At 43.7% G+C, this 111,419-nt stretch overlaps 4 protein-coding genes across 4 annotated transcripts; 3 read left to right on the forward strand and 1 right to left on the reverse strand.

The window, feature by feature from the left end:
* Positions 1-1,904: 1,904 nt before the first annotated feature.
* RSPH1 (radial spoke head component 1) lies at positions 1,905-8,495 on the forward strand. Its single transcript, XM_059466697.1, has 9 exons — positions 1,905-1,961; positions 2,280-2,393; positions 2,498-2,603; positions 3,613-3,703; positions 3,939-4,074; positions 4,369-4,440; positions 5,903-6,071; positions 6,489-6,584; positions 8,336-8,495. Exons 1-9 carry the CDS (start codon positions 1,905-1,907, stop codon positions 8,356-8,358), a joined length of 864 nt encoding a protein of 287 aa, XP_059322680.1. The 3' UTR covers positions 8,359-8,495.
* A 13,653-nt stretch (positions 8,496-22,148) lies between these two features.
* UBASH3A (ubiquitin associated and SH3 domain containing A) lies at positions 22,149-44,792 on the reverse strand. Its single transcript, XM_059466358.1, has 14 exons — positions 44,673-44,792; positions 40,258-40,311; positions 38,267-38,453; positions 35,942-36,140; positions 34,984-35,153; positions 33,341-33,549; positions 32,466-32,592; positions 30,252-30,351; positions 29,125-29,247; positions 28,263-28,355; positions 26,987-27,131; positions 24,924-25,036; positions 23,929-24,035; positions 22,149-23,222 (listed from the first exon to the last, which is right to left on the reverse strand). Exons 1-14 carry the CDS (start codon positions 44,783-44,785, stop codon positions 23,085-23,087), a joined length of 1,878 nt encoding a protein of 625 aa, XP_059322341.1. The 5' UTR covers positions 44,786-44,792; the 3' UTR covers positions 22,149-23,084.
* Positions 44,793-48,118: 3,326 nt separating this feature from the next.
* TMPRSS3 (transmembrane serine protease 3) lies at positions 48,119-69,368 on the forward strand. The gene is made up of 13 exons (XM_059466438.1): positions 48,119-48,136; positions 49,856-50,000; positions 51,554-51,664; positions 53,209-53,325; positions 54,689-54,812; positions 56,276-56,401; positions 57,074-57,117; positions 59,349-59,514; positions 61,838-62,007; positions 63,366-63,461; positions 64,584-64,726; positions 65,858-66,010; positions 69,348-69,368. The coding sequence occupies exons 1-13, from the start codon at positions 48,119-48,121 to the stop codon at positions 69,366-69,368; spliced, it is 1,434 nt and encodes a 477-aa protein (XP_059322421.1).
* A 29,321-nt stretch (positions 69,369-98,689) lies between these two features.
* Positions 98,690-102,065, forward strand: LOC132087621 (trefoil factor 1-like). The gene is made up of 4 exons (XM_059493979.1): positions 98,690-98,771; positions 99,695-99,841; positions 101,191-101,340; positions 102,058-102,065. The coding sequence occupies exons 1-4, from the start codon at positions 98,690-98,692 to the stop codon at positions 102,063-102,065; spliced, it is 387 nt and encodes a 128-aa protein (XP_059349962.1).
* The last annotated feature ends 9,354 nt before the right edge of the window (positions 102,066-111,419 follow it).

Consider the following 111,419-nt stretch of genomic DNA (forward strand, 5'->3'; position numbering starts at 1 on the left):
CATAAGGTGACCTCCACCCATTTTCCAGCCACTTGCCAATCCTGTCTACCTCAGAATCATCACCTGCTCTGCCCAGTGCCTGTCTAGCTCGCTGCTTTTCACCAAGCATATCCTTGCCTGGCTCCTCTTGTGAATCCTTGGCCATTAAATTACTGTGCAAAGTGATGGTGAGGTGATTTGCCTGACTCCTGTATGAGAGAAAACAAAAAGTGGACTGGTATTTCTGAGCATCAATAAACCCACCCAAAAATGAAAGAATCTAGGTGGAGGAATGGGTTTAAAATCTAAAATGTTGTTTTCAGGCCAGACCAGCTGAGCTATTGGGAGCTTTCAGAAGGCTGAGGGGGTCTCAGGTCACATCCCAGATGTCACCAGTTTCAACACACAGAAGGCACTGGCTGGGAAAAGCTGGGGGGAAGAAGCAGAGGGTTGGAGTGACCTCTGGAGATCACCAGTCCAACCCCTGCCAAAGCAGGGTCACCCAGAGTGGTGACACAGAGCACATCCAGGTGGCTCTGGAATGTCCCCAGAGAGGGAAGTCTGTGTCCTCCCTGTCCCAGAGCTCTGCCACCATCCACGTAAAGAAATTCTCCATATTGAGGTGAAACTTCTTGTGTTTTATTTCATGGCTGTTGCTCCTCATCCTGATGCTGGGAATTGAACGAAGTCCAGCACTGTTTTAAAAGGAGCCTGGGCAGCAGTGGGGGGAAATGCTGAGAAGATCTTTAATCTGTGAAACAGTTAACAGTTGATGGGCAAACTCTGGGTGATGTCCATGTGTTAGAAAAATCAATTAAGAGTTTAGGGCTTGACATAGTTTTTGCTCTCAGACCTGGAGGAGGAAGTTAGCAGAGCCTGAGGGAAATTTATTGTTGACAACTGAACAGAGTTTATAAACCACATTACATAAAGCAGAGATGCCCTATCTGGGAAAAAGATAACAAAAAGACTGAAAAATGCAGACTAATTAGCATGAGAAACGAGAAATCAATAACAAATAGAAGACAGAATGCTAATTAATGAAGAAAACTCTGTGAATTGTTAGCTAATTAATATTAATCTCTTTGCTGAAATGTATAAATAGATAAGCATTTTGATGGCTGGTGTGCATGTTGCAGGGACCCATCCCCGTGTTCCTTCAACGCCAAATCATGAATGTGAAAAACGCCAATCACATTTTTTTTTAATTTTTAAAGTTTTATAGTAATAAAATGATTATAAAAATAGTAATATAATTAGACTAATAATAATTTGGACAAATTGAATTAGGACAATATGAGACAATAGAGACAAAGAGTTATGGACAGTCCAGATACCTTTTTCTGAGCAGCAGGAGCCCAAAAAAGGACCCACATTAACAAAGGATTAACCCTTAAAAACAACAGCCTGTTGCATATTCATACACTTTATACATGATGCATAAATTCCATTCAAACACAGGATTCTGTCTGGTCAGTGTCAGCTTCTTCCTCTGAATCCTGAGAGCGCCTTTGAGGTGGGAAGAAGTTAATTTCTTCTGATAAGAGAGCAATAAATTCTTTTTCTCTGAAAGATTCAGGTGTCCTGTGGCTGCTATCTCGCTGTGAGTCCTTTCTTTTTAAAAAGTATCCTATATAGCATAGTTTCTATTTTAACAGTTTTTATAACCTAAAACTATATTTAACACAGTACTTAAGAGAATGAATACAGCATTACTTTCTAACACAACACATACAATATTCACTTTAATATTTGCGAAAAGCCAATGATAAAATACATGCTTTTTTCTCAGCGAATGCCGCCTTTCCAGCAAGCAGCTCGGAGGGTTTATTCGTATTTCCCGGCGCTCGGGTCGGGGTGCCCGGGCAGGCCCCGCTGAGGGGCCGCGCTCGCTCCGTTGTCACAGCGACGGCGACGCCGCGGCCATGTCGGACCTGGGCTCCGAGGACGCCGAGTCCGGGGAGGCCGAGAAAGACATCGGGGTCCGCGGGGCCCGGGGGGAGCGGGGAAGGGAAGGGGAAAGGGAAAGGGAAGGGAAATGGAAAAAGAACAGCTCCGCTCAGTGCCCGCCGGGCCGGGCAGCGTTGCCGAGGGCAGCCCCGGGCACGGCTGTGCCACCTCCCGCCTTCTAACGCGGGTCTGGAACAACGCGCCCGCGCTCTGCAGCCCTGTGCCAAGAAGGCTGGGGGTGCCGGGGTCTGGAGCCGAGCTGGAGCAGCTTTCCTCAAGCACCTGTGTCCCTCTGATGGGTTGGATTGTGGCGGCCCCAGCCCTTTAACCCTTTCCCTCCCGTTTGGCAGGAGTACGAGGGCGATCGCGATGGCGAAGGGCGGCGGCACGGGCTCGGCAAGGCGCGGCTGCCCAATGGTGACACCTACGAGGGGCAGTACGAGCACGGGTTGAGGAGTGGGCATGTAAGGCACCGAGCCTGGCTGTGGCTCTGCTCCTGCAGCTGGGCTCTGTATTGAAACAAGGGCGAGAAATGATGGGTGTTTCACCTGTGCCAAATGTGTTCCAGGGGACATACAGGTTTAAAAACGGTGCTCTCTACACTGGGGACTACCTTCAGAACAAAAAGCATGGCAAAGGTGTCTTTTTTTATCCAGATGGATCGAAATATGCAGGTAAAGCAATGAACACAATTGCAGGGATTTCTGTAGCCAAAAGGACACATTCGACCTCACTCCTCCTCCCTCCACAAATGAAAAGAGTGGAGAATGTTTTAAGTAGATACAAGATATTTTCCAAGATATATTGCTACAAAATATTTTCCTCTTGTTCCCTTTTTAGTAACAGTTCTGAGAAGCTTGGGGTTTATTTGTGGGGATTTATGTTAGGACGTTTATTAGGTTTATTGTTTAAAAAATAGGCTTTTTAATAAAGCCTATTTTTAGGGATCGGGACACCTGAAGTTTGAAGAAGTAATGAAAGTTAGAGTTCCCCTGCTTGCTGGAGAGTACCTGAAACAATCAGAATTTATCAGTTAAGATTTAAAGGACAATATTTCCCCCCTAATTTCAAAGCTAGAAAAGAAAAGATGTCCACATTGTGAGGGCTAAAAGCTGAGAGAAAAAAGAGCAGCCCAATCTTGCCTTGCAGGAACATATGCTCTGAGTTGGGTTTTTTTGTTTGTTTGGGTTTTTTAAAATTTATTTTAAGTTTGATTTGAAGAATAATTAAGATAGAAACCATCTAGCATCCCTCTGAATATATGTGCCCCAATATTGACAGGACAACTTCAATAAATTAGTCAAATTAAAGTCGCTCCTCTTTAAATTCATGTGGAAATGTCACATTATCTAATGCAACTGTAATACATTTCCCAATTCAAAGATAGGATTGGGTTGTTATGTGTTCATAATGGTAATAGAGAGTGATAATGAAGGCAGGTAATTATGGGAAAATGGAAAGAGAGGTCAGGCAGCAGCATAAATACATGTGGAGAGGAACAGACTGATGAAAAAAGAGCAAGGGATTCTACTTTAGAGTAAGGAGTGGTGTAAGGAATAGTGAGGAATCCCAGCCGTGCCATAGCTTTCTTTTCTTTCTCTAATATTTGTATGATAATGTTACAAACTGGCCACAGGGAAATAAACCAGCTCTCACACTGCTTTTATCCTTTTGTCCTTGAAGGAGACTGGGCGCATGACCAGAGACAGGGCTATGGAGAATATCTGTATGCAAATGGAGACACCTATACTGGAGAATGGGCTAACAACAAAAGGTTTGTTTCCTTCTCACAGGGATGTTTCAGGTCACCCAATGGCATTAAAATGCAAACATTATTTTCAGAGCATGTCTGACTGCAGCAAATGAGGTCCAGGGGTGACCTTGGCAATTTAGTCCAGCTTGAGTAGTTTCAGCTGCTTAATTAATACAGTCTTAATATCTTAATTATAACAACAGCCTAAATTCTTAATATTCCCTGGCATAAAACAAAATTATTATTTTCTCCCTAGGCATGGGCAAGGCACATATGTCTATAAAGAGACAGGATCTAAGTATGTTGGTTGTTGGGTAAATGGAATCCAGAATGGACCAGCTGAACTTATCCACCTAAACCACAGATTTAAGGGCAGGTTTCTCAATGGAAAGGTAAGTGTGCTTTCTATTCTGAACAGTTAGCATGGAATTGCCTTAAAATGACTTATTTCCACTTAAAATAGTAAGCTAGGCTTCTGATCTTTTGTAATATTTCCTGTACCATCAGTGTAACACATGAAACTGAATTATTCTATAAACACAATGCCAAGTTTCTTTGCAATGTTGCTTTCCAACTGTAGTGTTACTGACTATTGTATGGAATTTCTAGTAAAGGATATTTTACATTTCTGTGCTTAGAATGGATTAGCTGTTCAGTTCTCCTGATGTTTTTGTGGTTTTATGCAGCCTTTAGGTCGTGGCAAATTCATCTTTGATATTGGATGTGAGCAGCATGGTGAATACATACAACCAGTGCAGGTAAAAGAAACAGTGCAAGAGCACTCAGTAAATCAAATCTGTTGTTGAGGAATATATAAAATGCCTTTCAGACAGTGATGTGAAAGTAGATCATTTGAGTCAAAAAGGGTAGAAACTCATGCATTCCTAGGTGCTAAATGAGGTTTCATTTTGTTTTTTAATGGTTTCTACTGGGTAAGCTTTGAAAAGTACAAGGTGTGATTTTGTACTGTTTGCAGACATGAATCCTTTCTGCTTAAAAAGAATCAGGACATTTTCAAAACATTTGAAGCTTCAAATCACAGAGGAATATAGAGATATTTGTATACACATTTAGCCTCTATTGCATTTTCTTCTCAACACCAGAAAACAATGAGCAGTATTTTTTGTGTTTCTGAACTGCTTGGTGCTTTGCATACAAATGGTAATTTCCAGCAGGGTCATGTTTGGGAAAAATATCCTATTGTTGTTCTGGTCATGTTGGGAGCTTAATGTCCGTAGCTTCTAATAATTATAGGAAGTGGTTGGGATCAAAGTCTGTTTTCCCTTCTTTATTGATGAATGTTTTGAAACATATCTGTTTGATATGGTGCAAAAATAGCTACAGAAGTAGGAAATACATTTTAATGTAACTGATTTTTAAAAAAAATTTCCACAGTTTAGCTTAGAGTTTGCTACCTCTGTTGTCTGACACATCAGTTCCTGTTACACGCTCTGAAAACTGTGATGCAGCAATCATTCTGAAGGATAAAATAATAATCATCAAAATCCTATCAATTGTGATAGAGACTTGCAAAGCTTGGAGACTGTTTTGCTGTTTTTCTGGCTGGAAGCAAGAGATCCTCAAATTAGGTGTCAGATTCATAGGAGTATCCAGAGTAATGTGTGTTTCCTTAGTTCAGCTGGGAATTCTTAGATGAGTTTTTAAAGCAGGGGACAGTGCTGTCACTAAAGTAAGATTAAATTTTGCCCTTTTGCTTTAGTTGAAGTAATAACAGAACAAAGCCCATTAAAAAAAAAGAGAGAAGAAATTAGCTAATAATACAGACAGTGATTCAATTATTGACTCCTTCATATTTGTAGGAAAAACATTATTTTTTTAAATTTTAAAAATATTTTCACATTTCAAAGCCATAAGCTCTATGCACAACCTTCCTCCTTCCTAGGTGTTTTCAAATGTCTTCCTTAGGCAAAGACTGAGGTAGAAACAGCTGGTTTTTCATTCTGTTTCTGTGTGAGACAGACAGTGCAGCATCTACCAGGCAGAGCATCAGGTAGCAATCATCATTAACAGCCAACTGGTTTCATCAGGGCTCAAGAACTTGGTAGTTCTTGTCCAAGATTTGCAGCTGCTGAAGTTCCTCCACCTGTAAATACTTTCATTCCCATTTTGATTCCAGATAAGGAGGTTTTAGTAGACTAACCCATCATCTTAGTTACTGTCTGTAGGATGAAATCCTGGATTTCATGAATTCTCTTCTAGGAAAAAGAGGAAGAAGATGAGGATGAACCACCTTTACCTCTTGAACCAATATGGAAAGTATCAGAAATTACCAAATTAACACCCTGGTCTCCCGATGATGAGGAGCTGCTAGTCCCCAAAGAAGGTGAAGGTGGAGAAGCTGAAGAGGGGGAAATTCCATCAGCTCTAGGTTTGTTCTGGAAACATCTGGAAACTCCATGTTTTGACTATGATGACCATTGTTTTAGGGGTTTAATATCAAGTGATGTGAAAAGGTTTTTGTGTTTTGTTTTGTTTTTCCTGTGATTTTCCATGTATTGACTATTTGGAACTTCCAAGTCCATTCATAAACTGCACAATATGTATGTATGTGTTTTATTTCACATAGCATGAGATACAACTGTCTTGGGAAGCCTGTGAGTTATTTGACTCTATATCATGGCTTATTATACAAACTTGGTTATAAAGATAAGATTTTGTGGGATTTCTCATGTGAACAACAACTGCAGCCTTCAGTAGGACTTAAGAGCTATTACATGGAAACAAAGGCTGAATGCAAATTTGTAAAACAGGTTTTCTTTAATATTTCTAATTTCTTATATTTCAGATGCTGAGGAGGGTGGGGATCACCCAGAAGGTGATGCAGGAGAGGAAGGTGAGGAAAAGAGAGAGGAAGAAGTAAATCAAGATCAGGAGGATCAAGGTGAGAAATGGGGCTCGTGTGCTCATTCTTTAATTAGCAGTCAGGGTTTGAAATTGTGGATGTCAATCAGCTGAAGCCATGCTGCTGTTAGGAGACCATGGGCATCTCTGCCTTTCATAAGGAGGGCAGTCCTCTGGAGAAGTAAACTATGAGAAGTTAAATTCATATGCTGCAATAGAACAAATTAAAAGTGACACTTCTGTGCATATACACTTGACAGCACTTGCAGAGCTGAATTTGTAAGAGATTTAATTTCCAAACTGTGGTTTTTTTACCAAAAATGAGACAAAGTATGTCAGATCCTGAGAAGTTCAGGAATTTTCAGCACTTCAGTTTTCTCTCATGAATTCAACTGTGTATCCTTAATTCTCCCAAGTGTAGTTCAAAAGCAGGCAAAACAAATATGAAGAAAGAAATTTTTGGTGTTGTTATACATTCTGGTTTGAATAGTCTTTGTTTGGTTTGTTTCTCCTACAAACCAAGGAGATTTGAAGTTCAGGTGCTCAGGTTTTCTTCCAGGCAGTTCAAAAACCTGTTTTAAATACACAGTTACAAGCAGCAACAGGGATGCATCCATGTTTACTCATATTTAGCTTAAAAGCCTCCAACCAATTGTGTTCTTTGTATTTATTCTTAAAATTTGCAAGCTTGCCTATCTGATATGAAAATATCAGATGAATTTATCTATTTGTAATCAGTCCATTTTACAATAAATCCAAGCCAACCACTGTCTTTATGGATTAGAAAATACCTTAAACCATATGAAAATGCCTGGAGGTATACACTAAACATTTAGGTCAGCCCTTGTAGTTTTCAGTTTATTTGCTTTTCATTTTCAGCTCTGAAGGTGCTTTCCAGCTTGAGGGCAGGACAGGCAGCTGGCTGACCTGGTGTGTGGGACTGACATCTTACAGGGTCCCTGGGCTTGGGTCAAATCCATCAGAAATCTCAGCAGGTTATAGCTCTGCTTTGGATTTGGCAAAAGTGCATTGAGCCTGGTTTGTCTCAAAGACCCTTGGACTCAACCATTTGGACTGAACTTGATTCTAATAAATTTTCTGGCCCACCACAACAAAGAAGTTCTGGTTTTCCCAGTGGCTTTCCTAGAGTGTTTTTGTGAACAAATGAGCCCAGGTGTCTGTCAGATATTGCACAGAGGCAGATGCCAATGCTTGAAAACACAGCAAAGTGATAGATTCAAAATTCCCTCCAACTCTTTATTTCCAAAATCAAGGAGTTGGATGATTTTCAACATTTTTCAGCATAGGTCTCCATCCACAATTAATGAGGCAACATATTGTTCCCCTTGTCTTTAGGTTTAGCAAGATTAAGTTATAGGAAGAGGGAATGATTTGAAGAAAATATGCGTCCTGTGAAGAGCAGATATAAGAAAATCTGTTTTCTTTGCAGCCTAGTAATCCCTGCTCCTTTACCATCATTCTTTTTCCACACAGAAATTCCTTCTTTTTTTGTTCTGCATTCTTTATGATATCATCTAACCAGGAGGCATTTTTGGCTGTTCAGTTATATGTGGGCTGGCTGGCAGTCGGTGTGGGTGTACTGAGTCTGTCTGCCAGCTGTCAAACAATGTAAACAACTTCAATTCAACTACTGGCATTGAAAGGCAGTGGGTGAGGAGGACTGAGGTGGACAGCAGAGTTCTAGAGTTATGTTTTAGATTACTGGGATTACTTTCCAGTGTTTTATAATAAAATGCATCTCTATGCCCTGTCTTTCCTTCTACTCCACAGAAATTACTGATTTTGGAGGATGAACCAGAGGAATCAGAGGATTTGGGTATAACTAAAGGAAAAGACCCCAAAATTGAAATTTTAAAGTAGATTATTTGGTTTGGTAAGCCTGCAATATTTTTAGTTGTAAAAGGTTGTGTTAAGATGTTTTGAATAAACATTTCTAGGTGCTTTGAATAAACATTTCTGTCAGTGTTCTGTCTGGAATGTGTATCTTTGGACCTTTTATACTCTCAGATTCTCACAGCAACTTCCTTTATTCCATGTAGCCAGTAATGAGGTGTCAAATCCAGTGTGGAATTATTCTGGATTCATGAAGCCATGAAGCTGTGTCCACACAACTTACTCTTCTACTCCTGGTGATTGCTGTGTTTCTTGAACCCTCCCTCTGGGCACAGATACTTGGGGGTCTTGCTGGTGAAGACAAAGGCAGTACTGGACTTCCCAGCTCTCTCCATTTTTCCTGTCACTAGGGCACAATTCCAGGCCTACGTTTTCCTTGTTGATTTTGCTCTTGTCCTTGCATCTGTAGAAGCTCTTCTTGTTGCCCTAAATCTTCCCTTGCCAGTTGGAACTCCAACTGGATTTTTTTATCCTAACACACTGGTGCAATGTTTTTAAATTCTTCCTCTTTACGCTGGTTTTCCTTCTGCTTTCTGTATACTACTTGTTTAGTTTGGTTTGGTTTGATTTTGGTGTATTGCAACTCAGTCCCAAGATCCTTCTTTACCATGTGCCTTCCTTAAGCTGTTTCAAAGATATTGAAACAGCTGATCAGCACTCAGCCACATCATCATAATGATCATCGGTGATCCACAAGCTCTTATCAAAATGTTGTTCATATACAGAATAGTTTCATGCCTTCAAGCAGCTTCTTCACATGGAGAAAAACTCTCCTCCAAATTTTACCTGTCTTTATTGAGGAGCCCTTCATTCATTGGAGAGCTCTGGTTCTGTGAGCTGTCCCACTGTGTTTCAGTTTTCCCAAGGATGTCACTGTTCTGCATCTGAAGCAGTTCCTAGTTCCTCCTTTTCCCAGTTTTATACACACAGTCTAAGACAGGCTCCCTTTTGAGTTGTTTTATCTTCATGATGGGTATCTTGCTACCATCACCCTGCTCCATTTATGTAGCAACCCTGAACTTAATTCCTTAGTGTAAGCAGTTCTTGCCGTCCTCCAAGATACCAAGTTTTTCCTCATCAGATTCTCAAACCTGTTGGCAAACACACTCTTACTTTGTTGCTCAAAGAGGGAGCCATGGTGATTAAAGCCCAAGCAGGAGCACCGTGCTCCTATCGCTGCTGAGGTACAAGAGGTGGCAAAGGCAGCAATTTACCCGCTTTGCTCAGCTTCCCATCCCCTGCAAGCGTGCTGAGGGAGGGCTGGATCCACTGTTTGTGCCATTGGGGAAGCCATGCAAGAGCCCTGGGGCCTCTCTCAGGAGGAAGCAGCTCCTGGGATGTCTGTGCTAGAGCACGACAGAGATGGAAGAGGACAAAGTGAACCCCAACTTCCAGCCCCCCAGCCCCTTGCCCAGCTGGCCGAACACCAGGCCCTCAGTGGGCACTTGGTGAGGGCAGTGCATGGCTCAGTCCTGCCCCTGTCAGGGACTGAGGAGGAGGGGGCTTTTTCAGTGTGGAGGAAGAGCAGGAATCTGACATGGATCATGAGCTTTCCCAATCCCCTAGATGTTAGGAGCTACCAAGAAATTTCTGACTGGGAAGAGTCTCTTGAGTGAGAGCTCTCCCAAGGAGATGTCAGTACCTGTGGAGAGCTCTCCAGCTGGGATGAGGAGAGCAGGAGCTGTCCCAGGGAGAAGCCCTCAGCTACCAAGAATTTTCCAGCTGGGAAGAATGCAAGGAGCAGGGCCTGTCCCAAGGAGCTGTCAGAAGCTCCCCAGAACCATCTGACTGGGAGGACTCTGTTGGCCAAGAGCTTTCCAGAGGGGAAGACTCTGCTGGACAGGAGCTGTCCCAAGGCAATGGTAGCAGAGCCTGTGTGCAGTCCAGCTGGGACAATGATGGTGACAAAGAGCTTGCTCAGGCAACTGAGAACATGTGAGTGTCCGCAGCGATGGGATCAAGCCCTTGCTGCAGGAGAAGGACATGGCACAAACTGGGTTTCTTTGAGCTGAGTGAAGAAGACGGGATGGAGTTTTTGCAGAAAATGGGCTCCCAGGGCCTGTCCCTCAGAGGCCTGGGTTGAGCACAGGGCTTCTCCCTCCTTTGAGTAGCAGGTGCCAGAGGCAGGGACAGAGAGCCAAAACAATGAAAGTTTGGCTTAAGAAATAGTAGCACTAAGAAAAGAAAACCCACAAAAAAACAAACAAAAAAAACCCTAAAACCACCAAAAATCCCCCAATAAACAAAACATCACCACACAAAACCCCTCCCCCATCAAAAAACCCCCAAGAAAATAAGAATAGGAATATGAATAAGAGTAAGATTAAGAGGAATAAGAGGATTAAGAAATATTAGTAGTAAATTATAATAATTACAAGAAGAAAAAGAATAACAAAAAAAGTTGAATAAGAATAACAAGATGAAGAAATCATTGTAGTAGTAAAGAAGAAGAAGAGGATTAAGAGGACTAAATAGTAATTAAAATAATAACAAAAATAATAAGGATAAGTTGATTAAGAGTTATAAGAAGAACAAGATTAAGAATAAGAAGATAAGAATTATTAGTAGTAGTAATTTGTAAGAGAGAATAAGAAAAACAATGAGAAGAACAAGTACTAAGAAAGAAAAATACTAGTAATAGTAAATAAGAATAAGAATAGTAAGATGAAGAAGATGAAATTGTAGTAGTAGCAAATAATAATAATAATAATAAAAATCCACACCTTCTAGAATCACAGAATGAAGGGGAGGGCCTTAAAGATCATCTGGTTCCAGCTGATAGTAGTCTCTTCTCTCTGTCTCTCACTGTCTCTTTCTCTGTGAGACCCTTTTGCTATTTCTTTCTACCTCTCTTCCTCCCCTTTCGTGATAAATAAGCTCCATGTTAAATATTGTCTTCATATGGCCTCCTTTGCACCTGCATTTGGGCAGAGGCCTCTCTCCCTCATGCGTTTGTAACACCTGCTCAGGGTCCCTTCCAGCCGCCAGCATTCCGGGATTCTGTCAGCTCCTCTCTTCCCTCTTCTTCTTGCCTCTGCTTTGAGCTGGGAATGTGTTGAAGTGAGGGGAGAACGACCATTGTGCATCGAACTCAATTTATTGATCGATCAGTCAGCTTAAATAATAGTGTTAACGAACTTCATGCATATTCCAAAATACAGCTTTATGATAGGCTAACAGAGAAAACTCTAACCACTCCTTTTGTTTTACAATACCGTTGATTGTTTACATCAAACAAAATCAGTGTTCTCACTGTGATACGAACGGTTCTCAAAACTTCCATAACTGTTCTCAGGGTGCCATCTTTTCCCAGAGAGGATGTTACCTTTGTTATGGGAAGACTGCCTGAGAACTTTATTGTTTATACAAGGATGCCTGAGAGAGACTAATTGTTTATAGAAGTCAGGCTGGAAACTGCTTTGAAACTGCTTTACAGCTACCTGTTACTTTTCTCTCAGCTGCATGGCTTCGTGGCCTTTTTCCTCAAGCCATGCCTGAACTAAACTCTCCACAGGAATGTGCTTGAGAATGTCCAGCAAAGAATCCTTTCCTGTCTGCTCCAGGAGCCCATGTGGCTTTGGGACCTTGTCACCTGCACAGCTCCCTCGAGAGGCAGAACCAGCACCCCGAGAGCCTCGGGAATTCCTCTCTGTGGTCCATGGCACACACTGCAATGGTCTGGAATTCCAGTTTCCAGCAAGGAAAAGATGTTCCTGCCCTTTAACGCAAAGCTCTGAAGGGGCTGCAAGGCAAGTGGAGCAAGATCTTGCAATGACATTGCATGAGCAGGTTTCATAACTTAATCAAGGGTTCTTTTAGCACATGGATTGGGAAAAAAAATCAGGTGAGGGTCTTTGGCTGGGAGGTGCCACAGGTAAAGACAGACAGTATGAAAGAAGCAGAGCAGACAAACAATGAAAGAAGAGAAAGGATGCAAGTAGCACTAAGCTGAGAAGGTGGCACTCTGAAATCCAAAGTGGAACTTCCTGAAAAGGAATGAGACAGAAATAAAGAAATCTGAAACTTTGAATTATTATGCATTTTCTCCCTTTATCACAAACCTCCTCTGGATAACAACAATCATGCAGCACAGTTTACAGAAAGTCCTTAGTTCTGAATTGACGTTGCAGGCTGTGGACACAATGAAACATGGAATGGGCTTACTTCTCCTTTCAGTTACTTTGACATTCTCAGGAGAGGAGGCAGCAAGAAGAAAAGGGCAGCTTGCATTCACCCTTCAAGAAGACACAGGGCAGGGGAAGGGAAGGTTTGGTGATCTCTGTAAGTGCTCCCACAGGCTGATACCAGAGCCCCAAGGGGTGCCTTCCTGCAGTTGCTGGGTATTGAGGGGCAGCACTGCAATTTTATTCACTGGGCTTTGTTATTCTGCCACAAGCCAGGTAAGTAGGCCTCGGCCTCCTGTGCACAGAGATTCTGTGATCTTTCTTTTTTGGAGGAGAAAGCCTGGGCCCATTGGTAGCCAAACCCCTGTGCCCAGAGGTGACACTAGCAGGTTTCTTTACTATGCCCAGTGCCCACAGGTGACACTAGCAAGGTTCTTTATTGCATGAAAAGATGTGAGGGGCTGTTCACAAAACTCTGCAGTTGTTGCTTAGTGTGCAAACAGCATCACACACACTGAGAGAAGGGGAAACCCTTTGTTGTATGAAAACTGACAAAAACTCTGAATTTGACGCTGGTGTCTTTGGCAGGCCACTGAAGGCCTCTGAAGGCCTCTGCTGGTCCAGTGTCCCTAAGGAAAGTTCCCCTCACAGGGGCCTGGGCACATCACGGGCTACGCGTGCCAAATCTGTGGCTGCTCTGTGCTGGATGTGGGGTGTGGCCCTTTGTGACGCAGGTGTGTTGTGACAGGGCCTGTGGTGGGTGATGCAGGACACAGTGGCATCCGGAGGCCTTTGTGACACAGCAGAGCCCCACCCTGCCAGAGGGGTGTCTGAGGGTGTCTGAGGAGTGTCTGAGGGGTGTCTGAGGGGTGCCTAAGAGTGTCTGAGGGATGTCTAAGAGGTGTCTGAGGGATATCTGAGGGGTGTCTGAGGGGTGCCAGAGGGGTGTCTGAGGGGCGCAGAGCCCTGGGGTGCCCAGTCCCAGCAGAGCTACTCTGCCAGGAGGCAGCAGCTCCCCTGAGCACTTCTGTGGCAGAGCACAACAGAGCCGCTCACAGAGGAGGTGAACCCCAACTCCTCCCTTGCCACGGAGCAACGGGGCCGGCGCATGAAACCCCAGGTGATGGCCAGCCATGGAGGGAGAAGAGACAGAGAGATCTGGCATGAGGCCGGAGGCAGAGGCCCAGGAGCCAGGGCCGGGCTGGCGACTGTGTCAAGGCGGTCGCCTCCTTCCCCCACAGCCAGGGCAGAGAGGCAGGGTCGTGCCCCACACAGGACCTGGTGGCCCTCCAGCCGCCGCCATGGATGGCTGGAAGCCCTCAGGGAGCAGGGGCATGGGGCAGTAGGGGGTTCAGAGCTGCCAAGGCCACAGACTGTGGAATGGGACTTGGCCAGGAGGGAGAGAGAGAGGAAACCCTACATGGGCCGGGAACTGGTCCAGTGGGGAAAGGAGAGGGGCCAGGAGCTAGAGCAGTGGGAATATGAGAGATACCAGGGCCTGCCCCAGTGGAGAGATGTGAGGGTCCAAGGACTGTTCCCTTGGGAATATGAGGTACACAAGGAGCCTTCCCGATGGGGAAATGAGAATGTCCAAGAGCTGGACCAGGTGGAATATGAGAGATACCAGGAACCTTCCCACTGGGAAGACATGAGAGTCCATAAACAGTTCCCTTGGGAATATGAAGGACACAAGGAGCATTCTCGATGGGAAAATGAGAGTGTCCAAGAGGTGGACCAGTTGGAATATGAGAGATACCATGAGCCTTCCCAATGGGGAAATGAGGATGTCCAAAAGCTCCATGGATGGGAACACGATAGATACAAGAAGCATTCCCAGTGGGGAGATGTGAGAGTCCACGAACTGCTCCCTTGGGAGTATGAGGGACACAAGAAGCCTTCTCAATGGCAAAATGAAAATGCCCAAAATCTTTACCAGTGGGAATATGAGAAATACCGTGAGTCTTCCCATTGGGAAGGCTCCACTGACCAAGAGCTGTACAAAGAGGAAGTCAGACATGACCCAGAGCTGTCCCAAAGGGGATACAGGAGAAACATAGAGGAGTTGCAGAAAGATGCAGAAGAGATCACAATCACCACCATTTGGATCAACCCCAAGTATGCACAGTTCCTGCAGGACCCCAAGGACTCTGCCTTGGCAGAGCAGGTGAAGGCAGCAGGGGCACAGAGCCGAGGGCCTGTGCCGGGGGCCCTGCACAGCCCCAGCAGCCCCCCAGGCCCCTCAGCTCCCCAGGCAGGAGCCCAGACCCTCAGGGAGCAGCCGGCTCCCCCCAAGAAACACCCATCCCGCCTCAGGCGGGCGCTGCGGGCACTGCTCTGCTGGCCCTGCCTGAGGGCACAGCCGGACAATCAGTGCCCGCTGCCAGCGCCAGGCCCGGTCCCGCAGGCCCAGAGCCTGCCCGGTGCCACACGGGCTGCCTGTGATGTTCCAGGGCTCAGGGACATCGCTCCTCATCGGGAAAATGGCCTGGCTGAGGCTTAGGGCTTGAGAGGCACCAGCCATGTCAGAGCCAAGGGCAGGGGCACAAAGCCTGGGGAGAAGGAGCTCCTGCTCAGAGGGGACACCAAGGATGCAGAGTGACAGCCACAAGGACATTTGGCACAACTTCTCAGATAAGGACAAAACTCATAAAGCCAACCCAGCAACTGTGCTGAAATCAGCTCCAGCTGGGAAAAAGGTACTTCTGGCATAGGGGCATGGCGACTACCAAGTCCTGGCCCAGTGACACCAGAAACCCAGCGAGAAAAAAGAAGAGACAGACTGAGCACAAAGAGTCGTTAGCATAAAAAGCAAGGGAATCTTTAAACCAGTAGAAGAAAAGTATCAATACTGACATTTTAATGCCAAGATACTAATATTAATTATTAAGTTATTGTAAATGAATATTATTCAATAATAAGATAAAAGATTGCATCAGTATTTAATACATACAGAAACAAAATACCATTATAAAATACAAATATAAATATTGTATAATATTTAATAGTTATAATGTCTATATATAATAAATATTGAGAAATAATATATTTTGAATATTGTAAGATGTCAAAAATGTAATACATGATCTAGAATATTAGAGTTCCATGTAATACAAATGTAACATCTAAATATCTAGATATGATGCTATAAAAAATGAAAATAATTTAAACAAAAATATTATATGTATTTAATAAGAGAGCCATATAACTGGTAGGCAATGAACATGAATGCCTTTGTTCACTAAAATGTATAAATAATGAAAAGTTTTGATAGTTACTGTGCTGGCTCTGTGGATTTGCCACCCAGCAGCTCCTCCTGTGCAGAACTGTAAATAAAGGAAATAGCTGAACTCTGTGTGGGGATTGGCTTCTTTCACATGGGGTGAAAGGATCCCTTTGGCACAGCAGCTTTGCCATGGCCACATGGATAAAAGCTGCTGCTTTTCCAGGCAGGCTCAGCTGTGCCCGGCCCATCTCGGAGCCAGCCGGGCGCGGGCAGAGCAGCAGAGATCTGAAACTCGGCGGCTGCGCGGTCGCTGTGGCCCAGACAATCCCCCAGCAGCCACGAGAGCCCCTCTGGGAACGAGCACCAGATCCCAGAGGGCGCCTCTGCCAGCTGCCCCCGAGCCCCTGCAGCGAGGAGTTGTGGTCCAGGTGTTTGGGGAACCTCCTGGGGCTGCTGGGCCCAGCTGTGTGGTGTTCCAGTGAGCACCTGGCAAGCTGAGTTCCCCCACAGGGACAAGGGCAGCTGGTTTGCAGGTGTCCCTTGGTTCTTTAAAGAATCATTTGTTGGAGTCATTGTCCTACTAGGGTAGGCAAGAGCAGCCTCCCACTCTGGTAAGGCACAATATTCTCTATCAGATGTCTCAGAAGTATGGTCACTTCAGGTAAAGAAATGCCACTTTTGGATAAAGAGATTTTGATGCAATTGAATTGGCATATGAGAGATGTTATAAACTTTGCTTTCTCTTCATCATCTCTAGAACATCCATTACTCTGAAAGCTCAGGATGTCAGATTTACAGATAAAAATCCCAACTGAGAAAACCAGGTGGGCTTTCTTTTTCACAACCAAACATGGACCCAGCTCAGCTATGGAGAGGGCACATGGTCCTGTGGCTGCCCTTATTGCTGTGATCCTGAGGGGCAGCACTACAGAGCAAAGCAAAAATTCCTCCCTTTCTCCTTTCCCTTCCTGCCATCCTCCCACCCATTGCTGGGACAGATGATTTTAGATTATATTAGAACCTCTGCTATCTCTGTTGAGGATGCTCTTAAGTTAACTGCTGATATGACCACCCCATCCAGCTACTGGATATGATTACATGGAATAGTTGAATCTTTCAGGGCAGGAGCACATTTACATTTCCTGCTTTCTGTACAAGGTCATTGATTTTTTGAAACAACCCAAAACCCTGAACTCTTGACCAGAGCAATTGCCATGTAAATATCTGCAATTTCATGCAATTCTCCAGACAGTGATGTAAAGCTGTCAGATGTGCAAACTGAATTGCTGACTGCTAGGGGCTTAATTAAAATTCTGCTTGTGAAGCCTGTGATTCTGCTTTGTTTGTTTGTCCTTCAGTCCTTCCCCAGGGCTCTCTGGTGCCATCACCAACAGCAGCTCTGGACATTCCCGCACCTCCAGTACACCCAAAGCTCCCAGCAGTGTCCTGCAGGCTCACACACAGCCCTGACACTGGCACACTGTGCACTTAGGTCTGGGCAGGGACAAGGAACATTGCTGCTGCTGTCAGAAATTGTGAACTTCAGCAACTTCCCTCAAGGGTGTCCTCCTCCTCTGCTCCACCCAGCCCAGCCCCTACCATCCCTCCATCCCAGGTTCAGGCTCTCACCTCAGTAGAATTCCAGCTGATATCCCATTTTCCCTTCTTCAAAGAGAGTAATCTGCACCTCTCCTTCTGCAATTCCTTGGATGTCACACCAGGACCAGCACACAGCTCCCCCAGGGAAGGAGCCCAGAGCTGGGAGAGGCTCAGACACAACGTGCCCCTGCCCAAACCCTGTCTGGGTATTGAATGCAGGGAATGATTGGCATCTGACTCCATTGCTTCCCAATGCTGAACAATTACTTTATTAAAACTATACTACATTCCATTAATACTATATTATAACTATACTAAAGAGATACTAAAAGATATTATATTCAAGGAAAACCTGTGACTGTCTCCAGACAGTCAGGCACAGCTTTGAGTGATTGGTTAATTAATATAAACAACCATCCCCAGAATCCAATTACCAAATCCCTTCAGGCAAACAATTTCCATAACACATTCCACATGTGCAAAACAAGAGGTGCAGCAAGTAGAGATAAGAATTGTTTTCTCTCCTTCTCTGAGGTCTCTCACTGCATTTCCCAGGACAAGTCCTTGGGAAGTCGTGCCTGCTTCTCTCTGTGAAGAGAGATGTGGCCACATCTAGGCTGTCACCAGCATGGTGCCAAGGGAAATTGTTCCAGGGTGCTAGAGATCAGCCCCAGTGTTTCATCACCCTTGGTGTTGCACAGTTGCCACTGCTTGGAGGAGAGTTTCTGCCATTCCCCAGCACCCACACAAATTACCAACAGCTCGGCTTGCTCTGCTCCCATCTCCCAGTGGAAGAGGAATCCTTACAGAGCAGCCAAAGCCCAGTGGTCCCTATCAGCAGGCAGATAATTACTTAACATGCAGCTAATGCAGCTTTTTGAAATCAAAAATAAAAAAAGCCTTTTTATTTTTAATGCAGTTTTTTGAAACAAAAACCTGTCAATCAGAAAGTGGCTGGTGGGACACAGCAGCTGCAGAACCCTCCTAGAAGCTGCCAGAATCAAATGGAAAGACATAATAGTAAATTAAAAGTACAGAGCAAGGCAGAGCTATACAAAGTGTTGTACAAGCACGAAATTCCACTGACAGATGGCTTTCTCTCTTTGTGCAGGTGAATAAAGCTGCTCTGGAAATTTTTTCCCTGTTAATTTGTAAGCAATACCTTAATTATTATGTATACCTGTCTGGTTTTAATTTGCTCTCTCATACTGTGAGAATTTTGGTATCAATATTAATGGGCCTGGAGCCTGAGGTAGAGAGTTACCAGCCAGTAGCAGTTTTTATTCTGCTTCTGAAGTGAAACAACAAGGTTGGGCCCATTAGGCTGAGATATTGTAATGATATTGCTGAAACAGGAATTACATTTTCTAGTTCTTCACTTCAGAGCAAGAAATCAATATTAAATTTTTAGCAGAACGAAGAAAAACATTTTGACAATTTCCATTTCTCTACAACTCAGAATTCCAACAAAATGTATCTGAAAGTTTGAAAGTTAGTGATAAAAATGGATTAAGAGCAAGTGGAGATAGGGAAACCGGTCACATGAAATAGAGGTTATTACTTCTTCCTTGCAATTTTTTCTGCTGTCAGAAATAACATAGCGATAAAATTCCCAGGCAGTCTTTCTTCTCCTATCTTAAATATTTTTTTTCAATTTTTTTTGTCACACTGATGTCCCCCAATGCTTACCCCAGTGAGCATTTTTAGATTAGTTCTATTTTCCTAATTTTTGCTACTTTTGATTAAGATTTGTGATGCATTTCCATTATTACTGTAGCTAGATCAAAGCTACCTTGGCCTGCTAATGTTGTGGGGAGGGGATTAGTCTTTTGATAAGAAAATTAGGATAATTAGTTTACTTGCTACTTTTGTCATAGTCTACTGTAAGTGTGAGGAATATCTGCCCAACATAATTCCAAATTCACCTCCATTTTAACATAATCTTCAAGTCACGTTCATTCTTGGGTAGTTTAAATTACTTTTTTCCCCTGCAGCACTGTTTGTTAGTACATGAGTGACCTCCAGTGGTATTCCTGAAAAAAATAAAAAGCCTCCTGCTTGGAATACAATCAGGGAAAGCTGAGAACATCTGCAAATCTCTAGTGTGTTACAGGTTGCTCCTGAGAACAGGACTTGTTCCTTTTGGAGATCCCCAGTAAGTAAAAAAGGAGTAAAAAAATCCACTCAACTGTTAGTCCTGACCTGTGACTTAAAACTGTGCAAAGAATAGAAATATCTGTTTCTCTGACTCAGCAGAATCATTCATATTCCTTGAACCAGTATTAATGCTGGCATAAGGAAAAAAAGCTTTGGAAAAATCAGGATCAGAACATTCATGGCATGCTTTATCTCGCTTTTTTGAAGAATTTGTCTCAAGCGTTTTTCCAAGCTCCTCTGCCTAAAAGTAGTCCCAAACAATACAATTTTTGATGTTCATATCCTTTCAGGGTATGGAAGAGGCATTATTGTTTAAAAAAATTGCTGCTTTTCCTCCTCATCCCTCAATCACACCAGACTTTATTTAGCCATATAAATCTGAAGTTGTTTTCCCACAAGGGGTCACCATAGATTAGCCTCACTGCAGGTCTTCATCATAAGAATTTATGTTCTCACATTTTAAGATACAAAGAAAACATTTAGATTCTCAAGGCAGTACTAAAAGCATCTATTGAAGCATATAACTTTGTAATAAAATGTATCCAGTGGAAGGAAACTGCAATGGAGTAAAGCAACAACTAATTCTAGAAGTTGCATTAAAAAACCAAACCAAACAAATAAACAAAACCAAAAAACCCCCAAACAAACAAAAAAACCAAAAAACAAATCACAAAACCCCCCAAGAAACTGGAAAATAAGTTCCTATTTATTTTGTTTATCACAAAAATAAATTGTACACACCATGTTAGGAATTCTCTCTCTCTCCCCAGCACCAGATTGTACAACCAAGAAACCTTGTATGATAAGGACATAATTTCAGCTCTGATTTTAAAAATTGTTTAGGGTTGAGTCTATGTTCATGGGGTCCCAGGAAAGCCAAAAGCAGGGTCCTTGTGAATAGCAGAGCTTGTCCTTGCCCTTCCATTACTAAGACTGAGATGGTTTCAATGGGTTCCTGAGGGTGCTGCCTGTTCTTTCTGTTCATGTTCTTTCTGTTCAATTGACTCAAACAACAGACATGGAGAAGTCTTTATAACTTTAGCACAGTGTTTTGTGACTAAGCATTTGTCCTCACCACATAAGAAAACTTAAGTTTGAAACCCTCTTTTAAACATGCACTGAAGTTTAATTCATTGCTTTCGCTGAAGTAAAATTCATTGGAGTGCATCTGTATGGAGAATAAAAGAAAAGCACAGTGGGATTCTGGTTTGAATGCTTTAGGAATCTGCCTGTTAAGTATATTTAGCTTGTCAATAGTGTTGTCCATGCACTGTGGGCATCTGATTAGATGCCAAAATCGGGTGGAGCAGTAAAATCCATCCCCTGTAAGAGACAGACAGACAGACACTTCCCCCCGCCACATCCTTCTCCCCTCCTGTCACCTGCCTCTAGGGAGCTGCACACACTCATTAAGGACAGGAGCTGGATGGGTAATAACAGGATTAGAGTGCCATTAACTCGTTTTCAGCAACATTATTTCTGCAGACCAGAAGGACTGAAAAGCAAAAAGAAGTTTCATTATTACCTTATACACAGTGGCAGCAACGTAGAAAAGCTCCTAAAGAAAGGATGATGCTGTTAAAGAAATGAGATGGTGCTGTTCTTACAGGTTTTTTTTCACAACAGACCCACCCTGACAATACATGTGATTCCATTGGGTGAAGGGAGAGATGTCACATGGTATTTTATAGGAAGAAAAAGATTCTTAATCCAAACTGGAGTTTGCAGCCCAATCTAGGATTGATGTATAATAGCATTATGGAAGAAACCCCTTGTTATCTCTAGAAAGGTAGAAGAAAATTTGTAATGAAATTTAATATCACTAATACATTAAAAATGACCAGTCTTTGCTGATTTTCTTGCATCATACAGCCCTTTCTCAGCCAGCCCTTTGAGTCCCCCCTGCCCTCCCTGCTGGCCACAGAGGAGCCTGGCCACCACCTTCAGACAGAGCAAACTCATCCCTCACCACACCTGCCTCTCTTGGCTGACAGCAAGTGTGTGCTGGGCTGAGATGTGGAGAAGTAGCCAAGCCACAGTTCTCTCAGCACTGCAGTGGCATCCTGCTTCCCCTGATTAAGAAAAGGTTGTGGTGACATTTGGTGTTTTTATCTTTTTCTAGAACTACAGCTGTAGCCACCCATCTCCTGAGCTTGAGTCCTGTGCCCTTGCTCATTAAAGAGCTCCTGTCTGAGACATTTGACTTTCACTGTAAAATTGCAGCACTGTCAGAAAACTGAGAGCTCAAGCAACTCCACCAGAGCTGGAAAGTCAGAATGAATCATTGCAGGTGCACAGCTGAGATAACAAAATCTCTACACCCACAGATAAAGGTGCCTGTCAGGCACTTCTCAGCCCCAAAGCTGCAGTGTTGGATGGGCTCCTCTGCATGCCCCCATGGCTAATGGCATGCAGGGAGATGTCACATAGGAGCAGGCAATGAGGAGTGAAAGTGAAAACATTTTTAGCCATGCTCTGAGAGAAATATTTTCATTTTTTCCTCTCATTGAAAGAAACATTGTACTTTGCTGGCAGCAGTTATCTGATAAGCAGAAAGGAAAAGCAGGAGAAAAATGGACAGTGGAAAGGCATGTTCCTGTTTGTGCATAGGATTTCAGGGCTACATTTTGTTAATTAAACACATCACATAGAGAAGAGCTGCAGAAAGCTTCCAGATGACCCACGGGGATGGTGGATCATCATTAATAAATTCACAACCAGCACAAGCAAAGCTGTTGTGCTGCAAGTGCCACCTTGGGAAGGGTTCAGAGTTAAAGCTGCTCATGTCACAGTTTTGTCACCAGTACAGTAACATGGGGCATCTTTCCTTGTCCCAAAAACAGTAAAGCAACTGGTTCATTTCCCTTCAAAAAGAAATAATTTAAACCCTTTTGCAATATGCAGCACTTGAGAATTTCTGGATGAGGAGCTGATGTGATAGAAAATGGACTCCCTTCATAGAAGAGGTAAACTAAGAGTCAGTGTGGTATTTGCTCTCACAGAACTGATGGAGTGAACAGGAAACACAGTGGCTTTAGCTAGAGCTGGTCTCCTCTTTGGGTAGGAGTTGACTTTTTTCAGTCCCAGTTTTTCTGTTGTCTGAAAATATCCAAGTGAATAAAGAAGGGGGGAAAAAAGGGAATTCTTGCTGGATGTAGTTCAGTCTTAAAAATACAGCATTGTTTACTTCAGTGCCTCTTGGAGTGGAGTTGATAATCAGGTAGTTATATATATCTATATTTATTAAACATTTTTTGCTCAGGAAAGGTTAAAAGGTGCTTTTGTCACCACCATCAAAAGTGTTATTTCTCACTTGTGCCCTACCTCTCAAGTTCATTCTTCTCAGTCACCAAAATAAAAACAAAATCCAGGCACCAAACTCAGAAGTGTTTTTCTGTGCTTTGACAGCTCAGAGAGGGCATTTCCCACCCTCTGTGTGTCTTCTGGATGAATCACTGGACTGTGATGAACCATAACCTGCCTTTGGCTCCTTTTTGACAACTGCAAAGGCAGAGATGGCATTTTAATCTTCCATGATAGTATTTCTCCAGTTAAATGCTGCATTTGCTCCATGAGTTAATGTCTTCACTGGTGGGTTGACCATCTGCCATTTGTTCTCCTCTTTCTGTTCTTCACAGAAACACATGCCCAGGGCAGGGATCTGAGAAGGAAGTTACCAGCAGGGTCATTGCTTTGACATGAAGGAGGGGGCTTTGCTACAGAAAAGAGAAGCCCCTGATATTCTGTCACTCCTGAAATGAACTAAAACCAGGCTGGGAGCTTGAGGGGTGAAAGCTGAACTTGTGTCACCACTCCACATTCATACCTGGGCAAGCTGTTCCCATGTCTCACCCTCCCCCACAGTAAACAATTTCTCCCTAATATCCAGTCTAAAGTTAGAAGCCATTGCCCCCTGTCAGTTTGAAGCCATTGCCCCCTGTCCTGTAACTCCAGGATTTTGAGAAGTTTCTCTCCATCTTTCTCGTAGGCTCCCTTCAGGTACTGGAAGGCTGCAATTAGGTCACCCCAAAGCCTTCTTTTCCCACTTTGAAAGGAAGGAGACCGGCTCCAAGTGGAGAGGTTTCCAAATGCACCTCATATCTGTAGGGGTTACATGGCATTGACTTTCCAGATGAAAATCTTCTCCAAAGACTTAGCTGCCAGTCACATACAAAGCCCCCAGAATAAAATCCTTCTCTTTACCTCCAGTGCTTTGCTAAACCTGTGTGAGACCCCCTTTGGAATGAGAGAGCTGATGTCACTGCTGCTGGCATGCTGTTACACATGACTTGCTGCATAAGCAATCTCCTTATTAAAAACACAATGAAACAACCCAAAGGATTCCTGGTGGAATAAAATCCTCTCACCTTCTGCACCATCTGGGCAAAGTCTCTGCTGTCTCTGCTGGGGAGCCCTGTGAGTGCCCGGCTGAGGGGTGCCAAGGAGGAGCCGTGGCCCACGATAAGGATGACACCTGGAAAAGCAAAGAACCACGGTGAGGGAGCTGCAGCGCTGCCACATTCTCCACCAGCACATGGGGATGAGGTGGCTTTGGGGCTGTTCATCTTTGCAGACCTCTTTGATAATGTGGCAGAGTGTGTTGTGATGGGCAAAAAATATCTGGTGTGTTGAGCGTGACATCTACTGAGAGAAGGCATTTGTGAGGGAAAGAGAAAAAAGCTTTCCAGAAAAGCATGTTATATTTTGCTGAGCTACATCCTGTCACAGACATCTTTTATGGAAAATCCTTTCCTTAGGATTTTCCCTCCTGAGAAGATGGGAGGCCTCAGGAACAAAATGTAAACAGTGATTATCTGCTGCTGTGGAATGCAACAGGTGCATCTGTGATTGGTCTCATGCGGTTGTTTCTAATTAATCGCCAATCACAGTCAGCTGGCTCGGACTCTCTGTCCAAGACAGAAGCTTTTGTTATCATTCCTTCCAATTCTATTCTTAGCTAGCCTTCTGATGAAATCCTTTCTTCTATTCTTTTAGTATAGTTTTAATGTAATATATATCATAAAATAATAAATCAAGCCTTCTGAAACATGGAGTCAGATCCTCATCTCTTCCCTCAACCTGAGACCCCTGTGAACACCATCACAACATCCTGATGTAGAAAGACAAAGAAAAGCATATACTTTTGCAATTTAGTACTCTACCGTCTCAGTTTTATTTTACTTTTTTCATTTCAATTCCATAAATTGCATTTATGTTACTTTGGTGTAGCCCAGGGCAAGCACTGAGTCTACCTTAAGCTCTGTGCAGTACCAAAAGCTCACATTAAATGTGTTTCTGGTGGCAAATCTCTGCCAGTTCCTCTTACTGCAAGGGTCTGACAGAATATTCAAGGATCTGAAACCCCTACCTTTGCAGGGGCAGGCACTGATGATGTGTTTTATAACTGCAGAGCTCCTGCTGACATAGTCTTCATAACTTTCTGATGGCACCAGAGAGGAGAGTGGGAAGTTACCCCTGACAATAAAATCACAAATATATGTTAATGTGGATGAATGCACTCTTAGCAGCATTGAATGACTACACCAGAGAAAAAGGCACTCAGTTAAAAGGTTTATCTACTGGCTTGGCCGACACACTGTTACCTCTGCTTGTCTGAAGCATGAGCTTCTCTCTGAGTAATTTCCATTCAATTTCATGGCTAAGTCTCATAGCTCGTAAAGCACCAGATGCAGGGAAAACCAGGCTTCAATAAAACTTGCAGTTTACAGTGGAGATTATTTAAAGCAGGATTTGTGCCTATGAAAAGCTTTGAGCAATTCTGCCAGCAAAGACCATTGCCCAGACATGAGCTGCAGAGCTGCCTGGGTCTTCCAATCCTGACTGAGTTCAAAATAAGAAGACACAACAATGATGTGAATGCTTTCAAGATTTAGTATCTCAGCATTAATCTCCTCAATAAACCAAGTAAATAAAAATCTATATTGAATAAGGCTCATCTGCAATGCCGGCCAAATGGATAGTAAAGACTTGCACTATTAGAGTTTAAAAAATAGGTGTTTCCAGGGACAGAAATCACAATGCATCACTCCAAGATATCTGAGTACTTCTGCTGAGACCAGGCATTCTTTCATTTATATACTAAGGCTTTTCAGGCACCCAAAAACCCCAAGAGCCAGACCATCACACTGCTGTGAATCAGGGCAGCCTCAGAGGTCTGGTGGGGCTTGGGTGATGGACAGCTTTTATAGGGACTGATTGGTAAAACCAGACCCTGCTGTCCCACGAGCTCAGTAGTAGAGTGAACCTTGCCAATGAATTTTAATGTGCTGACACTTAATTTTATAATCTGGTTTTTACTGATACCCCTTGCTGGTGATTCTTTAAGTGATCTTATTCATAACAGCTGGCACCCAAGGATTTTTTAGTCCTGCACGTGATGGGAAGAAACTGGCATTCTATGTCAAAGTTTATAGTTCATCCACCCTGTTTTTGCCTGGACCTGAGTGAGCTGTGAGGGGCCTAAACACTGTAGTTCACATTGCCTTAAAGATTCCCTTAAAGAACTTCCCACTGCTGTGCATTTGCACAGTTTCTTTTGAGGCAAGTGATTTTGGACCAAAAAAAAACCCCCTAGAGAATATTCTATTAGTGAAGAACCACCAAAAAGACCTGTGCTCCAAAAAAAAGAAGGATTTTGGGGACTTTATGCAGTTTCAAACAAAGATACATTGTTGGCTGTAAGGAATGTGTTAAGACATGAGATGTTTCCTTTCCCCCTTTCTTGAATATGTGGGAAATCCCAGAGACAGCTGAGTAATTTCCTGGATCTGGCTGCACTGCAAACACTGAGCAGACTGGTTTGTGAACAAGATGAGGAGTTAGACTGAATTGGAGGTTTATCATTTCCTGCCAGGCTGTGGTTTGCAAGTGCTCAGAAAAGGCATCGACCCTCACCCTGCCAAGTTCTGAGGGCTCCAAAAAGTCCTTGCTGAGCACAGCATTAATCTTTGATCAACTTAAAATGATGCCAGAAACATCAATTGAAGTGAAATGCTCTTATCTTGCCTGTCCCCAAAACCTCTTGCTGCTGCCCTGCAGACCCTCAGCCAAGGGCTGACTGACCTTATATAAACATCACATTTCTTTGTCACTGAAAATCAGGTTATTCTTCACATTTCCAAAGTGTTTTCACATGAACCAAAGACAAAAGCAAAGCTCCTGGGACCTGACATTAAAGCCCATAATGTCAAGGCAGCACCAGAGGAGGGCTGGTCCCATGCATAAGACATTTGTGCTAGTGCACCCATGTGCTTGTGACAGCATATCTTATTTTTATATCCTATTTTGAACTGAATTTGATCAGAATCACCCCATCTTTGCAATGTTTGCAATGATTTATGACACATGAAAGGACAAGATATCTCAAGGAAAAACCCCACAGCTTTATCAGCCAGACACAATTACCTGTAACTCGTGTCTATGTCATAAGATGCCTCCACCAGCTCTGCCACAGTCATGAATTTAGGGATTGCTCTGCTTGCTTCCCACTTGGTCCATTCAAACAGTCCTGGTTCCACCCTGATTCTGACTTTTTGATTTAATTTAAGCCCTGCAAGAACAAGAAATAGATCTTAGGAGAAAGGTACACTTGAAGTGCTACATTCAGGCTATACATTCTGCCTTGTTTGCTGTTGTACTTTCATTAATGAAAATGAATTACTTATTATCAACCAACTGATTAAAGGAAGCCACCATTATATTCTTGTATGACTAACATAAAGTGACTGCAAATTATTATCATCATCATTATCATAATTATAATTTTTGAAGCTCTCTTGTGATGCTCTGCTAGAGGGAAAATACTCAGTTTTGCAATGTTGCAATCTGGATAAATTTCAGACAGGAAATATTTTTACCATTTTTATATAGTCGTTTGCTCCTCAGTGGGGCAGTAAACTGTTCTAATTGTCCAGAATTAGAAATGGAATTCTCTTGTCAAAAGAAATATTATTTTTTGAGTATTCTCAAGAGAGGTTACTGAGTGGCAGTGAATGCCTTCTGATGTAAACATGGCAATGAACTGTGAGCTTGCTGAAAGGAACAGGAGATGAAAAAGAAGAGAGGGAGAGGAAAGAAAATATGTTCTGCAGCATGAAGGATTAAAATAGTTTGGTTTGCAAAAGGAAGCATGGAACCAGTCTTCCCTGATTCACAATCAGATCCTTCAGAGCTGTGGATACATCTGATAATTGGGTCAAAACATTTTCTGGAAGAGGTGGCAGTGGTGATTTGAGGAGCAGCTACTAATATTGAATTCCAGCAGATATGAAACACCTCTGTTTTATATAACATTAGATTCCATTCTAACTAGGAAGGCCCAGAGTTACTCTGATATATTCCTCAGATTGCACACACACCAGCAGGTCCATTCTCACTAGAGAAGCCCAGAGTTACTCTGATATATGCCACAGAATGCACACAAACACCAGCAGGTTTGTTTCTAACTAGGAAAGCCCAGAGTTACTCTGATGTATCCCACAGAATGCACACACACACCAGCAGGTTTGTTGCTGCCTGCATTAGAAACAGTCAAAACCACCTCGTGTTGCCTGCGTAAAGAAAACCACAACAACCACAAAGTTGTGCATCTCCCTTAATTGCTGATGTCAGAAGCTTCAGAGAGGTTTGGTGGAGATGTTTGCAGTGTGGCAGAAGCACCTGGCAGGTTTTGCTGCCTTACCCTGCAGTACATGCTGAGCTGTCTGCACGCAGCACAGGGCAGGGGACGAGTACACGGAGCTGACTGTCACCTCCTGCTCCAGCAGAGCTTCCCCTGGATGGCAACAGCAAAGCGTGACAGATGAGAAATTACTACAAAACACTTTCTGCAAAAAAAAAAAACCACCTCAGAGCTTTGTAATGTCATCAACATGGGATATGTTGGCAGTCCCTTTCTGTTAATTTTTCCCACTATCTGCTGATTGAGCTCATTAGAAAGCTCATTCTGGTGGAAACATCAATTCTAAAATGAGTCCTGGAAAGATAATTACAGAAGATTCACCCCAAGTCTGCAAACAGCACTTAGGCATGTGGCTGTGTCTATAAATCTGAACCATCAGAGACAAGCAATTGCAGCAGATCAGCACTGTCACAGTCATGCCTTTTGCCCAGGGAGCACAAACAACTTCATCTGGTGAGTAAATTGAGTCAGCCTAACCCACACCACCCATCTTCCTGCAGTGAGGTGACCACACTCTGCTGACCATGGAGCTGCTTCCTCTGGCCAGCCCCTTCACCCCTCACTGTCCACTCTGGGACAACTGCACAAGGCATTCATCCCTTGCAGACAAGCAGCAGGGCACAGGGAGTGTTCTGGTTCCTCCAGGAACTGGCAGAGGGGGGGGTCCCAAAAACAATTTATCAGCTGTGTTCTCTGTTTTACTATTTAAGAAGATATTGCAGTGGTTTCCCACAGAGAATTGTGCCCATAATTGAGTGCTGGCAGGAGATTTTTCTGCTGCAAGGCCAGCATGAGCTTTGGCAGATGATGACAGCCTGCTTCCCAAACCCTTACACTTGCAGGAGGATAATATCCAGCTTACCTATAAGCCTTGACTGGAAAATACCACAGCAAGATAAAGGAGGATCACATTCAGACTGCTTCATGCTGTCTTTCTGCCTCGGCAGGGAGGAGGGGAAGTTCAGATCTGCTCTGTAGTATTTCCCTGAAACAAGGCAGGACATTTTGCTGTGGCACAAGGGAGGCAGCAGCTGTGTTGTGTTTGTTTTACAGACTGTCAGTGTCTCACTGATGAACAACAGCCACTGCTATTACCTTAAAGGGAGCATGTTTTAAGTTCACAACACTGGCTTGGGAAATCATCTGTCCTAAGAGAACAGCCCCTCTTCTTCAAGCTCAGAAGGAGCAAATGGGGAGCAGGAGAGGAAGAACAAGAAATCAGGAGAATTTGGCTTTGTGGGACACAAGAGAAACAAAAATCGACTCCCTATCTATATTCTTTTACAGTTGCCAAAATGACCGAAAAAGCCCCATTTCCACTGAATCAAAATGAAAACTATTGATTATACAGCTATATGGTATCACTCTCCTTATCTGCTGTGAATTCCATGCCTTAAAGATGGGAAGTCTCCAGCAGAGCAAGGCAGGCTTTCAGCACAAAGCTCTCACTCATGAACTCCCACCTTCTTGTTCCCCTCCTTCCTCCTGACACACATATTTCGCTGTTTTGGATCAGTTTTCTTCACCTGAAAATGTACCTTTTTCTTTGAATTTTGAGAGAGAGAGAGGAAATTCAGATTTTCATTTAGGTCAGTGCTGACATTCATTTCCACCACAGATTGCTCAGGTTGGACTAGTGACATAGTGTGACCGATCAAGAGCCCACAATTCTGACTCAGGCCCAGAAAGGTGGAGGGGTCTGACAAGAACCACGTAATGAAAGGTGATGAGGGTGCTCCTGTGATTTGTTCATGTTCAGTGACACACACCTCCATCAGCAGCACAAGAGCTTTGTTTATCTGCAGGATTTAGGGAGCACAAACAGGAAGGACTTTAGGACACTGTGACCTGGTTCTGTGCAGGTTGAAGCAGTGCTGTGACTGATTTGCACTGTTATCATTTACACAAAGATTGAATCCCTTCTACCCATTACTGGGGTTAATTTGGTTTGGCCCTGGTTTTTGAAGATCTTCCTGTTGCCTTACTCACCATCTGCAGTCAGGCACTGCTGAAGCCAAGATTTGCCAAAGACCTGATCCACTCTTTCCCCGTGGCTCATCACCAGCACCCCTCTCCTCAGGGCAGCGTTCTGGAAAAAGGGAGTTTCAGAAGGATATTATCTATAACCTGCAGGAAAAGCCTGGATTCCTGGAGAAGAGACAGCAGAATAGATGCCTGTCCTTAGGACAGTGATAAGCCTGACTGGTTCTCCACTGATGAAAAATGAAAGAAAATCATAAAATCATTAAGGTTGGAAAAGACCTTAAGGATTATTGAGTCCAACCTTTGACTGACCAGCACATTGTAACTCAAGCACAGCACTGAGTGCCACATCCAGATGTTTCTTATACACTTCCAGGTTTGGTGACTCAGCACCTCCCTGGGAAGTCTCTTCATTGCTTAACCATCCTTTCAGTGGAAAAATTCTTCTTGATATCCAGCCTGAACCTCCCCTGGTGTGACTTAAGGCTACTTTGTCTTGTCCTGTCAAAGGTCACATCCCCGACCCTCATGGGCTGCAGGTTCTAATTCTGTGTTAGCACAAGTGAAAGGCAGAGCTGGTAACAGATCTTGCAACCTCAGTGTGGGAAGGAATCATAACTTTACTTTATATCATATGGGTGATATAAACAAAAAGCAGAAAATTAGCTAAGATCTGACTGGTAATTCCCTTTTCTACACCAGGACTAATACCAAGCTTCTCCTTCTTCTCTTAGTGAAAATACTACTTCTACATTTTCATAACTGTGTGGCCAAATCAACAGTGAACCCAGATCTCCTACAAGGCCACTTTTTTTACTCAGACTGCATGGAATTACAAATAAATTTGAAGTAGTTTGGGGTTAGTATACAATGCACATTAAATACAAATGAGAAGAAGATAGGGAGAAACAGGTCAAAGGTTTTAAAACTTTAAAAACAGTGTTACTGTTTAAAACAGCATTGTTAACAGTGCTGCAGCACTGAATTAAGTGCTTTGCATCTTCAGCAACAGAGAAGGGAACTCTTAAGAAGTTGTTTGAGGTTGATGTTCATGCATTCTGTTAAATACTTGAAATTCTGCCATGAAACACCCCTTAACTGCCACAAGATCAGAGTATAAACCCGAGGTTTTGTGGTCTTCCTTTTCTCCTTGAGAGGAACCCAGAGGCCAGGGAAACTCTAGACTGGAGATGTGCACTTCTGCAAAACACATTTCTCAGGCCAAGCCTTGGCTCTGCCCCAGATCTGACCTGGATAAGAGAGGCCCAGAGCCAGAGAAAGGACGTGTGACTTGTTCAGAAAGTTCTTACAGTCACATAGATGGTGTCCTGGAGGCCCCAGGACGGAAACTCCCTCAAGGTGCCCTCAGTTTCTCTGATGTTAGCAAAACCAGCCCAGGGTTATTGCCCGGCATAGCAGGAAGAGAGGCTGTGGGGCCAGCAAGCTAAAGGGGTTTCTGAGGCATGTCTGTGCTGAAAATGCATTTTGGCATCTCTGACAGAGCCAAAAAGGCAACTCAGGTGCAAATGTGCTGTAGGAAAAAAAAAAACAGAGTCCTTACTTGTTTTGCTTTTCCTATCAGAAGAAATGGAAAAAAATGATAGCTGTTGATTTGGATCTGGGTGAAAAATGTGACCCTACCAGTGCTGCTAACCACTCCAGCTATCTGTTCTGTGCTGTTATCTGCACTAGCTACACATTTAAAAATAAAGAAGAAAATTGAACATTTAAACGTCATCTGAGGCCATGGAAACCTCCAAGACAACATCCATAGAATCCAGATGTAAGAGCAGTGAGCCTAATTAATTCTGATTTATTTACTCTGTCTGAAGCCATGTGGAGGTCAGGGGAGGTTGTGTCTGTGTCTCACCTATCAGACTTGTCTCCATACCCACTGAGGCTGTGCTCAGAGAAACCTGAGCAGAGAACTCATGTGTTGTGCTACTCTGACAGGAGCAGGGAAAGATTTATGAAAGACACCTGTGATATACATCATCTACAGTACAGAAAAAATGTACAAGATATGATACAATACATTATGAGTGTGTATATATATATGAATGTACAATATAATAAATAAAACTGTGTGTATAAATGTACAACAAAAATGAAAATATGAGGGAGGAAAAGGAAGATTCTACTAAATTTACTAAATGCCATTAATTAGTAGCATATTTGCCAAAGCACGTGGCAAAGATGAGAAATGGAAAAAACAATTACCTGAAGAGAAACAACATTGGTGACACTCCTTGACATACTGAGATTATGGGCTTCCCCATTTGGCTTTACATTGGGTTCCTTTTCAGTTTTGGTGAAGGATCTTGAAGCTGTGTCAAAAACATATTCCCTGTAGAAAAAGCAGAAGCAGCAACACACGCAGGCAGACAAATAGAAGAGACTTTTGAGTCATGATGTTATTTACAGGACCAGCAAGTCAGTATTCGTGCTCCATTCAAAATTTTTTGCACACTTGCAATCCAGCTCATCACTTTGCTGTTCATTTAGAATATGCCCCATAAAAAAGAGGTTAAAATATGAGGAACTGATGGTGTGTATTGGGTGTAACCCTGCCAAAGTGGGACCTTCAAGCAGGAAATAACTACCTGGTGGCCTCCTCCCTTTCTCTGAGACATCAAGAAGTGCACCAAAACTTCCCAGCTTAGAAAAATCAGCTCTAATCTGCAAGTAGCATCAGCTGTGCTGCAGAATGAGGTGCAGGAAGCCAGACAGGTGGCTTCTGATGCAGGGCACATCAACAAGATAAGGGTGGTGCCAAGGTGGTGGAGCAACCTTTGTGTGGTTTCATTTCATGCCAACTTTACAAGCCCTTGAAATGAGGAGAAAAAACAGAAGAGATCAGGGAGCCAGGCTGAAGGCTGAGCCTGCCCTGGCAGAATGTGCTCTTTCAAAATTCATTAGGGCGTTCAGGTTCTCCAAGAGTGATCAGGGGTCAATCCTGGAGCAGCTGAACTTACGCACTCTGCAGGTTTGCATCCTGCCTCTTTCCTCTCAGAAGATATCCCAGCATCCCACCCAGACGCTCAGGATTCCCAGCCAGGAGGAACGGCCAAGGAAAGGCACAGCCATGAAATTACCTGTGCTTGACCCAGGTGTCTGACTCGTGGGCTCTCTCGGTGTAGTTCTCGGGCAGGAAGCCCCTGCAGCCGGTGCGGTGCGAGGTGCCGACCACCCAGCCCTCGCCCGCCTCGCTCTGCTGCCTCGGATCCACGTAGATCAAATCCCCAGCGTTGATCATCAGCTCATCAATGTTCTGGGGCTTGTACTGGAAGAGGGCCCTGAGCCTCTGTGGGGACACACAGCAGGGTCAGGGGTGCCCTGGGCTGTAGCTGCTCAGGGGATGGGTGCTTGCCGATCCTGGATGCAGAACCAGCTCTGTTTGCCACTCTGCAGCCTGCTCTGCAGTGGCACTTTTAAACCATCTCTGTTTGCCACTCTGCAGCCTGATCTGCAGTGGCATTTTGGTAGAAGAAAAGTGTGGGGGCTTTGGAAAGAATTCCAGATGGAACCTCTGAGATTTTTAGATGATGTGATTTATTTTTCTTCTACATAGGCAGGAAGGGTGAGTTTGGCTCACATCTTCACTGCATGGTTCAGAAGATTACAAGACCTCTACTTGCAAGACCTTTTAAGGATTTGTTGACTAATAAAACACTGCCAACAAGGATATTTGTGTTTTTGACCCAATCCTTAAATATTTTGTCTTACAGACCCATGCTACAGTGTAAGCTTTCTTAGCCAATCATGTTATGACACACAAACCTACAGTACTGCATTCTAAACTTCTTGTTTTCCTCTGTAACTACTTTTATTTTTCTATATCTTACACTCTAAAACTTTAAACTTTCCTCAGCTTAACATATCTCTGCTTTAAACCATAAAGCCACATTCTCGCTTCTAGCACCTAAGTTTGGAAGCCTTTTTCAAGGTCTCAGATAAAATTCTGTGCTTAATTCTTTGGCTTCCAGGCCCAAAGTTCAGAGAATTCCCTGGAATTTCAGATTCCAACAGAAAAGGAAGACACTACCACACTTACAATATGTTTAAAAACAGGCACTTGGTTTTCACAAAAATACATTTTTCCTCCTCTAACTGCTTTTATTTGAAAGCAAACATAGATCTGACCTATTTTTGCGATTGCTTGCAGCTCTCCTGAGTGTGACTAAAATCCAACACGAGACTTGTGACAAAGTGATTTACTGATCTGAAAAAAAAGTGGAACATTCTGTAATTTAAATTTGGAAATGAGAACTGAAAGAACATTGACTGGTTTCAACTGAGTCTGCTAAGCAGAAAATCATCAATGAGAACTGACCCCTGCTCACAGCAGCTGCAGTTTTCATCATGGCTGGAACAATCAAGAAAACTAATTTTGCTGAAGGGAATTTTGCTGCAAAACTGTAAACTGACAAATCCTAGAAAATATTAAAGAATCATTATTTCCTGTCTCTTATTTTCTCATATCATGGTAAGATTAGGTTTTTTCTCTGGGGTTTGGAGTTATATTTTGAGACATGCAGGTCAAGCAATCTGCAAAAATAAAGGTATTATCTACTGATTCAGGAGTGCAGTTTTTCAGCCCAAAATGGCACTGGAAACAACCATGGTCTTTGAAACACTGTGCTGAGCAAGCAGAGATTTTCTTAAGGATGGAAAAGGCAAGGTGACTGTAGCTAAGAAAAGGAAAGGTTCAGGAGATGAACCAGTATGATTCCAGTACCTGGTAATGCACAAAGCGCATGTCCCGTGAATAGAGAGCAGCCACCCACTGGCAGGGCTCTCCTGGGTTGATGCACTTGGCCAGCTGTTCCAAAGTCTTCTGGTGGTGAGGGTAAAACCTGTGAGCCAGGGTAAGGTGGAACTGCTTCAAGGAGGGCTTCACGTGGCAGTCTAGGGATGAAACAATCACAGCACGACATAGGAACAAAGGTCATTTAATGCTCCTCTTGTTTTATCCTACACAATCTGCATGATGGAAGAAATATTATAGTAACTAGTGGTACAGATCTACTGAGTAATGGTTTTGAAGGGTGTCATGGTTTTAATCACGTCAAAATAATTCACAAATGTGGACTGGATTTTCTTCCTGGCCTCGTCTGTGAGGAAAAGAAATTATCATGGTTGGATTTCTCTCCCAGCTTGAGGTGCACTGAACTCATTTCTCCCAGACAAAGCTGTGCTGGGGCTGTGTCCCTTCAGTCTCCACTGGTGATGCAGTTTCCCTTGGAAAAGGTATTGGGCCCTGTTCCTAGGGATGCAGCCAGGCCATTTACAAACTTTACAACATTTGTATATTCTAAATATTTAAATATTTAAATATCTAAATATTTTGCTGAAGTCTTCTCCAATAACTTTCCTCTTCTGAGTTCAAGCTGGGGCACAGCACCATGAGGGTGGAGATCTGGGGAGGGTTATGTCCCTGACAATCTTGGATATCCTGATCAATCACCTGCCGAGTTGCACACAGGATCATTTCAGCTTCTAGGCAAAAGTGCTGTGTCTTCAAAGATCAAAACATCCTCCTCTGCTACTCTGCTTGCAAATCTGTAGCAGCAAAGGCTGTTAGTTGGTAGGAAAACATCACCTAAGCTCCCCTGGAGACACAGGGAATGTTTTCAGTACTGTGGCTACACATTTGTGCTACCATCCTCCCATTTTCCCCCTGGTGTTGGTCCTACCTGCCAGGGCTGAAGCCTCTGTTGAGAATGCCACAGCAAAGTCTTTGAGGATGTTTGCCTGGCTGTCATCAATGAAGAAGCCCAGGTAGCTGGGAGATGCATGTAGTGTTAGGAAAATGGATGGTGGAAAGATCTGGCAAAAACTGTCACCCACTTTCTTTAGGACGTCATACAAGAATTCCACTTTCTGGTCTTCACACTGAAAGAAAACAGAGGAGGAGCAGGCTTCACCCACCAGCTCACAGCCAGGGTTGTAACCTCTGTCATATAGCACTGCCAGAAAACTGTGGGGCTATAAACTTCCTGAGAAACACAAAATACCTAGGAATTTGCCTGAAATCCCTGGCAATAAACCCAGCAGTATTTGGCAGCTGGATCAGCACAGTGTCCTGGTTCTATAACAGGAAGATGGAGCCTTCAACCCAAGTTTATCTAGTTTGGGTAGGAAAAAGCCAAAATATTTTACCATCTGCAGGAACAAGTCTGAAACAGGGATCATGATTTCCTTCTTCAATTCTAAGCAGCAATTTGTGTTATTGTTATCCTACAGTTCTTTACTGAGATGTGCAAGGTGAGGGTTGCAATGCAGTCGTCTCTTCCATACAGGCCTTTAAACTTAATGCCTCCCAAGAGCATGGCATTCATTATTAATGAATGATTTTTGTTCTGTATAATTGTGTTTAATGGTCACAGAGCACTACTCAGTATTTTGCAACAAAACAATCTTATTTTCACTGTCTCTACTTTTTGGCAGGGTTGAGATGGCCCACCCTTAGTGGGAAGGAAGCACTTAATGGTTTAACACAAAAGTAGGATGAACAAAGTAATTTTTTGTCCAGCTGCTCTAGCCCATGCCTGTTTCAGCACATCCCAGACAGAGCTGATGTTCATGTGTTGCATCGTCAACGTGCTAAAACTGGATCCCAGGAGGCTCCAGAGTTTTTCCAGACCAGTCCAGTGCTGGACTGGACATCACAAAAGATTTCACAAAATCTTAAACTTCAACAAAAAGAGTAAAATTTGGGACACACCACCATAGCAGTGATGGGGCTCTCTAGGGAAGACAGAGCCTTTCCTGAGATTCCCACATTCTTGTACCAAAGCTGTCTGCATCCTAGGATAACACTGTCCCTGCTGCACAGCTGGCTGATGGCAGCCACTGCTGCCCTGGCTGGGAAGGTTTATCATCCAAAATCCATGCAGCAATGGACACATGGAAGACTAACAGCAGTTGGACTGCACAGGGCTGCTCTAGATGGATCTACCAAAATGGCACTGAAAACAACCATGTTCTTTGAAACACTTTGCTGAGCAGGCAGAGATTTCCTTAAAGATGGAAAAAGCAAGATGACTGAGTGAAGAAAATGAAAGGCTCAGGAAATGAAATAAATCTGATTCCAGTACCAGCTGCCAGCTACCTCAAAACATCCCACTCAAACATTAACTGTGACCCAAACATTCAGCATCACTCAGAGAGTAAGCATCACTCAGACATTAAGCATTGTTGGGGAAGATGAAACAGGAAAGCCTTATAAATATGATTGTCTGGCAAAAAATTTTGAGAATATAGAAACTGTAAGCGAGATTGAAACGAAAGCAAGCTTTGAGATACCTGAGTTACTGAACAACTGGAAAGCAATGGTGTGGCTGGCTGAAGGTAATCCCCTTTTGATGAAACAATGCCCTCTGCTTGCAGACAGGTCCAAGGGTCAGAGCAGACCCTACAGCTTGGCAGAAGGGGTCCAAAGAGGAGTTTTTAGGGTTTAAAATGTAACACAGTATGGTAATGTAATGATTCTTATAGGCTGTATGTAAATGCTATAGGATTTGTATCTTGTACTAGATTGGTTAGTGAGAATCAGAATATTCAGCACAGAAGAAGATTTATGGTATTGTAATGGGAACCTTGCTCTCTTACCTTTTTACGCTCTTACCTTTTTTACTCCCTAACACTCTTACTCTCTTACTCTCTCATCCTCTCTACCCCTCTCCTCTATTGGGCCTACTCCGAGCTGTGGCTGGCAGCTCCCAGCAGGGCCCTGCACTTGGGCCCTTTGCAATAAACCACAAGTTCCATGACCTGGCTGCAGAGATCTCTGCTCTCCGTCCATCCCGACTGTCCTACCCCTGACACTCCTACAAAGCATCACTCAGACATTCAGCATCACTCGGACATTAAGTTTCACTCAGACTTTAAGCAACATGCCTGGACCTGGGTCATGTAATTTGATCACCAACAAGTTCTGGTGTCAGACAACAGCAGGTGGCCCAGTTTCACCAAGTATCACCCAGCTGAAACCCGACCTTGCAGTGTCCTTGCCTCACCGTGAAGAAATCGCAGAGGGTGACGTGTGGGAAGACCTCGTGGGCTCTGTTCTTGCCACACTGGCGCTTGCTCTCCCTCCAGAAGTCCTGCAGGCGGCTGTGCAGGCGGCCCCGGGGGCACAAGTACAGGGCATATTCCTGGGGGATGGGGTCATCCAGGGAGGGGTCATTGCAGTGGGAATGCAGCCTGAAATCAAGAGTGTAACGCTGACAGTGAGTGTGTGCACTGCTCTGGTTTCCTGCAGCTGAAGGCCTCTACTGTCACAGGCATATTTTATGAAAAATCCTTTTGCTAGGATCTTTTCCTCCTGAGTAGCTGAGAGGCCTCAGAAATGAAATGTAAACAATGATTATCTGCTGCTGTGGAATGCAACAGGTGCATCTTTCATTGGTCTCATGTGGTTGTTTTTAATTAATGGCCAATCACAGTCAGCTGGCTCAGACTCTCTGGTCAGTCACAAGATTTTATTATCATTCCATTCCTTTCTTTCAAGCCTTCTGATGAAATCCTTTCTTCTATTCTTTTAGTATATTTTTAATAAATTTTTTTCTTTAATATAATATACATCATAAAATAATAAATCAGCCTTCTGAAACATGGAGTCAGATTCTCGTCTCCTCCCTCATCCTGGGACCCCTGTGAACACCACCACAACTGGTGACCCCAAGTGAGGAACATTACCACATTCTATAACAGAGATCACAAAAAGGAAATGCAGTTTTATTTTCTTTCAAATGAAAAGCTGAAGTTAAAGCTCAATTTTTTCTCTGCAGCATTAAATAACTGAGAATTTTTTTTCTGCTTATTTTTTGACTACTTTACATTTTGTCATGTGCCTTTGCTTCTGTCAGTGTCAGCCAGCAGGGACAGTGTTATCCTAGGATGCAGACAGCTTTGGTACAAGTCTGTGGGAATCTCAGGAAAACAAGAAAAAACAAAAAATACTTTTTTAGGGTTTTGGGGTTTTTCTTCCCCTTGTTCATGAATGGAAACAGAGAGCTGGAGTAGGAAAACGGCAATGGGTGGAACATGTTAAAGAATGACAAAATTAAAATCAGCTGAAGATTAAAATAATATGCAGAATGAGCCTTTTTATTCAGCCCTAAGAAAAGTCAGCAAGGCAAATCAGAAACACACAAGGAAAGGTCAGAAATTTATGTGCCATGTGATGATATCGTTCACCACGTCTTTCATGTGATGTATGTTTGTCTTTGCAGCTCTTGGATTGGGAAGGGCTGCTGGGAAGTGTGGCAGCATCCCTGAAAAAAATTATTTTGAAAGAATATGCCATTCTCAAATGCATCCTCTGGCTTTTTACAAAAGAAAAGAAAATAGAAGAAAAAAGAACAAAAACAACTGAACCAAGGGGAAAAAAAGTAAAAGAAAGTGCAAGGAAAGACTATATTTAACGTGAAGGTGAATTAAAACAACAACAAAAACATCAGTTATCAGCACATGAATGACATATAAATACTCTGTAAGAGTCTTGGTAGAGAAACTTTGTGGCATTCAAAACTGAGAAGTGATTTAAATTGTAATAATACCTCCATCTAACCATCAGCCTTTCACCTTAATTTGTGATGGGCCTTTCTGTTCCCCTTCAGCTGCAGTTGTTTCTGCACGTTTTTCTAAGTGCAGTCATAGGTTTACAAAAATTTTCCCTCTTTCCTTGCTCCTTTCTCTCAGGAGGCTTAAAGCTGAGGTGAATTTTCTGACCTGACCAGCTGGTCCTGTGAACTGACTCATTGATAACAGTAGCTGCTTGTTTTTAATTTACCTGGACCTTCTGCAAGTTTCCTTGTGTCCCAGAAGAAGTACAAATATAAATATTTCTCTCTCTGAGTGAAATAAATGAGAAAAAAATTCTCAAATTCGGGTTTGTTTTTTTTATGGCACCTAACTTCAAATTCAGCAACAGGATGAGCACATCAACAAGGATTTTTAGGCAGCTTTAATGTGAAGGCACACCTTAGAAATCACAGGTACTTACCATTTTACTGCATCTTCTACTGTTTTTTGTCCAGTAGCAACCAAGGCTTTTTGCCTAGAAAAAACACAAGATTGGTTCTTCAGAATTCCTGAAAGAAAACTTTTATGAATTAAAGGCATTCAGTGTCTTTGGTCATCAAGTCTATTTTCCAGCACAGGCAGGACATTTAGCAAGAAGGTTTTTGCTAGCAAATGTTATTGTTCTTGAAGCCTTCCAAGTAGCTTTTTTCTCACTGCAAGTGTTTAATTCCTTAAAGACTGGTAACCTGTGCTCCACATGAGATGCCTTCCCTTGTGTTCTGGAGGTGTTTCCTTAGCAGCCTCACTGACTAGATGAATTTCCTTGGGGTTAGATGAACCATCCATCCAAGCACTGTAAGAACAGGGTTTTCTTGGTTCATAGCAAAAAGGGGCTGATTCAAGATGCCAGGGCCAAGCCCATACATTAAAACTAAGCAAAATGATATTGGGGTTTGGAATCTGGATTGAGGACCCCCCAGAGCCAGCAGAGAGCCAGATCTAAGCCAGCAACTCAGAAATGAGGGACAAAATCTCTCATTTCTCTCTGTTATTGCAACTTCCGTTCTCTGGGGTAGGATTTGTTTTCCTTTTCTAACTAGAGCTTTCAAAAAGCCAGCCTCATGTTTCACATGAGCAAAAAACCTTTGTGCCTAAATACTGGGTAATGGGCGTAAGATTCCAGTGTTCAAGCAGCAGCTGCATTCATGAGCCCCATTTCCACCCCTGAAATGCACCTACAAACTTCTCAGAAGAAACATCAAACGGATGTAGAGACAGAGGACACTGGAAGAAAACTACTGAATTTCTTGGCATCTGCTGATGGTTTTCCTTCTCTTTTGAGGCTATCTTTTCTGGACACTGGCTCCTGAGGGCATTGAGTTGTGTTGTCTCCTCCCATTTTTGTTCTCCATCCATCCCCATGACAGACCATCACACACCAGCACTGTGTGCACTGAGCTGCACGACTCAGGCTCATCGTTTTGTTCCCTCCCAGTCTTCTGTCCTCTCCTCGGTGTAAAAACCACACTTGGGCTTGTTAATAACATTTATATGCAGCCACTGCTGGCTCTTCAGTGGGGATCAATAGGGATGAGGACAAACATGAGTCTTTCCACTCAAACTTTCCTTCTACCTCTCCTCTGAGCCCTCCTTCTGTCCTTCTCCTCACGTAGCCTTCCCTGATGTGCTATCAGACTAAACCTTTTTCTGACCCACAGATGGGGCAACTGAGAGGTGTTTTAAAAACTTCTATTCCATTTTCAGTCTCATGTGAAGGGAGACACAATACAAATGTTATAACTCATGGCATCACAATCAGAAGCCAACTATTTCCTACTTACAATACATCACAAGTGTTTCTTGGCCTATCAGATTTTGCCACACCATGCTGTAAATGCCTTAAAGCTAATCATCGAAAATTCCCCCTCGTGGGTCCTATTCCAATGCATCTTTCATAGTTCTATTTCTCTAAAACATCTAGTCTTATTTGCAAGGCCATCCTTTGAAACTTGTTTCTAGCTCCATTTCTCTCTCAATAATGTCCATCCTCTTCCATGGCATTTCTCAGTCAGCATTTATCTCAAAGTTTGCATGCAGATGCACACTTTGTGAACCTTCTGTCAGGCTCTGAGAATTCTCTACAAATTCATTTCTCACCCTGTGCCTTGTGGAAGTGTTGGCGGCAGTGATGCCAGGGTTCAGAACCACTCGCTGCACCTCCAGGGGAAGGTTTTACCATTCATGCCATGCTGCTCTCCCACCTGGGCACAAGCTCTGAAGCTAAATCCGAGCTTGGCTTCAGCTTTTCTTTACAATGAGGCCTTCAAAATTAACTGTAATAAGACAAGTGAGACCTGAGGCCATGAACTGCCATCCTGCTCAGTCCCATCTCGTTGTCCCCTCATGCTCCTCTTTCGTCTCACCTTTTGTCTCAACACATATGGGGATGTGATTTCCAGCAGAAAATTCCAGTAGCATGATTTCCAGCAAGGTTTATAGAGCCCTTAGCACTAGGAGTGTGACTAGTCCTACACTTCCAAGATGAGAAGTCAAAACTGAAAAGTAATGCAAAGAATAAGTTCTGCATATAGCAATTTCTCTCAGATAGAGAGATGAATAAACCATTGAGAATCTGTAATGAAAGTAGATTAAAAATACATCTACAGTGAGAATAAGCTGGCTCTTCTCTAAAACAGAAACTGCTGGCACAATTTCTTGTGGGAATTTTTTGATCTTAGGCTAGACTTGACCCTCACATATTTGAGATTTGTTTTTTGGGGAAATGCTGCTTTGGCCTGTTGGTTCTACATGGAAAATTTTGTAATCTTTCCACCCCACCTCATATTTCTCAGGCCAGGACATCTCAAAAGAAACTTTTCAGTACTTTCATTCATGGTTTAATTGAGAGATAACAGAGACAGCTAAAAGGTTTTTAAAAACACCACCAAAATGTTGAAGGTCTTAAGGTGAATAATAGGAAATAAATTTTTTTTTAAATTTCTTTTTTATATTTTGTTATCTTACATCAATTTGCGCAGTATTTCTGCTGCTGCTTCTTGATTTTGAACTGGGAAGGACAAAGTCATCTCAGTAACAGCAGAAAGCATTTTGAAGGGGATTGGAAAAGCATCACATTAAACAGAAAAAAATTCAAAAAGTGGACATTACTTTGACCTGACCGAAGTTACAGTATTAATAAAGAAATTATGAGCCATATTTTCAGCTAAAATTCTATTGTGCATCACTGGGAACAAGGGACTCACAGTTCCCTTGAGAGCTGTGCCCATCGTGTCTGATACTGATTGCTACCACAGCTGTTCCTAAAAAACAACACAGCACTCACAAATGGAACCTCTTCCACCCATTTAATTTTCATTCAAAAGGTAGAGAGGTACCGCTCTTCTTTCTAAAATATTTTTATGAGGGGTTCTTTGATATTTAAATAATAAGATTTATTTTTTTAACGGTTTGAACAAAAATGTCCCTACTTGCCATCCGGAAATTGGAAAATCTTCCCCAAAACGTGCCTGTCCAACATGAGAGATGTTTGGGGGTGGAATGACCTGAAATTTTCTTTTGCATTAACTTGTTTACCTGCCACCAGTCACTCTCCCATCCATTGGAGTTGCCAAGAATAGAGCCTCATTCTTTACTATGACATTTTCTAGGCAGAACATGATTTTTGGAACAAGATCCTGATGACAAGACAGGATGAAAAATTGACAGACTTAGGGGGCATCTTAATGAGAAAAAAACAGTTTCCAGTGACACCCCCCAGCAGGAGATTTTTGCCAGGCCTGAAAGAACCTTTGGCTAGAAATTACACCCTTGTTTTTTTATTATAAGAGTAATAAAAGCAGACAAAATCAAAGAGGATGTATCCCAAGAATAAACTACGGTCAATTCCTCAACTCATTGAGAAGCCTCTCAAAACTCATGATGTGGAAGGGCTTGCACCTTTAGATTTACAGCATTTTAAAATATTTGATATTGAGCAGATTGGTTTTGCTGTATGGGCAATACACACTATATATGAGAATATATCATATATCATGCTATAGATTTAGATTTACACAGTATTTTAGATTAACACAGTATTTTAAAATATTGGATATTGAGCACATTGGTTTTGCTGTGTGGGCAGTACATATTATATATGAGAATAGATATCATACTGTAGATTTAGATTTACACAGTATTTTAGATTTACACAGTATTTTAAAATATTCGATATTGAGCAGATCGATTTTGCTGTGTTGGCAGTACACATTATATATAAGAATATAGGAGAATAGATATCATACTACAGATTTAGATTTACACAGTATTTTAGATTTACACAGTATTTTAAAATATTGGATGATGAGCGGATTGGTTTTGCTGCGTGGGCAATACACACTATATATGAGAATATATACATATATATATGAGACTATATATCACATACCATACTATAGATTTAGATTTACACAGCATCTTAGATTTACACTGTATTTTAGAATATTGAATACTGAGCGGATTGGTTTTGCTATGTGGGCAATAGACAATATATATGAGAATATATATATATACATACATATATATGAGAATATATATCACATATCATACTATAGATTTAGATTTACACAGTATTTTAAAATATTGAATACTGAGCAGATTGGTTTTGTTGTGTGGGCAATACACACCATATATGAGATGTATATCATACTACACATGAGAATTTCACATATGAAATTCAGAGTGAGACAGGCCTGATCTCTGCTTGGGGACATCACCCCAGGAGCAGCCCAATCTCCTGATCAAGAAACCCAGGCTGCCTGTATGGGGATTTTATGGCAAACCCCTCATAAGTTGGATAAATCCCCCAGAGCCAGGGCAGCTGAGCATGGTACTCACGCAAGATGAGCCGGGAATCCTTTGGCCAGGAGAGGCTCCAGGAGGGCAGAGGTGCCCCTGCCCCGGGGCTTGTTGGACACCTTTGAGTACAGCTGTGCCTCGGCCACCGCCATCTCCTGCCTGTCCTGCCCTCTCCGTGTGCTCTGACACACTGGGAGGAGGGCGTGAAGAGAAGAGGGAGCAAGGCAGAAAATGAAACAGAGAGAAGGAGGCAGATAAAATAAAAAAAAAAAAAAAAAAAAAAAAAAGAACCCAACCTTACACCCCTTGTGATCTTTTCTGACAAAAGCTGACATCCTGTTTTCATAGAATCTGCGCCTCTGAATTTTTGTCGTAGGGTGGCTGAAAAAGCAAAAGTTTTTCTTACCTGCCCTAGCAGAACAAGATGAGGAGACCAAAGGTAACCACCACAGTCAGGGTGGGCTTGCTGGAAGGGGCTGGGGTGGAATCTTTTAGCTTTTCATTATAAACTGTCTCCTGAAAGCCACAAAATCCATCTGAGCTGCAACTGCACCAGGGAGGAACAACTGGGGCTGTCCTGCAGTGAGTAGGAAGTTCATCTGGAGGCCAAAACCTTCCTTTTGGGCTCAGCTTTCAAGTCCTCCTGCCCATATCATATGTAGCTTCTGCTTTGGTCTTCTCCAAAGGCAATGAGGAACCAAACTGTGGAAGATTAAACCCAATGTCCTATCCAGACATCACGCCCTGAGGCTGAGCTTGGAGCAGCTCAGGGTGGAAGCAGGGAGAAGAATTGTCCTTTCCAGTGGTGCCAGTCCCACTGTGGGAGCTTTGCAGAGTTGCCCTGGCTGGTCCTCAGCCTTTCCAGCATGGCTAGAGTGGGTGAATTGGTTGGAGACAGTTTTTTCTGTCCTCATTGCAGGTATCAGTGTTCCCTCTGGAGGACAGGACACCTCACCCCATGGGCTGAAGAGATCACCTGAGCTGCTGGTCACCTGAAATGAGCCCTCATGTTTTCCCCACTTTGGCTGAAGTTCCCCTTGGGACACCTGGCCAGCTTGAGCTGGTTCTCCAGCCATTTGGAGAACCATCAGAACTGTCTGAAGCCTGGTGGGGAGAGTGTCCCCATTTCCAGAGAAAGCTGCTGAAAGAGTGACCCAAGAGATGATGAACGGTTCTTGATGCCATGGCTTAAGAGGATCATGAGTGTCACCATCATATTTTCTGGAAAAATTCCTTTGCCAGGATTGCTTCTCCTGGGAAGCTGAGAAGCCTCGGAGAAAACATAATTATCTGATTGCTTCTCCTGTGTTTTGCTGCTTTAGAATGCGGTTGGAGACTGTTTATCCAACATGGGAATTGTTTTTAATGACCAATCACTGTCCAGCTGTTTCAGGACTCTGAGGAGTCATGAGTTTTCATTAGTACCTTGTTAAGCCTTCTGTAAGTATCCTTTCTCTACTCTTTAGTGTAGTTTCATCATAGCATTCTATAATATAATATCATATCATATCATATCATATCATCATATCATATCATATCATATCATATCATATCATATCATATCATGATAAATTAACCTTCTAAGAACATGAAGTCAGATTCATCATTTCCTTCTTGCCACAGGGGACCCCCCCACACATGATGTGGTGTCCTCTCCTTTGGAACTGCCAGTCTCCATCATGCACAGAAATGGGACTGAAGAGCTTCTCTCATCTCAGCCATATTTCAGGGACATGGGTTTTATAATGGAAAACTTTCATATCCTCCCTGGCCTCTCAGGGGCCTTGTTTCACTTACTCTCCTGTGGCTTTTTGCATCATCCTTTTTTCTCCTTCTTCCCTCCATCCTTCCCTCTATCAAGAATCTCTCTTCTAAGTGAAAACCACCCAGCCAAACTATTACTACTCTCAAGCATTCCTTGCAGCTGAACAAATGTAGCCATGATATGTTATGGAAAATCCTTTCCTTAGGATTTTTCCTCCTGAGAAGCTGACAGGCCTCAGGAACAAAATGTAAACATTGATTATCTGCTGCTGTGAAATTCAACAGGTGGATCTGTGATTGGTCTTAGGTGGTTGTTTCTAATTAATGGCCAATCACAGCCAGCTGGCTAGGACTCTCTGAGAGTCAGGAGCTTTTGTTATCATTCCATTCTCTGCTTTCCTTGCTAGCCTTCTGATGAAATCCTTTCTTCTATTCTTTTAGTATAGTTTTAATATAATATATATCATAAAATAATAAATTAAGCCTTCTGAAACATGGAGTCAACATTCTCATCTCTTCACTCTTCCTGGGACCCCTGTGAACACCACCCCAAATCTACATTTCCATTTTCTAAATATGTACAACTCAGAGTGCAACTGAGTTGATCCTTCAGCAACGTGAGATGCTGCTTTTTCACAAACCTTCTGCAGGCACACGGCGAAGGCTAAACCCAGTGAAGGAGGAGCAAGGTGAGTCTGTGAGATCAGAGATGAAGAGATGAAGTCTCAGAACTTTAGCTGCTCAGAGTGACCCCGAGATATGTTAGAAAGTCTCTTCCCCCAGCCCAGCAGTCAAAGGAGTCAGAGCTCTTCATTTCTCAGTCTCAAGGTTGTTTATTGTATCTTATCTATAAAATTCTTTCTCCTGTCCAGACAAGATCTGCTCAGCAGGACAGACAGAGGCACTCTGCCTGCCCCTGGGGTGGTGTTATGTCTTTATACTAAAAGCTACATGTACAATGTTTACAATTACTTTCCAATACCTATCATCTATGTTAGGCAGTGAGCTTCTACTCTAAACCAATCTAAAAGTGCCACCATCACAGCAGAAGATGGAGGACAAGAAGAAGGAGAAAGGCTGGACATGCCCAGATTCCTCCATCTTGCCTCCTGAATTCTCATTCTAAAAACCCCAAAAATCTATTTTTCACCCCATGATAAATTCACTGTCATTCTACTTAAACTGCTGTGGCTTGCAGGTCTTCATCTGAGGTTGGTAATTTGCTCCATGGGTCATAACCATCAAAACCACAGGGGCACCTTGGGCTCTGTGCCAGGGTCTCTGAGCCCCCTGGCAGGGGTCCTGGCAGTCCAGGAGAGCCAGAGGGATATCCTGAATTCTGACCATGAAGAGATGAAGAGATGAAGCCCTGGGGCTGCTGCTCCCTGCCTTCCCCAGCTCTTGGTGCTCAGCGCCCTCACTTTTGGCAGAGGATGAGTGAGTGCTCACAGGGCTCCTTTGCTAAGGGTTTATGGCAAGCTTTGCAGATCCCACAGTGCTGCCTGGTGTTTTTCAGCTAATTAAAGAGCGTGCTGAATTTTTATCTGCCCCTTTGCGTAGCCATGCCATCCAGGGCCACCCGATACCCCTGTGCAGGTTGGGTTACACGGCTGCGGCCCCGATGCCGCGCGCAGCGGCCGGCTGGAAACCCTCCCCGAGCAGAGAGGCTCAGAAAACTCTGAGCTTGATAATGAAGGAGGAAAACAGCTTTGCTTTTAACTATGACTTCCCAGGAAGAGGTGAGTGAAGATTTGGGAGCATGTGACAGCCTCTGGATAAGCGAAATGTTGGTGTTTGGCTTGCATGTAATTTGGTTCACAGTGATGTTTTGTTTCCTGATGGGCAAATTTTGCACCAGCTAGATGGCTTTTTTGGTTTTAATATTTAACAATCATGCTGGCAGATTCTCTACAAAGTTTAATTTATGTTCAATGAAATGTAGGTGAAATTTTGCCAAATGAAAGAAATAGATGAAATGAAAGAAATAATGAAATAAACATTTATTGCTGAATGGTGAAAAAATACTCCAGGGTATTTTCCATTATAAATATAACGCCACATATAAAACATGGATTCTTTGCCTAAAATGTGTCACTGTAAGCATTTTCTTGGACTGACTCTGCAAACATGCTGCTTTTGCAGCTTACCAGCTCCACTGTCTTTAACAAACCTGGACCTATTTCACATCACTCAGAGATCAAAAATCTCATTCGTTTTGCCATTGTTCAGAACCACAGTCAGAAATTAGCATTTTGAATCTATTTGCCCCAAATTCTCGTGTAGCTAACTTTTTTTTCCCCCCTGTATAGTAAGCCATCAAAAGTTTACTGGAGTAAAATTGCCCTGAACGAGGATCCTGTCAGGTGCTGTGCTGCTGTCCTATGCATTTTAGTCTTTCTCTTGTTTTCTATTGCAATTATAGCGCAGGGGATGGAATCACAGCCCTAATGTGAGTTATTAAAAATAGCTCCGGTGCTTTGACAAATCTAAACAAAAATTAACCTGAGTCTGTGGAAGGGGCTAACAGCGGGCCTGTTAGCTAAAGGAGCGAGAAGTAAGAAAAAGAAGCTGAACCAAGGAGATTGAGATAAGAAAGATAAGAGCATTCTGCAACTGGAGGGGAAACAACTGGAAAGTGTATCAGCCATTTTCACTAATAAAGTGTTGCCAACTGTTGCCAACGGTTGCAAACGGTTGAAAACGGTGCTAACGGTTGACAACTGTTCGCAACCGTTGGCAACACTTTATTAGCGAAAATGGCTGATACACTTTCCAGTTGTTTCCCCTCCAGTTGCAGAATGCTCTTATCTTTCTTCTCTCGATCTCCTTGGTTCAGCTTCTTCTTCTTACTTCTCGCTCCTTTAGCTAACAGGCCCGCTGTTAGCCCCTTCCACAATTACATGAGTCGTTTGCTGGTAAATTAATTATAATTGCTTCTCTCATGAAAATTAGGTACAATGTATTGTTAGTGTCCAGCTCTGAGGTCCCCAGCACAGGAAGGACATGGACCTTGCTGGAGTGAACCCAGAGGAGGCCAGAAAGATTCTCAGAGGGCTGGAGCACCTCTGCTGTGAGGAGAGGCTGAAAGAGTTGGTGTTGCTCATCCTGGAGAAGAGAAGGCTCCAGACAGATCTTCTTGTGGCCTTCCAGTACTCAAAGGGGGCTGCAAGAAGGTTTAGATGAGATGTTAGGAAGAAATTCTTCACTGTGAGTATGGTGAGGCCCTGGAAACAGGGTGTCCAGAGAATTTCTGGGTGCCCCTGGGTCCCTGGAAGGGACCAAGGCCAGGTTGGGCAGGGCCTGGAGCAGCCTGAGATAATGGAAGGTGTCCCTGCCCATGGCAGAGGATGGACGAACTTTAAGGTCTTTACAGCCCAAACTATTCTGTGACTCTGTGACAACATTGTAATGATTATTTTCTTTCTTTTCTTCTTTTTTTTCTTCTCCTGTTGAGCCAGGTTCAAGAGACAAATCCCACTACTGGAAGTCTTGAAGTCATCTCCGTTACAGAAGATGAACCGCCAGTACCGCAAATTCAGTTTACCTTCAAAAGATTCTTCTTCATACCACAAGCAAGAGTGGACCCAAGTGCAGATGGATCTGGTAGGGACAATCCAGAGCCCTCTGACCTTTGCAATCCCAGTGGCCAAGCTGTGCTTGCCCACCCAGAGCAAGCAATCACACTGAGGAGGAAGAAACACGAGCTCCCAGCCCCAGGTGTGAGGTTTGCCAGCTCAGTGATGTGATGACATCTTGTGTCCATTGCACACACAGGCATTTTTCACAGCCAGATTGTTCACACAGAAGGAAACATTTCCCCTCTCTTTCCAGACACATTTTAAATGATTTGTTGAAATTTTGCCAGCCTGGAAATTGGTCCATTAAAAAACCTGAATATAGAATGCAGCAGCCCTGGAGGATTAGCATGTCTGTTTGCTGCTTCCCATTGGTTTCAAAATAACGACGGGTTCCAACAGAGACAGGCTGAGCTTCCAGAATGAAAATAGAGCAATTTAATTTTCCAGTCCATTAGCTGCTACAGCTGTCTAAGATTTTTGGCATACCAGACACCAACTCCATTGCCAAAACCAGTTACTCAGCTGCTCCTGAGAGTCTCAGGAAGCTGGGATTTACCTAGAGAATCTCTAAACCCTTGGAGACACTCCTTATCCTTGACTGATTGTATCTGCCAATCTCAATTATAAAGCCTGAGGAATGGGGAAATGAAGAGCTGTAAGAACTAAAATTAAAGACAAGGTTCTGTCAGTTCCTGTGTGCACCCATGACCCTGTTGTGTTTGCTATTTCCCCACAGCTTGCCCTTTGTATATCAGAATGCATTTGAGACAAGTGAATCACTCATTATTTTCAGCAGAATCTCTTGTTATCTTCCAGACTGGCAATATCACTAAGCAGAGGTCAGCTCTGGAGGTCAGTGGTTGGTAAACAGATCCAGCTCATGAAATGTATTCTGCAATAACTACTAATGTATATTTAAACTCTAGATGCAGCTTTTTGTACTTGAGAACTCAAGACTCAGCCTTGAGCCATCACTCAGTCCTCTTCTTGCATCTATAGCAAAACTTTGAACAAATCACTTTTTCACAGTTTTTGAGACTAGGTAGAGGATCCTACTTTTTTTTTTTTTTTTTTTCGCAAATTTCGCTTTCAATAATTTTCAGTTAACCTTGCTCCAAGTCCAAAGGGCCAGTGAATTTCCTCCTTCTTGTCTTGAACTTCTATTTATAAGCTGCGCAGACAGAAGAGGTCTGGTTTTCATTTTTACCCCAGGACTCAAGTTTTCAGCAGAGGTGCTCATATGCTTGAAAAGCTCCCAGTGTGAGGTAGCCCATGAAAATGAGAATTTGGGGCTCACATTGCTGATGGCATTGAGGACAGGCCAGGTACTCTGCAGGGGCACAACTCAGACCCTCCCAAGGCAAATGCTCAAGGGATGTCTGAGAGCAGCAGCCCCAAAGCTCTTGGAACCTTCTCATTATTCCCTGAAAGAGCAAATCTAAATCCCTTCAGGTGAGGGCAGCTCATGAAGCATACCCAGGAGCTGGTGATGACATCTAGTTTAATGTTGGATAAATTTTTGATTGCCAGCTCAGCTGGTTTAACCTCACAGAAGCTTTCTCTCTGTCTGTTTTCCAGGAGATATTGAACCACCTTCAATGTGCCATGCTCTTGTCTCCCTAAAATACTTCCCATATATCTGTGGTTTATTCCTTGCAGTAATCCTAGCAGTTGCCTTTGGCCTGGGTGGTGAGTACTATTAGTTATTTATTAAGTTCTCACTTAGCCATTCAAATGCTTAATTTTTCATGAGCCTTTTACTGAGAATGGAATTAAAGCTACTGTGGCTTTTTTGTGGAAGTAAAAAATCTTGTTGAGGTGATGGCTTTAAATTTTATTTACATGTAGGGATAAAATAGGTCTGGCACTCCTGGGAAGATTGGTGTAGTATTTACAACACTGGGGAAGCTGCAGCTTCAGGAGACCTTTCTCCAGTAAAATTTTATCAGCTCCCTTCAGGCAATGAGCTGAGTTTAGAAAATGGGGATAAAAAGGCTCCTGTGGGTAGCCCACACCATGTTTTTGTCTTGTAATTCACTTCTCCAAGTTTGCTTCCAAAGAATTAAAGAACATTCCCCTATCAAAACCAACTTCTACAAAGAAATAGAAAATGCAGAATGAGTTTAGTTGTGGCTGGGAAGTGTGACCTGCCCAGGTGCAGGGCTTGTTGTGTCTCCACACCTGGAATAAGGAGCAGCTTGTGGGAGGCTGAGGCATCCCCCTGGGGAGAGAAATCACTGGATGTGTTTTCCAAGGGTCTCCCTAATTCCCTGCTCAGGGTCTGAGGCCCTAGGCAGGAACTCACCCTCGAATGAAACTTAAACTGTGCAGAGGGAGCTGGGAGGGAGGCAGCACACACAGCAGGGCTGACTCCTCCTACGAGTCATTACTAATAAATGAATTTTAGCAACACCACGCAGCAACCTCCAGGCTGGATTTCAAAAGTTCCTGGAGTACAGATGTCAGAACCCAGGAAATCCCTCTGGCTGCCCTGGAGGGCTCGAGCCCCTGCCCAGGGGGCTCAGAGACCTTGGCACAGGGCCCAAGGTGCCCCTGTGCCTTTGATTTAGCCCTTGGAAAAAACAATTACCAACCTTTATATGAAGAATTACAAGCCACAAAAGTTTAAGTAGAATGACAGTGAATGTATCATGGGGTGAAAAATAGATTTTTTTTGGTTTTTAGAATGGGGGTTCAGGGGGCAAGATGGAGGAATCAGCATGTCCAGCCTTTCTCCTTCTTCTTCTTGGCCTCCATCTTCTGCTGTGATGGTGGCACTTTTAGATTGGTTTAGAGTAGAAGCTCACTGTCTAACATAGATGATAGATATTGGAAAGTAATTGTAAATATTGTACACGTAGTTTTTAGTATAAAAAGATAACAGCACCCCAGGGGCAGGCAGAGTGCCTCTGTCGGTCCTGCTGAGCAGATCTTGTCTGGACAGGAGAAAGAATTTTATAGATAAGGAACAATAAACAACCTTGAGACTGAGAAATGAAGAGCTCTGACTCCTTCTTTGAGTGCCAGGCTGGGAAAAGAGACTTTCTAACACATCTTGGGGTCACTCTGAGCAGCTAGAGATCCAAGATACAGGATCTGGCTTTTCCTTAGCAAGACTGAAATCTGGACAGATAATGGAATGCAGAAGTGTTAAATTAAAACACTTTTAATTGCCCTGTGTTCTTTCTAATTGCCCTGTGTTTTAATTGCCCTGTGTTCTTTTTTCCTTTCAGTCCAGTACAACTGCATTGGGAAGTTTCGCTGTCGCTCATCCTTTAAGTGTATCCAGAAATCAGCCAGGTGCAATGGTGTCTTCAACTGTAAAGAAGGCGAGGATGAGTACAGATGTGGTAATTTAATTTTGATTGTAAATCCCTCCTACCTCCTCCTGTAGAACTGGCAAGTTATCAAGGAATGCCTGTTGTAAAGGGTTTGGGTGAGACAAGAAAGACAGAGACCAATGGAATATCTAAATCACCACTTCAGAGGAACAATCTCTCTGAGGTACTGATTTACAGTTTGTGAAAAACCAAACTGCTTTTTAGATAAATGTGATGATTGCTGAATATTGTTACTGCCATTTTTGATAATTCTCTCCATTAAAAGCCCAGATGCTTTTTGACTGCTCACATTTCCTCTGCCTGAAAGGCGTAACCCCACTGCCTTATGAATGAATACAGAATACACTGAATTCACTGGCACACCATTGTGTTGTGTCAGTTTTGAAAGATGCAAAATCCTGGTATTATCTTAAAGGATGTGGGAATGGGAGAAATCAGCCTTTTGTGCATTTGGTGCTGCAGAATTTGCTGCGTCATCTGTGAAGTGTGTAACTTATTTCTGAGTTTCTCTCTGTGGTGGTTTTGGGAATCACAGGGATGTTTTAAATGGTACTTCCCTGTCCTGTACTATGAAAGGTTACTGTGGTGTTCACAGCCCCTGGAGGGAAAGGATTCTAATTGTAATAAACAGAATAACTGTGTTTTAGCTCAGTGCACTTGTAATCCTGGCTCCTGTACCTACAGCTAAGAAGGCAGCACAGCTTTCCCTCTGTAGGAATGACAAGAACCACAAGGTTTTGGCCCCACCTAACCCTCTACAATGTGCTCAGCATTTGGAGAGTTTTCCCCAGGAAGGCTCAAGATGTCAGAGGAGCCAGGAAAAGCCTGTCTGCTTTTCCTGTCTTCCTCTGCAATTCCATAACACTGGAATCTGGGCACATGTGGGAAAGCCCACATGCATGGCCTCCCTTCTCCCTCACAGATGTGCCCTTTCCCAGGTCCAGGACAGCTGGGCACACTTGCATCCACCTCTCTGGCACAGGAGCTGCTCACCACCTTCATCCCTTATCCTGACCATGGTTTTCCTCAGGGCAAAGCACCTGCAGCTCCAGCTCAGTGCAATCAGCAAGACTTGCTTAAAGCTCACTGCAGGGCCAGGCAGCCTCCACCTCCTCCTGTATTAGAGCTGGCATTCCCATCAGCAAAGACTTTTCCCCCTAGCTGTCCCAGTTCAGACTACCTTATTTCCCTTCTTTAATGGAAGGGGGGAAAAAATAAAAACCACAGAAAAATTCTGTCAAAGAATCCAAATGATGCAAAAGATGAGTAGTGGCTCGGTGAGCCAGAAAGCACAGCGGTGTCGTGTGCCCGTTGTGTGCCTGATGTTCATCTCCACAGCTCACTGAGGCTTTTCTTGTCCTGAATCCCAAAGTCAGGCTGAGTGGGAAGAGGGCAGTGCTGCAGGTGTTCGCCCTGGGCTCCTGGCGCACCGTCTGCTCCGACGACTGGAGGGCAGAGTATGGCAACAGCACCTGCAAGCACCTGGGCTTCTCAAGGTAGGGACACCACTGCCAGCAGCTTCATCTGGCATTTTGAACAAGCTCTGAGGTTTCTAATGAAACCTTGTGTTGGTTTGTGCCTTAAAAATGACTTAACAATCCACCTTTGTGAGTCACATGGTTGAGGAGATTTGAGATGATGTACTTGTAGATGGCAAATAACTTTTATTACTGCTATAAATCCTGCAGGATGGCTAAAGAGAATGGCTTGGCTAAATCTTCCCTGTGAGATGCAGGTGCCCAAATCCTGTTTCTCACTCGAGTGGCCTGTCAGAGAGGCACTAATGTTTGTGGAGATACACAAAACTCTACAACTTTGTGAAGGTTGTAAAGCCGGTATCTTTATTACAGCACTGGACACATGTGGGTATCATTCTCTTAAAATGACATGCATACTTCTGGAGACTTCAGGTCTCTTTTTATCCTCTTCTCAAATACATGTGAATACAATTTCACAATAAATTCATACATATTAATTTTTACGAATTTCATGTGACATTTGCGGCTAGTTCTTCTTTATCAGAAAGCAATTCTTAGGTTGACCTGCTCTCACAGCAGTTTCTGTCTCTCTCTATCACTTTCTGTCTCCCCCCCCCTTATCTCTGTCTTTCACTGAAACAGTTTCTCTGAGCCTAGGCTTTTTGCAATCAGGCTAAATAGCTATGTTTGCAAACTACAGATTTAACTCAAAGATGTACATTTCACCTGAACCAAAATGGATTTCTACTCTGGAGAACTTCCACTTTGTCTCACTAAGAACATATGAACATTTTCCACTTCTTTTACTTCCCCTATAGGTAAATTGTGTACACAATTCATGTCATGACATCTGATGGGCTTTAAGGTCCACCTCATAATTGGAGAAGAACATGGCAAGGCAGTTCTTGCTGGCTTGATCCCATTCCTGAAAAAGCACCATTTCTTTCACAAACTTTCATAAAACTGAAAAAGATTTGAAGTCCTGATTTGGCATGATGCTCTGTTATTGCTTACCATGGCATCATTCTGATTTATGCTATGTTAGCAGTATAAATCTTCTTTGAATAAATTCTTGTTGCCTTTAGGATAAAATACATCTCAATTTTTCAACAAAGAAGAGAAGAAAAAATTTAAAATTATTCATCCTCCCTGCTGCAAAACATAACTCTAGAAAAAGGAGACAATGAGCTTGTAAGGGGCTCAGGAAATGTGCCAGCCACTTACAATGAAAAGCTTCATTGTAATATTACAATTAAAATCTATTTTCTCTGCCAGTTAAATACATCTCAGCACATGTGGCTTCCACGTATGATTATGTCAAAAATACATGCACGTGGTAAGGAGCATAGGGGGAGGAAATAATTACTTTTATCGAATGCCAGGATCTGATTATTGTGGTTTTCATTAGCAGAACTGGTGAATTATTTAAGCAGATTGCTGCAGTGCTGTCTGGGCAAGCTGTGTTTATGGTTTATTTGCAGTTATGTGAGTTCAGGTTACCTGCCCGTGGATGCAGTTGAGAAACAGTTCCAAAGACATTTCGTGTCCCTCGGCCACTGGCTCTCAGCTGATCAAGTGACATCCCTGCACAATGCCACCAACCTCAGGTATGCCTCAGCTGCTTCTGGAAGGCACCAAGCAATAGAAGGGGAATTATTGATAGTTTGGGATTGTTGCTGTTTTTTCAGGCATGTAGCACTTTGTAAGTGTTTGGTGGTGTTACACATGCTAGACTGAGGTTCAGCTTGCTGGAATATAAACTAAGAGTCTGATCCAGGACTCATTAAAATCAGCAAAGGCTTTCAAATGAGCTGTTTAAAATGACTGTTTGTCCCATGATGCCATTTTCACAAATGGATAGGCACCAGGCGCTTCTGTTTTTCCATTATGAAGCAGTTTGTTTCAGTTTGCAGATCCTTACATGTTTCCCAGTGGGTTTATGAACCCTTTATGCTCCATTTACTCCTCCTGACAAATGCTGGTTTTTTTAGTTACCTTCCAGTGAGAAGGGAGCAATGAATACAAGGAGACTTCAGATCTTCCCTGGTGGAAGAGTGAAGCCCTCCTCAGTAGGGCAGCATGTGGTCCTGATGGTGGCCAAGCTCCCAACTTCAGAATTCCAGTTAAAAGCCCTGATTAGATTGGATGAATTCATGCCTTTGTACCTCTTTCAATATATGAGTTACTTATTTTTGTGTGCACAGGAAAATTACATAATATTGCAAAAACCCAATATATTTGTGAATTGGGACTAATGATGCATTGTCTTCTCATCTCAGGGAGGAATGCACTTCTGGCAATGTGATCATCTTAAAGTGTTTGGGTAAGAATCACAAAAAAAATGAAAATAAAAGCAGAAACCATCCTTCTTTATCCACTGCATGGCAAGAGTTGGGAGAAGCTCTGTACTCAGGGCATGCTATACTATCAGCTTATCACACCAAAGAACAATTGTACTTTTTATGTAAAATTTGAAAGAATTTCAGAAAGTGAAAACAGGCTGAGAGGGCAGATTGGGAGCATCACATAGCAGGAGCATTTCAGTGAGAATCTCAGTAGGAAGTGTGTATTTAAGGACTGTGTGTTGAGTCCATGGACTCACATTCTAATTCCAAATCTTTGGCATCTTGGCAGGAAAAGGGAAATTCTGCCTTAATGGAATTTTCATCCCACACCGCTCCATGCCACCTAGTTCTCACATTGGGACACAAAAAAAATCAAAATACAAAAGCAAAATCACCATGATGGGAGAGGAAATGCTTGAGCCTGCCTGTGTGGGACCTTGAGGATGAAGGAGAGCAGAGCAGGGGGGTACTACAGTTCAGCTGTGTGGTGTTTGCTGGGTTTCCAGGACAAAGGAGGAATTGAGAATCTGACCCCATGTTCTTAGAAGGCTAATTCATAGTTTTATGTTTATATTATATTGTATTATGTTATACTATATTATATTATACTAAAACTATACTAAAGAATAGAGAAAGAATACAGACAGAAGGCTTAACAAGAATGATTATGAAAAACTCATGACTGACTCCTCAGAGTCTGACGCAGCTGATGGTGATTGGTCATTAAGTAAAAACAATTCACAGGAAACCAATCAAACAATGACCAGTTGGGAAAAAATGTCCAGACCACATTCCAAAGCAGCAAAACACAGGAGTAGCAAGCGAGATAATATTGTTTCTTCTCTGAGGTTTCTCATCTTCCCAGGAGAAGAAATCCTGGTGAAGGGTTTTTTCAGAAAATATGACAGTGCCACAGCTGAGCACTGCACCTGCAGGGAAGGGAGAGACACAGAGACCCCACAAACCCCAGACCATGAGTGACCTGCAGGGATGGAAGGGAAGAGGAGAAACCCTTGGGATGTGGCCATGGGGATGGGGTGGGGATGCTCCAGCTGCAGACACCTCCCACCCTCAGCAAGGCTGGGATGAAGTTTAATAAGTCTAAGTGCTGAGTTCAACATTTTGGCCACAAAAATCCCCTACAATGTTACAAGCTGGGGACGGCGTGTCTGGACAGTGTTCAGGTGGAAATGGACCTGGGGGTGCTGGTCGACAGCCACTTGAATATGAATGAGCCAGCAGTGTGCCTTGGTGGCCAAGAAGGCCAATGGCATCCTGGCCTGCATTGGGAACTGTGTGGCCAGCAGGAGCTGGGAGCTCATCCTTCCCCTGCACTGGGCACTGGTGAGACCACACCTCAAGTGCTGTGTCCAGTTCTGGCCCCTCAGTTTGGGAAGGATTTCCAGATGCTTGAGCATGTCCGGAGGAGGCAACAAGGCTGGTGAGGGGCTTGCAACACAAGCCCCGTGAGGAACGTTTGAAGGAGCTGGGGCTGTTTAGGCTGGAGAAGAGGAGGCTCAGAGGTGACCTTGTTGCTGCCTACACCTTCCTGAAGGGAGGCTGCAGACAGGTGGGGTCGGTCTCTTCTGTCACTATAGGACATGAAAGAACACAAGCTCACACTGCTGTTCTCAAGGTGAAGAAAATATTGGAGTTTTATTTCTGACTCCAACATTTAAGGTTTTCCAAAAGTGACAGCGGATTGGAGGGTGACAGTGCCACCTCTCCAATGACACTGGTCAACTCAACAGTCCATCAACTTTCTCCTCCATAAAGGAATGCAAGACAATGAGTTATTTACAGAAAGTGTGTGAGAAAGATCACTACAAGAATGTCAACATCAGAAGGCTTAGAAAATCTTAAAAAAACAGGGTGACACTCTTCCACCAGGCAGCAACTGACAGAACCAGAGGACACAGTCTCAAGCTACATTAGGGAAGTTATAGGTTGGATATTAAGAAAAAAATTTTTCACCAAAAGAATAATAGAGTACTGGAATGCTCTTCCCAGGGAGGTGAACCACCATCTCTGGCCATGGCACTTGGTGCTATGGTCTGGTTGAGGTGATAGGGCATAGGTTGGACTCGATGATCTCAGAGGTCTCTTCCAACCTCATTATTCTGTGATTCTGAGATTCTGAGAGGGGCTGAATGTGACCCAAGCCAGGGCTGTGTTTCCTCTCTGCACTGTTTCCTTTGCTCCCTGGCAGCGTGTGGCACTCGGGCCAGCTACGGGCCGCGCATCGTGGGAGGCAACGCGTCGTCACCGCGGCAGTGGCCGTGGCAGGTCAGCCTGCAGTTCCAGGGCCACCACCTGTGCGGGGGCTCCGTCATCACCCCCATCTGGATCCTCACAGCCGCCCACTGCGTCTACGAGTGAGTGCCCAAACCCCCTGCCCAAACCCCCTGCCCAAACCCCCTGCTCGGGGGACACTCGGCCTGCTCTTCAAAATAACCCGCAGGAGACGCTGCCTCATCCGTGGGTGATGCCATGGGGGTTTGTCTTTTATTGTTTTCATGTGTTTGTAATCCTCTAATTCTTCAGTGTGCAGCTCTAGCCTCTATTAGTGGAATATTAAGTATTTACTATTAGTGTTAATACTAATGTTAATATTAGCTGCTGCTTTCCCATTTTGGTCAGATAACACAATTCCTGTCCAGGCCTGGAGATCAAGGACACCTCACTGTCTTGAGCCCCAAGAAATGTAAACAGAAGTGAGGTGGGGGAGAGCAAACTTGGGGTAAATTACTTCATTACCTGAAGTTGTAATTGGAATATTAATCCCTGTGAGAAATGGTACTCACTTCCAAAATTTTAAAAGCTTTATTAAAACCATATCAAAAATACAACAGAAATTAAATAGAGAAAATATTACGGGGCAAGGAGCACAGGATTTTTCCCACCCGTGCTCATCTACACAATGGAGGTTTTGCCTTTTAACCCTTTAGCCCCTCCCAAAGTTCTGTCCATTGACTCCTTCTTTGCTGTCCAGTGGTGGAGTTTGCTTGCTCAAATCTTGATTGGAGGTCAGATGTTGCTATAGTAACAAGCCGACCCTCCCAAATGTCCCAAACCCAGGCCACCCCATAATAACAACACAAGGGGGGTAAAACAAAACTATACATCTATAAAACCTCTCTGAACTGAAAAGGCAAATACATGATATTTGCCTTTTAATTGTGGAAGTCAACCATCACATTACTCATCTATCACACTCCCAATGTGCAAATGGACGAAACTCACAAAAGTGTGAAAACTGTGACCCATTGTCCATTTTGGGTGTAGCCCCTTGGAGGGCTTTGTCTGCCCTAAATGCCCTAACCTGAAGGCCCTTCAATAAATGCTTTTTATTCCCTAATTCTATCTGACATCTGTTTTAAGGTAGTCCCCAAAAGGCATCATAATATTTAAGCTGTTCCTCTCTTTTTGCATGAGTCTTTATTGAAAAAAGCTTCCCCAAGGAGTGATCTAAACCCAGGATCCCAGTTTCCAGATGTTCTGGCCACTCCCAGCTCCCTGGGAAACATTTTAAAACAAGATTTAAGTTCTAGATTTTAGGTATCCCAACCTGCAATTTCTGTTAATTGCACGTACAGAATTTGTATTTGGCTTCTCTGATCCACTGGAGCTCCAAAATAAATTACAGGATTCTTTTCAAGTTAACAGGATCAATCAGTGATTATTAGTCAATTGTGCTGTGCTTTGTGCCCTTTGCCACTTACCCACTGCTCCTTTCTATGCAGCTGAAGAGGTCTTCAGGTGGGAAATAGATGCTAAATACAGAGTTATTTAAACTCTGTGTAATTACAAACATATTTATAATGAGCTGCCTGGTTTTGCAGTCCTGTTTGATGCTAATAGTGCAGGAGCACCTCTTGCTCTTACAAACTCCTGACCACTTTCACTAAAGACATTTAGACAGCTAAAATGGGATTTTTCTGCCCGCTATTTAAGCATCTACAACATGGATGTCTTTTTCTGAGTAAGTTCTTGTAGGATGGTTTTATACCCGGTAGAGAGAAGAGATGGATAGACAAACCCCACTCTTAGTTCCTTTTTAGAGCCTTGTGTTGTCATAAAAATAATTACTTGGGAATGCAGCATTTTTCAACCTTTGTCCTTGACTTTGTCACCCCATCCCAGGTGGTTGTGGTGTGTTTGAAGGGTGATGGGGATGGAGGTGGCAACACATCCCCCATCCCTGGAGCCTTTTCCCAGGGGAGTGAGGCCAAAAGCAGAGGAGCTGCTCTTGCTGGAGGCTGAAGGATGTGCCAGCTCATGAACTGGGGCAGAAACACCTTCCAGAAGGGAAGCTTCACCTTGAAAGCGCCTTGACACAGGGGCTGCTGAGCTCTGGCTGAGTGCAGGTGTGCCAGGCAGCAGCTGTGGGGTGTCACAAGAGCACACACAGCCGGGCTGATGGAAAACTCTCAGATATTTCTAGTAAGATCCATATAATTGCCCTGATAATTGCCAGTGACTCAGTGTCTTACTAAGATTAGTCACCCAGTGTCTTACTAAGATTAGTTTTACATTTTAAAAAATTAGATGCAAAACATGGCCATTATTAATAGAGAGGTAAGCCAGCATAGCAGACTGGAGTTATTTGCCTGTTATATTTATAAGCTATGGGGACAATTAGAGAAACCTGAGGGTTTTCCTGGAGGTCTGACCTTCTCTTCTACCTCTTTGTTCCAGCCTGTACCTGCCGAGCTCCTGGAGTGTCCAGGTTGGTTTTGTGACCCAGCAGGACACCCAGGCTCACCCACACTCAGTGGAAAAAATCATTTACCATCGGAATTACAAACCCAAGACCATGGGGAATGACATAGCACTGATGAAACTGGCAGCACCTCTTGCTCTCAATGGTAATTTATCTCTGTGAGCTTTCACTTGGCTTTTCCACCTCCCCAGCTAAAGCATCCCTGTCCACACAGCACCAGCAGAAACCCCCCAGCCTCAGTGTGAGCATCTCCTCTGTGCTCCATGTCCAGGCATGGACAGCAACAACGTGCTGCAAAATGTTCCCAGTGTGCTCTGGTATTGATTTACTGCAGCCATTTATTAACAGGCAAACATTAACTTTATTCTTTCCAAATATTCTTCCTATCTAAAATAAACACCCTGCCTCATTCTGGTGGAGGTCACAGAGATTTTTATCATGTCCTTTCCATGAGTGCTGGGGGATCCAGAAGTGTCCAAAGCTGAAAATCAAGCTTGAATTTCAAAGAGAAGAGAAGGCAATTGGAATATAATGATTTAAATGAAAACTACTTTTATTTTCTTGATTTGATGCCACCTGCAGTTGATACAATGAGTTGAAATAATATGTAATAATATTATATGAATTGAAATACCTTCCAATACCTCCTAATCACTGTGAGCTGGCTGCAAAGGGGAGCTGGTGCTGTTTGACACATCTAGGCCGTCATTTTCTAAATCAATTCTCTTGTAATGGTTTAAAATTTCACTTATAATGAAAATTAATCTTGATTTTGTTCTGTTTTATCTCTCATATTTCTGCTGATTTCTTCTGCTAATGAATAGCTCTAGGAATAAGGAATATTAAGGGTTATTTAGGGAATAAGGAATAGTAGGAGCGAATAGTAAGGAATAGTAGTGGCTCTGCACCTGAGCACAATCCCACTGTGCCAAGCTGGGATCACTGCACTCTGCAGAACAGAACCCTTGGGATCTGCCCAGTTATATTTTGTATTTTCCCTCCCTTTTCTCAGCACGCCTTTGTCCCTGCAAGCATCAAGCTCCGATTTTATCCCATAGAATTCCACGTCCCAGAGCACAGAGGCACCAAAACTCTGTGAGCTGACGGGTGGGAAGCAAAGAATCCAAGAATATTTTTACCCTCTCAGGGATGTGCACACCCAGCTCCTTGTCTCAACCCAGCAGCCCCAGGACCTCTGATCTGCCCTTCTTTTTGCTCATTCTTCAATTTATTGACCTGCTGATTCCTCCTTGTGTTGCTTCACACCCAAAACTCACTGGGGCTACTGTGGGTGTTGTCTCAAGCCCTCAGTGTTGCCCACAAGACAAAAAAACCTCAGAAAACTGCCAGGCTATTTATGTGGGGAGTGGGTGGTGTTCATCACAAGTTCATTGCAAGCCAAATCTTTAAGCATTTCTGAGACATTTAAACTTTTTTTGCTAAATTTTGATTCTCTTCTCTCTCCCTCTTTTTTTTTTCTTTTTTTTCTTTTTTCATAAATAGGTCACATTGAACCGATCTGTCTGCCTAATTTTGGTGAACATTTCCCAGCAGGGAAAATGTGTTGGGTATCAGGATGGGGAGCAACTGTGGAAGGAGGTATTTTAAATTGCCTGCTGATGATTTCACTACATGTACACATCTTACATGCAGTGAATACAGGATTTGGTTGGGGCACTGTTTAACACTAAATTTTCTGGAATATCTGGAGGGGGAAAGAAGACGTTACTAAATTTTATGCACAAACTGTACTGCAAAAGTGTTGTGCAAATTCTTATCACAAGGAATGGATGGGCATCCTCTGAAACAGTTGAAAATCACACATATAAAATGTGCCCAGTGTTGTACTCAGCCTCAGTCAAACAGGCTGGGCCCTTTAAAACTCCAAGCATAAGAAACACAGCATGAATGCAAGAATTAACCATCCCTTTTTTTTAGAGAAAGGATATGTTTATTTTAAGGCAGGCTGGGTGATGTAGAAATTGGATAAAACAAAATCAAAAAGAAAAGGGATTTTTTTTCCCCATGACTCATGGGTCATGTTAATCAATAATAAGAACTGAACCACCTTCACGTGAAAATGGGTGAATTGTCACCCATTAATTGTTTTTTATCACTCTTCATTCATGTCACTGAACGTGTTCCTGTTCAGAGAACAAGAACAGAACATTACCTAACCCACAGATAACAGCCAAAGGTGGGGAGAAAATGAAAGCAAGGTTTGCCACATAAAAAAAAACAGCCTTAAATTGACAATAGGCAGTGTGCAAATACTCCCATTTGTAGAAAGGATCTGTTCAGGCTGTGAATGAAATAAAATAACTATTTATAAAGTAAATCAGATGTTTGCAGATGATTTGTTGACTAACAGAACAGGTGATAAACTCAGAACAGGTTTTGGCACCAGTATTGAACGCAATGTGCAACAAGCTTTTTGGTTTATTAGTGTCATTAATTGTCTAGTTTGAGGTGGAAATACATAATGTCCAGATTTTATTGTTATTTTATACACTGTGATAATCCCCATCTCTGCAGAGTGGATAATTGCTGTGTTCTGTAAATGATGAGACACCAAGTTGCCTTACATTTCCATTTAACCATGTTTCTTTCATCCTTCCTTGCCAATTCTTTGTATATAAAACATTCTCTGTTTATAAATGGAGATTATTTTCAAGGACAGGAAGTTTTTACTGTTTTTTATCTTTTTTTTTTTTTTAACAGGTGACACGTCTGACACCATGAATTATGCAGGTGTTCCTCTGATTTCCAATGCAATTTGCAATCACAGAGATGTCTATGGTGGGATCATAACTTCTTCAATGCTTTGTGCCGGTTTCCTGAAGGGAGGGGTGGACACCTGCCAGGTATGGAAGTTTCCAAACTGCAACTGTGCTCATTGGAAATGGAAAAACATGAGTGATAAGTTATCAGAAGGCACTCCCAGGCTTTTCTTGGGCAAACATTTGGGTTTGTGCCATTTATTCTGCTCACCACAATTATCAATCACTGACCGTGTGCATTCACACGCTACAATTTCCTTTTTATACTTCTTCTCTGGACCTTATCTGATACTTCTGAAGCCAAATTTGCTTAAGACATATTTCGCTGCATGTGCTGCAGCACGGTGCCATCCTTTCTCTGCCTTGGCTGTGACCCCTGCTCTGCACTGAATTGCACTTCCCTGCACTGTGAGCAGCCCCAGAGACCTGCAAGGTGCAGAAAGCCCATGGAGAAAAGCAGCCAGATAGGGCTGGGGAGAAATTCCTAGTGGAAGATGTCCCTGTTCCAAGCAGGAGGCTTGGATCTACTTCAATGTCCTTTCCAATCCAAACCTGTCTATGATTCTGTGAACTTCGTGTTTCCAGATTTGCTCCATCCCAATCACACAGGGGACAAAAAAAAGCAAAGGCAGAGGGTGCCTAGATGTGCATTTCATCTCTTTTTTGCACACAACACCCTCAAAAAGGCATTTGGAACCAGAAGAGCTGCCCAAAGGCAGCGTGCTCAGCACACAGCTCCACATGACAGCAGGAGCCCTGCTCACCAGTGGGAATGCTTGTTCCAAATTCCCTTTTTTCCAGTTCTTGTGCTGGCTCTGATTCTTGTAGGGCAGGAAACTGCCCCAGCAAAGAAGAAATGGGAAGTTTCCAGTACTTAGATGTGAGTCCATTGAGCTGAATCTGTGTAGCAAAGTGCCTGGGAAGGGTTGGAAAAGCAGGCAGGAGCAGGCAGGGGAGGAAGTCAGATGTGAGCTTGGTGTTGCAACCTTGGGCTAAGCTCAGCTCAATAGCCAGGAGCCAAGGAAAGAAAAGTATGGTCTCCTACATGTCTCAAAAGTCTCCAAGCTCTGCTGTAATGTGCTTTTCCCAGGATCCCCAACAAAGCAGAAACAAGAGGTTTTGAATTACTGTCTGTCTCTCCCCTACCTCCCCAAACAGACAATTCCCTCCTTTTCTGGGACACTGACATTTGTCTTAACTCTTTTTTTCCCTCAGGGAGACAGTGGGGGCCCTTTAGCATGTGAAGATATGAGTGTCTGGAAGCTGGTGGGCACCACCAGCTTTGGAGTGGGCTGTGCAGAGAAGAACAAGCCAGGGGTCTACAGCAGAACCACCTCCTTCCTGGACTGGATTCACGAGCAGATGGAGGTCTGGGCTTGCTCTAGTTGTCACCTCTGCTTGTCACTTTGTGCCACACAGGGGGATTTGGTCTGTATTTGTCAGAGCTGAGCTGTGTTGTATGCACATTGAAATTGGAGGGGGTGTTTGGGGCTGGGGTGGAGCAGGGTGCTGGGGTTTGGTGAGGGGCTGGGGTAGAGAGGAGAGGACAACACATCCACAGGGGTGGGAATCACAGGGAAAGGGGGCTGGAGCAGGACAGGGAGCAGGAAGGAGTGGAAGGGCTGAGTTAGGAGATGGGGGCAAGGAAAAAGATCCTTGGGGAATGTAGTGTGTACAGTTCTGGTGGCCCCAAAATAGGAAGGGCATGGGAATGTTGGAGCAAGTCCAGAGAAGGGACACAACACTGATAGGAGGACTGGAGCACCGCACAAAGAGGCTGGGAAAGCTGTGCCTGTTCAGCCTTGGGAAGAGAAGGTTGTGTGGAGACCTCAGAGCACCTTGCAGAGTCTGAAGGGGCTGCAGGGAAGCTGGAGAAGGACTCTTTGTCAGGAGTTGCAGTGACAGGACAAGGAGTGATGGGTATGAACAGAAAGAGGGGAAATTGAGGTTAGACAGGAAGAAATTCTTAACTGTGAGGGTGGTGAGGCCCTGAGGTAATGGATGTCCCATCCCTGGCAGTGTCCAAGGCCAGGTTGGATAAGGCCTGGAGCAGCCTGGATGGCAGGAGAGCTTGGGATGAGCTGATTTTAGAGGTGCCTTCCAACCCTTAACATTCTGTGATTCTGTTACTTGGTTTGAAGCCCTGGGGCTGCCACAAAGGAGCCTGGGGAGTGGAAGCTGAGTGGGCCAAAGAAGGAACACGGTGTAGGCTGGAAGGAGAGCAGAGACAGGGAAGTGAGGGGACACTGCAGCCACCTTCAGCTGACCCAAGGGTGGCCCAGTGACAGGAGAGCAGCTCTGCTGCTGCCAGCACCTCCCCAGGGCTGCAGAGAGGAGCTGGGTTCAGTCAGCTGAGCTCACACAGGCACTGTGTGTGCTCCTGCCGGTACTCCAGGCAGGGCTGCATTGCCTGGGCAGGGTCATCCAGAGCTATTTCAGGGATCCCAGGCTGTCCTGCCAGGCTTACAGGTGTTCCTGCAGAAGGCAAGGATCTGCAGCTCACCCTGGGTTGTATCCCCATCCCCATGGGGATGGCTCAGGTCGTACCAAGTGCACTCAGACATTTCAAGTGGCACTAGACAGGGTGTGGTATTTTCTGAGAAATGATGAATCTGACTCCATGCTCTTAGAAGGCTAATTTATTATTTTATGTTACTATATTAGATTAAGGAGTACTATACTAAACTGTACTAAAGAATACAGAAAGGATACAGACAGAAGGCTAAAAGATAATAATGAAAACTCGTGACTTCAGAGTCGGACACAGCTTGGCTGTCATTGGCTGTGACCGTGTTCACAGGGGTCTGAGGATGAGAGAACAGATGAGGATCTGACTCCATGTTTCAGAAGGCTGATTTATTATTTTATGATATATGTTATATTAAAACTATACTAAAAGAACAGAAGAAAGGATTTCATCAGAAGGCTAGCTAAGAATAGAAAAAGAAAGAATGATAACAAAGGCTTGTATCTCGGACTCTCTGTCCTAGCCAGCTGGGCTGTGATTGGCCATTAATTAGAAACAACCAACATGGGCCAATCACAGATGCACCTGTTGCATTCACAGCAGCAGATAATCATTGTTTACATTTTGTTCCTGAGGCCTCCCAGCTTCTCAGGAGGAAAAATCCTAAAGAAGAATCCTAAAGAAAATATTTTTCATAAAAGGTGTCTGTGACAATTGGCCAATAAGTAAAAACAATTCACATGTTGGATAAACAATCTCCAGCCACATTCCAAAGCAGCAAAACACAGGAGAAGCTAATCAGATAATTATTGTTTTCCTTTTTCTCTGAGGCTTTTCAGCTTCCCAGGAGAGAAATCCTGGGCAAGGGGATTTTTCCAGAAAATATGACAGTGACAGACCGGGAAAGTGGAAGGCAGGAGAACACTCCTCCAGTGCCCTGGGAGGGTTCTGGACAGGCAGAGAGCTGTGCACAGGCTTTTCATGGTGATTTTCCTGTCTTTGTGACAAAGCCACGGAGTGTGCATCCCTTTGTGCTGCAGCCTTGCCCTGGCAGACAGAGCTGCTGCTCCCACACCCAGCCTGGGGGGATGACATGGGAATAATGCAGGGATAGCAATGGTGCCATTCCAGCAGCAGCAACCCAGCAATGCAGGCACCTGCTGAAACCACCCCACTTCCTCCTCAAACCAAGCTGCCAACACCAAACATTCACAGACAAGCAAATGCCCAAAATAAGGTGATGTGTGCAATTTCAGCTCAGCCCACCTCTGAGTGCTGGATGACACACACTGTTTTCACAACTTGTATTGCACATGATGATTTGTGCTACCACAAGCCTATCTGTAACTCAAAGAAAACAGGAAACCAGAATAATTCTGAGTCTTCAAAACCTGTAATATGTGATTTTATTCCCCCTGAATATATCACTGTGATTTATTTGCATACACAAACATTTCAGATTAAGAGCTCATATCACATGAAATCAAGATCTCCATTATAAAGCAATCAAAGGAGAAAAGAAGTACAGAAAAATCTTTGTTGAGCCAAGTGCTGAAATATTGGAATTTTTCAGAGGGACATCCTTCAGATGCAAGTTTATCCCCTTTGAAAGGATTTTCAGGTGCAGCATGGAAACTCAGACACTTTTTAATGGACTCTGAAGCAAAACTAAAGAAATTAGAACTAGTGTGCCTTTGGAAGTGGGGCCAAGGGAATGGCTTGTACCTGGCACAACTGTACCAGGGCACAGCCCAGATCAAACTGGAGCAGAGAAGCTTTGAGGTGACCTAATTGCAGCCTTCCAGTGCCTGAAAGATGGAGAGAGACTTTGACAAGGTGCAATGGCTTCAAACCAACAGAGAGAAGGTTTAAATTAGATATTAGGAATAAATTCTTCCTTGTGAGGGTGGGCAGGCCCTGGCACAGGGTGCCCAGAGCAGCTGTGGCTGCCCCTGGATCCCTGGCAGTGCCCAAAGCCAGGTTGGACACTGGGGCTTGGAGCAGCCTGGGACAGTGGGAGGTGTCCCTGCCATGGCAGGGGGTTTGGAATGGGATGATCTTTAACGTCACTTCCCACCCAAGCCATTCCATGTTTCTATGATTCCATGGGCAGGACCAGCTCCAGCAGCCCCTCAGTCCCCTTGGAGACCTGAATGCAGTGGGAAAACCCTTCCAGAGCTCAATGAGTGCCAACACCAGCATTTAGAAATGATGCATCAATGTTTTTCTTTCCCCCAGAGAGAAGAGCTGCAGACCTGAGGGAGTGGCTCCGCCCTGGGCTCCTGAAAACCCACAGCACACTCCAGCCCTGCAGAAGGACCCAGCCCACTCTTGTGGTCACCTGCTCTGAGCTCTGGACCTTCACAGAGCACCTTTCCCCGTTTCTTTTTGTTACTGGCAACTGCACATGATGCAAACTGTTGCACATTCAGCCTGGTTTGGGTGCAAGAGGCAGATGGATGATCAGCATGTGTGTTTACTGTCAGCTACAGATTTTACACAGAGAGAAAAAGCTAAGATTGATAACCCTGAATGCTGTCACAATAAAGTTTTGCAGAAAAAGACTAGAATAACTATAGATCAGGTTGCTCACTGTTATTTTAGTACTTACCTTCCAAGAACCAGACTACAAAAATATCTTTTTTCCTGAAAGCATTCCTGTAGGTCCACAAGAGGTCTGTGCTCTGTTGCACAGGCAGCAGCAGCTTCCTTTGGATCCAAAAGCAAACAGGGAGCAGAAGGTTGGCACATTTGACAAGTATGTTCAACTCTTAGAAAAAAGAATCTCTGAAGTCAAATGTTTTATCATGTTGCTGTGAACAAAGTTCATAAAAATCAAATTCTTCTGTGTTTTCCTGCAGTAAACATGAAATGAGCAACTTGACTGGAAAGTTCTGAGATTACTGAATTTAAATGGAAGAGGAGTTTCTTTATGCCCTCTTTCCCTCCTTTTCTCTGCTAATGGGACAATACAGATCCCATACCCTCAGTGCCTCTTGGTGACATCAGTGTGTGGATGGACTGATGCCAGCCAGACAAAAGACAAAATATCTGAAATGCTGCTGTGGTTTCCTGATTTCCATTTTAACACAACAGTCTCAGCTATTTTTAGGCTGGAAAATGCCTGATTGTTTGACACTTGCCCTTTGTAAAACTCCCAGGGTGAAATTTATCCATTTCAGAATTGATCGCTGGGGATGGCTTGGGCTGAATAATGCATAATATTGTCAGAGCTTTCCAATATCAGCCAAAATTGATCTTATCATCTGACCAGGTGATGGTGATCTGCTTGAGATGTGGTTTTGGAAGCAGTCTGTGTGCTTCTTAATCAGTATTTGCATCACCACTGCTGCAAGAAAGCGCCAGCAGAATCAAAACTGGATGTTTGCTGCAATGTCAAAGCTGAAAGAAAACAGCAAACCCACATGGACTGCCGGCCTCCACCTTGATATCACAGGATGCTGCTCCAAAACCTTTCACCCTGACTGAAGAAACTGCAGTGCAATGGAAATGCAGTGCACTTCCCAAACCTGCATGTTGTTAAAAAGAAGAGGGAATCGTTATTGCAAAGCTGACACCAAAACTGGAATTAATTTCAACTGACAGAAGCATGACAGAACTACAACAAAGTATGTTGAACCCTTATGTAGCTGAGACATTTTCAGAAGAGTTTTAATGTTTATTGCTTGTTATCATGACATTTTCACAGCCCAAAATGGCTGATATTTTAGTATTATCAGCAGTCTGGTGATGAGGGTGCTGCTCTTGGAGCTGACAGTGTCGTTATTTCATATTTCTGATGGGGGCCCTGAAAATTCCTTTTGAACTCTTCTGTTTCTATAAAAAGGCTGTATGATATGTATCCATTGTGGTTTGCTTTTGTATTAAAGAGAAATCCAGTGTAAAATGTGGAAAGCTACTGAAATCTTCCCAACCAGAAGCCACACTGACCCCCCGATCAATGACAATTACTTATGGGTAGACCCAGCCCAGTGAGCCTGCAAATCTTCCCTCATTCTTCCTTCTGATTTCTGCTAGACCCCTTGCAGTGCTGTCTTAATAAAGCACTGGCAGGATGTAGAATCACAGAATCATGGAATGGTTTGGTTTCTAAGGGACCTTACATCATCCAGCTCCAACCCCCTTGCCACATAAAAGAGTCTCTCCCAATAATTGGATTTTCCTCCCCCTCCATATGCCATTAACATTCATGCCAGAGGCTTTAAAATAAATATAATCACAATATTAACATATTTCTTAATATTAAGCTAAGTGAATATACCCTGGGGGTTTGAGGCGTTTGCTGTGGGAGGTGTTTTGTATGGACATGGGCATTGTGTTTTATTCAGTGGTGTGGGACTGATGAACTGGTTATCAGTATCACAGATGGAATGAACTGATGCACAGAGAGTAACTTTCCAAACAGTTTTTAAGGCAGGTCACCAAACTTTTCCTTTTCCTCGGCATTTCTTCTCTTCATTCAACAAAAACCATTTTCAACACCACACATGCAGGTCCAGAGGGCTGCCAAAGCAGGTGGGGCTGGAGGCAGCTCTGGTTTAAGCAATCCTGATTAGGGGTTTCATGGTAAACACCTTGGGAGTGTTTAACACCTTTCTATTAGGGGAGTGTCTATTTGCCACATTATTAAAGAGGCTGATGAAACAGCTCTGCTTTGGGAACTCTGGTGTGACACTGGGTTAAATTATAACCACAGTGTCCCTTAGAAATACCTGCTTGTGGGCACAGCCTTGCAGCAACATGCCACGGACTGTCAGGAAATAAATCCAATGTTCTCCACATGGCGCACTTTGTGAGATATGTCCAGCACATGCAGAAAAATTCCTTTGCCATTCATCCTCTGCTCCTGTCACCATGACAGTTTAGCCAGGAAATTGAGACAAAGCTGGGAAGTTTGGATGAACCACATGTGATTTTTATTCAATATGAACTTTCCCCAGGGATTCTGAGAAATATCACATGGATAAACTCTCCTTTGGCCAATCCAAAATATTTTTTCCACTTGTGATGTACGAATAAGCAGGAAATTTCTGGAAAGTGTCAGAGAGAAGCATAAAAATGAGAGCCTAAGTTTGGTGTCTCAGGAAGGCAAAGTGCCTTCTGAGGAGTGATGTGGTGTTTTTTGGGGTTCCTCATGGCAGGAGGAAAGATAAATCTGACTCTATGTTTTTAGAAGGATATTATATTATATTACATTATGGAATGCAATACTAAAACTATATTAAAGAATAGAGAAAGGATCTTACAGAAGGCTTAACAAGATAATAATGAAAAATTTGTGACTGTCCAGAGCCTTGACACAGCTGGCTGTGATTGGCCATTAAGTTAAAACAATTCACATGAAACCAATCAAACAACAACCAGTTAGTAAACAATGTCTAAACTACATTCTAAAGCAGCAAAACACAGGAGAAGCAATCAGATAATTATTGTTTTCATTTTTCTCTGAGGCTTCTCAGCTTCCCAGGAGAAGAAATCCTGGAGAAGGGATTTTTCAAAAAATATGACATGACAGTGACAGGGTGACATGCATTTAACTTGCATTTGAGATGCTTTTAGCACATCCTGCACTGGGTACATCCCAGCACAGATCCCCCACACTGGGGATCTGCCCAGCTCTGCTAGGGCAAGATTCAAGTCTGTAAATGCAAATTTAAGAACTGCACATTAAGCTTAAAAAAAAAAAAATATTAGATCTGGCTCTTCACTTCTTTGAGTGCCTCCAATACCCAAACAAAGCAGGTTAAAGCTTTCCCTCCAAGGGCTGCACTGTGCATCCTGCTCCAAGCCTGGCTGGATCCCTGAAAGCTGTACACACATCCAGCATCTCTGAGATAGCAGCACTGGTTTAAAACCCACAGGCCAAACCTATTCCCTCCAACAAAAAGCTCTGTGAGAAGCAGTATCAGAGCTGCGGGCACCAAGAGCCCCAGATTACATAAAGCACAGTAAGAAAGGAGCTTACCTGGTGTGTTTGCCTTTAGGGAAGGTACAAGGAAGTGTTTCTTATCTGGACTGCAAGAGCACATTTGATCATTGCCTCTAATCTCTCTTTTGATGTGTTTAACGCCAGCAGAGGCTTCCAAGTTTGTTTTGTTGCTTTTGTCACGCTTTGTTTTCTTGCTGGTGAAGCTCTAGCCCCAGCAGAGGACAGCAGGTTGTGGCTCCAGCATTGACACCAGGTGTATGAGTAAGTTTTTGAGTAGTTTGCATCATTTTTGGCAAGGGAGAGGCAAAAAAGGCAACCAATCTTTTGGGCTGTCAGAATACAACCAGACCAGTATTTCCTGATCAAAAGAAAACTGACTCCATCACCCATTCATTTCCCTGAGGAGAGCTTTAATAGTCTGAGCAATGCAATTGTAAAATGCAATGAGCAAGAGGAAAAAAAGATTATTGATTTCCCCACCTCCTGATGCTGGAGTGTATTTACTCAAGGTAGATGCAGGCACAGGGCTGGCAGCTGAGACAGGAGCCTGGCCTTGCCTCAGGCACCACGTCAGAGCTCTGCTCTGAGGCTGCCAGCCTTAAATTGGTGCCCCTGGGGCTTTCAGGTGAGACAGGGAAGGCAGGGAGGGGGGAAAAATTATAAGGGAAGAGGAAAGAACAAGAATGCCTTGAAGCACCACAGCAGGAAGCACTTAGATGAAATAATTTGCCCTTAAAAGCACCTGTAAATCATAATTTCTTCCTGCAGGTTTCCCTTTGTTTGAAAGGTATTTTGCATACGGGGTCAAGTGGAAAGGGAGTTTTAGATCCTTTTCATACAACTCCATGTGTCATTTGTTCAGTCACCTTTACTCTAAGCAGCATTATCTCTGTCAGGAACAAATTTGAAACCCTCACAATCACATGAAGCCCACAGCAGATGGCAGCATACAGCAAAACTTTGCCTCCATCCTCCGTTAAAAAATAAATAAATAAACGCTGACCAGTTCATGCCCAGCCACCAGCAGTGGAGAATGCAAATGCAGTCACAGCATTTGTCACATTTTTGGCTGTTTGAGGAGAGGTTACTGAGGAGATGCAGCTCCCCCAGCAGAGATGGGGACCCTCAGGCACCTGGGAGCGTGGTCAGAGCATCCCCAGCCCTCCCCAGGTCTCCTCTGGTGGGTGCTGGGCCCAGCTCCCCAAACTGTGTGACTGCTGTGTGCCAGTGCCGCTGCTTCTCATGCTGTGGGATGCGCTGGAAATCACAGCCTCAGGATTTTTCATGCTGGGATATATTGTTATTTTCAAAATATTAAAAAATTCTAGTGGAATAGCAGTAAGATATCACTGTAGAGCTGGCTCTGATCCAGAGAGATCTGTTAAGCAGTTTGTTATCTACATCTCCAAATACCTGTCTATTCCCACTGGAGGCTGAATTTATAATTGGACATTAACAGTGAAAAAGAACCTTCTCCTTAGAAATTATTTTGTCACTCACCAGTGACAGAAAGAAAAAAGTTTATTAAGCGGTTTAGCAGCCTTCCTTTTTATTTGCACTTTTACTAGGACTGGGAGGGGATCACAACTTACAGGCCTCAGGGCAAAAATAATACCATCACATAAAAATATTTCTGCACAGGTACCTGGTGCTAGACACAGCCATGTACAGGTAATTTTAAGATGCCGGTAGGGAAGTGGAAGTTAAACTGTAGAAACAAAATAACTCATTGCACCATGGCTGCAATGAATAGAGGAGAGAAAGGTGACAACTATTCAAGATTTCCTTCACCTCCTCCTGTCACATTCATATTTTCTGAAAAATCTTCTTTGCCCAGGATTCTTCTCTTGGGAAGCTGAGAAACCTCAGAGAAAAAGGAAAACAATAATTATCTCATTTGCTTCTCCTGTGTTTTGCTGCTTTGGAATGTGGTTTGGAGATTGTTTACCCACAGGTGAATGTTTGATTGGTTTCATGTGAATTGTTTTAACTTAAGGACCAATCATGGTCCAGCTGTGTTGGGACTCTGGAAGAGGTCATGAATTTTCATTATCATTCTTTATAGCCTTCTGTCTGTATCCTTTCTCTATTCTTTAGTATAGTTTAGTATAGCATTCTTTAATATAATTAATATTCTTTATATAATACAATAATTCTTTAATATAATAATATAATATCATAAAATAATAAATTAGCCTTCTAAGAACATGGAGTCAGATCCATTCATTCCTGCCATAGAGGACCCCAGAAAATTCCATCTCCTCCTCCTGTTTCTCCTTCAGAAGGAGGAAAGGGTGTCCATGGCAGCTGGAGGCTCTGTGTCCCTGTCCCTCCCTGGATCTGCATCCCCACATCACCCACACCATGATAATCCCTGATTTTTACAGCTCCTCCTCTGCAATACCCCCGATCCTCTCTTCCTCTCAGGGACCTTCTTGCCTCACAAGCCCTTTGCTTTCTCCACAGGTCTGTGTCCCTAAATGCCAGCCTTCCCTCTGCTGGCTATCCCTCCTGTCCCCTGGCATGGGCATGGGGCAGGGCAGCACCAGACCCCCAGGCCAGCAGCTGGTGCCAAGCCAAACCTGCCACATCCCTGCTTTTCCCTCAGTGGGAACTGTCACAAATGGGCACAAAACTTGTCAGATGTTGGTGTCACCGTTCCAGGATTTTCTCCTGCAGCTTCTGTCTCAAATTCTGTCCATCAGGATGAGGAGTGTTGAGGTTTGACTCCAGTCCCATGCAGCTGCCTCAGAAGAAAAATGTGAACCATTTGGACTGAGATAAGAGCAGCTTAATAACTGAAAATAATAATATTAATAAAAGAAACAACAACACTGCAAAGGAGAGAGGGAGATAAACAAAACCCAAGGGAACCAAGGGATGCCCAGTGCTCACCACCCACTGACCAATGCCCAGCCCCTCACAGGCAGCTGTCTCCAGTTTCTGCAGTGAGGATGAAGTTCCACAGCATGGAATATCCCTTTGGCTATTTCAGATCACCTGTCCTGTCCCTCGTGGCTCCTTGTGCAGCTCCTCACTGGCAGAGCATGGGAGACTGAGAAGTTCTTGTTTTAAAGTGATCACTATTTAGCAACAGCCAAAACATCCATGTGTTATCAACAATATTCCCCTGCTAAATCCAAAACACAGCACTGTACCACCTACTGAGGAGAAAATTAACTCTGTCCCAGCCAAATTAACTCTGTCCCAGCCAAAAGCAGAGCATGGAGTGACTGGGGGACTGGGAAGCCCAGAGGGAAGAGGGTAGACGTGCTCCCCACTTGCAAGAAACAGGCAGAACCCCAAGGTATAAAAAAACTTCAAGCCTTCATTCCCTTCCTAAGGCAGTGTCATATTTTCTGGAAAAATCCCTTTACCAAGATTTCTTCTCCTGGAAAGCTGAGAAGCCTCAGAGAGAAATGAAAACAACAATTATCTAATTGCTTCTCCTGTGTTTCCTGCTTTAGAATGTGGTCTAGAGATTGTTTACTAACTGGTTGTTGTTTGATTGGTTTCCTGTGAATTGTTTTTACTTAATGACCAATCACCATCAGCTGTGTCAGACTCTGGAGAGCCAGTCATAAGTTTTTCATTATTCTTCTTTGCAACCTTCTGTCTGTATCTTTTCTCTATTCTTTAGTGTAGTTTTAATATAAATACATAAAATAATAAATCAGCCTTCTAAGAACATAAAGTCAAACTCATCTCTTCACCTCATCCTGACTGTTTTGCGGAGACAATCAAAACTCCACAACTTTTGTGAAAGTTGTAAAGCTGGTGTATTTATTACGGCGCTGGACGCATGTGGGAATTGTTCCCCTAAAATGACACATGTACTTCTGGGAACTTCAGGTCCCCTTTTATTCCTACAAATACCACAAATACCATCTCCTCCTCAGCTCCTCGCCCCTCTGGGATGGAGCCTCTTGTCACTGTGCCCCTGTCACAGCCCCAGTCAGTCCCTGAGCATCCCTGGGCTTGTCCTGCTGTCCCTGCACAGGTGTCACTCCAGCAGATCCTGTCCCCTTCTCCAGTGACATCTGGGAACCAAGCCCTGCTCCTTCCCAAGGGAGCCACAGCAGCCATGGACACCTCACCCTTCACTCTTGTGGAACTGAACCTCCTGGGTGTTTGCAGAGAAAGAAATGGAGCCTCAAACTTCTGGTAGGTTTGAAAATAAACACAAGCCAGCAACCAAAAAGGAAAAAAATGCCTTGGAAAAGTTAAAGAACTTTACATTTAAGGTTTCTATCCAGGACCTTCTGCTCCACCTTCCACATTCCAGGAGCTCCCCAAGGGCGTGTTTGGTGGTGATTGGGCTCCACAGAGAAGCTCAAGGCCAGGTCAGTGGCTGCAGAGGCAGAGCACACCTCACTGCCTTGGGGGCTGTGGGCATTCAGAGCTGCTCCCCTCCCTGCCAGCAGCAGATGGAGCAAACTGGGAGCATCCCAATTTATTGCCAGGCCTGCCCTCTGGCAACCCTGCCTACTGTGCAGTGCCAGATGTGCTGCACCTCTGGATCAGCCCTTCCCATCTTTCTCAGCCCGAGGGCCACAGTCATTTTAAACAAAGTCAGGACAATCTTGGACCATGCAGCCAAATGATTTTTTTATTTACAAGTAGAGATGCTCCTTTATTTATGGGACTTCCCTTTTCCTGTTCACCCATGTTTATGCATGGACATGTGTTCATATTTATACAGCATTCCTTTCCTTTTTCCTTTTTCCTTTTTCCTTTTTACTTTTTCCTTTTTCCTTTTTCCTTTTTCCTTTCCTTGAAATTTCCTTGAAACTTCCTTTCCTTTCCTTGAAATTTCCTTTCCTTTCCTTGAAATTTCCTTTCCTTTCGTTTTCATTTTTGGCAGCTGCTATGCTGGCCAGCAACACCTGTGGTCACTGACAGATTGGGACAGGAAATTCAGAAATGCTGCTTCAGGTGATTCATTAATCCCCTTCCCATTGCAAATGCTGATTCTAGGACCTGAAAATCCTGGTCCCTGATAGGGATTTGCCTGGGAGAAGGGTGATGGCTGTTCCTGCCAGCCCTCTGAGTGCTGCCAGCATCCCTCTGTGAGCCACCAGGGGTGTCACTGTCACACCTGTCCTCACAGGGACCTGCATGACAGGGATTTGTCCTGAGAATCACACAAATACACACTCAGCTCAGTGTGAGCCCTGCAGCAGAGCAGGGATGGAGCCAGGGCCATCCCAGGGACAGGGGAGCTGCTGGGGAGAGCTCCCAGCCCACAGGGCATCCTTCCCTCAGGAAGGGCTCCTGCAGTCCTGCAAGGGCTGCCCTTTCCCAAGGGCTGCCTGTTCCCAAAGGCTGCCTGTTCCCAAAAGCTCCCCATTCCCCAAAAGCTCCCGTTCCCAAAGGCTGCCTTTACCCAAAAGCTGCCTGTTCCCAATAGCTCCCTCTTCCCAAAGCTGCCTGTTCCCAAAGGCTGCCTGTTCCCAATAGCTCCCTCTTCCCAAAGCTACCTGTTCCCAAAGGCTGCCTGTTCCCAAGGGCAGCCTGTTCCCAAAATCTCCCTTTTCCCAAGGGCTGCCTTTTCCCAAAAGCTTCCTGTTCCTAAGGGCAGCCTGTTCCCAAAAACTGCCTGTTTCCCAAGGGCTCCCCATTCCCAAAAGCTCCCCATTCCCAAAAGCTGCCTGTTCCCAAAAGCTCCCTGATCCCAAATGCTGCCTGTTCCTAAGGGCTGCCTGCTCCCAAAAGCTTCCCTGTTCCTGCTACCTGTTCCCAAAGGCTGCCATTTGCCAAAAGCTGCCTGTTCCCAAAGGCTGCCTGTTCCCAAAAGCTCCCTGTTCCCCAGGGCTCCCTTTTCCCTAAAGCTCCCTGCCCCCAAAAGCTCCTCTTCCCCAAAGCTGCCTGTTCCCTAAAGCTCCCTGTTCCCAAAGGCTTCCTGGTCCCAAAAGCTCCCCATTCCCAAAATCTCCCCGTTCCCAAAGGCTCCCTGGTCCCAAAATCTCCCCATTCCCAAAATCTTCCTGTTCCCAAGGTTTCCCTGTTCCCCAGGACTGCCTGCACCCCGCTGGTGCCTGCCTGGGGTGACCCCTGCACCCCAAGGCTTGGCAGGCAGCAGTGTCACCTTTTGTCCCCCACTGACGTCACCAGCCCTGCAATGTTGACTGAGCCCTAATCAGTCCCTATGGACAGCAATTACTGCAATGAGTGTGGCATTTAATGAGCTCTCTTCGGGCCCTGTGGTAGTTCCCAGGAAGCAACAGAAACCACAAGCACACACAGGAATGGGGTTTCTCCCAGGCTTTTTTTGCCAATGATGGTTTTGCAGCAGAACTGCAGCTCCACCAGACCCATAATCCCAATTTCCCCAGTGCTACAACCTCTGCAGATTATCCAGTGGAAGGACTGCACCCCTGCTCTGCCTTTTACCTGAAAGCGCAGGTGCCAAATCCACCAAACACTGCTAAAAGAAAGGAGGAACAATAACAAGCCCCTCTGCAAATCCTGTCTCATTTGGGGCTGCACATATTTGCCTCACTAAAGAAAAAAACAATTTCTTCCTTTTTCTCCCCATCACTTGCAGCCCCTGTTCATTTTGTCTCTTGGATTCCCATCACTTGCATAATTTAAGAAGCAAATAGAAAATATTGCTGCACACACATATAAAAGCATTGATCTGGTGATTCACTGTATTGGATAACTTATTTAGCAGCTGGCAGAGCACACACCCAGTGATAAATGAGAGCCAGGCTGGTGAGAATGCCCAGCTTGGTGGCTGAACTTCCCTTTGCTCAGGATCAGTCGCCAGCCTGCTTTAAATGTGCTAAAACATGTTAATAAAAGTGACTAAAAAAATTAAAACAATTAAAAGCTCCACAATTAAAATCAGTGTGTTTGAGTAAACACAACCAGTGTCAAATAAAAGCCTCAAAAGGGATTTTTTCCTTTGGATACAAGTCCTGCCCAAAGCCTGCAGATGGACATTATCCTGAATCTCTGAAAACTCAGGAGTTTCTCTATCAGCATCCAGGAACTGCAAAATCCAGCATCTGAAATTAGCCTGGACTGCTAACACATCATAGGGAGTTTACTTCACTATCAAGAAATATTAAACATTAAGTGAATATTATGCTTATAGCTGTACAGTTATGTGCAGAGGTGAAATGTAACTCAGTGCAGGACCATGGTGGGCATAATGGATGCAGCAAATGAGGACAATTTGAGCATTATTCATCAGAAAAGGAGGGGGGTTAAAGGTTGGGACACCAATGATTTGTTTTTCTCTGAGCTGTGGTGGTGGCACAGTCACACAGAGATCTGCTGTCCCAACAGTGCTGCTTATGGGGCAGATCAAAAATCACATTTTTCTGAAACAGATCAGGAATTATTGGAGCTTCTTTCTTTCTTGAGTTGGTGAAAAGCTGATTTAAGCCATTCAGTAGCTCAAAGGGAGCAGCCCCATCCTACCAGCAGAGAATTAGGGAGTAAAGCTCTGTTGATGCTTTCAAATTCTGTATGGGTGCCTCTCACTACGTTGTGTATGTGACACCAGGAAAAATAAAGTGGCATTGAGAACACACCCCAAGGAGTGTGCTACAAAAAATCAAATCAATTTTCATTCTCCAAGACAAATGAACTCAAAAAACAAGCCAATATTCATAAGGGGAAAGAGATTTCCTAAAGGTTTAGTTAATCTGCTAACAGTGTAAGGTTTATTTAAATAAGTTTCTGTGACATCATCCTGTATAATCTGCACTGTACACAGTTCAGAAAGGTTTCTTGTGGAGAAACCTCTAACTTTAGGGTTTTTATGGAGAAACCTTTAACTTTAAGGTTTCTTATGGAGAAACCTTTAAGGTTGTGGTGGTGTTCACAGGGGTCCCAGGATGAGGGAAGAGATGAGGATCTGACTCCATGTTTCAGAAGGCTGATTTATTATTTTATGATATATATTATATTAAAAGTAAATGCTATATTAAAACTGTACTAAAAGAGTAGAAAAAAATATTTCCTCAGAAAGCTTGAAAGAAAAGAAAGCATAGAATAATAATAATAAAATCTTGTGACTGATCAGAGAGCCCAAGCCAGCTGTGATTGGCCATTAATTAAAAACAACCACATGAGACCAATCACAGATGCACCTGTTTCATCCCACAGCAGCAGATAATCACTGTTTACATTTTGTTCCTGAGCCCTCTCAGCTTCTCAGGAGAAAATATCCTAGCAAAAGGATTTTTCATAAAATATATCCATGGCAATAACCTACTTCACTAAGCAGCCCTTTGCTCAGAGGATTGACCTGTGTGTTCCATTTATAGTGACTGCAGCCCTGGGCTTATGGCTGCTTTGGATCCCGGTTTGGCCACCCATCAGTGGCAGCAAGGGCAGGTGTGGCTCTGACAGGAGCAGAGGGACCAAGGAGAAGCTGACCCTGTGTTGTGGCAGGGGGTTGGAACCAGATGATCTTTAGGTTCTTTCCAAGCCAAACCATCTATGATTCTGTGATGTGCAGCCTTCAGGGGGCAGCTTGTGGTGTGGTGTCCCTTCTTCCAGGGCTGTGGCATGGCAGGAGGCATTTGGGAATACTGGGGAGGCAAATGCCAGTGTGTGCCCACTGGCTGACACTGGCTGGCCCACACTCCACGGAGGCACTACCAAATGAGATCCCCCAATACTATGGGCCCTAGGATTCATCTTTCTATTCACCATTGGAAGATTAACAGGGATAGTCTTAGCAGAGATCTCCTGAGCATGGCTGGGGAGCAAGAACAAGGGCTAGGAGGAGCTCAGGGTAATCCTGGAAGGAAAACAACTCTATCTCCAGGTCATTAAGTACACAAATTAACCAGAAAAAAATCAATTCCTTTCTGCTGCAGCAAGCTCAGGCATGGATGTGCTCAGATGCTGATGGAGGGAGGGAGGGGAAGGGGGAAATTTGTCCCCTCAGCACCCCTGGATCATGAGAATCTTTTAAACAGCAGCATTGGCCCAGCTGTGCACAGGAACCAGGGCAGGGCAGAGAGGCTGGGCATGGATGGGGATGCTCACACTGGGGTGTTGTGCACATTCCCCAGGTCCTGTGGGAGCTGCCCAGCTCCCAGCAGTGCTGCAGATGCCATGTGTCACAGACACCTTTTATAAAAAATCCTTTTGGTAGGATCTTTTCTCCTGAGAAGCTGAAAGGCCTCAGGAACAAAATGTAAACATTGATTATCTGCTGCTGTGGAATGCAACAGGTGCATCTGTGATTGGCCCATGTTGGATGTTTCTAATTAATGGCCAGTCACAGTCAGCTGGCTCAGACACAGAGCCAAGCCACAAACCTTTGTTATCATTCTTTCTATTCTATTCTTAGCCAGCCTTCTGATGAAACCTTTTCTTCTTTTAGTATAGTTTTAATGTGATATATATCATAAAATAATAAATCAGCCTTATGAAACATGGAGTCAGATCCTCGTCTCTTCCCTCATCCTCAGACCCCTGTGAACACTGTCACAACCATGGGCTATTGCAGCTGGCACCGAGGGTGCAGACAACCAAACTGAGCCCTGAGGGACAGCACTCAGGGCCTTGGGCATACCCAAACGTGCTCAGTTTGTCAGGAAAACATAAAGACCTCCACCTCTGTTAATTAATCCCTTCATATTCCTGTCCCAGTGTTGCTGAAGAAGAGGAAAGCTGGAGGAAAAATGGAGTTTGCAGTTACCAGCCCTTCCCATGCAGCCCTCAGGACTGGCTGCTCCAGGTCAGGCCAGGCCCCAGGTGAGGGACAGGCAGGGCCCAGCCATGGCTGGTGCAGGTTCTGCCCTCCCTGTGGCCCACTCAGAGCTGAATCCTGCTGCTTTATCCCTGGGCACTCGTGGTTTCAGGGAAAGTGGGGCAAAATGTGCTGGGCTGTGGCTTCATCCCTCCCCATCTCGCAGGGATCTCGCATTTCAGATGGGTTTTGCTCCCATGACTTCAGCTCTAAATAATCAACCACACCCCACAGCACGTGGAGGAGAATTTTGTGGACTCCATGATGTCAGAGATCTTTTCCAACCTAATTAATTTGGGATTTCAAAACCAGTTTTTCTAACTTTTAGGTTTGTTATGGAGGATTGGAGAGGAAAGACACCATGAGTTTAGCTGGATGGCAAGGGGGGGAAGCAGAGAACCCGCTGAAATCTGCTTTCATCCTGAGGGATTGCTGACTCTGTCCTGTGAGGAAAATGAGGTAGGAGCAAAAGGCTGGTTCCCAAAACCAGGGAAAGCGGCTGATCCAACAATTCCAGCCTTGTTCCTGCAGGATCAAACACTGACCCAGCACGAATGAGGGGCTCAGGACAGCCCTGCTGCCTCCTGGGCTGTGTAGGGAGGTGAAAAAGGGTCTGACCACCTCAGTCTGGGGTTGTTGTAGCATTTTCCTGGAACCAGGCGGAAATCCACCAGCCCAAGCAGGAACATTAGGATGGGGCTTTTGCAGGTCTGTTTTCCCTGGTGACCATGAGTAGTCCCACCAAGCCATCAGTGACCCACACTGAGCTTCAGGGGACTTGCAGTCAGAGGGGTAACCTGCAGTGCAGGAACTCTGAAGCTGTTAAAGCAAATATTCACCATGGCATGAGCAGTTTTTTAATTTTAAAATGTCTAGAAAGGTAAAAGGATGCTAAGAGAAAATCATTTCCTTCTCCTTAATCTCACCCTCCTTTGAGCTGTGGCATGAGAGAGGGATGAGTTCAGAACAGGAATGGCCCAAACTTTAGTAAAGGACAGGATTTAAGGCACATCTGCTTTGTAGGGGTCTCTATGCACAAAGCCTATTGGATTTAACCAACTAAAAAGAGGAAGAAAGAGAGGAAGAGATTATTTAAGGGTTCATTTTGTCTCTATCATTCCCAGAGACAGATGACTCATATTTTTATATCCTAGAGGATCATAAAGAGGACAGATGGAGCACACAAAGCCCTTTGTCCTCATCCTGTCCCTATTCACCCCCTTGGCTGCCACCATGGCACAGGAATTGATCTCTCCAAGGACACAAGCAAACTTGTTTTCTTTCCTTCTATTACAAGGTGAAATGAATGAGGTCAGGAAAGTCCAAGAAAGTGCTGCTGGCACTAGGATGACCCACCTAATGTGAATGGGAGCCAAATGTTCATGCCAGGCTGGTCCCTGACCCTGGTGACATCTAAAGCAAATTAATTTCACCTTTCCATGTCCAGACAGGCTCCTTCAAAAGGGAGAAACCCTCATTGCCAAGGTTGCCCTTTAAAGACCTTCCCAAACCTGAAATCTGTTTGGGAGCAGTTTTTCAGGAGCATTTCAGCCAAGGGTGTCTCATCCTTTCACTCCCTCTGCAGGTCTGTGCTTCCCTAAGGCCAGCAATGGGCATCACTTGCTCTGAGCATTGCAAATCTGAGAGCAAGGCAACACCAAGAAATTCACCAAATTAGGCCTTGCAGCGGTGATTATTTTGTTACATCATGCTGTTACAATGGCCAAGTTTGGTTCCAGCAAGGGAAGAAAACCTCTGACTAAAAATTCCTGACCAGTGTGTTCACTGCCATAACTGGTAGGGAACGTTCTAATCAAAGTTTGTATAAAACTACCCTTAGGAATAGCAAACAAAGCATTTACTAAATAACAGTTACTCTGAACAGATCCCAGCACAAACAGCAGGGCTTGTGGAGATGGAAAGAAATAATCTAAATCATTGGCAGGACTTTTATGCTTACTGCTAATGCAATTTTATTAAGTAAAAGTATCTTTAAGGGGCAAAGGGACTGAGCCAGGGATTTAACTCCAGGCTAGAGGAGAGAATGAAGGGAAAAGCCCCAGTCCTGGAACCTTCAGAGATTGAGAGCAGCAGCTGGGGCTCCCAACTTCCACAGCTTCATTCTGGCTCTCACAATTCCCCTCCAGCTTCTCCCCTCCTTAATGCAAACAGTACCATGGGCTTTAGGTGAAGGTGCCTGCTCCTGTTGCCAGATGAGGAGGACATGCAGCAGGCAGGGAAGGGTTCCTCAGAAATCAGTCCCCTATTTTTACAGGGGCCTCATGTTCTGCACATTTCCAAAGCTCTCCTTTGTTATCGAGGAGGTGAATAAAGAGGTTTTGAACCACTCCAAACAAAGTCCAGCCAGGCTGGGACTAAAACCCAGAAGGAGCATTTGTACAGCAGAGGAACAGAGGGTTCCAACAAGCAGAAACTCACAGTTCAGTTTATTCAGTTAAACCCCACTGGCCTCAGTGGGTGCAAAGCCCCTCACAGGATGGGTCAGGCTCATCTGCTCCCTCCTCCCTGCCCAAGCAGGGGCATTCCAGAGCACAGAATTGTGTCCAGATGCTCTGGAATATCCCAGTGAGACACCCTTGGCTGCAATGTGCTGTGTGCCTGTGCTCTGCACTGGTGCCAGCTCAGAATTTACCACAGTGTCTCTCCAAAGGTGCAGGAGGGGGACTTTTGCCACCAATTCAGCATTTTCAGTGGGGCAGGGTTGGTGAAAGAGCTGGGCTGCTTTCCTTTGTTTACCTGCCTGGCATGAACATGCCTGCAATGCTGGGCCAGAGCCTGTTCCAGCTTTGGGCAAACTGGTTTTACTTTGGGAGAAAAGCAGTGTTTGTTCTGTGGCTACTGAAATGAGAAATGCTGTGAATTCCCCTGAATCCACCAGGTTTTCATGAAGTTCACCAATGGCAAAGCCTGATCTCAGCACATCTGTTTGTCCTCACAGATGCTGCTGCTGCTGCTGCCCTTCCAGAAGCCTCAGTGCTTTTCCCAGAGCCACTGGATGTCACCAGCACGTTTTAGGGCTGACACCAGAATGTCCCCAGCTGTGATAGACGAGTAATGCAATGATTGACTCTCACAATTACCAGACAAATATCAGGTTAAGAAAAGGCTGTTTTTTTACCCCAAGTTGTTATCAAGGGACAGCTGGGGTTGGGACATCTGGGAGGGCTGGCTTTTCACTATGGTGACATCTGACCTCTAATCAGGATTTGAGGAAGCAAACTCCACCACTGGACAATGAAGAAAGAGTCAATGGACAGAATTTTGGGGAGGGTTAAATGGTTAAAAGGGAAAACTTCCATTGTGTGGATGGACACATGGTGGGGAAAATCCTTTGCTCCCTGCGCTGTAATATTTTCTCTATTCAGTCTTCTGTTGTATTTTTGATAAGGTTTAATAAACCTCTCTAAATTAAAGAAAAGTGAGTGGCTATTTCTCAGAGCAGCCCTGTCCCTTCCCCAGCCTCCCTGCACACCACCACAGCTGTCTGAAACCATGTCTGTGACAGTGTTCACAGGGGTTCCAGGATGAGGGAAGAGATGAGGATCTGACTCCATGTTTCAGAAGGCTGATTTATTATTTTATTATATATATTACATTAAAACTATACTAAAAGAATAGAAAAAAGGATTTCATCAGAAGGCCAGCTAAGAATAGAATAGCAAAGAATGATAACAAAGGTTTGTGTCTCAGACAGAGTCCGAGCCAGCTGACTGTGATTGGCCATTAATTAGAAACAACCAACATGAGACCAATCACAGATGCACCTGTTGCATTCCACAGCAGCAGATAATCATTGTTTACATTTTGTTCCTGAGGCCTCCCAGCTTCTCAGGAGGAAAAATCCTAAGGAAAGGATTTTTCAGAAAATATCATGGCTACACATGCCCAGCCTGCTGCCCAGTTATTTTTGCTCTCCCAGTTCCTTTTCCTCTCCATTCTGACTTAAGCCCTTCATCATCAGCTCCCACAGGACTATCAGTGGCATATCTGTCTGACACAGGCAGTTCCACTGCTATAAATTCTCCACAGCCCATTGAATAGAGACCTTTTAATTAGGTTTTAAGAATTTTCTCATTAGCGGAGAGACATTGAGAATTCCAGTCTCATTTGTGAAAAGCAAAATATGTTAGAGAGGGAAACTGCTTGGTTTACTGCAGTATTAGCATTTCCCCCCATATTTATGGGCATGGATTAATTGCTGTTTTGCTGCTCTGGATAGAAATATGTTTGAATTCATATTTAATATGTTTCAATTCATTTTATTGTGCTACAAATGACAAATTTAACCCAGTGATCCAGTGTGAGAGCCTTCTTGGGCTACTGCATTGTCTGTTTAACATATAGAGAGAATGTGAACAAAATCTTTCATCATCAACATTTGATTGCTCTGCTGTTTGCACCAAACTAGCTTTGTGTTCTCACTAACAAAGAGGTTTTCTGGCTTTCACTTTACTCTTGAGATAGGACTTCACATGAGAGTGGGGAAGATTGAGGCTGTGCCACCTCCTTGTTGGGAAGGATGAAAGTTTGACAATAAAGTCTCACAGGTATGTGTGCTTAGCAGAAAGATTTTTAAATGTAGAGTCTGATGAAGGGATAGAGATGGAAGCAAGTTTTGATATAGAAGAAAAGAATTGCTGAGCCAGTCTGACTGGATAACCAAGGAGGCAAAGGGTGTGTTAGATGGGATTTTATGGCTTAGAGCAAAGGATAAACCCACCTCAAACAAGATGTTTTTACCAAGTAAAGAGATTCCACAGTTCCACAGGCAAACAAGTCTGCAGATGTGGCAAGTAGAAAAAAGGTCTCAGAATTTTCCACTGCAAGAAAACTGAAAAACAACTTCCAGCTTAAACTGTAATGTACTAACTTTTAGTGATTGGAGAACAGTAACATGAATATGGTAATTACAGTAGTTATGATAGGCTATAGATAATAGTTCAGGTATAGATTGGTTCTACTGTATTGAGATGCTCAGCAAAGAAAAGTAAATAATGCATTGTAACCAAACCCAAAGGGTGTCCAGGCCTGCCTGCAGCTGGAGCTGACAGCTGTGGGCACAGCTCTGTCACCCACCACCCTGGGCTGCTGTAACCTCTTGGATGGAATAAACTGCATTTTGGAGAGTGCCTGGAGTCCTGCATCCCTCATTTCAGCTCTTACACAAGTGTGGAAAGGCAAAGCTCTGCTGCCTTGGGCCCTGGAAACCCTTTTGGCCACAGCAAGAGGGGAAGGGTCCCCTTCATGTGTGCTCCCCCTCACGTGTCCTCCCATCTGCTGGCTGCTCCAGACTCAGGGAATTCATGAACCAGCTGGGATATTTTTGGTGTCTTTAAACGCCCAGATGAATTTTCCCTCCCAGGAACTGTTGCAAATGGTTTTTTGTTGAGGTGACAAGGACTCCTATTGCTTGCCCTATCCCAAAACACCTTCAGGTGGGGAAGGGCTCTTCTGCCAACGCAATCCTTGCAGGCATCAATTTCTGCCTCAATCCACTCATCCAATTTTATGTTGGAGAGATCCCAGCCAGCTCCAGCTACCGAATTTTGTTCCTGCTGGGTGCATTTGGTCCAGCCCTGGTTCCTCAGCTGTAGATCAGAGTGGCTGCAGCACTTTTCCCTTCCTGGGGTCACTCCAGGTAAGCAGGACACAGCCAGGGCAGCCTCAGGTGCCCTTTCCTGTGCTGGAGCATCCTTCATCCCAGCTGGAAACCCCCAGAGTGCTCCTCTGGGCTGAGCTCTGCCTGCTGCAATGCTCTCACCTGCAGTAACTTTTTGTGAAAAAAACACAGTAAAATAAGACGTTCTTGTTAAGATTTTCCTGTTTCGAGATTTTTTTTCCTTTTTTGATTCTTGCCAGAACTTTACAGTTCATTTTTTATGCTCAGCCTCTTTAAAATCTTTAAAGTGAGGATTTCAAAGGAATTTTGTAGCTAGCCTTTCTTTTTTATGTTGAAATTTCTACTTCTTTCCTTTCTACTTTCCTCTATCATTATTTTGTTAAATCCCTTGAAGAATTGAACTGAAGAGCAACACAGTTTTCCCCTGAAGTAGCTCTCCCACTAATCATCATATATCAACTCTTGCTAACACTGGAACTTAATATTTCTCCCTCTATTTTTAACCACATTTAATTGATGCAGAAAAACACTTCCTAGCCAATATTTCCTCCCCTCACAGCCATCAATGAAAAGAGCAGTGAGTGAAACTTGCTAAAAACAGCAATAATCTCGACTGCACTCTGCCAGCTCTGTAGGTAATTTTTGCTATCAGCTCAGCTGGGCCAGCCCAGGTCACTTTCTGACCCCAATTCTGTCACAGGGCTGTCACACTGCACATCCCTCTCAGACTTTCCACTCCTCACCACCAGCAGCTCAAGCAAGATCTTTTTGCTGCCCACTTTTGAAACCACCACGGCAAAACTTCTCTGAAATGACCTTTTCCTCCCACACAGGGTCTTAGGCTCACTTATTATTTCCTAAGTCTCCTGCTTCTCCTATTTCAGGCATTTCTCATTTGTATTTATCTCTTTGGCTATTTGTGTCAGAAGTAACCTTGCAGCCATTTGCCTGCATTGCCTGCTTTTCAAAGTTTTGATCATTGTTCCCATAGTAGCAAATGAGAGCCATGGATTCTTTTATTTTGCTTTTTTAATATCTCATGTGTCCCAAATAATATTCAGTCCTTGACATGTGAGGTGAAACCCAGAGCTCTCAATCTGCTCTAAGAAATTGCCAGAAAACCAAAGGGGTAACATTTCCTTTTAGCTTGCAGGGTGAATGGCTGCTGACCCCTGGCTGCTCCTGTTTACTCTGCTAATTGCTCTGACATTAATGAATGAATGATGCTAAAGTGATGTGTGAAAAACGCCAATCGCTTGTTTTTAAAATTATAAAATTTAATAATAATAAAATTGTTATAATAATAATAGTAATAATAATAATAATTTAATAATTTAATAATTTTGTTATAGTTATATAATAAATTTATCATATTTATAATAAATTATTATAATATTGTTATTATTACAATAATAATAATAATTTGGACAATTTGGATTAGGACAATATGAGACAATAAAAACAAAGAGCTACAGACAGTCCGGGTACCTTTTTCTGGGCAAAACAAGCCCAAGAAAGGACCCACGTTAACAGAGGATTAACCCTTAAAAGCAAAAGCCTGTTGCATATTCATACACCTCATACATGATGCATAAATTCCATTCAAACACAGGATTCTGTCTGGTCAGTGTCAGCTTCTTCCTCTGAATCCTGACAGCATCTTCATGGCTGAGCAAGGCAGGAAGATGTTCATTTCTTCTGATAATGGAGCAATAAATTCTCTTTCTCTGAAAGATTCAGGTGTCCTGTGGCTGCTGTCTCAGTGCGAGTCCTTTCTTTAAAAAAAGTATCCTACATAGCATAGTTTCTATTTTAACCTTGTGTTATAACCTAAAACTATATTTAACACACTGCTTGAGAAAATTAATACAGCATAACTTTCTAACACAACACATATAATATTCATTTGAATATTTGCAAAAAGCCAATCATACAATACACATTTTTCACAGATGCAATATGGGCAATATGTATCAGCTGTTTGGTGCCATTGCCCTCAGAACATCAGAGTTTGGGGCTGCTGGGTGGTCTCAGTGACCCCCTGTCCCTGTGTGCAGTGAGAGGGGTTGGCTCAGCCCCTTGGAGGTGCTGCTCTTTCACTGCACTGCAAGAATCCCTCCCTCCCTACCTCCAGTCACTGTGGAAGGGAACAGACCCAAAAACCTTCTCCACATCACAAGAGGTGCTGGATTTGGGTTTTTCTTCTGGGAATCACAGCCAATCCACAGGTGTCACAGACATCTTCTATGAAAAATCCTTTCCTTAGGATTTTTCTTCCTGAGAAGCTGGGAGGCCTCAGGAACAAAATGTAAACAATGATTATCTGCTGCTGTGGAATGCAACAGGTGCATCTTTCATTGGTCTCATGTGGTTGTTTCTAATTAATGGCCAATCACAGTCAGCTGGCTCGGACAGAGCACTGAACGAGACACAAACCTTTGTTATCATTCTTTGCTATTCTATCCTTAGCTAGCCTTCTGATGAAATCCTTTCTTCTATTTTTTTAGTATAGTTTTAATGTAATACATATCATAAAATAATAAATCAGCCTTCTGAAACATGGAGTCAGATCCTTGTCTCTTCCCTCATCCTGGAACCCCTGTGAACACTGTCACAGACAGGTCTGTGTCTGCTTCAGGTTTTCGTGAGTTTCTGAATTTTCTTTGAAGCTTCACCCATCAGCATTTTATATTCTCCAAACCAGGACATTTTACCAGATTCAGTATCAAACCCAAACTAGATTATCTTGGCCTTGAGCTTGAAACTTTCACTAGATGATTTGAAAAGATGTCCCTGAGAAATTGTGAAAATCAAAAGATGCAATGATAAAATCATGGGATTAGCCAAACTAAATTAATCCCTCCCTAGCCCAGTTTCCTGAGCCAGTTACAGGTGCTCACAGGAAAACTTCAACAAGGAGCAAAGATAATCCACTCATACACCACATTATTCTAATTTCTCAATCCTTCTCCATCATTTTATTGAATGCTTTCTGTTTTTTTTATTCTGAGAGATGATGAGTAACTTTTTCTCAAGCTCAGCCAGCCACAGGCAGTGATACTTTCCCAAAAATATCCTTCCAACCTCCAAGGATTTGCAGCTTAGACATTTCCTGAGATAGATGTGCAGTTTGGGGATTTAACAGCCCCAAACAATATTTGTTCAATGAATTCACCCAGGTGCTTTTCTGACTTGTGGGAATTTTTAGCATACACAGCTGAATTGCATCATATCCCTGTGCTAGGTGATGAGCCACCTCCCTTCATGTGATTCTAACTTACCACTGAGACTTTTATGTTGGATGAGACCATGAGCTGAGCCTCCTGTGACCTGTCTGGACCTGGAGAGACCTGTTTTACACAAATATTCCTGATGAGGATGCTGTCCCACACTGCTGGGACCTTTTACAGGGACCTTTTACAGGCTGGAGATTGAGAGCACAGCAAGAAAAAGTAAACACAGAGTGGGTATATAAAATGGAAAAACTTTGTAAATCTGTGATTCTCGATTCCTTGCCTAAGGATTGTTACTCTGTCATTTGCTTTTGTCATCGTTGCTAAGCACTGAGCTGCTGTTTTCTCCAAACTCTCTGTTACCCTCCATGTGCTCCTGCCATCCTCACCCTGCACCCACAGGAACCTGTGTCACAGACATCTTTTATGAAAAATGCTTTCCTTAGGGTTTTTCCTCCTGAGAAGCTGAGAGGCCTCAAGAACAAAATGTAAACAATGATTATCTGCTGCTGTGGAATGCAACAGGTGCATCTGGGATTGGTTTCATGCAGTTGTTTCTAATTAATGGCCAATCACAGTCAGCTGGCTCAGACAGAGAGCCGAGCCACAAACCTTTGTTATCATTCCTTATTATTCTATTCTTAGCTAGCCTTCTGATGAAATCCTTTCTTCTATTATTTTAGTATAGTTTTAATGTAATATATATCATAAAATAATAAATCAGCCTTCTGAAACATGGAGTCAGATCCTCATCTCTTCCCTCATCCTCAGACCCCTGTGAACACCATCACACTCAGTGGTCACAGCCAGCTCAGGGTCTCTTGTTGGAGCTGGAAAGGTGGGATTGCTCCTTTCCCAGGTGTGCATCACTCCACATTTCCAGATGTGATGCCTCACGTGCCATCTGTCACAGATGGATAATGAGATGATTGGCTCTCACAATTAAAAGATAACAGTTGTGTGAATATTAATAAAAGCTTTAGTGATGTATAGTTATGTTATTGTGGTTTAGATGCCCTCTGTTCTCCCCACAGTTCCCTTTCCCCCTGTATTGTTGCCATCACACAGCCTGGGCTGTCCAGGACAGGTACAAAGAAGCTGCACAGGTGTCCCTTGCATGGGGCAGCTGGGAATGGAAAAGCTTGGGGGTGCTCAGGGGGTGAGCATGGCAACAGCTGAGCTCCAATCCAGTGACAAGAAAGCAGTTTGCACTGATAAATGGCACAGAAGAGCTGCCTGACAGACTTTGGGAGGGGCCAGGGCTGGCTGATGCAGCCCCCAGGGGTATAAAAGCCTGAGCATCCATCCTGAAGATGAACTGGGGATGTGGTGTGCATGAGGGGCATGTCCCAGCACTGCAGCTTTTTCCTTAAGTAGCTCTTTTGTTGTATTTTTGTCAATGTTTAATAAACCTTTTTAAATTTTCAAAGTGAGCAGCTGTTTCACACACATCCAACCCTGCTGTCATTCCATTTTGCACAATCCATTGAAGCAGCAGCCCCATATTTTCACTGCCATTGAAATTCTGTGTCACCAATGGATTTTGCCCTCTCACCTCCTCTTTCAGATGGTTTTGAGCCTGTTAGGCTGCAAAGGTCCCAGCATAGCTCTCTGCAGGAGCCCCCTCATGACCTCTCCCTGCAGTGAAAACCATCCTGCCCTCTGCTTGTTTTTATCCAGGAGAAAATTCCCCCATCTGGCCTGGGATGATTTTGTTTCTAAGATCCCTTCTCTTTTCAAAACATTTTTCCATAGCTCATTGCTCTCATGAGCCAGAGGGCTTTTCTCAGCACCTCCTCTAATTACACTTTCTCCTTTTTAACCCAGGGCAGCCAGAACGTCACAGAGGGACTGGGATTGTCTTTTCTCCTTTGCACTCCTTTCCTAATAACTGCTGAAAGCAATTTGCCTTTTTTTCACTTTGAATATTCAGCTGGCACAGTGATGGGAAGCTGTGTGAGTGACAGCAGCTAATTTGCAGCCCATCTTGGTGATTATTTACTTTGGTTACTCTTCCTCTGTGCACTTTACTTTTTATTTCATTTACCATTTATCACCCAGTCAATCTTGTAAAATATTTCCACTGCTGTTCAGCTAGCTGCACTTTAAAAAAATATGAAAAATAATTCTGAATCATCAGCATATTCATTGCTTCATTATTCACTAAGCTTTCCTGATCATTTATGAGTATGTTGAGCAAAAATTCTCTCCTCTCTCCTGTGATTGCTGACCTTTGTCTCCTCTCTGAAATTATTTGTTTACCTCTTTCTGAATTTACTTCCCTGCAGTATTTTTTTCTATTTTCTGTATTTCACTTTGAAAAAAAAAAGACCTTTTTCTTCTAGTAGTTCCCTTTATCTCTCATTTAATTATTCTGGGTCTATATGTGAGCCTGAGGACATCATTCTCATGTTTTCTGTTGGATGGTAAATATTGACTGAGTTTTTCAGATTGTGTCTTTCAATAGCACCCTGCTGTTTGCCAGCATCTCACACACTTTACTCCTCCTTTAAGCCAAATTTAATAAATCTTCTTGATTTATTTTTCACTTTTTAGATGGTAGCAGGTCAGGATTTGTGTTCCCTCATTGCCTGTGGCACGGTAAGCTGGAATGCATCATAACCATTATCATAACAAGACCTTTCAGAGGCCACATTTTGAACCAGATCTGCATTTTTTAGGAGTTTCTTTCCTTCTCTGGGTCACTACAGATCTGATTGTGGATCTAGAAAATAAACAAAATACATATTTCCCTGCTCTGCTGGCTCCAGACGTTGTGTCCTCTTCTCCACAGGCTGGTCCCCACCTCATTTCAGGAATGATAAGGATTTTCTGGAGTTATTTTGGTGCTCACAGAAAATGATGGCAATGCTGAGATCATGGACTGCTTGGAGATCCCAGAAGCATTAGGGAAAATCACTGGCTCAGATCAGTATTTCTGAGCTGGCACTGGGCTTTGCAGTCACAATCACACCTTTTTGTAGTGTGTTGGATGCTGAAATTCAGGCTTTTAGATCTGACTCAGCTCTGAGTTACACATTTGATTCACTTCAATAATTAAATCTTTCTTTTCACCTTGGGCAAGGATGTTTGCCACAGAAATGTGACAAAAGTCCCCTTCCAGCACTGGCTGTGGTTTGCAGGAATGACAATTTTTTCAATGACATATTCATTGAAAAAATTCCCCTGAAGGAGTTTGAACTCACAAAGTTCAAGCTGATTTTGATAACTGCATGAACACATCTGCGGTAGGATCTTTAGCAAAGCCAGGGATCTCAGGGGTCATTTTGAATTGTTTATTTTCAAAATGACATGTAGGGTTTTCTCTGGTTGTTTTCCGACCCCTCAGTGTTATCTGGTATAGATATTGTCCTGGTTTGAGGAATTTCCTGTGCCAACTCAATATTTTCTGTGCGTCACACTGCTGGAAGGAGCAAATTGCAGACACCCCTCTCCTTTGCCACTGATTTTTTTCTCTGTTATGATGATTTATTTTAGAGAACACTAAAAACTTGGGATTTACTTCGTGGGCTCACAAGCAGTGATGTTGGCCCAGTGACAGATTTCTTCATGTCAGCATCCAAACTAAGAGTTACCACAAAAGGAAATTCCCTTCAGGGCAAAACACTCCCTTTAGGATGAAAATCAAAGTTGCACTCTTTGCTTGTTATTTTAAGTGAAAAGAGATAGAAAAAAATACTCATATCCTTCAAAAATTCTGGATTAGGAGAATAAAGAGTTGCAGGGTGCCTCCAATCCACAGCAAGACCCAGCTGTGGTTTCTCCTTGCTGGGAAGAAATGAGAGCACCACAGTACAGCTGAAAGGGACCAGGGGAGGATGAGGAGGGAGGATCATCATCCTCCCCTGGTTTTGTTGGGTTGGTGTTTGGAGAGTTTGGTGTTACTGGAATAGCTTTTGAGGTAATAAAGAGTCTTTTTTTTTTCTCAGCTCTGCCACTGAAGAAGTCAAGATTCTTCAGCTTTGGTTTTTAAGGTTGTTTATTTTTTCTTATCCAATATATTATTTTTTACTTGCTGAGATCTGTCCAGCAGGTCAGGCTGAGGCACACTGACTGCCCTTGGGGTGGTGTTAGCTTTTTATACTAGAAACTACATGTACTTTATTTACAATTATTTTCCAATACTTATTACTTATGTTAGGCAGTTTGTCTCTACTTTAAACTAATCTAAAAGTGTCACCATCGCAGCAGAAGATGGAGGAGAAGAAGAAGAAGAAGAAGAGGAAGAAGAAGGAGAAGAAAGACAGAACACACTTAAATTCTTTTATTTTCCTTCTTGAACCTCCATTAAAAAACTCCAAAATTCTACATTTTTACTTTGTAATAAATTCACTAACATTCTATTCAAACTTTTGTGGTTTGTAACTCTTCACACAAAGCTGGTAATTGTTTCCATGGGTTAAAATTAAAGGCACAGGTGTCTTTGTGCTAAGGTCTTTGAACTTCCTGCTAGGGATTTGAGTCTTCTAGGGCAGCCAGAGGAATATTTTGGGTTTTGACAGGAGGACACGGAGGCTGGAGAGGAGGAAGGAGCCCTCCAAACCCCTCCTGGCACCTGCAGAGCCCGAGCTCCATCACAGAGTTACCGAAAGCTTTAGGCGGGTGCCGGCCTCTCAGAAGGAAACACATTTACAGGGAAACCCCAGATAATTTTCAAGGCTTTGCTATATAAACATATTAAAGATCTTTAAGTAATCCCCTGGCAGGGAGCAGGCAGCCCATTCCCTGAGCTGTGTTTGCTCTGAGATGCCAATCAAACGCTCTTTCCGCAGCGGGAGCTCGGGGCCAGATTTGCCTTTGTGCCCGCAGCTGGGATCGGGCCCAAGGGGTGACAGCCAGCAGATAAGGCCTTAATTAATGTCCAGAAAGGAGCAAGAGCAACAAGCTTATCTGCAGTTTCAGCTGACTCACACGATGGGCCGATAATCTACTGAGAATGCCATGGTCCTCCTTGGGGATCGGGATGGTTGCTTTCCTCCTGCAGCCACTCTCACTGCCCATCTCCAGGCTCTGGGAAAGCTCCCCGTGATTTCTCTGCACAAGGCATCATGGTGGACCTCTGCACATTGGGGGAAAACTGGATTTTAAAGTTTTCAGTGCATTTTCTCTGAGTTATGGAGGTGAAAATGTGATCCGCGCTGCTGAGTGATGGAGCTGCAGCAGCTCCAGCTGCCTCTTCTGCCCTTTCTGCTCCATCTCCCTCTTCTGCCCCTTCTGCCCCATCTCCCTCTTCTGCTCCTTCTGCTCCATCTCCCTCTTCTTCCTCTTCTGCTCCATCCCCCTTTTCTGCCTCTTCTCCATCTCCCTCTTCTGCCCCTTCTGCTCCATCTCCCTGTTCTCCTTCTGCTCCATCTCCCTCTTCTGCCTGCAGCCTGGGCTCTTGTGACATGGAGAATACACAAAATATCTCATTTACAATTACTACAAAATATTGAATTTATCAATTGTGGCTGTCAACGAGAGATGCCTTCCATGTCTTAAATAGGGATGGATATAAATAGAGTTCATAACATATTGAACAAGTTCACTTTTAGGAAAAAACCCTATTATTTTTTTTCCCTTGTAGGAAAAAATCCCTCCCACTTTGTTGGAAATACTTTTCAACAAATAAACTCCCTCCAAAACACAACCATAAGAAGCTGAAAGTTCTTACTTTGAGCTTTGTAATGGAAAGATGCGCAAAACTAATTCATATATAATATTCAAAAGCAAGAAGACACAATTCTGTCAAAGATGCAAAAGATTCATTGAATCTCTTTATTTTGGTGATGGACAGGAAGGGTCACCTGGTGGTTTTCCCATGGGAAAAGTGATGCTGCAGAGCACCTGCAGGTCCCTCCTGTGGGGAGATGGTTCCACCATTCCACTCCTCTCCTCCCTCCCTGGCCCTGCTCTGATTGCTTTTAAGAGCTGACAAGCAGCTAGAAGTTAAGAAATATTACAGTAAATGGTAGGAAATTGTCCAAAAGGAAGATAAAAGCCTCCAGCAGTCCAAGCCCCAAGGCCTGTTGTGCCAAAACAACCCAAAGGCTGCCTGGGAGGCCACTTTGAAACCAGGAGAAAAGCAATCAGGAAATCATTAGGTCAAACACAGTGTTTGGCTTTGGCAAAACCCATGCAGGTGGTGTTGGATGGGTTGGGAAATGCTGCTCTGCTCTGGGGATCAGGCTGAGGGGATGGGGACAGCCCCTGTGGTGGCACCTCTGGAACAGGACCTTGCACAGGGCAGCAGCTTCAAAATGAAGCTGGGACACTCAGGACTGATGCCTGGGTGGGCACAGCACCTGTGGGGCAGGCTGAGATCATACAGAAACTCTCATTTCTTCTCTTGTGTCTCTTGCTGTTGGACTCTTGGGCTTTTGGGGTTTGGTTTTTTCCCTGCTCTTACCTTCTTTTCCTAAATCCCCAACAGTGGCCTTATGTGTTCAGTATATCTCAGCCACAGCTTCCATTTTCTGTGTTTATGTATTTTTTCAGGTGCACAGTGCTCTCCTGAAGCTTGGAGGTATCACAGCTCCAGCCCTCCTCACCTGAATCAGCATAACCAAAATCTTAAACCAGGGGAAAATCGAGGCAGAAAAGATACACTGAGTAGAAAATATATGTACATGTTTTTTAGTAATGACTGGAAAATAAAACTCCCTAGAGGTCTAAAATACTCTAAAGACAATTAAATCAGAGCACTATGAAGTCTGGCACTCAGAGCCGGAGTTTCTGGCAGCCAGAGGCACCCAGCAGCATCCATTTGATTGTGGGATCACGTAACAGATCTGGATCTATAGGCACGTAACAGATATGTGATCAATAGCTCATGGGAGCCCAGAAATTTATCTCTGGGATATCACAATAGGCATGGCAACACTTCCTAAGCAAACAGAAGAAAACCCAACCTTCTGGGTTGAAGCTTCAGAGGGAACAATGTTATCAGAGCCCGCTGGGCAAACACGGGGAGCGCATAAAACCCGCATCTCCCGGGGAAGGCAGCACCTTTCCTCCTCTCCTCCTGCCAGAGCCATGGATCTCAAGGTGGTCTGTGCCCTCTCCATCACCCTCCTCATAGCCCTCAGCACCCTGGCAGAGGGGAGTGCACCTCCAAGTAAGTACCTGCATGAGCTGCTGCCCTCCAGGTACGTGTGGGACCCTCATCCCACCAAAGCCTGCCAGCTTTGGCAGCCCAGACAGAAAATGGCTTTTTGTTCTGCTGTTTATCCCCAAAGTGGAGCCTGCTTTTTAGTTTTTATCAGAGAGATGGATAGCAAAGAAAGATTGCAGCTGGACTCTTGTGTTGTCGGAATAACCAGGAGCCCACTGCAAAAAGGCAGAGGTGGTCACTAGAACAGGACCAGGAGCCAGCTTTGCATAAATTTTCTTCTGACATTTGGTTTGTGCTGCTTTGCCACGTGAATACAGTTTTGAATAAGTCTATCTGCCTCCTCATTAAAGGCAAGTCATGTAGGCAGCTCCAGAAGTGGAAAGCAAGTCACTCAATGACAGCTGGAGGACAGCTCCAGAATTTCTGGGTTGTGGCTGACTGTGCAAATGGCTTAAAATATAAAAAGCATTGCTGCAGCTATTTACACATCATCCTATATTTTATATTACTTTAATTTGTAATATTGCAGAGATTTTGTATCTTTACACCTATTTGAATATCCACTGGACTTTTAAGTCTTTCCCTCTTCACATGAGATGGGCAAAGCAGCAAAGATCTAATAGCCTAATATTTGAAGTTTTTGGGATTTCCCATTTGGTGTGGTCGATTCAAAACCCACAAACCACACGGTGCTGGGCTTGCTTGGCTTCAAGGGAGACCACAGACTCTCAAAATGCGATGTACACCCCTGACCAAAATTGGTAGTAGTGTAAAAGCAACTTTTAAACCATTCAGGCTGTGGTCTTAGCAGGGGACTGAAAAGGTGGAAAGCATCTGGGAAAGAGCATTGTGAGCATTTGATGAACACCCCTCCATGACAGCAGTGCAAACTGACACCTGTAACTTGCTCTTTCTGTCCTGAACAGCAAAATGCCAGTGTAAAGTGGTTCCCAGGGAGAGGACAAACTGTGGCTACCCAGGGATCTCAGCAGCAGAGTGCAAGAAAATTGGGTGCTGCTTCAACGCCTCAGTCCCCAGCGTGCCCTGGTGCTACAACCCCAAACAAAAGAAAGGTAATGTCTCTGCCAGAAACACTGATTTACCTCGTGTTTGATAGTCCAGAAATGTGTACAACCAGGGAGCAGTTCTGCTTTTCTCCTTAGAAAAGTGGGCACAAACCTCTGTTAGGGGACCAGTGGCAGCAAAATGCAAAATCGAGCCTTGCTTACCTGTCAGACTCCTGCCTCATCCTCTTCACACAATTTATTTCCTGTTCCTTCACATTTCTAGTTATCAAACAGCCTGTGCTGATTAATTAGAGACATTTCAGTGTCATTTGTGGTCTTGTCCATGGGTAGAGCAAGGGGTTATCAGCACTTATTTAAGTGGGTTTGCAGTGTGGTTACCCCTGTCAGCATCCTGCTTCTATTTTTTACCATTATTTTCTGAGAGGATAACAGCTGCTCTCTCCTAGTCTTTCTAGGATTAGCTGGATATTTTACATAACTGTGTTAAGTAATGGAGTGTAATTAGTTGTTTTAATTAACTCAGTGTAAGCTACATTTGCTGGGCTGACAGCACAGCTCCTTCTTAGGAGAGCTTCAGAGCAGTCTCAGCAGCTGCACAGGTGGCATGAAAGGAAATGAGGGTGCAAAGCCCATGTTACCCAACAAGAGAACCTGATATAAAATGGAATTAATCAACAGTGATCAGAATTACAGTGGGAAAAAATGGTTTTGCTTTTGAGCATTGCCTGCAATTCTTGTAAACCTTAAAAAACAAGCAGCAGCAACTTAGAGTGGCATTCTATAGAATTGCTTTTCTGAGCAGAACTGCTCCATGAGAGGAAAACTCAAGTATTCAAGCTGGGTGGTATAATCTCTTTACTTAGGATTTTAGCTTTAAGTGCCTGGGTGACCTGTGATTTCCTCCTAAAACACTTATTTCCTTTCTGTAACCTAAGCTGGCACGCAGAGACGGTTGGGTGGTCCTTTCCCTGTGTTAGCCAGGCTGCTCTGGTGTTACCAGGGGCTCAGCTCATGGCCATACCTGCTCTGAGGCCAGTGTGTGTGTGTGCTACCCCTGCAGGACACACGGGACTTTCCACCCCATTGATGGATTTAGCATGGGCTGCTGCCAGACACCTCCAGCGGTGAATTTTGCCTCCTCTTTTCCCTGGGGCACAGCAGCAATTCATCACCCTTTGGAATTTAATTTGCTTAGGAGGCTGGGTGAGGATTTGGGTGAATCTGGTGGTTGAAATTGTTTCAGAGAAGGTCATCCCATCTGCCCAGTGCCCTCACCTTTGTGTCCTGTCTTTTATTTTTAATTATGTCACCAGGCAGACAGAGCACAGACTAACACACTGTCCTTCCTTTCTTGTCGTTTGTTTTTTTTTTTTTTAATTTTTTTTGCTTTACAGTGAAGAAAGTGTGTCCCAACGACCCCTACACCAGGATAAACTGTGGCTACCCTGGCATCAAGGCCAGGGAGTGCACAAGGAAGGGCTGCTGCTTCAGGGCACACCCCGCCGGTGTCCCCTGGTGCTTCTACCACCGCGTCGTGGAGGAAGGTAATGTCCCACTGCAGATGTCCCCTGTGTCCCTCTGGGTGCTCCTGGCACTGTCCCTGCCCTGCCCAGGCCTGCTGTGCTGTGCCAGACAGAGAATCCTAAAACTGTGAGCACAAAAAGGTGGTTAAACCCAAAAAAACCCATCTTATATAGAGAGTGGCAGTGTCCCTGCTCTGCCCAGGCTGGGTGTGCTGTGCCAGCCAGAGAATCCTAAGGGTGTGAGCACAAAGAGGTGGCTAAACACTAAAAAATCAGCTTTTTGTACAGAGAGTGGGGTGCTGCTGGTGCACCTGAGGCAGGGGTGTGTGGGCAATGTGAGTTTAAGATCCCAGCTAATCCCAGAATAGAGGTGCAGCCACCCAGCTCACATCCACCTTACCATGAGAGATAAAAGGCTTTCCTTCGGAAATCTGGAGTGAAACTTGCAAAAATTTCTGATCCCCAGCTAACTTTGTTTTAGTTGGGATTGACCTTTCAGCACATTTAATAACCAATAACCTCAGCCACACTGTGTTCTGTACTACACACAACTCACCATAATTTGGTTTTACTGATCTGGATCATAATTGGCAAACACATCTACGTGTGGAGGTCGGTTGAGATGGCTAAAAAATTCCCTTTTGGGTGTCCTACATTGAGGCAAAACTCTTCCTAGCATTTTGTGTGATTTATAGAGAAAACATGCCCTTAATCTGCTTCTCCTCCTTTCCTCCCCAGCTTGTTAAAGGAGAAACTTCCATCGAGAACTTTAAAACTTTGGATCTACTCCAACGGAACAACAGACGGAGATCCCAGCTCAGACTTTGTATTTTGCAACAGCCATGATTTCCAGGCTGGTTTTTTATCTGGGATTGACTCCTTTCTGATGAAAAGTTATGGTAGCTTTTATTCTCTCTGTAGGCTAGCACTGCACAGGTTTTCACTGTAATAAAACAAGTACAAAACACCTTGTGAGGGTTTTTTTTTTTGCTGTCTCTATTTAAAAGCTGTGTATTTCTCTGTTTCCCAGGAAATTTGGCATGTCAGCAACCTGCTGATGAGGGAGCAGGCACCAGTGCTTCCAAAAGAAACACAGCACTCAGCTTTTTGTGTTAGTTACTCTTCACGCTTGCAAATGACTGCTTGAATTTGTCAGCTGCCATCACACAGCCACCCATCCTTCTGAATGCTGGAAATATTCAGTTTGCCTTTCTATAGATTTAGCTGTGGGTTTGGGGCTTTTATTTCCCCTTGAGGTATAGGGAAGGGTGCCTTTGGTAGCTGGTGTGGCTCAAACACCTCCTGTCGTCTCATCTCCCTGTCCCTGGTGCTCACCACAAGCAGGTGCCACGGGTCACACTCAGGAAATGTCTCTGCAGCAATAAAAGCAGCACAGAGGATGCATTTAAAAATAAAAATAATAAATAAATAAATAAATAAATAAATAAATAAATAAATAAATAAATAAATCTATAAATTAAATAATATAAAATAAAATAATTTAAAAACTAAAAAACAAAAAAGAAAAATTTAAAAAATTTCAAAAACCTAAAATAAAATAAAATAAATAAAATATAAATAAATAAAATTCTAAAAATCAAAAAATAAAAAAAATTTAAAAATTAAAAACAATAATAAAAATATAAAATAAAATACAAAATAAAAAAATATGAAATAAAATAAATAAAATAAAAAGTAAAAAATTAAAAATAAAGAATAAAAATTAAAAAATAACAAAAAATAAAATTAAAAAATAAAATTAAAAATAAAATAAAAACAAAAATTAAAATTAAAAATAAAATAAAATAAAATAAAATAAAACAACAAAAAGCACCCAGCCCTGGCCTAAACCTGAAGTGGAGCTGCTGTGTCTCACCAGACAAAGATGAAGCTCCTGGTGTTGAGTGTGGCTGCTTTCTCCTGGGAGTGTTTAATGCTCAGCACAGCAGCTCGAGTGCTTCCCTTCTTCAGCTGAGTGAGAGCTCAATAAGGAGCCTCTGAGAGCTGTGCTGGGAGCAACGCGGGGACCCTGAGAGTGCTGCAGCAGCAAACTGTGCTCAGGGCTCAGCAGGGGAGAGCAGCTGTACAGGGCTGTGCTGCAAGGAGGGAGAAAATGATGGAGACTAAATGACAGAGCCATAGAATGGTTTATTTGGAGGGACCTTAAAAGGTGCTCTAATCCAACCCCCCTGCAGTGAGCAAGGACATCTTCAGCTGGGTCACATTGCTCCTAGCCCCATCTAATCTGTCCTGGAACTCCTCCAGGGATTTTTCACTTCTCTGAGCAGCCTGTTGCAGCCTTTCACCACCCCTATTGTACAAATCTTTGTCTTTTCCCTGCCTCCTTGGAGATTTGATTTACCCCTGCACACTTTAGTGGTGAGTAAGTTTATCCAGGCAGGTAAAAAATTAGTCATTCATAAACCATGCCTAACAGACTCAATGATATGATTTGGACATGGTCCATATTCATGCTGTCCATATTACCCAATATTACCCATTGCAGTATGAGCCATGAGCTGAGCAGTGTGCTGAAGGTCTTTGGGGTGTTTCAAAGAATCACAGAAAATGATGAGCTGGGAGGGACCCACAGAAATCAAGTCCAGCTCCTGTCCCTGCACAGCCCCAAGACTCCCTGTGCCTGAGAGTGTTCAAACACTCCCTGAGCTCTGCCAGGCTGGGGCTGTGACCAGAACCTGGGGAGCCTGCTCAGTGCCCAGCCACCCTCTGGGGGAGGAACCTTTTCCTATACCCACCCTAAACCTGCCCTGACACAGCTCCAGGCCGTTCCCTCGGGTCCTGTCAGTGTCAGCACAGAGCAGAGATCAGTGCCTGCCCCTCCTCTGCCCCTCACAAGAAGCTGTGGCTGCACTGAGGTCTCCCCTCAGCCTCCCCTTCTCCAGGCTGAGCAGACCAAGTGTCCCCAGCATCATCCCTGGGCATGAGGTCACCTGCAGAAACCATGAACCATGCTCAGGAACCATCAACCAGAATTCCCAAGGGCTGAGCCAGCACTGGGGTGGGGTTATAAATCAGAGTTAGCTGCTCACAGCACCAATAATCATCACCTAAGGATGTGCCATCATCACTCAGTCCAAAGGGATGATGTCAGTTCTGGGGATTTACATTCAGGAATGTGACAGATGAGTAATGCCACAATTGACTCTCGCAATTAATGGACAAATATCATGTATATAGGTTAAGAAAAGTTTTATAGATTTACAGTTATGTTGTACCCCCTCACGTAGATATCAAGGACAGCTGGGGTTGGGACATCTGGGAGGGCTGGCTTGTCACTATGGACACATCTGACCTCCAGTCAGGATTTGAGGAGGAGATCTCCACCACTGGACAGTGAAGAAGGGGTTGATGGACAGAACTTTGGGAGGGGTTAAAGGGTTAAAAAGGGAAAACCTCCATTGTGAGGGGGCTGAGCACGTGGTGGGTGTTGGAACTCGTCTGGGTGTCCAGAGTTGCCGAGGACCCCACTGAGGGGCTTGGAGACCCTGGCATGCAGCCCAAAGCACCTGGGGATTTGATTTTGACCCCTGGAGCAAGTTGCCAGCTTTGTATGAGGACCTGAAAGTCACACAGGTTTGAATAGTGTAATAACAAAATGATCACAGGGTGAAAATGTAGATTTTAGGATTTTTGGTATGGGGGTTATGGGGACAAGATGGAGGAACTTGGGCGTGTCCAGCCTTTCTTCTTCTTCTTCTTGTTCTCCATTTTCTGCAGTGATGTTGGCACTTTGGGATTGGTTTAGAGTAGAACTGCACTGTCTAACATAGGTGATAGGTATTGAGAATTAAGTGTAAGTATGTTATACATAGTTTGTAGTATAAAAGGACAACACTGCCTTGGGGGTGGTCAGAGTGCCTGTGGCAGCCCTGCTGAGCACACCTCGGCTGGGCAGAAAGAAAATTTTATAGATAAGAATTAATAAACAACCTCAAGACCAAAAAGTGAAGAGTCCAGACTCGTTCTTCAGTAGCGCGGGCTGAAGCAGAGACATCCTGCACATCTCAGGGCAGCAATTAACAACAGCAACCTGAGAGGTGGGGAAAATCTTTTGCTCCCAGCACCATAACCTTTTTTCTTTATTCAGTCTTCTGCTGTATTTTTGATAAAGTTTAATAAACCTTCCTCAGCTATGAAAAGTGAGTAGCTGTTTCTCACAGGAAGAGCTCGAGGTCTCTCTAGGTAGACTGTTATCAACGCCCACACAAATGAACCTGAAAAAAAACTGCCTGGAATTCTAAAAATGGAATATTTTCAGAAACAGGGGTGAGCACCAAAGACAAGTGTGCAGGACCGACAGAGATGTGGGTCCTACAAAAGGAGGGACCTTCCTGTCCTGAGGGCTCCCCTCACCTGGGTCAGTGTCCATGGGGCCTAATTTACAGCCCCAGAGAGAAAAAGCCTTGAATGAAGAGTCACCCTTTGTACCTGCAGCGCTGCACAGCCACATTGCCATGCAGGGAGTGCTGAATAACTGTGAAAAATTCGTATTTTATGATTGGCTTTTTGCAAATATTAAAATTAATATTGTATGTGTTGTGTTAGAAAGTAATGCTGCATTAATTTGCTTAAGTAGTGTGTTAAATATGGTTTTAGGTTATAGCATAATGTTAAAATAGAAACTATGCTATGTAGGATACTTTTTTTTAAAGAAAGGACTCACAGCAGATAGCAGCCACAGGACACCTGAATCTTTCAGAGGAAGAGAATTTATTGCCCCATTATCAGGAGAAACAAACTTCTTCCTGCCTCACTCAGCTCAGAAGACACTGTCAGGATTCAGAGGAAGAGACTGACACTGACCAGACAGAATCCTGTGTTTGAATGGAATTTATGCACCATGTATGAGGTGTATGAATATGCAACAGGCTGTTGTTTTAAGGGTTAATCCTCTGTTAACGTGTGTCCTTTTTTGGCCTTATTTTGCCCAGAAAGGGGTACCCGGACTGTCCATAACTCTTTGTTTTTATTGTCTCATATTGTCCTAATCCAAATTGTCCAAAATTTTTATTACTCTAATTATATTGCTATTTTTATAACCATTTTATTACTATTAACCTTTTAAAATTTTAAAAACAAGTGATTGGCGTTTTTCACAACAAGTAAACAGAGTTCTGAATATTTTTCTGAAGGGGCAAAAAGTAGGTCAGTGTTGTGATTTTCGTCAGCAAAGGTGCTACAGGAACCCATTTGCGTCAATTTGTGGTGCAGAGGCTTTGTGCTGATGGGGCCATTACGCAGTGAATGACGTTGAAAATCCCAAATACCCAATAGTCCCAAACTGCAGCCATGGCAGCTGAGTGCCACCACAGCTCCCGCTTCTAATAAAGGCTGAACAGAGCATGTTTGATGTGAAAAACACCAATTGCTTGTTTTTAAAATTTTAAAAGTTTAGTAGTAATAAAATGGTTATAAAAATAGTAATACAATTAGAGTAATAATAATTTGGACAAATTGAATTAGGGCAATACGAGACAATAGCAACAAAGAGTTACAGACATCCAGGTACCTTTTCTGGGCAGCACGAGCCCAAAAAAGGACAAATGTTAACAGAGGATTAACCCTTAAAAGCAATAGCCTGTTGCATATTCATACATTTCATACATCATGCATAAATTCCATTCAAACACAGGATTGTGTCTGGTCATCCTCAACTTCTTCCTCTGAATCCTGACAGCGCCTTTGAGGTGGGAAGAAGTTCCTTTCTTCTGATAATGGGGCAATAAATTCTTTTCAGGTGTCCTGTTGCTGCTATCTCGCTGCGAGTCCTTTCTTTAAAGAAAGCATCCTACATAGCATAGTTTTATTTTAACAATTTTTATAACCTAAAACTATATTTAACACACTACTTAAGAGAATTAATACAGCATTACCTTCTAACACAACACATACAACATTCATCCCAATATTTGCAAAAAGCCAATCACAAAATACATGCATCTTTCACATTTGACATTGCAGATTGATTGCAATGGTGCTGCAGTGAGTGAAGATGTTCTGCTGGCTTTTAAAGCAATTGTCACTGAGGGAAAGGTCTGGGAAATCGTTCATTTTGGAGTAATCAGGAAAAGCTGTGTTTGGCTGTCAGGGAGAACTAACAGGGGAGAAAACTGGGACAGACAAGGAGCTCAGAGCAGGTGGGTGCCAGCAACAAAGAACAAACCTGGAGCCCTGTGAACATGGGATTTAACTGCAAACACCTCCAAAAAAAAGTGGGTTTTTTAATGTACCACTTCCTTCAGGTGCCATTCCCAAATCACTCCAGGGCATGGATCCTGCTACAGTGTCACACAGCTCCTCTGGCAAAAATGAAAGATTTCAGACAAGGTGCTAAACTGAAGTGAAAAAGAATATGGGAACTGAAATCTTCCTCTGTTGAGAGCAGCTAGGTCACACACAGTGCTGCCTCAGGTCTCTGGGTGAGTTCTGGCTTTGCTAAAGAGGGAAAACTCAACCACAAAGCCATCAGACATATTGGAGAATAGAAAATAAAACACAAGAACCAGGCCTGGCTCCCTGTGTTACACCCAGGCAGAATGATGATCTCCAGACCCAGATCCAGTTTCCAAGGTTGCCCTCACTGCCAGACTGAGCCCAAAAATGAAAATTCCCTACTCAGGGGTGATGGCTGCTAAACCTTCCTTGGGAAAAAAGTTCAGGTGAGAGTTTCAGAGGCTCTCAGGTGAGTTTTGCAAGCAGCTCCCTGCCAGAAACAGCAGCCCTCTGTGGCAGAAGTTTCCATTATTACTCTGCAGGCAGAAGTGTCCATTATTACTCTGCAGGCTTTTCCCCCTCATCTGAGCCTTCTTCTGAAGCATTTCAGAGCTGCCAGTGCTGGTGTATGAACATGAGCTGCCCAGCTCCCATCCATGGATGATCTCTGTCCCAGCACATTCACCTGGTACACAATGGGACTAAAAATGTGTCCTCAGTACTAGAAAAACACAGCCAGACAAACAGACTTTGCTGTAAAATATTGGTGATGCAGCACAGAATGCATTCAGGCTTCAGAAGCAGCTGGGTGTAGAAGAGGATGCTCCTTTTTTCCAGTGTTTGCCATCCTTGGGTGCTCCTTCCCCTGCCAGTGAATGGTGACATTTTCCCATTTTTCATTTCATAAAGCTTCCTTTCATAAAATTTCCATGTACCAGAGGTGGGCAGGGTAAGAAAACAAAGTGATTTTCTGCTGTTTCTATTCACCTGGCTGGGATAACTCCTTGTGCTTTGTGATCTCCTTTTGCACACCCAGAAATCCCCCTTGGAGAAGCCACCAGACAAAGAGAAGCCCTTGTAGGCCTCCAACATGAGCTTCTGTCTCAGAGGATAACAGAAGGTTGTTTTGGTAAACAGCAATTTTGAGGGATTCAGCACTAGAACACCACAATTGAAATGAGAATCTGAAAGTCTTGAATTGAAATGTTTCACTGCAGCTGAGCCAAATATCTCAATTGCAGGAAGATGTTTCTGCAGTAGGTGTTACAGAAATTCTTGAAAATTCCCAGGGGTCTGACTTGCTACCAGTGTGCACTGACACTCCAGTCTGGGGTGTTTTCAGAAAGCTTCATGAGAAGTACATTTGGTAAGTAAAACATGAGTAAGTAAAATCCAGCTCCCTCCTGCCACAAAATGAGATTTTCCCTGCTTCTTACCCTTTTTGAGACTTGGCAACATGCCCCATCCAAGGAATGCTGCACCAAGACACAGAATATGAGATTTACTTTCACTTTTGTTTCTTCTTTAAGTACTTTGGGGTTACTGTCTGATTCTTACACAGGAGAAAGACAAAACAAGCACCTGCAAGACTCTTGATGAAGCCACAAAAATCTGCTTCATATCTGATTCTACAGATGCCATGGTGATAAGAAAAAAGGTCCTAGAAATAGAGGGAGCTTTATTCTGTCTGTCCAGCAGAGCAAAACAGGCAGTGGGACAAGAGAATGACTCTGCTAGAAAGATTTGGGGGAAACAGTGCAAACTCTGAGGGGTGTTTGAGCTGTCAGAAGCTGACAGTGGATTGGCTTCATGTCTTGATAATGTTTTCTGTCTGTGGAAGAGAGAGAATTGACTTTTTTCTCAGCCTTCCCATGTGTGTGCAGGCACAGGCTTGGACAGGAATGTCAGGAATCCAGAAAAACCATCAGAGAGAGTTAATTTAACAGTGCAAAATAAAACTTACAGATCTTGAAAAAACCTACAAGGCATGTGACCGTGTTCACAGGGCTCTGAGGATGAGGGAAGAGACAAGGATCTGACTCCATGTTTCAGAAGGCTGATTTATTATTTTATGATATATATTATATTAAAACTATACTAAAAGAATAGAAGAAAGGATTTAATCAGAAGGCTAGCTAAGAATAGAATAGCAAAGAATGATAACAAAGGTTTGTGTCTCAGACAGAGTCCAAGCCAGCTGACTGTGATTGGCCATTAATTAGAAACATCCAACATGAGACCAATCACAGATGCACCTGTTGCATTCCACAGCAGCAGATAATCATTGTTTACATTTTGTTCCTGAGGCGTCCCAGCTTCTCAGGAGGAAAAATCCTAAGGAAATGAATTTTCATAAAAGATGTCTGCGACAAAGGCACAAAAAGAAAAAAACAAAACAGGCACAGAACCAAATGAGGCTATGAAATTTAAAATGCACTAAACAACAGGAATGGATGCAATTAGTGTCAGATTCACTAATCCAGCCCTTGACAGCTTTCCTGCCCCTACATGAAGCTGGCAATCCCTTCCTGAAGGTGTCTCATGGGCAGATGTCAGTGCTGTGGCTGACAGCTCCTGCTCCCTGCTCACCTGGGCAGGTCCCTGCTCCCTGCCCTCCATCTCTCACTCCATCCTCGTCCTTGGCTTCCCATGCCCTCCAGCCTGCATTCCAAAGCAGGGTTTCAATGGGGAGCTGTCATAAAATAAAGTTTCCTTTGGTTTCAAACACTCTTTATTTTATGCATCCATTTGGAGAGCACAATGGATGGGAATTGCATGTGAGGTATATTAATTTTTGCAGTGCTGCTAATGAGAAGTTTATGGTTGGGTTGTTTAACAGCATTAAGTGCCATATGAAAAGTATTATTGTTATTACTTTAAGCCACTGCTTAAAGTAATTTATGTTGCCACTCAGGCTATGAAGGGCTTCTGTTCCTCCTCTTCCCTTCCTGATCTGGGGACAAAAATTGGCACTGGGAGGCATCAAATTTTTTGGAATATAATTCCTTACAATTAAGTGTTATTTCCAGGGCTATAAAACATAAAATAAAGTATGATCTCTGACATCATGAGAAAACTGTGTTGAAAATGTAATCCTATTGCTTCCTTAGGGCAATCCATGCTTTAAGCATCACTTCATGTTATTTTTGAGTGGGTACTTGTAAAAGTTAGGGCAGTTTTCTTTGAGCTGTAGTGAGCAAGGCAGGGAATTTGGCTGCTGGGGTGTTCTGGATGGGTGGCACAAAGACAGTGATGTTGTCTAGGCTTGGCCTCAAATCCAGCACACAAACACCATGAAACAGCCTTAAAAATGCATGGAAACCAGCCAGGCAAAGTGAGAATTTGGCAACAACCCTGAACCCTCCCCCTGGCACTGGCATTGCCCTACAGGGTCAGGATTTCTGCCCAAGGGTTCCCTGACAGTGCAGCAGAAATAGTAATGTCACTTCTTGGCCAATGTCACTTCTTGGCCAATGTCACTTCTTGGCCAATGTCACTTCATGGCCAATGTCAATTCATGGCCAATGTCCCTTCATGGCCAATGTCAATTCATGGCCAATGTCACTTCTTGGCCAATGTGGATCTTCAGGAAAAACACAAGAAATGCAAATACTGCCTTTCTAAACCTGCTGAAGACTTTCCTGGTGCCAGAAATGCCCTGAGGGCTGCAGAACATCCCACAGGTGCTGTGGCAGGATGAGGGAGAGCAGTGTTTGCTAAAATGGGAACTGGACAGGTAGGACAGGAAGGATAAAGCAGAGTTTTTGTTCATCTGGGAAGAAGGGAGGGAGAAACCCACCCAATCCAGAGTGCCAAGCAGAAGGCAAACAGGCAATGATCCTTTCCTGCTTCTTGCAATGAAGCAG

This window comes from Ammospiza nelsoni, chromosome 2, assembly GCF_027579445.1.
Source record: "Ammospiza nelsoni isolate bAmmNel1 chromosome 2, bAmmNel1.pri, whole genome shotgun sequence".
In the NCBI taxonomy this organism is placed as follows: Eukaryota; Metazoa; Chordata; class Aves; order Passeriformes; family Passerellidae; genus Ammospiza; species Ammospiza nelsoni.

Coding starts and splice junctions, on each gene's coding strand:
- RSPH1 (XM_059466697.1), top strand. CDS start 1,905: ATGTCGGACCTGGGCTCCGAGGACGCCGAGTCCGGGGAGGCCGAGAAA. Junction 2,604..3,612: donor AGATGGATCGAAATATGCAG/GTAAAGCAATGA, acceptor TTGTCCTTGAAG/GAGACTGGGCGCATGACCAG. Junction 4,441..5,902: donor AATACATACAACCAGTGCAG/GTAAAAGAAACA, acceptor ATTCTCTTCTAG/GAAAAAGAGGAAGAAGATGA.
- UBASH3A (XM_059466358.1), bottom strand. CDS start 44,785: ATGGCGGTGGCCGAGGCACAGCTGTACTCAAAGGTGTCCAACAAGCCC. Junction 30,352..32,465: donor CCAATGTTGTTTCTCTTCAG/GTAATTGTTTTT, acceptor CCCTTTTTCCAG/AACGCTGCCCTGAGGAGAGG. Junction 29,248..30,251: donor GCAGTGCCTGACTGCAGATG/GTGAGTAAGGCA, acceptor GCCTTGTTTCAG/GGAAATACTACAGAGCAGAT.
- TMPRSS3 (XM_059466438.1), top strand. Junction 53,326..54,688: donor CGAGGATGAGTACAGATGTG/GTAATTTAATTT, acceptor TGAATCCCAAAG/TCAGGCTGAGTGGGAAGAGG. Junction 63,462..64,583: donor GGGAGCAACTGTGGAAGGAG/GTATTTTAAATT, acceptor TTTTTTTAACAG/GTGACACGTCTGACACCATG.
- LOC132087621 (XM_059493979.1), top strand. CDS start 98,690: ATGGATCTCAAGGTGGTCTGTGCCCTCTCCATCACCCTCCTCATAGCC. Junction 98,772..99,694: donor AGAGGGGAGTGCACCTCCAA/GTAAGTACCTGC, acceptor TGTCCTGAACAG/CAAAATGCCAGTGTAAAGTG. Junction 99,842..101,190: donor CAACCCCAAACAAAAGAAAG/GTAATGTCTCTG, acceptor TTTGCTTTACAG/TGAAGAAAGTGTGTCCCAAC.